The sequence below is a fragment of the Aethina tumida genome, chromosome 4 (genome assembly GCF_024364675.1).
Source record: "Aethina tumida isolate Nest 87 chromosome 4, icAetTumi1.1, whole genome shotgun sequence".
Lineage (NCBI taxonomy): Eukaryota > Metazoa > Arthropoda > Insecta > Coleoptera > Nitidulidae > Aethina > Aethina tumida.
In genome coordinates this window covers 19,920,746-20,064,924 of record NC_065438.1, presented here as the reverse complement: position 1 = coordinate 20,064,924, position 144,179 = coordinate 19,920,746, and the positions used below count along the sequence as shown (strand labels likewise).

The window sequence follows — 144,179 nt, the reverse complement described above, 5'->3', positions numbered from 1 at the left end:
ATTTAGTTGTGAAATAAGAAAATGTCGCAATTTCATGGGAATTGAATATATTAAGAATATCAATTCGATGTGAAATTGCTATGAAGTAATTATGTTGATTTGAAAATGTTTTATTGCCGTTTTTAAACGTCTGGATTTCTTTTGTGAAAAACCAAAAAACGAACGAGAAACGTTCCATTCCGATTCCGTGCGATTATAACTACATAAATTACTGGTGGCCACAGTTTTCGAGCATTACGCGGCATTTTGTTCGGAACGCTTATCAGCCATTATCAGCTGTCAGTCTAACAAATGGAATTACGATAAAAACTTTTTGTCACGATATTAACTTTACATGACATTTTGTGTTTTCGTATTTAAATGCTACGCCACTATTACCATAATTATAATCGGCGGCTCGGACACAAATACTAATGCAATATTAATTATACAGGAAGTGACGAAACTCAATGATTGGGAAATGCGTACCTTCTTGTTTTCATCACAAAGAACAACGACGGTGAGACTTAAAATAGAATGAATAATCAAGACTTTCCTCAAGTTACAAAGAGGTGGGACTACCTATTCTTGAGTTATGACAACTCAAATTCAAAAAGAAATTACTGAGAAAATAGTGATTTAGACATAAAACAATTAATCAATACTTTTAAAACCTTCATATTAGAATCATCATATTTTTTTCCTTCTTTTCTTCAGAACAGATTCATCTTTCTTTCTTTTACTCTTATGTGAAGGTAAACATGGAAAAATTTGATTTACATAAGTAAACTGAATATTAGTCTTCATCCATCGATCAGATCAAGTTTTGTCCTCTTCCTTCTTCACCTTTTATGTGGATATCAATTAATAGTGGACAATTTACTATACTGAAGTAAACTGATTATTGTTAAAAACAATGTATGGAAGTTTCTTTTGTTAAAGATTCCAAATCCCATATGGTTATCTTCTGAACAGATTCCTCCTCCCTTTATTTTCTCTTAAGTGGATGTGAACATTGGAAAATTTGATATACATAAGTAAACAGATTATTAGTAAAAAACAACGTGTGGGGTTATCTTAATAGAAGGGTACTAAGCTCACATCATCATCCCCTGATCAGATTAAGCTTTGTTCTCTTCCTTCTTTACCTTTTAGTTGTATATCAATTGATCTTAGACAAATTACTACACTGAAGTAAACTGATTATTTTTAAAAACATAGTATGGAAGTTACTTTTGTCGAAGAGTCCAAAACCCACATGGTTTTCTTCTGATCAAATTCATCCTTTCTTCATTTTCTCTTAAGTGAATGTTAATATTAGAAAAATTGATATACATAAGTAAACAGATAATTAGTTAAAAAAAAGTGTGTGAGAGGTATTTTAATAAAAGGGTCCAAAGCTCACATCATCATCCTCTGATCAGAACAAACTTTGTTCTCTTTCTTTTTATCTCTGATGTGGATATCAATTAATATTAGATAAATTACTACACTGAAATAAACTGTTTATTGTTAAAAACAATGTATGGAAGTTACTGTTGTCGAAGAGTCCAAAGCCCACATAGTTTTCTTTTGATCAGATTCATCCTTCCTTCATTTTCTCTTAAGTGGATGTTAATATTAGAAAATTTGATATACATAAGTAAACAGATAATTAGTTAAAAAAAGTGTATGAGAGGTATTTTAATAAAAGGGACCAAAGCTCACATCATCATCCTCTGATCAGAACAAGCTTCGTTCCCTTTCTTCCGTACCTCTTATGTGGATATCAATTAATATTAGACAAATTACTACACTGAAGTAAACTGTTTATTGTTAAAAACAATGTATGGAAGTTACTTTTGTCAAAGAATCCAAAGCCCACATGGTTTTCTTTTGATCAAATTCATCCTTTCTTCATTTTCTCTTAAGTGGATGTTAATATTAGAAAATTTGATATACATAAGTAAACAGATAATTAGTTAAAAAAAGTGTGTGAGAGATATTTTAATAAAAGGGTTCAAAGCTCACATCATCATCCTCTGATCAGAACAAGCTTTGTTCTATTTCTTCTTTACCTCTTATGTGGATATCAATTAATATTAGACAAATTACTACACTGAAGTAAACTGTTTATTGTTAAAAACAATGTATGGAAGGTACTTTTGTCAAAAAGTTTAAAGCCCATATAGTTTTCTTATGCTCAGTTTGATATTTTCTTATTTTCCTCGTAAGTTGATGTCAACATTGGAAAATTTAATTGCATAAATATTAATTACTGATACTTTACTCGAAGAATCCAAAGCTCACATCATCATCTTTTGATTTTATCATCAAGTTTTTTCTCTTCCTTCTTCAACTTTTATGTGGATATTAATTATTATGAGCAAAATTGCTACTTTGTGCTTATATTCTTTTGTCAATGTTACAAATTTGAAAACTCCTCTTATTCTAATATTCTTTACAAGCTGTTACTTATCTTTCAAAGTAATTAAATGTACAGCAAAAGAATAAGACACAAGTTCTTCCTTAATTACTACTAATCTTTCTAATTTGATGAAGAACTTTTGTTATTCTAATATTCCTTCAATATTTATTTTCCACATTTAGGAATCTGAACCAGTTATTCAATGAAAAGATGAGATACAAATTGTTTCTTAATAGCTAATCTTGTTACTTTAATTAAGATCTTTTGTTGTGCTAATATTCGTTTGTCTAATTTGAAAACTTCTTTTATTCTAATATTCTTTACAAACTGTTACTTATCTTTCAAAGTAATTGAATGTATAGCATAAGAATATGATACAAGTTCTTCCTTAATTACTAATCTTTCTAATTTGATGAAGATCTTTTGTTATTCTAATATTCTTTCAATATTTATGTTCAACATTTAGGAATCTTGATGATTGGGAAATGCGTACCTTCTTGTTTTCATCACAAAGAACAACGACGGTGAGACTTAAAATAGAATGAATAATCAAGACTTTCCTCAAGTTACAAAGAGGTGGGACTACCTATTCTTGAGTTATGACAACTCAAATTCAAAATGAAATTACTGAGAAAATAGTAATTTAGACATAAAACAATTAATCAATTCTTTTAAAGCCTTCATATTAGAATCATCATCTTTTTTTCCTTTTTTTCTTCAGATCAGATACATCTTTCTTTCTTTTACTCTTATGTGAAGGTAAACATGGAAAAATTTGATTTACATAAGTAAACTGAATATTTGATCAGATCAAGCTTTGTCCTCTTCCTTCTTTACCTTTTATGTGGATATCAATTAATATTGGACAATTTACTGTATTGAAGTAAACTGATTATTGTTAAAAACAATGTATGGAAGATTTGTCAAAGAATCTAAAGCCCATATAGTTTTCTTATGCTCAGTTTGATATTTTATTATTTTCCTCGTAAGTTGATGTCAACATTGGAAAATTTAATTACATAAGTAAATAGATTATTAATTACTGATACTTTAATCGAAGAGTCTAAAGCTCACATCATCATCCTCTGATTTGATCATCAAGCTTTCCTCTCTTCCTTCTTTAACTTTTATGTAGATATTAATTAATATGAGCAAAATTGCTATATTGTGCTTATATTCTTTTGACAATGTTATAAATTTGAAAACTCCTCTTTTTCTAATATTCTTTACTAACTGATACTTTATTTCAAAGTAATTAAATGTACAGCAAAATAATAAGACACAAGTTCTTCCTTAATTACTACTAATCTTTCTAATTTGATGAAGAACTTTTGTTATTCTAATATTCCTTCAATATTTATTTTCCACATTTAGGAATCTGAACCAGTTATTCAATGAAAAGATGAGATACAAATTGTTTCTTAATAGCTAATCTTGTTACTTTAATTAAGATCTTTTGTTATGCTAATATTCTTTTGTCTAATTTGAAAACTCCTTTTATTCTAATATTCTTTACAAACTGTTACTTATCTTTCAAAGTAATTGAATGTATAGCATAAGAATATGATACAAGTTCTTCCTTAATTACTAATCTTTCTAATTTGATGAAGATCTTTTGTTATGCTAATATTCCTTCAATATTTATGTTCCACATTTAGGCATCTGAACCAATTATTCAATGAAAAGATGAGATACAAATTGTTTCTTAATTGCTAATTTTGTTACTTTTGTAGTGCTAATATTCTTTTGTCTAATATGAAAACTCCTTTTATTCTAATATTCTTTATAAACTGTTACTGATCTTTCAAACTGAGTAACCTAAATTAAGTTGTAACGGCTTGTTACTTTGATTAAAAACTTTTCTTATTACATATTTTTAACGAATTCATTAAAAATAGAGCAGCAACGTATTAAAATGCATTTAATAATTAAGTAGTACAATGTATAGATAAATTCATTGTGCACTGCAGGACCCGTTCGTAATTAGATCCCTTTCACGATTGAGATAAAATCGTTAACCTCGTGCACGTGGTTGTGGGGTGGTGCGGATTTAAAGCCATCGAAACCGCATAAAAATCGGTGACGTTACGCCCGCCAATCGCCACCCCCTTAATAAAACGAACGTTGCACGGAGATTAACCGGCTCGTGGGGTCCAAGGAACGAGTGCAACAATGTCGCCCGCATAACCTGTCCGTTGACGCGTTGAAGGGTTGTTAAAATGGAACGTGCCAATAAATCATTGTTGCCGTTCCACACAAATCTGACACAGTAGTTTTGGGATGGATAGTTGATGGCGGCCACGACATCTAATTGACTGCTCATCATTTCCTGGTGGAAGTAGCTACATGCGCTCCCTCAATTTCCGGTCAGCCCTTCCCCAATTATAGTTGTAATCACAGGAAATTATCAAATGTGCACCAGCAGAACGCATCCTCCACCTTATCTACCTGATTCATGGTGCGCCATTATCATGTTAACATCTGATGCGATAGTAAATCCTCATCTGGTTCCAATGACGTTTGTTTTCGGCATTGTCGCCGTTCCGTCAATAAAATTGTCTTCATCAGTGCACGCGGACCCTTAATGCATCCGACATCCGAACTGGAGCGTTCCGTCAAAGGAAATTTTAATGACCGAACTTTTTGCAAGTAATTTGGACCGCGGGGGTGGTCATAATCAGATCGGGGTCCCCCCCCCCCCCGCCGAAGTTCGGGCACCGACGAAAAGGCGGCCGAACAGAAACACGCCATCTGATTGTGTAATTACAACTCAACTATTAATTTCGCCGTCTCCTTTTATAAAACACACACACAGCGGCGTGTTTCTTTTTTTTTATCGCACTCGGTTTTCGTTTTGGGGCCACCCCATTAATAAGAGGCGAGAAACGGCGAAAATTAACGCGTGCATGAATATTAACGTGTTGATTACCGCGTCCGACAACAAAGCTTAGCAACTATTAATGCGAAAGAAATTATACGGCTTTCCCCTTCCCGATACGGACGCGATACCGGATCATTACTGGGCCACCGCTGATTACCGCGTTTCTAAATTTATTTATTTAAATTGCTCCGCCGTGGCGCAATCAAACACGCGGAACGAGGATTTTCTTTTGTGATTAGCCTCTACGCACCTCGGCGAGAGCCTTAATGCGTTATTGATTCCCGTTGGTGCGGCGGTTCTTCCATAATTATCTTATTTCAAAACACCTAAGTGCTTATTTCTAGAAAATTTACGGGAAGGTAGATAAATTGTTGAGCTTTTTATTGAAAACTTACTTGGTTTGGATACTAATAATCTATCTAAATCTATGGAATCAAAAATTACAATAATATTGTTTTTTTATTCTCATAGCATTTGCAAATATTTGGTTTACAACGTATTAAGGAAGCAGTCCACTCTTCCATAAATGGAAGAAGACGCTTAGTTAGTTCTTCAAATATTTATAAAACACCTTCATTTATTTTCATGACATTTGGATTAGAAGATGTGAAGGATAAAAGTGAGTTCTTCCATAACTATCTTACTTAAAGAAACCATTTTCTCAAGAATTCAAATACAGTATATTTCTCATTACACTTGATTTGCATACCAAATTTTGGATCATCCAATTTTCTATTTTCAACCAATGTTTCCAACAAAATTGATATTTATAAAATATCTTCTTTTATTTTCATGACATCTCTAAGCATTTGTGTTAGAAGATGTGAAGGATACAGGTATGTCCTTCCATAACTGTCTTCTTTCAAGAAGCTTAAATGATTGCCATTTTCTGAGGAATTCAAATACAGTATATTTCTCATTAAAGACTTGGTTTGGATAACAAATTTTGGATCATCCAATTTTCTATTTTCAACCAATGTTTCTAACAAGATTGATGTTTATAAAATGTCTTCTTTGATTTTCATGACATTTCTAAGCATTTGGATTAGAAGATGTGAAGGATACAGGTCTGTTCTTCCATAACTATCCGCTTTGAAGAAGCTTAAATGATTGCTATTTTCTCAGAAAGTCAAATACAGTATATTTATCATTGAAGACTTGATTTGGATAAAAAATTTTGGATCATCCAATTTTCTATTTTCAGCCAATGTTTCCAACAAGATTGATATTTATAAAATATCAACTTAGATTTTCATGGCCTCTCTAAGCATTTGAATTAAAAGATGTGAAGGATACTGGTCTATTCTTCCATAACTATCTTCTTTGAAGAAGTTTCAATGATTGCCATTTTCTCAGGAATTCAGATACAGTAAATTTCTGCTTAAATACTTGATTTAAATACCAAACTTTTGGATCATTCAAATTTTCTACTTTCAGCCAATGTTTCCAACAAGACTGATATTTATAAAATATCTTCTTTGATTTTCATGGCATATCTAAGCGTTTAGGTTAGAAGATATGAAAGATACAAATCTCTTCTTCCATAACTATCCGCTCTGAAGAAGCTTAAACGATTGCTATTTTCTCAGAAAGTCAAATACAGTATATTTATCATTGAAGACTTGATTTGGATACCAAATTTTGGATCATCCAATTTTCTATTTTCAACCAATGTTTCCAACAAGATTGATATTTATAAAATATCTTCTTAGATTTTCATGGCCTCTCTAAGCATTTGGATTAAAAGATGTGAAGGATACTGGTCTATTCTTCCATAACTATCTTCTTTGAAGAAGTTTCAATGATTGCCATTTTCTCAGGAATTCAGATACAGTAAATTTCTGCTTAAATACTTGATTTAAATACCAAACTTTTGGATCATTCAAATTTTCTACTTTCAGCCAATGTTTCCAACAAGACTGATATTTATAAAATATCTTCTTTGATTTTCATGGCACATCTAAGCGTTTAGGTTAGAAGATTGAAAGATACAAATCTCTTCTTCCATAACTATCCGCTTTGAAGAAGCTTAAATGATTGCTATTTTCTCAGAAAGTCAAATACAGTATATTTATCATTGAAGACTTGATTTGGATAAAAAATTTTGGATCATCCAATTTTCTATTTTCAGCCAATGTTTCCAACAAGATTGATATTTATAAAATATCATCTTAGATTTTCATGGCCTCTCTAAGCATTTGAATTAAAAGATGTGAAGGATACTGGTCTATTCTTCCATAACTATCTTCTTTGAAGAAGTTTCAATGATTGCCATTTTCTCAGGAATTCAGATACAGTAAATTTCTGCTTAAATACATGATTTAAATACCAAACTTTTGGATCATTCAAATTTTCTACTTTCAGCCAATGTTTCCAACAAGACTGATATTTATAAAATATCTTCTTTGATTTTCATGGCATATCTAAGCGTTTAGGTTAGAAGATATGAAAGATACAAATCTCTTCTTCCATAACTATCCGCTTTGAAGAAGCTTAAATGATTGCTATTTTCTCAGAAAGTCAAATACAGTATATTTATCATTGTTGACTTGATTTGGATACTAAATTTTGGATCATCCAATTTTCTATTTTCAACCAATATTTCCAACAAGATTGATATTTATAAAATATCATCTTAAATTTTCATGGCCTCTCTAAGCATTTGGATTAAAAGATGTGAAGGATACTGGTCTGTTCTTCCATAACTATCTTCTTTGAAGAAGTTTCAATGATTGCCATTTTCTCAGGAATTCAGATGCAGTAAATTTCTGCTTAAATACTTGGTTTAAATACCAAACTTTTGGTTCATTCAAATTTTCTACTTTCAGCCAATGTTTCCAACAAGACTGATATTTATAAAATATCTTCTTTGATTTTCATGGCACATCTAAGCGTTTAGGTTAGAAGATGTGAAAGATACAGATTTCTTCTTTCATAACTATCCGCTTTGAAGAAGCTTAAATGATTGCTATTTTCTCAGAAAGTCAAATACAGTATATTTATCATTGAAGACTTGATTTGCATACCAAATTTTGGATCATCCAATTTTCTATTTTCAATCAATGTTTCCAACAAAATTGATATTTATAAAATATCTTCTTTTATTTTCATGACATCTCTAAGCATTTGTGTTAGAAGATGTGAAGGATACTAGTATGTCCTTCCATAACTGTCTTCATTCAAGAAGCTTAAATGATTGCCATTTTCTCAGGAATTCAAATACAGTATATTTCTCATTAAAGACTTGGTTTGTATAACAAATTTTGAATCATACAATCTTCTATTTTCAACCAATGTTTCCAACAAGATTGATGTTTGATGTTTATAAAATGTTTTCTTTGATTTTCATGACATTTCTAAGCATTTGGATTAGAAGATGTGAAGGATACAGGTCTGTTCTTCCATAACTATTCGCTTTGAAGAAGCTTAAATGATTGCTATTTTCTCAGAAAGTCAAATACAGTATATTTATCATTGAAGACTTGATTTGGATACCAAATTTTGGATCATCCAATTTTCTATTTTCAATCAATGTTTCCAACAAAATTGATATTTATAAAATATCATCTTAGATTTTCATGGCATCTCTAAGCATTTAGATTAGAAGATGTGAATGATACAGGTCTGTTCTTCCATAAGTAACTTTTTTGAAGGAGCTTAAATATTTGCCATTTTCTAAAGAATTTAAATACTTACTTTCATTTTCATGGCATTTCCAAACATTTGATGCAGATGCTCCAAAATTTCTTATCAAAACCAAGTCTTCAATAAGGACAATTATATTTTTTAATACTCAGTGTCCTGATGAGATGTGGATGTTTGGTATCTCATCCAATAACCAGTCATCCAAACATTCGTCGATAACCTCAAAAATGTGTCACACAATTTACATAACCTATCCGGTAGGAAATTATCCACGCTTAATCAAGTCGCGTCCAAGCGACAACTCGAAACGAGCCGTTTGTAAATATTATGACATTCCTTATCCGTAAACACATCTTAAACACTCATTAACATATTCATTTCAATTTAAATATTAAATTAACATCGGTGATACACCTCGAAAACCAGTTCGGTAACAGAATAACTGGGCCAGCTCGTGGTTCCTGGATGGATTCGTTAGACGGAATCGTTCGTGACGGGCGTTTATGGAGCCGCGTAAAACCATCTGATACAGTTTGATACGTGCATGCGTTTCGACACAAGAATGCTTCCACCAAGACGTGAAACATAATCCGGGCTGCCGGTGTTACACCGTCTGGTTCTTGTGTTTTAGCTCGGGTCTAGACTACGACGCCGGAGGCGCTACGTCCTACGTTTTCTGCTGCAATGTTACTTCCAAATTTAACATCTTGTAAGCCTCGAGGGCACGAAAGTATGTATGTTTGTATGTTAACAATCTCGTTGGAAATATTTTTAAAACAGAAATGTTTAAGTCAAATATTTATGTTATAAATATCAATTTTGTTATATTTGAGTTTTTGTGAAAGAAGCCAAGATATATATTGTTTCGTCAAGAAAGACAAATAGGGAAAAACTGGTCTTCTTTGTTAGTATCTTGTAATTATCAATCTTGTTAGAAATAGTAACTGGATATAGAAATTTAGAAGTTTTAGAATTTGGTATCTAAATCAAGTCTTCACTGAAGAAAATTTAATATTTGAGTTTTTTTGGAAAAGACAGTCATTTATAGCCTCTTCCAGAAGAATAATTATGGAAGAACTGGTTTACTCTTTTAGTGTCTTAGAAACCAAATGTTTAAAATGGTCAAGAACATCAAAAAATATATTCTATAATTATCAATCTTGTTAGAAACAGTAGCTGGAAATAGAAATTTAGATGTTTTAAAATTTAGTATCTAAATCAAATCTTCAATGAAGAAAATCCTATATTTGACTTTTTATAGAAAAGACTGTCAAATATAACCTCTTCAAGAAGGATAATTATGGAAGAACTGGTCTTTTATTTTAGTGTCTTGTAAACAAAATTTTTAAAATGCTCAAGAACATAAAAAAATATATTCTATAGTTATCAATCTTGTTAGAAACAGTATTTGGAAATAGAAATTTAGATGTTTTAAAATTCGGTATCTAAACCAGGTCTTCACTGAAGAAAATCCCATATTTGTGTTTTTGTAGAAAAGACAGTCATTTATAGCCTCTTCCACAAGGATAATTATGGAAGAACTGGTTTACACTTTTAGTGTCTTATAAACCAAAATGTTTAAAATGGCCAAGAACATCAAAAAATATGTTTTATAATTATTAATCTTGTTAGAAACAGTAGCTGGAAATAAAAATTTAGATGTTTTAAAATTCGGTATCCAAACCAAGTCTTCACTGAAGAAAATCCTATATTTGAGTTTTTGTAGAAAAGACTCTTCCAGAAGGATAATTATGGAAGAACTGGTTTACACTTTTAGTGTCTTATAAACCAAATGTTTAAAATGGCCAAGAACATCAAAAAATATATTGTATAATTATCAATCTTGTTAGAAACAGTGGCTGGAAATAGAAATTTAGATGTTTTAAAATTTGGTATCTAAATCAAGTCTTCAATGAAGAAAATCCTATATTTGAGTTTTTGAAGAAAATATATAACCTCTTCAATAAGGATAATTATGGAAGAACTGGTTTACTCTTTTAGTGTCTTATAAACCAAATGTTTAAAATGACATCAAAAAATATATTCTATAATTAAATTCTATATTTGAGTTTTTGTGGAAGACAGTCGTATGGTATATAGTCATATTCATGAAGGATAATTACGGATTTAGTGTCTTTTAAACCAGATCTCGTTGGAGAATGTAACTGAAAATAGAAATTTAGATAATCCAAAATTTGATATGTACAAAATACTACATTTGAATTTTTGAGAAAAATACATATATTTAAGCTTCTTCAAGAAAAATATATATTTTTGGTTTACAAGGTGTCATAACAATTCATCCAAAATTATCCTTCTTCAAGATGCTTACAAAGTTTCCCAAAAATTCTAATGCATTCATTGAAGACTCGATATAGATACCAAACTCTGCAGCAACCAAATTTCAATTTTCAGCTAATGTTTTCAACGTTCTTTGATATTCATAGGATATCTAAACACATATGACGGCGGGTTATTAGCGAGACAACAAGAAATCACTGCACAAAATCAATAAGCGTTGTGCAGCTGTTTGCGAAACAAACAACTGGGAACTGGAGAGCAATCATCCACGTCTCATCGGGATGCCGGGCATTAGAAAATATTATCGCCCGGTACTTATATTGTTTGCCGAAACTCGCCGCGGGAGGCCACCTTGTATGGGGTTGTGCAAATCCGGGGGCTCAAATCCCATGTTAATTAACATCTGCATATTTCCTAGAAAACATCGACGGCGTGACGAAAATTGTTGTAATTATCGAATCGGTTAAAACATGTCATTTACCAATCAGCCACTGACTTACGCTAAGCCCTCCGTCCCTCCTGGCACCATATGGCAGTTTTTCGACGTTTTGGCCATAATCAAGACGGATCGCGTTGTGGTGATTTTTAATCCGCTATTGCCATTTAATTGACCATTGTGTGTCGGCCTTTATACCCCCCTTAATTATATAATATGTTAATCGATTGGGGTATTATTATAAATTTAATTGGGGCCCTATTGACTGCATTGTGGGGTTGATTAAAACGCCTGAATGGGGACATGTGTTGATTTTCCGAATTGGCCGGACCCAAAAAACGAAATTGTACGCAACTCGTGGTGGAAAAAAATTGTACGTATCATCAAGTCAATTTGTGACTGGGTCATAGTGCTCGTCAGTCCGTCGAAAACCATTAGTTCCAAGTTATTAGTCGAATCGTAAAATTCATTAACATTTCTTCGTCGCCGCCACTTTAATTAAGACGCAACGAAATTTGGGCGGCGGACTTGGAATAACTGTTTGTGTTAAAAAAAAAGGAACCACCTGATCGATCGATAAGTGCATTTTATCAATTATTTTATTAATTTCCTCGCCAATGATTGACAACACCACGTGTCTAAGCCGTTTTCGCTGACATGCGAATACAACATCAGTCATTGTACTGATGACATGTGGGCGGTGGAATGATTGTGTTACCATTTCATCCTATTATCCCTAAATTATTATGGAAATTATTAAAATGTATGCAGTCACAGCCATCGATTTCGTATTATTCGTTATGGATATTCGATAAAACACAATTTGTACTTCTATGCCAAATTTATAAAAACGTACATTTTGTTGTAATAACAGTTTCTGATGTCGCAAACAAAAACTAAAAACAAATTGATGCCATACCAGAAAAGGAAGGGTCTTCATTTTCATTCACGCATTACGAGTTTTATTGCTGAAATGGTAATTAAAATGTATTGAACAAGTTTGATAAGTTGACCTTGTCCGATATATCGAAAGCTTAATTAACACATTTTTAATTAAAACAGAAAGTGACTCAATGATATTAATTTTTTTGGCATTGGATGAACTTAATGATTTCCTATAGGTGAATCTCGACGTGTCCTTGTTTGTGGGTTTGCACAATTTTAACTAATCGAACGATCGACAAACCATTCAATAATGTTTATGTGATTTAAAATCTAACTTAACAAATTATTAATCGACGTAATTCCACAGTGTTGTGTTACTTTGGAACAAATTTCTGTTTATTTTTTTGTTTGTTTTAGAAGATTTTAAGCAAGGAGATCAGTCCTTCCATAATCGTCCTTGAAGAATCTTAAATGATTGTCATTGTCTGAAAAATTCAAATATAATATTTTCTACATTGAAGACTCGATTCGGATAACAAACTTTGGAAGATACAAACTTCTATTTTCAACTAATGTTTCCAACAAAATTAGTATTTATAGAGTATGTTTTTTAAGTTTCATGGTATCTGTAAATATTTGTTTTAGAAGATTTTAAGGAAGCAGATCAGTCCTTCCATAATCCTCCTTGAAGAATCTTAAATGACTGTCATGGTTTAAAAATTCAAATATAATAATTTCTACATCGATTTGGATCACAAACTTTGGAAGACACAAACTTCTTTTTTCAGCTAATGTTTCCAATAAAATTAGTATTTATAGAATATGTTTTTTAAGTTTCATGGTATCTGTAAATATTTGTTTTAGAAGATTTTAAGGGAGGAGATCAGTCCTTCCATAACCGTCCTTGAAGAATCTTAAATGATTGTCATTGTCTAAAAAATTCAAATATAATATTTTCTAAATTGAAGACTCGATTTGGATAACAAACTTTGGAAGATACAAACTTCTATTTTCAATTAATGTTTCCAACAAAATTAGTATTTATAGAGTATGTTTTCTAAGCTTTATGGTATCTGTAAATATTTGTTTTAGAAGATTTTAAGGAAGCAGATCAGTCCTTCCATAATCCTCCTTGAAGAATCTTAAATGACTGTCATTGTTTGAAAAATTCAAATATAATAATTTCTACATCGATTTGGATGACAAACTTTGGAAGACACAAACTTCTTTTTTCAACTAATGTTTCCAACAAAACTAGTATTTATAGAATATGTTTTTTAAGTTTCATGGTATCTGTAAATATTTGTTTTAGAAGATTTTAAGGAAGCAGATCAGTCCTTCCATAATCCTCCTTGAAGAATCTTAAATGACTGTCACGGTTTAAAAATTCAAATATAATAATTTCTACATTGATTTGGATGACAAACTTTGGAAGACACAAACTTTTTTTTTCAGCTAATGTTTCCAACAAAATTAGTATTTATATAATATGTTTTTTAAGTTTCATGGTATCTGTAAATATTTGTTTTAGAAGATTTTAAGGGAGGAGATCAGTCCTTCCAAAATTGTCCTTGAAGAATCTTAAATGATTGTCATTGTCTGAAAAATTCAAATATAATATTTTCTACATTGAAGACTCGATTCGGATAACAAACTTTGGAAGATACAAACTTCTATTTTCAACTAATGTTTCCAACAAAATTAATATTTATAGAGTATGTTTTTTAAGCTTTATGGTATCTGTAAATATTTGTTTTAGAAGATTTTAAGGAAGCAGATCAGTTCTTCCATAATCCTCCTTGAAGAATCTTAAATGATTGTCATTGTCTGAAAAATTCAAATATAATAATTTCTACATCGATTTGGATGACAAACTTTGGAAGACACAAACTTCTTTTTTCAGCTAATGTTTCCAACAAAATTAGTATTTATAGAATATGTTTTTTGAGTTTCATAGTATCTGTAAATATTTGTTTTAATAGATTTTAAGGAAGCATGTCAGTTCTTCCATATTCCTCCTTGAAGAATCTTAAATGATTGTCATTGTCTGAAAAATTCAAATATAATAATTTCTACATCGATTTGGATGACAAACTTCTTTTTTCAGCTAATGTTTCCAACAAAACTAGTATTTATAGAATATGTTTTTTAAGTTTCATGGTATCTGTAAATATTTGTTTTAGAAGATTTTAAGGGAGGATATCAGTCCCTCCATAATCGTCGTTGAAGAATCTTAAATGATTGTCCTTGTCTGAAAAATTCAAATATAATAATTTCTACATCGATTTGGAAGACAAACTTTGGAAGACACAAACTGATATTATTAACAAAATTAGTACTTATACATGTTTTTTAAGTTTAATTGTTTCTACAAATATTTGTCTTAGAAGGTCATAATCCTCCTTGAAGAATCTTAAATGATTGTCATTGTCTGAAAAGTTCAAATATAATATTTTCAACATTGAAGATTTGATTTGGTTGGCAAACTTTGGAACTCTTATTTGTAGCACCAAACACTTAATTAAAATTCTTCCATAATCATCCTTGTTGAAGAATATAATATTCTATTTATTGAACAGTTTGAATAAATTCACTTATTAATCTTGAATCTTAATTAAAGCAAAATGTTACTCAATGATACTAATTTTCTTCACAGTGTGTAAACTTAATGATTTCCTATAAATGAATCTCAACGTGTCCTTGTTTACCCGTTTGCACAATTTAAACAAATCGATGACACAAATCAGCACTCAAGAATGTTCATGTGTTTGAATCGAATGTGTGCCACTAAAACTCCACGATTAAATTATTAATCGCAGTAATTAATCTTCGAGTAATCAAATCAAAGGAGAGTTTTTTCACTCTTGTTACAGTAATTAAAATGTAATTTAGCCGGTCGATTATACACGCTGAGTTTAAAAACTAAACTACCGCGGTTATGTACAACTTGTTTTAACATTAATCAATAAGTTATTAGTTGTTAAAAATTTATAGGCGACGATTTGTTATAATCAACCGGTGCACGCCCATAGAATTCCTCAGACGAAAATCCTTTCTCCGACGAAATTAATAAACATATCAACTCCCTCAACAACTCGAAAAACATTTACATTAACAACACTCCATCCGAACTAACCGTACGTGTCGAATGATTGATTAATTAAAGGGGCGACGCCCAAAAAATAGACGACGACCCACCTTCTATTAGTCCAACATCAAATATTAATGCGAGACCAAATAAAAAAGCACCGCGAGCCGAATAAAATTGGCAGCTAAATTATTAACACGTAGACCCCGTCCCGATGAATAATTCACGATGCATATTTTCGTGGAGATTCAATATTTTTTAAGCAGCGCGTCGCAAGAAAAACCGGGGGCGTCTCAAGGTCCGGGGACGGACTACAAATTGATTTTGCCGTGATATTATTTGTTTGACGGCCTTTTCGCGTTGCCACCGAGTGGGAGGCAATTTCGAATACCGGGCCAATTTTTTCGTCGGGTTCATTTGCCAATCTTTGTTTGGGGGTGGGAAGAGTTGAATGTCAGTGCGTTGGATTCCGGCTGAAAATGTGGCAAGAAGATGGATGCGGGTCTTAATGTCTTTGGCAAGACGAAGCCGAAGAATGCGGTAATTGATGGGACTAAATTAGTTCACGGATGGACAAGACAAACACCTTGAAGATGTAGATCAAATTTCTTCATCACATAATTTCTAGAGACGAAATGAAAATCCTTTATGGCCCCACTTAAATTTAGATTAGTTGTGTAATATGGAAATTAAGATGTAACTTTCGTAATTTTGATTAATGTCGGTAATGTTTCCAGCAGTCCGTTGGTAGACAAAAGTTCAACCACCATAATCACCATTAATATCGTAATTACGTTTGATAAATGCTGATCATTTAGATGAAGCCAATAAAACAAAAACGAAAAGTTTAATATGGAGAATGCGAGGTAGTTTAGTGATGGGCTCGTAATGGTCATTAACACCTCGCTCAGCCCAGAACGTTCTGACACATACAAATCACGTGCATCTTGCTGATGGGGCACCGTATTTATTAGTATCAAACGCCACTAAAAAAGGAAGACAATTTCATTACGACCTCGCAAATAATGATAATTACCCACCACCTTCAAAACCATCCACATCCATCACATGTTCCGCAACGGATAAATTTTTACCGTCACGTAACACAGGTTCTCGGTAAGTGTCCGCAACGAGTGAAAATAATCGGCGGATTGTCCCTGGAAGTCGTAAATGTACCAGCTGACGGGCTGACAAGTTGTCATGTCGAACCGTCAATATCGGAGTTATATGTTGCTTGACTAATTGTCCTTATGGGCCGACGGTCAGGACCCCCGACGTCAGGTTCCACGAAGTCTGTCGTAAACGCTTCTCATCCACTTCGGGGCCCGTTGTTCATCTACCTAAGGCCAAATTAAGTACCGAGATTCGGCTTGGAATTGGACAATCATCTTGCCTCGAATCCGACGACTAATAACTAACTAAATACTTCGTCACTTGAGCTGTAAATTTTAATAATCAAATGCTTAGCCAGATATTCATCGCAACAAGTCGTACCGTTGTCCCAAACTAATTTTCTCCAAACCAGTCCCGATCAAATAAATCAGATAAACAAACCATACATGAATACCCAGTTAGAGATTAAAGGATCACCAAGTTGTGACCTTGAAGGAATTATCTGGTACCAGAATCGGGGCCAGGTGAACGTCACAATGCAAATTCACTTCCTCAGAACGTCTAATCTCTAAACCTAATTTCGGTAAAAATCCGAGCCAAAAAAATAATAAGTTCCATCTAATCTCTAAAAACGTTCCATTCTGCATTAGTGTCAGAGTCTCGGATGCACGCCGGTACACAACAAAGTACCGGTGAAAATTTCCGAGAACAGATTAATGGTGGTGAGGAGAAAAAAAAATGAGAATGGCCGAGGATTTCACACTTTAGTGGAACACAACAAAAATGTGCGGCAGTACTTTTACGGTAACCAACATAATTCTCGTACACTTGCGTTCGGTACTCGGACCTCATGCTGGTGGCGTGGAAAATAAAAACGTTTTGTGTGTCATTGATAGAGGAGATAATGGGGCACAGTTATAATGAGATTTTATTTCCGACTCGATATTTTCGATTAATGTTTTCGTTACACAATCCCGATAATAATTTGAAAGCCGTTGTCATCGAAATCCGTTTGTTTCAGGTGTGACCGTTCCGTACTCGGAGGTAAGAAATTGACCTTGGGGGCCCTTAATTAGAGAAAAAATTAGACAATGTGGCTGAGGAAAGCGTAAAATAGTAAATAAACGATTAGCAGTACCAACGGCAGTCATTAATGAGACCCCCCGTTGTTCCCGAGCACTTATGTCAACACCCATACTTTGTACCACGGATTAACGTCACTACTTGATAAATTATTGACCGGTGTGCGGCCGGATAATTGCCCTGCGATCTTTTATTTACGACCCGCACATTTATTACGAATGGTAACTACATATTAATGCGGCGGAATTACAAGAACCTAATGAAATAATGGGTTTTGTCGAGGTAATAGAAAAGCTCACATGTGCATTATCACTGGAGGTGGTCCATCCGACCTGCGAACCACCTCATATCGTACAGATTCGGGTTAATGAACAAAATTTATTGTTCATCGACGGTTCCCCGAGATGATAAACATGGAGATATTTCAGTGGGCCCTTCAACGAGAACAACACCATCATCTCCGCACCGTTTCCCATGGTCGGAAGATAAAGCGACGTGCCGCAACACAATGAGACCACAGATTCCGAACGGCCCGACCACTTGGTCATGATCGAGGTGCCTCCACGTCACGACCTTTGACCGACACCACATGTCAACTGATAAACTTGTCACGATCGATGGCCATTGTGTTTTTGTAGCCATTAAGGCTAAACGACACCTACCATCCCGAGTCTTCGTCTCCCGTTTCCTGGACGCTTGCATCTTTTCAGGATGCGTCCAGTGTGTGTGTGTATCTAGTGTGGCATCTGAGTTTGGATGGGGACGCAGCCTTCGAACGTCGACGTTTATGTGTCTATTTGTCGGAGCGGATCCGTCCAGGCGAGGAGCAATTGCGGTCTGCTCTTTTTATGTTTCCGGCCGACCGGAACTTCCGCCCAGCCACTGCTCGATATATCTACGTGCAGTTGCAGATTAACTTCCTGTTTCCGCTGCCAAGATTCAGGTTTTAATGACCCGATTTTTCGGGCGTTTGTTATAAACGACGGAACGGGCGCGTTTCGTACTTCTTTCCAAAATGTTTCTTGTTGATAATTTATGGTCCGGGTTATTTGTGCGGTCGTGTTTTGGATAAAATTGCATTAGATTATTTTTTCGATTTTTGGTGGATGCGCCAATGTTCCGTGGTAACATTTGACAATGAAAAAATGCGGTTACATATAAATTATTGTATATTACATACCAAAAAATTAATGTTTTTAATGTTGAACTATAAAATAACAAAATTTCATCAATTTTTTACTTATATTCCAAGAGCGAGAAAAAATATTTGTGTTCCTAAAACTGAAGGGAAGATTGACCTCCCTTTCAGAATTAACCAGTTTGAATAATGACGACAATAGTACTTACCTATTTAAGTTTTTGAAGATTTCTTTGAGCCTCTAATATGACATGTGGTCTTATGTGGTCATGAAGAAGCAGAAAACAATTTATGTGGTCTAAAGAAACTCGTTTTTGGTGAACTTTAATAGTCAATATGTAATTCCAGTCGTAGTTAATTATCGAAGCTTTCTTAGGTTAAGTATTGTTTCACCAGGTATACCAGCTTAAGCCCATTGTCCGGATCAGTCAAAATTATAGTAATAAATTCATTTTTCCATGTATGTAACAATACTATTAGTAAAATGCTCATTTGCGTTGCATGGAAAGAGATAATTGGCAATTGTCAAACTCATAATTTTGTTGTCATCACATAATTTATGTGCCATTCATTCATTTGTCCAATATTTTCAAAAGCTTTCAAATAATATATTATACAAAAATATTAAAATATAATTTAAAAATTATTTTATATTTATTTTAACTCAAAACGATATTGATGTTGTTTGTCTTCAGTGTCACATTAAAAGCTTCAAAGCTCTAAACTAATATAACTAATTAGGTCAAAATAATTTCGATGTTTTCATCTTCAATACCACATTAAAAGTTTTAAAGTTTTAAACTGTTAAAAATATCAATATAATATAAAAATTAAGTATTAAAATAGGTAAGATAAAATTATACAAATATACATTATACAATATATTATACAAAAATTTTAAAATATAATTTAGAAATTATTTTATTGAACCTTTATATATATATATATATATATATATATATATATATATATATATATATACAAAGTAAGGAAGATAATATTAAGAAAAGCTTGAAAAAGCTTATATAAAAATATTAAAATATAATTTAAAAATTATTTTATTATATCTTTTTATGTCTAGTTTAACTCAAAACGATTTTAATGTTATTCAATTTCAATAACTAACTAACTCTAAACTGATGTAACTAATTAGAGCAGTTAATAATATCAATACAAAATATAAGAAGTAATATATTGTACTTTATTATATCTATTTTAATTAGATTTATATACAAAGTAAGAAAGATAAGATAAGGGAAAGCTTGAAAAACTTATAAATAATATATTATAAACAATATTAAAATATAATTTAAGAATTATTTTATTATATCTTTTTATATATATTTTTACATAAAACGATCTTGATCATCTTTTTTAACATATTAAAAGATTTAAAGCTTTAAAATGATTAAGTTAAACTACTAAACTACTACTAAAAAATCAGTATAAAATATAAAAAGTATCATATTGTTTTTATGTATGTATTTTCATTAAATACCAAAGTAAGAAAAACAAGATTAAGAAAAGCTTTCAAACAATATATTATAAGAAATATTAAAATATAAATTAAAAATTATTTTATTATACCTTTTTATACATATTTTAACACAAAATGATCTGGATGTTATTCATCTTCAATACCACATTAAAAACCTTAAAGCTCTAAACCGTTGAAAGTAATTAGAGTAGTTAAAAATATCAATATAAAATATAAGAAGTAATATATTGTACTTTATTATATTTTCTTATAAAATAAGAAAAATAAGATTACGAAAAGTTCGAAAAAACTTTGAAATAATATATTATACAAAAATTTAAAAATTATTTTATTACATCTTTTTATATCTATTTTAACTATCTTGACGTTGTTTATCTTTAATACCACGTTAAAAACTTAAAAGCTCTAAACTGATAAAAGTAATTGGAACAATTAAAAATATCAATATAAAATGTAATAAGTAATATATTGAACTATATTATCTATTTTAATTAGATATATATATATATATATATATATATATATATATATATATATAAAGTAAGGAATATAAGATTAAGAAAAGTTTGATAAAGCTTTCAAATAATATATTATACAACAATATTAAAATATAATTTAAAAATTAGTTTATTATTCCTTTTTATATCTATTTAACTCAAAATGATCTTGATGATATTTATTTTCAATAATATATTAAAAGCTTTACATAATGAAACTAATTAAAGTAGTAAAAATATCAATATAAAATATAATAAGTAATATATTGTACTATTATATCTATTTTAATTAAAGATATATACAAAGTAAGTTATATAAGATAAAGGAAAGCTTAAAAAAGCTTTCAAATAATGTATTATATAAAAATATTTAAATATAATTTAAAAATAATTTTATTATACCTTTTTATATCTATTTTAACTCAAAACGATGTTAATGTTGTTTATCTTCAATGCCATATTAAAAGTTTAAAAGCTCTAAACTGATGAAACTAATTAGAGCAGTTAAAAATATCAATATAAAATATAAAAATTAAAATATTGTTCTTTATTACATTTATTTTAATTTAATATATATTAAAGTCGACAAGATAAAATTAAGAAAACTTTGAAAATGCTTTCAAATAATATATTATACAAAAATATTAAGATACAATTTAAAAATTATTTTATTATATCTTTTTATATATACTTTAACTCAAAACGATCTTGATGTTGTTGATCTTCAATTCAACATTAAAAGCTTTAAAGCTCTAAACTGATGAAATTAATTATGTCAGTTTAAAATAAAAAGTAATATATTGTACTTTATTATACTTATTTTAATTACATAATAATTACCAGGAGATAACTTTAATTAATTTCGATTTAGTTATAAAAAAATTTAATTACTGTAAAAGGTCTACCAACAATTTAAGTCAATTTTTTGCCAATCGAAAATAAATCTTAAATATTCCCAAATGAAAAAAAGTTCTGCAGACGAGCTCTGCGTCCATGAATATCGCACCAATTTAGTTTCCCGACGTTCTTATGAAAAAGTTTCTTGGTAAGATTAATTAAAAGCCTAAAGCGTAGATAATATTTTAGTAATTATAAAACTTCCAGTTCCACTCGGGAGTGGAAATTAAAAAATGCCGCTTTTTAAGTAAAAACACTGACAAGTTAATCAAGACCCTGATGACTCAGCAGTACCAAACATGCGTCCCAAATCAGCGCTAATGACGAGTTAGTTCTACATGACTCGACTTTTTACCGGGATATCCAATAATTTGTTTTCGATTCCCTCGCTCCCACCGCCATTATGTAATAAACGTCTCGGCATTCGGGCAACTAGTTTCGATAGTTACATGGCGTTTAGGAGATTTCGATACGTCAAGTTTTTTCACGTTTCGGCCCGACGAGTGGACCGGCGGGGGTTGATAAAAACTTCCGCGTTACGCTACAAACAAACCACCTTAAACAAAAGACCGTGCGGGACACCCCGTGCAAGGGAATCCCGTACGTATGTAGAATAAATCGGTTGACCATTTCGTGTAGGCACCGCAAATCGGCACAATAGAATTGTCACGCCGGTTAACGTTTAATTGTGGCCGGGACAGGTGGCCAATAAAGGGTGAAATTTAATTATCCAAACTCGATTTTTATTGTGATTTAAGTTTGCTTTCGAAATGCGTCTGGCGATCGTTAAAGCTCGAATGGCTTCTTAAAATCCGTGCCACATTTAGTGGCATGTCCGGACGCAACCATAACGCGAGACAGCAATAAATAATCTTCACCGTTAAAAAATGCGATGTCCACCCCGAAACTCGGGTTGCGGTATGCTAATCGAGGTGGGCGAAAACGAAAAGTCGTCCTCGATCTACGAGAAACGTGATTAGGCGGTGACTGCACATTAATAGACTCGTTGTGCATGCGTTTTTCCAGGAGGAGAATAAACATTTACGTTTTGCAGCGAGGCAAATTACAGGAGGAAGTCACAACAATCTTACGATAAAACCATCTGTTGCACGGGGGATACCGTAAGACCATATTAATTGTCTAATTTAAAGGACGCACATGTCCATACGATTTGCTTTTCTTAACTTTTTCTTGATGTAATTATATGCATTTGCTCAGATATTCCAACTAATCAGAAGACTATTATTCGTTGTTAGTTATTTAATTTCGCATATTTTATTTAAAACTAATGATTGTTGTTATTCAGTGTTTATTATTCCGTATTCGGTATTATTTTTAATTACTCTCTGTTATTCATTTTTTAATTGAAAATATGTATTGAATTTCAAATTAAAAATATAAGAAAATTTAAATAAAAAATATTGAATTTAATTTAAACAAATTAAATAAAATTTTAATTTAAAATAAAAAGTAATAATTATAAAAAATAAATAATTTTAATGAAAAAAAAATATATTCTTAAATTAATTTAAAATATAATAAAATATTTCATTTTAATTAAAAAAAAATAAAAACTTAAATTTAAATTATTATAAATATTATAAAATATTTAATTCAAATTAAAAAAGTTAAATATTTTAGTTACAAACATAAACATTTTATTTACAATTTTAATCATTATAAAATATTTAATTTAAAAATATTCAAAATTAAAAATATTATAAAACGTTTAATTTAAAATTAAAAAGTTAATAGAACTATTAATTTAAATTACAAAAAAAAAAATAAAATATTTAATTTAAAATTAAAAAAATAATAAAATATTTAATTTAATTTACAAAAAAATTAAAATATGTAATATTAATTAAAAACACAAATAAAATATTATTTCAAATTAAAAACTAATATTATAAAAAAATTAAAATAATTGTTATATTTAAATTAAAAAAAAAAATAAATATTTAAAATTTAAAAAATTGTAAAATATTTAATTTAAAATTAAAATAATAATAATAAAAAAATATTTAATTTAATTAAAAAAAATACATTTAAATTAATTAAAATTTAAAAAATTATTAAGTTAATTAAAATATTAATTTAAATTTAAAATAATAAGAATAAAAAAAAATAATTTAAATAAAGAAAAGAAAAATAAAATATTTAAATTAATTTACAAAAATTAAATATTTTATTTAAATTTAAAAAAATAAGGATAAAATATTTAAGTTAATTTTAACATATAACATATTAATTTAAAATTAAAATGATAATATTATAGTTTTAAAAATTATAAAATATTTAATTTAAAGATATTTGTATAAAAAATTAAAAATTTTATAAAATATTTAATTTATATTAAAAAAATAAAAAAAACAATTCAATATTTAAAATAAAAAATTATGAAATATATAATTTAAATTGAAATAAAAAATAAAATATTTAATTTAATTATAAAAAATTTAAATCAATATAAAAATGAAAATAATTATTTTATTTACATTAAAAAAATAAATATTTAATAAAAAAAATTAATTTAAATTTAAAATAATAATAATAAAAAATATTTAATTTTATTAAACAAAAATATTTTTTAAGTTATTTAATTTAAAATTAAAAATATAATAAAATATATATTTTAAATTATAAAAAAATAATTTGATTAAAAAAAATATTTAATTTAAATTACAAAAAAAAAATATAACAAAATATCATATATTTAAGTAAATTTATAAAAAAATTAAATATTTAATTTAAAATTAAGAATATCAAATCAATATTTAAAATAAAAAAATGAAATATTTAATTTAAATTGGAATAACAAATAACATATTTTATTTAAATTAAAAATAAATTTAATATAAATTAAAATAAACAATAAAATATTTGATTTGAATTAAAAAACATCTAATTTTTCCTTTTTTTATTTTGTCAAAGAACGTATTTCATTAATTTGTTATTTCTTATTCGTTAATCAATATCTGTTTTTAATTATTCGAAATTTGTAGAATATTATTAATTATTCGCTATTTTCAATCGATATTTTATATATTTATTGTCGAATATTTTTATTTAATATTTATTTTTCACTGTTAATTGTTTAATATTCATTAATTAAGTTATAAGTTATTCTAAAATCATTAATCACTACATACTTTTAATCCTTAATTATTCATTTATCATTATCACTAATAATTTTAATAAATAAATTAATATTTGTTTTTAGTTATTCAAAAAATATTTTATGTATTATTAATTTTGAAATATTTTGATATTTATTTTTCTCTTTATTCATTATTCACTTTAGAATTTTTTATTCGACATTATGTTGAAAATAATTTTAAGTACCTAATTTAATTTTAACTCTTAGTTATTCAATATTCATTATCATTAATAAATTATCAATAATTAATTATTCGTCGTTAGTCAGTCGTTATTTGTTTTCGGAATAAATATTCATAGTAACTTTATTAATTGATAGTTATACGTTATTTAGTATATGCTGTTAATTATTCATTATTTAATACTTATAATTCAATATTGATTATCAGTTTTTCTGAAATTCGTTCTATATTGTTTATATTTCACAATTGTCAATAATTATTAGTTATTTTATTAGTTATTTATATTCAAATATTATTATTGGATATTTATTCTTCTTTCACTTATTTTTTGATATTCGTTATTAACTTTATTATTCTCTTTTCATTATTAAATATTAGTTATCAATTATTAGAAAAATCCTTAATAAATCATTAATCATCAATAACTTGTTCCTTTTTAGTTGTTTCAAGTACGAAAGATCATATTTCAATACTTTATTATTTATTTGTTAATCATTCTTATTTGTTCATTATTCATTTTTACTGAATAATTAAATAATAACTTATTTAGCAATTTTCTTCATTATTTACACTTATTCATTTTATATATTATTCATTATTCGATGTTCTTTGTTTGTTCATATTAATGAATAAATTGATAATTAATTAATTATTCATTATAGGATTATTATTTTCACTGCATGTTTTGTGTAAAATATAAAACTATAGCACATTTGGCATATTTTCTTTATTCATCATTCACTATTTACTGTTAATCATTCTATATATCATTCATTTTTAGTTGATAATGATAATAATAATAATGATAATACAATGAATAAATTTATAATTAATTATTCATAAGAAGATTATTAATTGCACCGCTTGTTAAAAACAGTTTTGTCTAAAATTCAACAAAACCACCTGATTTACACTTCACCTTCCTTCATCGCATTATGGTTATTATCGAACACGTTCAACTACATCTCAATTCATTTTTCTCACGATTTACTTCGAAGAACGTGAAAAAAACTCGGGGCACGTCCCTCAGTGAACATTGTCCGTTTTTTTACACAAAATTCGAATTAATTTTCGGTCGCACGTTTAAAATACCAACACGCCCCGCACCACAAAAACAAATCTGGTAGTCACTAAACAGGTAGCCGGGTTTTTATTAATATTAACGCTTAAACCGATGGACAGATCGTTTGGTCCACCGGATTATGAGTGTGTGTGTGTGTGTAACAAGATATGATCTGATACGAACGATCCTAACGTCCGTGATTAATATTATTAATTGGTTTGTAACAAAATAAATTATTTAATTTGTAGTGGGGGACCTGTGGGGGTTTGTCATAGGTTGCACCGAAACTGGTCCGATTGCTATAAATAACAAATTAAATAAATTGTTTTCGGATGGAGTCAGACGTTGCCACGGCAATAAGGACGGTTGATTAATGAAAAACAAGCGGTTTGCGTTATCCCGGAGAGTAATTACACAATGATTGTGTCAGAACATCGCAGTAGACTGAGCGTAAACCCGCCGTACCAATTAAGCCAAATAACAAAATAACCGGGACCCGAAATGAAAAGCTTCAGCGGACCCAAAAGCTCATAACTCACAGTAACAGAGGCGAATGCAAACGCACGAACAAAGGGTGCATTTAGAAGCTGGCAGCCAGGTAACCAGGCCTGATTAGTGATCGTATTACTAAGCAATCCGTATGTGATAATAAGCGTATACAGAGTGTTTGGTCCGGTGGACGCCGACTGCCGCGGGCCACCTACATGTATTTATGCAACACGGTCAACAAACACAGAACGCTAACACAGTTCAAATTGCCATATACAAGGGAGGTGAATGGTTAATACTGACATTGTGTGCACGTTGGTAAACACCGTCAATGCCTTTCGTTTCGGTACGTAACGGTGAATAATTTACTTCCTATTTCAATATTTATCGGGCTGCCTTCAAACGTTGCCACGGCATCAAACCAACCCACTTATCCTAATAACGTTTATTAATTTCATTTTCCTCTTGTGTATCTGCAATTTTTGTACGTCCATTTTAAATTTTTATTTGGTTCCCGTAACGTAGAAGAAGAATTTAATCTCCTGCAAAAATTGCAGCAACAGCAGACCTTTTAAACTACATTTTTTATATTTTTATCCATTAAAATTAACTTTTAAGCAAAGAAAAACGGCCAATTAAACAAGCAATAACAGTTTTTTGTTAAATTTCAACAAATATTTTGTGCGCAAGTTTTCCAGAGACACTTTTAAATTTGCCTCTTCGCATCAATCCGTTTCATAAGCCAATCTTGAATATTTCTATATGGTTGTAAAATTCGCGCATGCGCTTTAAAGTCCGGCTATTGATTTAATGATAGGAGAGCAGAGGCGTGCCTCTAGCTAATGAGATATCACCAAATAACGTCACAAAGTTTTTTTTACATTTTAGTGTCAACACGAGATAGTTTATTAACATCAGAAATGCCGTTGACGTGATGGATTTTTTGCTAAATAAATGTGTATTTCAAATTTAAAGACCATAACTATAACAAATTGGTTGTTGTTAAAGAATTAAACCATCCAATTCTCAAAAAACTGCAGATTTACTATTTGATTGAATAATAGAAAATGATATTTGGTATTAAAGGGTTGCTTGTGATTTGTAAAATATATATTGAAGATTAAATTTACATAACAAAAGCGTTGATGATTTCAATTTTATGTTACTAATTAAATAACTAAATAAAGTATTGCTTTTTTTGTTTTATATACAATGTTTCAAAAAATTAACCTACCACATCAATAATAATTGATTATTATTAATATTTTATGAATAATAAACGTGTACACTCTCTGTATATTTATTTGAAAATATGTTTTTATTGATAATTAGTACAAAAATCTAAACAAATATTGTTTTTCTAAAAAATTAAAAATAAAATATTGCATTTTTTGTTCTGTGTACACTGTTCCAAGAAATTATCCCACCACATAAATAATAATTGATTATTATTAATATTTTATGAAAAATAAACGTATACACTCTCTGTATATTTATTTGAAAATATGTTTTTATTTATAATTAGTACAAAAAATCTAAAATAATATTGATTTTCTAAAAAAATAAAAATAAAATATTGTATATTTTGTTCTGTGTACACTGTTCTAAGTAATTATCCCACCACATCAATAAAAATTGATTATTATTAATATTTTATGAAAAATAAACGTATACACTCTCTGTATATTTATTTGAAAATATGTTTTTATTGACAATTAGTACAAAAATCTAAAAAAATTTTGTTTTTCTAAAAAAATAAAAATAAAATATTGTATATTTTGTTCTGTGTACACTGTTCTAAGAAATTATCCCACCACATCAATAAAAATTGATTATTATTATTTTATGAAAAATAAACGTATACACTCTCTGTATATTTATTTGAAAATATGTTTTTATTGATAATTAGTACAAAAAATCTAAAAAAATATTGTTTTTCTAAAAAATTAAAAATAAAAATTGCATTTCTTGTTCTGTGTACACTGTTCTAAAAAATTATCCCACCACATCAATAATAATTGATTATTATTAATATTTTATGAAAAATAAACGTATACACTCTTTGTATATTTATTTGAAAATATGTTTTTATTTATAATTAGTCCAAAAAATCTAAAATAATATTGATTTTCTAAAAAAATAAAAATAAAATATTGTATATTTTGTTCTGTGTACACTGTTCTAAGAAATTATCCCACCACATCAATAAAAATTGATTATTATTATTTTATGAAAAATAAACGTATACACTCTCTGTATATTTATTTGAAAATATGTTTTTATTGGAAATTAGTACAAAAAATCTAAAAAAATATTGTTTTTCTAAAAAATTAAAAATAAATTATTGCTTTTTTGTACTATATACACTATTCCAAGAAATTATCCCACCACATCAATAATAATTGATTATTATTAATATTTTATGAAAAATAAACGTACACACTCTTTGTATATTTATTTGAAAATATGTTTTTATTTATAATTAGTACAAAAAATCTAAAATAATATTGATTTTCTAAAAAAATAAAAATAAAATATTGTATATTTTGTTCTGTGTACACTGTTCTAAGAAATTATCCCACCACATCAATAAAAATTGATTATTATTATTTTATGAAAAATAAACGTATACACTCTCTGTATATTTATTTGAAAATATGTTTTTATTGGAAATTAGTACAAAAAATCTAAAAAAATATTGTTTTTCTAAAAAATTAAAAATAAATTATTGCTTTTTTGTACTATATACACTATTCCAAGAAATTATCCCACCACATCAATAAAAATTGATTATTATTAATATTTTATGAAAAATAAACGTATACACTCTCTGTATATTTATTTGAAAATATGTTTTTATTGATAATTAGTACAAAAAATCCAAAAGAATATTGTTTTTCTAAAAAATTAAAAATAAAATATTGCATTTTTTGTTGTGTGTACACTGTTCTAAAAAATTATCCCACCACATCAATAATAATTGATTATTATTAATATTTTATGAAAAATAAACGTATACACTCTTTGTATATTTATTTGAAAATATGTTTTTATTTATAATTAGTACAAAAAATCTAAAATAATATTGATTTTCTAAAAAAATTAAAATAAAATATTGTATATTTTGTTCTGTGTACACTGTTCTAAGAAATTATCCCACCACATCAATAAAAATTGATTATTTTTATTTTATGAAAAATAAACGTATACACACTCTGTATATTTATTTGAAAATATGTTTTTATTGGAAATTAGTACAAAAAATCTAAAAAAATATTGTTTTTCTAAAAAAATAAAAATAAAATATTGTATATTTTGTTCTGTGTATACTGTTCTAAAAAATTATCCCACCACATCAATAATAATTGATTATTATTAATATTTTATGAAAAATAAACGTATACACTCTTTGTATATTTATTTGAAAATATGTTTTTATTTATAATTAGTACAAAAAATCTAAAATAATATTGATTTTCTAAAAAAATAAAAATAAAATATTGTATATTTTGTTCTGTGTATACTGTTCTAAGAAATTATCCCACCACATCAATAAAAATTGATTATTATTAATATTTTATGAAAAATAAACGTATACACTCTCTGTATATTTATTTGAAAATATGTTTTTAATGGTAATTAGTACAAAAAATCCAAAAAAATATTGTTTTTCTAAAAAATTAAAAATAAAATATTGCATTTTTTGTTGTGTACACTGTTCCAAGAAATTATTCCACCACATCAATAATAATTGATTATTATTAATATTTTATAAAAAATAAACGTATGCACTCTCTGTATATTTATTTGAAAATATGTTTTTATTGATAATTAGTACAAAAAATCCAAAAAAATATTGTTTTTCTAAAAAATTAAAAATAAAATATTGCATTTTTTGTTGTGTACACTGTTCCAAGAAATTATTCCACCACATCAATAATAATTGATTATTATTAATATTTTATAAAAAATAAACGTATGCACTCTCTGTATATTTTTTTAAAATGTGTTTTTATTTATGATTAGTACAAAAAATCTAAAAAAATATTGTTTTTCTAAAAAATTAAAAATAAATTATTGCTTTTTTGTACTATATACACTATTCCAAGAAATTATTCCACCACATCAATAATAATTGATTATTATTAATATTTTATGAACATTAAACGTATACACTCTCTGTATATTCATTTAAAAATGTGTTTTTATATATGATTAGTACAAAAAATCTGAAAAAATATTGTTTTTCTAAAAAAGTAAAAATAAAATTTTGCATTTTTTGTTCTGTGTACATTTTTCCAAGAAATTATCCCACCTCGTCAATAATAATTGTACACTTATTTAAAAAAGTGTTTTTATTTATGATTAGTACAAAAAATCTAAAAATTTTTTTTTTAAATTATAATTAATCAAAATTTTATATGTATAAAATTTAATCACATTCACATACTCAGAATTTGGATTCGAATTTCAATTTGGTCCCAATTTTCCCAAATTTCGAATAGAAGACGCTCCACAATCTCTAAGTTATTCGGATGGTCCCTTAAACGTCTCCCAAGAATATCCCAGATACTTCTTGTAGTCACGAACCGTTGTCTCAAAGTTAAAAGTGTCAAAAAACGATCTAGAGCAGGAGTTGGAGCAGGATTTCTACTCTGACCTGACGTCCTCGTATCGTCATACAGCTTAACTGCGGTAACTCCAACAATTGTAAAAACGTTACTCACATACGAAGATGTTTCAAAGTTAATACAAACAATGTATTATTTATTTGAACAGAAAATCAGAAAATGAACCTCTTCTGGTCGTAGCTCATTGTTGACCACCACCATGTCATATATTGGCTTACCAGTTTCCCGGTAACGAATCCAAGTTGCATTTACCACTCTTTGTGGGACATTATACATTTGGACTCAAAATTGATATTATGGAGACAAAATCTTCAGAAGAAAGTCTTCTTTGAGGCATTTTACGGTGCAAAACAACAGATAAATTAAGAATGAACCGAATAAAATGCATTTTTTAGTTATAGTTGTTGTTTATTTTTATGTTTATTAGATATATAAGAAGTAAAATAAATTTAAAATAATGATCGTCTAAAGCTGCAAACATTCAAATAAAGCATATCGAAAGTATTTTTAAACGTATGTTATAGTGCAAATAATAAATATGCATACACAAATTTCACTGTCTAAAAATACTCTTGTCAATTAAATTTATATACACATCAAAAATACACACACCTATTGATTATTATTTCCTATTCAGGCTTACAAATTCACATAACATTGTCAATTAATCGAACTAGTCAAAGATCAATTACAAAACTACCTTGAGGCTTTCACCAAAATTGTAACAAGGAAGAACGTCCCCACAATACATGCACATTTCAGCCTTGCGGTCATTAACAAGGACAACAATAATCGATTCGAAAAAACTCTCATTCCGAACCGTCAAATCGAAAATAAAAAACCATAATGCCGACTATAAATAAAATTCTTCCAATTATGGGCGCGAGACGTGCGGTGCGGAGTTGCGCCTCACAATATTTGGATGTGTTATTACTCGCGAACCGAAAACGATTCGGCACGTTATTAAAAACCGTCATCGCGTCAACTCCACAACTTAATTACGTATCAGTCGCGGACGTCTCAAACGTACGGACGCGGCCAAAGTTTAAGTTCATGTGAAACACGTCGAATCGAAATTGAAATGTGAATAGAAAAAATTTCCAACAATGGTGCCCCGCATATTAAGTAATGCGACGACGGTACAATGTGAAATGATATTCTTTCGTCCGTCAATAAAACGCTAATTATAATTAAATGTGTTCCTTTTTAATTTGTTTTTATGACTGGCATACGTTTGATGGGAAATTGACAGTCGCATGCGTTCCGTGTGGTAAATTAATATGTCACTTTTTTATTATTTTGGACGTACCTGCCACATTCGGCGTACCGAGATCGTAATTAATGTGCCTAAATGTCGGTGGATGTGATTGCTCACTTACTGAGGAGCTCTCAATTAAACCGTCAACCGTGAATCTGGAAAGTATCATCGAACGTCACATAATATGTGCTACGTAGTAATATTAAGAAGTGTCGAAATAATAATAAATTATATACTGTAAAAATGTTGATAAATTACGAAATATTTTATTATTTTATATTTAGTAATTGTATATAAAAAAAATTAAAAACTTATCCAATAATAAAGATAAATAAATAGGCTGATGTAATAAACATTATTAAATAAACAATTCAAGTAATAATTTATTTACTTAGAAAATTAACAAAATCAAAAATTACAAAATAAATATTCTTTTATTATATATATTATTATTATATTGTAGAATAATAATAATAATATATAATTTGAAGCTAAAAACAAGCTTTTACAATAATCTTATATAAAATATGTATTATTATTATTATATGAATAAATAAATAAATAAATAAAATTTGAAATTGATAGATTAAAAATTAATCAAGTAATAATTTATTTATTTATAAAATTAACAAAACCAATAATAAATATTTTTATTACAAATTAAAAAATATAATTATATGCTAAAAAACTTTTAGACGTACTGTGAATAAACATAAAATAAAATAGAAATAATTGGTTGATTCATTTATTTACTTAAAAACACTTTTATTACATTAAAAATGGTAATTACATATTACAATTATTTTATATAAAATAAATAACAAACTAATAAAATAAATAACTATATAATTTATACAAAAAAGCTTTTACAATAATTCTTATAAAATAAATCACAAACTCATAAGATAAATAAGTAAATAAATAAAATTAGAAATTGATTAAAAAAAATAATTCATAAATTATTTATGGATTCAAAAAATTATCAAAAACAATAATTTTATACTAAAAAGCCTTACCAATTATTGTTATAAAATAAAAAACAAACTCATAAAATAAATGAGTAAATAAATAAAATTAGAAATTCCTAAATTAAAAAAAGAATTGATAAATTACTCATAGTATTCAAAAAATTAGTAAAAAGTATAATTAGGTTTTTACAGTAATTGTTATAAAATAAATCAGAAACTTGTAAGATAAATAAATAAATAAATAAAATTAGAAATTGACAGAATAAGAAACAATTGATAAATTATCTATGGTATTCAAAAAATTTGCAAAAACTATAGTATACTAAAAAGCTTTTAAAATTATTGTTATAAAATAAATTACATCACAACATAAAATCAATAAATAATTGATAAAATAAACTATATGTGATAATTTATTTACCAAAAAATACTGTTATTATATTAAAGTATATAGTGTTATATTAAAAAGCTTTTAAAATAATTGTTATTACGAAAATTACAAAATAAATAAATAAAATTAAAAATTGATAGAATAAAATAAAATTGATAAATTATTCATGGTTTTCAAATAATTAACAAAAAATATAATCTTGTACTAACTGTACTAAATAAATAAATAAAATTATAAATTGATAGAATAAAATAAAATTGATAAATTATTCGTGGTTTCCAAATAATTATCAAAAAATATCATTTTATACTAAAAAGCTAAAATAAATCACAAGCTTATAATTTAAATAAACCAATAAACTAACTAATAACTGTTATTTACCGAGGAAAGCTTTTATTATATTAAAGTACATAGTGGTAACTTAAAAATCTTTTAATATAGTATAATTTTATACTATAAAGCCTTACCAATTATTGTTATAAAATAAAACACAAACTCATAAAATAAATGAGTAAATAAATAAAATTAGAAATTGCTAAATTAAAAAAAGAATTGATAAATTACTCATAGTATTAAAAAAATTAGTAAAAAGTATAATTAGGTTTTTACAGTAATTGTTATAAAATAAATCAGAAACTTATAAAATAAATAAGTAAATAAATATTTATTTATTTTATATTTGTATAAATATTGATAGATATTGATGGTATATAAAAAAATAGCAAGAAATATAATTTTATACTAAAAAGATTTTACAGTAATAATTAAAAATAAATCACAACTCATAAATAAGTGAATAAATAACATAAGTTTATAAATAATTGATAAAATAGACAATATAAGTGATAATTTATTTACTTAAATACACTTTAATTACATTAAAGTATATAGTGTTGTAGTAAAAAGCTTTTACAATAATTATTATAAAATAGATAAAATAAAATAGATAGAATAAAAAATGATTAATTATTCATGATATTCAAAAAATTATCAAAAAAAAATTTATTTATATGGAAAATGATCGTATGGATTTTGATCATATGGAAATTGATCCTATGGATTTTGATCATATGGAAAATGATCGTATGGATTTTGATCGTATGGAAAATGATCATATAGATTTTGATCGTACGGATTTTCATCGTATGGAAAATGATCGTACGGATTTTAATCGTAAGAAAAATGATCGTATGGAATTTGATCGTATGTAATTAGGTACTTTACGTTTTTAGTAAATTTTTACGTTTTTCGTAACATCGTTATGTTTATATATATACTGTATGTATGTGTATATATTTCCAAAATATAAAATAGTTTTTACTACTCATACGGGAAATTTTCTTCGAAAGTAAATTGTTCGAGAGGTCCGAAATTTCTTCCAATTTTGCTTCACAAGAAATTTATTTCACAATAATTATCACATGAAATTTTTATAATTAAAATTTTTTTTGGTTATAGAAGTATAATAAACAGCTTGTAAACAAATAAAATTAAAAATATAATTTTATATTAAAAATCCTTTATAATAATGTTAAAAAATAAAAAAGAAACTAAAAACTCATAAAAAATAAGTTATTAAATTAATTTATATACTGAAAAACACTTTAATTACATCAAAGTATATAATCAAAATTACAATAATTGTTATAAAATAGAACACAAATTCATAAAATAAATAAGTAAATAAATAAATTAAATTAGAAATTGATAGAATAAAAAAATCATGCTAATCGAAAAATTAGCAAAACTAAAAAAAAATTTTTACTACATGATATAATTACAAAAAAAAGGTTTTAATACTTGTTTTTATAAAATTAGTCACAAGCTCATAAAATAATTAAGTAAAGAAATAAAATAAATTAAATTAGAAATTGATTGATTAAATAATCCCATTGATATTTATTCACATAGGCAATTTATGAAATAGAAAATTTAAACTCTTTCATTACATTAAAAGAACAATTCTGTACTCAAAAGAAACATTTTTATTGTATTAAAATATAGTTTTTACAATAATTATTACAAAATAAATCACAAACTCATCAAATATGTCTGTAAATAAATAAAATAAATTAAAAATTGATGGAAGTTGACGATTTATTTACTTAGAAAATTGATGAAACTAAAAGTACTATTATTATGTTAAAAAAATAATTTTAATATTTTTAAAATAATTGTACATAAAATAAATAACAACCATATAAAATAAATTAGAGTAGAATAAAAAATATCAGTTAACAAACAAAATAAAAAATTACAAAACCAGAAATACAAAAAAATATTTTGTTATTGAGTTTACATAAAATATATCAACATTTTTTTAATCAATAACAAACAACATTTATTTTTGGAAACGATTAAGCGTAAATTCGACAATAAAAAATTATTTTTAAAAACTTGCTGTTTTCACAATGGCATCACGATAGTTATATGGTGGCGAAACAATCGAAATTTGGGCATGAGACTCGCACCACCGTCCGGTTTTGTGTTCAAGGAATGGAGCGCGCGGGTCCAGTCATTTGCAATATTAAAGATTTACAGTTGTCATATTACGCGCCGGGAACCGTAGTTTCGACCAGCACTTTAGCGAGAAGGCCCCAACGGCTGGATTTATGTGCAATAAATAATATTAGCGAATGTTAAGCATGTTCCCGATGCCGTGTGTGTGTGTGTGTGTGTGTGTGTGTGTGCGGTGTGGATATCATCAAACATTAAACTATTAATAGCCCAACTGAATGCGACTCTGCGCTCCGTTCGACGTGTCGATCATCGGTACGAAAAATGTTAAAACATATTCGCCTCGAACACACCGGTTCCAATCACGATAAATAATGGGGCACACAGGTATTCGAAAGGGGCTCGCATAGGCCAGCCTATGTATGCACAGCGTTCGATATTTTTTCCTATTATCGGCCGTTTTATTGGTTAAATAATGGTGACTTAATTACAAGATGAGGCTAAACTGACATATGCTGTTTCGCCACTGACAACGTGTTTCGTAAATAACGGCCGTAATTTCCAGCACGCGGAAACTGCGCTTTGTCCGGCGAAATTGTTTTTCGATAATAGATTTTAATGGGGGGATTGTTTCGGGGGGCAAGGCTTTTAATTTGAGCAACACAATTTACCAGTTTGGTGGTGTTTTGAGATTAGCTTTGGACGAAATTATTCGACAGCCGTCTTGGAGGGTCACTTTTTGTATTATCTAAATTTAAAGTGACAGCACATTTTATATATACATTTATATATTTTAATTTAATCGATTTACATAGAATATTTCATACATACATATGAAAAGATTATGTATAATTAAAATTTTCATAAAACAAAATTTAAAATTCAGTGACAATAAAAAAAATATGTAAATTATTCTATACATTTGTAGTACCTTTTAGTATTTTTTATATATTCAAAATTTCAACAAATATAACCAGCACCAATTTATACAATTTTATAAATTTATTCAATTTATATAAAATATTCAATACATTTGTAGTATTATAAGAATAAATTTTTTGTTTAGTATTTTATCAAACATGTATTAAGCATATACAATTTTAACCAATATTAACTTAAATCTAAAGTAACACCAACAATTTATACAATTTTATAAATTTAAATGTTTTGTATAAAATATTCTATACATTTATAATATAGCATAAAATATTTTATATATACTTTTATATATTTGTTTAAAAGTATAATAATAAAAATAATCTAAATTTAATGTGACAACAATAATTTATACAATTTTATAAATTTAATTGATTTATATAAAATATTCTATACATTTGTAGTATTATTAGAATATATTTTTTTGTTTAGTATTTTATCAAACCTATATTAAGCATATACAATTTTAAATTCATATTTTCAACAATATTAACATAAGTCTAAAGTGACACTAACAATTTATACAATTTTATAAATTTAAATGCTTTGTATAAAATATTCTATACATTTATAATATAGCATAAAATATTTTATATATACTTTTATATATTTGTTTAAAAGTATAATAATAAAAATAATCTAAATTTAAAGTGATAACAATAATTTATACAATTTTATAAATTTAATTGATTTATATAAAATATTCTATACATTTGTAGTATTATAAGAATATATTTTTTGTTTAGTATTTTATCAAATATATATTAAGCATATACTATTCTAAATTCATATTTTCACTAATATTAACTTAAATCTAAAGTGGTACTAACAATTTATACAATTTTATAGATTTAAATTCTTTGTATAAAATATTGTATACATTTATAGTATAGTATAAAATATTTTATATATATTTTTATATATTTATTTAAAAGTATTATAATAAAAATAATCTAAATTTAAAGTGACAACAATAATTTATACAATTTTATAAATTTAATTGATTTATATAAAACATTCTATACATTTGTAGTATTATAAGAATATATTTTTTTGATTAGTATTTTATCAAAAATATATTAAACATATACAATTTTAAATTCAAATTTTTACCAATATTAACTTAAATCTAAAGTGACACCAACAATTTATACAATTTTATAATTTTAAATGCTTTGTATAAAATATTCTACACATTTATAGTATAGTATAAAATATTATATACATATTTTTATATATTTATTTAAAAGTATTATACTAAAAATAATCTAAATTTAAAGTGACAACAATAATTTATATAATTTTATAAATTTAATTGATTTATATAAAATATTCTATACATTTGTAGTATTATAAGAATATATTTTTTTGTTTAGTATTTTATCAAACATGTATTAAGCATATACTATTCTAAATTCATATTTTCATCATTATTAACTTAAATCTAAAGTGGCACTAACAATTTATACAATTTTATAAATTTAAATGCTTTGTATAAATATTCTGTACATTTATAGTACAGCATAAAATATTTTATATATATTTTTCATATTTATTTGAAAGTATTATAATAAAAATAATCAAAATTTAAAGTCACAACAATAATTTATACAATTTTATTAATTTAATTGATTTATATAAAATATTCTATACATTTGTAGTATTATATGAATATATTTTTTTGTTTAGTATTTTATCAAAAATATATTAAGCATATACAATTTTAAATTCAAATTTTCACTAATATTAATTTGAAATTGAATAATAAATTGAACTGATTTATATAAAATATTTTAAACATTTGTAATATAAAAATATTTTTTTGTATTTTTTCAAAAATATATTAACTATATACAATTTTATATTCAAATTTTTACGAAAAATTACATAAAATTAAAATGACAGCCACAATTTATACAATTTTATAAATTTAATTGATTTATATAAAATCTATACATTCATAATATAATAAAATATTTTTTAGTATTTTATCTAAAATATATTAATTTTATATATCAATTTTCTCTAAAATGTCTTAAATTTGTAAGTGACAGCAACAATTTATAGAATCTTTTAAATTAAATTGATTTACATAAAATATTTTAAACATATTAAGTATTATAAAATATATTTTACCATTTATTTAAAAGTATAATAATAAAACTAACTTAAATTTAAAGTAGCAGCAATAATTTATACAACTTTATGCATTTGATTAATTTAGATAACATTCTTAACATATGTGGTATTACAAAATAATTTTTAGTATATTTTTTTAAATATACGTAATTATATATTATAATTTCCTCTAAAAAAGTTTAATTAAAGTGACAACGATAATTTATATAATTTTATAAACAAAAATAATTTAAATTTAAAGGAATGACAAAAATTTATACAATTTTAAGAAATAATTTTTTTAAATTTATAATTTTAAACCGCGATTGAGCAGAAATCAATTTTTGAATGCTGAATCGGAATTGTCAGAACACAATGAATTGTACTTTCGACAAAACCGTCAATGGCAGTTTTTACTTTTTACGATTAGATGTTAGTTGGGGTGTTTTTGCCAATTTAAACAGTCAAAATAAACAAGCGCAAGAAAGAAAAAGGACCACTCAACCTCCAAGGATGGCCGTTTAATTGTTTCGTGGCCTTTAATCGGCGCTAATTAAAATTATTTCGCGTTCAAAGATGTGTGATATGTTTACATTTATTAATATATGTTATTAAACGTGCATCTAACACCTGTTCAACATCGCCATATACTATGTAGCCGGTTTTAATTTAAGTGCTGTAATATGTAATTAAGATCCCACTCGGATAATGTTAAAGAAGACTTTCGGAAGGAATTTTGACACTATCATTGACACACGTACGTCGATTTCTACTTTTAAATGTCCACGTTACAAAAATTAAACAATAAACTTTACGTATTTATTTAATTCGTGTAATTAAGCTTAGCGGATTACCGACTCGGGACGATCTAATTAACGGTGATTTATCATGACCACGAACTAATTACGAATAATTTTCGCCACTAACAATTTTTTAATTAATTTCGTGTGATTAATTTTTAATTTATTACGAATGGTAGCGTACGACCGAATAAGGAAACCGATTGGATACTATTTTTTTTTTCTCCCAGCACAACAATTTCGACCGGTCATTATTTTAAATGACTATTTTTTAAAAACTGTTAATTTCGACGATCAATAACTTACACAAGGGGTCTTAATTAATACAGTTGTGGCCGGACTAATTATATTTATGCCTTTTTCAGACGCGGCTCAAGTATATGTTCGACGGTAATTAGAAGGTGGTCCGGCAATTAACAATGGACACGATGACGGGGAAGAAATCAATTCGTTTTCACCCCGCAACGTGAGGAAGGATTGACAGATTATTACACACTCGGTCCAATAAATCCGGAGCAACGATTGTTATTATGTCATTAAGGGTTGATAATTACTTCACGGATTTCAACATCTGAAATTAATATAATTATATTTTTGATTCGTGATTTGATTTTTTAATAAGGTTTTATATTATATTTTAACTTTTTTAACTACAGTTTAAAAGTGGCAATGGAAGCTTTGAAGATGGGCAGCGTCAAGGTCCTCCTGAAACCTGCAATTAAGCAATATTTCCTTTTATTGGTCGTTACATACTACGAAAAATGGGTTGATTACTACAATTCTGGTGTGAAGGTGAAATCCTGATAAAAGAGTATCTAAAGAGGACTTAATCCGTCAAAGATTTTCAGATTTTTTTTCAGTTTTGTCAAAAGTTTCAGATTTTTACCTAATTCTTCTTTTTAAAAGTGTTTTAAATAGTTTTGAAGACATTTATTAGTTTTTTCTTTAAGGATTTATCCCTTCTTTTCTTAAAATATTATTCCAAAAAAGCCTTGAATATTTTAAGAATAGGTGTTTTCAGAAGTATTATATATATGTATATCCAAATTAGATCACTTATTTATTAATTATCCAAATTTTCTTTGTCCAGTTTTGTCAAAAGTTTTTAGTTTTTTAAACTTTTAAATATATCTTTTAATGTAATTTAATAATATTATTAATAAAATATTATCATCAAAGTGTTTTTAAGACATTTATTAGTTTGAGAAAGTTTCTTTAAAGATTTATCCAACAAAAAATTTGATCACTGGAATTTGAGATATCACCAACAGTTCAAATAATCAAGAGCAACTAACTACCTATTCCTTACAGATTAACCAAATTCATGAAAGAGGGAAGTCGAAACGCACCCCCTCCCCCATTTTTGTCTTAGTCTAATTATTTTTGTGAAGAATAGGTCAAAACTGACTTTTTCCTCAGTCTCAAGAACCCAAAATTTTTTTATCGTGACATGAATTTGTTTATAGTTCCTTGACATAAATTTATTGATTATAACTCTTTAATGTGGACTATTAAAATAATATTAATTTATTATTGTTGTTTTATACAGTATTATGAAAACTATTATATTTTTATTCTGTAGAATGTTACATATATTTTTCTGAATTGAGCTGAACATAAATATAACAACTATAATTTTGAAAAGAATTTTTTGTGAATAAATATGTGTTATTTAATTTAATATTAACACTTTTGTTTTGTAATTTTGGTTTTATAATTTTGGTCTTTTAGTAGAAACCGGATTTTTTCTTGCAGGTCTGTCAAACTAACCATCTTCTCATAATCCTTAAACTAATTTCCTCCAAGTTGGCTTTAATTTCATTACCTATTTAGCCATAAAACTCTTCGTCTAAAAAGTTACTATAATTTTGTCCTTTGAAATAAAAAAAAAAGGAGAAAAGGATGCAATTAAAAAAAAATGGAATTAAAAATCTTTCTGAAGTTTTTCTTAGTTATTAGTAGAATATTAAATAACTAATAAAACTTTGATAAAACCTTTTTCCAATTTGGATAAGGTGCTGAATACCAGTATGAAGAGAAATTTATAAATTACCTTAATGCCTCTGAAAAAAACCTTTTTTTAAAATATTGAAGACCTGTTTCGAATAATATTTTAAGAAAAAAAAGGATAAATACTTAAAGAAAATATCTCAAACTAATAAATATCCTCAAAATACTTTAATGACACTTTTTCATTAAATGGATATTAAATAATATTAAAAGAAATGTTTAAATTAAGTTTTAAAAAGAAGAAATAAGTAAAAAATTTGAAACTTTTGACAAAACTGGACAAAGAAAAGTTTGAAAATCAATAAATAAGTGATGAAATTTTGATAAATCCTTTGTCAGTTTGGATAAGGAGCTGAAGTGAAGAGAAATTCATAAATTATCTTAATACCTCTGAAAAAAAAAAAACGTTTTTCAAATGTTGAAGACTTCTTTAGAATATTTTAAGAAAAGAAGAAAATTTCTCAAACTAATAAATGTCTTCAAAATACTGAAAAGATATTTTTAAAAAGAAGAAATAAGTACATAATAAGTCTGAAACTTTGACAAAATTGACCAAAGAAAATTGTAAAAAGCAATAAATAAAACCTTTTTTTTTTAAATATCGAAGACCTGTTTAGAATAATATTTTAATAAAAAAAGGGATAAACCCTTAAAGAAAATTTCTCAAACTAATAAATATTTTCAAAACATTTTGATGACGCTCTTTTAGTAATTGGATATTAAATAATACGTTGTGTTAAATGTTTAAAACAAGTCTTTTCAAAACATTAAAAACCGTAAATTACTTTTTCCACTTCCAAACGACATATAAAAATCATCAATTTGCTGAACGAGCCTCGAACCAACTAAAGCAACGTTTTTCGTTATAGTTCATTAAATAACTGGACGAAAAGCGAAACACTTATTAAATCACTCAAATCACTTAAATCATGCACATGGTGATTCAAAACGAACGAAAGCAAAAAGTTCGGAAAAGAATAAGATGGAATGTGATTAATTGCCACCTCCTAAATCCATCTATAAGTTTCTAAATGATATTGGCCGCGAGTAAAGCGAACGAAAAAAAAAAAAGATAATATGAAAATTACACGCACAAGTTCGTATATGCCATATGCACAGTGTTTAATTGCGTACCTAAAACGTGCTGCAAGAAGCGCGCTACAAAAAGGCCTGGCAATATGCAAAGTCAGCGTTATTAACAAGGTGCAACAAACTAGTTGGAAATGCATAGGTGACTCGTCAAGTTCCCCAACGATACACGCCATTACCACCGGTCATGGATACAGAATATTACGATATTTGTTTTACATTAGCGCAACACTCGGTGATTTACTTACTGACTCCACTTTCCTATGCAGCTTGATCGTCGCCCACTTTTTCCTCATTTTCTTCTACATTTTTGAAGGTTTAATTGGCCAAAATGGTTCTCCTTACGGAGTTTTCTTCCCTGTTCCCTTATCCAGATCCCTTTTTAAATAGTTTTGCGCAGTTTTTTATTATTTAAATAAATTTCTCAATAACTAATTAAAGGGTTTTACCAAAATTCTCTCGAAAGTTATCTATAAATTTATGTAATTTTATATTTATAACATTAAGATAATTACAGATTTCTCTTCTTATTGCTTATTGCAGCCCCTTATCCAGATGAAATGAAATGAAAAAGGATTTATCAAAATTTCATAACTTATTTATTGATTTTCAAATTTTTGTTTATCCGGTTTTGTTAAAACTTTTAGATTTTTACTTATTTCTTCTTTCTATTACATTTATTAGTTTGAGAAATTCTCTCTAAGGATTTATCTTGTCTTGACTTAAAATATTATTCTAAACAAGTCTTGAATATTTTAAAAATAGGTTTTTCAGAGATATTAAGGTAATTTATGAATTTCTCTTCTTATTGGTATTCAGCTCCTTATCCAAAAGGTTTTCTTTGTTCAGTGTTGTCAAAAGTTTCATTTTTTTTCTTATTTTTTCTTTTTAAAACTGGATTTAAATATTTGTTTTGACACTATTTAATATCCAAATAATAAAAAAGTGTCATTAAGTGTTTTGAACGCATTTATTAGTTTTAAAAATTTTCTTTAAGGATTTATATCTTCTTTTCCCAAAATATTATTCTAAACAATCCTTCAGTATTTTAAAAAACAGTTTTTTCCGAGATATTAAGGAAATTTATGAATTTTTATATACTTCAACTCCTTATCTAAATTGGGAAAGGATTTATCAAAATTTCATAACTCATTTATTGATTTTCAAATATTTTTTTGTCCAGTTTTATCAAAAGTTTCAAATTTTTACTTATTTCTTCTTTTTAAAACTTGATTTAAACATTTCTTTTAATATTATTTAATATCCAATTAATAGAAAAGTGTCATAAAAGTGTTTTGATGATATTTATTAATTTGAGAAATTTTCTTTAAAGATTTATTTCTTCTTTTCTTAAAATATTCTAAAGAAGTCTTCAACATTTTAAAAACGGTTTTTTTCAGAGGTATTAAGGTAATTTATGAATTTCTCTTCACTTCATCTCCTTATCCAAATTGAGAAAGGGTTTATCAAACTTACATCACTTATTTATTGATTTTCAAACTTCGTTTGGTCCAGCTTTGTCAAAAGTTTCAAATTTTTTACTTATTTCTTCTTTTTAAAACTGAATTTCAACATTTCTTTTAATATTATTTAATATCAATTTAATAAAAAAGTTTCATTAAATTGTTTTGAGGATATTTATTAGATATTTTCTTTAAGGATTTATCCCTTCTTTTCTTAAAATATTATTATAAACAATAGTTGAATATTTTAAAAATAAGTTTCTTCAGAGATATGAAGGTATTATATGAATTTCTCTTCATATTGATATTCAGCTCCTTATTCAAACTGGAAATAGATTTTAACAAAATTTATTGATTTTCTGAATTTTCTTTTGCCAAACTTTTTGTCAAAAGTTTCAGATTTTTACTTATTTCTTCTTTCTAAAACTTGCTAAATTTTAAACAAGTCTTGAATATTTTAAAAATATGTTTTTTCAGAGGTGTTTAGGTAATATATCAAAATTTCATCACTTTATTTATTAATTTTGAAACTTTTCTTTTTCCAATTTTGTCAAATGTTTCAAATTTTTATTTATTTATTTTTTAAACTTGATTTAAACATTTCTTTTAATTTTATTTAATATCCAATTAATTAATTTAATTTGAAAAATTTTCTTTAAGGATTTTCTCTTTTTTTTTAAATATTGTTCTAAACAGGTCTTCAATATTTTTAATAAAGGTTTTTTCAGAAGTATTAGGTGATTTATGAATTTTTCTTCCTATTGGCGTTTAGCTCCTTATACAACTTGGAAAAAGATTTTCTCACAATTTCATCACATATTTATTGATTTTCAAAATTTTCTTTATCTAGTTTTGTCAAAAGTTTCAGACTTTTACATATTACTTCTTTTTAAAACTTTATTTAAACATTTTTTTTTTAATATTATTTAATATCCGATTATTAAAAAAGAGTCATCAAACTGTTTTGAAGACATTTTATTAGTTTGAGAAATTTTCTTCATTCCTTCCTTAATATATTATTTTAAACAGGTCCTCAATATTTCAGAAAGGTATTCAGCTCCTTATCAAACTGGAAAATTCAATTTTTTTTAAAAATACTCACTAAATTTTAAAAGTTTTCTTCTATCCAAATCAATTTCCATCTTCAACAGTTTATAAATTCATTTAATAAAAAGGTTTCAAAAAATTTATTTATTTAAGTTATGTCGACTATTATTATTTTTGTATATTGATAGTAAATAATCAAACTATTTTTTAGTTTGTGGAGTAAGTTTTATTCCAATAATTAATCGTATATTTTTACTCTAGTATTAAGTTAAACTGTTTTTTATTCATTCTAAAATATTTGGTTATGTTTAAGTAGGTAAAAATACAAAAATTGATGTAGATAACACTAATTACATAAAAAGCATTGTCTAAATAGCTTACGCCGATCATTTTCTCAGATAATGCTAAAAAGCCCAACAAAAAGCCACAATTAAATATCTGAGTAAGTGCACAAAAAGCCCCACCGAAATTAAAGACCCATAATAAATTTAATTACTTAATTTGATCACATTCTCCTTTTGATTCTGGACTAATTATAGTCGAAGACGTCGATTAGTGTCTACTCGGGTTAATTTTCACTTATGATTTTTTTTAATTATTTCACACACTGCCAACGGAAAAAACAGAAATGTGATTATTCACGGTGGGTTCGAAACTGATTCGGTTTTAATCATAGTGATTCACGTCCTGAAAATGGAATTATACGAGATTCTGTTATAATTGATACGAATTCGCCTCTAATCATAGTTTATTCGAAACCTCCTTTAGCAGGTAATTCCGTGTGGTTATGGACGTGTGTAATTATTTAGTTGCGATGATTAACGAGTAGTTTTATTGCCGTCCGGTTAAAATTCGCCGGATTCCACTACGGCATGATGTTTACATTAAGTGTTTGGTGGCTTTTAATCCGACTTGTGGGTGTAATTCGTGGTTTTTCCCGATAATTAGTATCAGCAGCAGCAGGAACATGATTTGTAATACTAGTTCGAGTAACAATTTTTATAGTCCACCAACCCACAAGCCATACAAATCGAAGTGTAACACATTGCAGGACAAGCATTTCACATCCATTAACACGGATTTCGTTTTTCCTTGATTAATAACTGGTTCGGGTTGCAAAAAAAAACCGACTAAAGGTATCGTATGGTGTATCTATCCTTGAGGTAGGCAGGCAGATACAGAAATGCTACTTCCCAAGATCCGACACTATAAATAAACATACCTACGCTAATAATAACATGACCATAACTTGTTCGTTCTAATGATGTATTTTTATGGTTTACGAACGCATTCGTTTACTCAGATTACCGTTTTCATTTTATGGTAATTGAATTAACAGTCGATAACAACGAAAAAAAAACGTTGCCACTTCGGTAACGATAAATTATGGACCATTATGTGTTACGTAATGGTCGTTTTCGGTTGTGCAACAACAATAAATAAGAAATAAGGATTTCTGGAAACCGAGATCTACCGAAATAAAAGGCCAATCATTGGGTCGTAAGAAAAAAAAATTGTTGTTTTCGTTGAGGCTCGAGTGTTAATAAAAGAGTTTCTAAAATAAACAAACAAATAGAGTCTGAGTGCGTCAGCCGAAATTATATGACTAATGGCTCAAATATGAAATCGAGTTCGATCGAATTAACGATTGTTATCTTTTGGTGGAGTCCCACGCCTGGCTACGGACCTGTACCTGTCTGTTTTTACGTGTCAAGTGTTAAGTTCTCAGTTCTCGCCGAAACACACTGTTCAACGATCGAAAATATCTTTCAGACTAAACATTTCACTTAATTACAGAAGTTTTATAAAAGATATATTGCTTATTTTTTATTCTTCGCCCAAAAATTTATTCAAATATATTTTTTTTGTTTTATTTTATTTTTTCTTAATGTTTTTTAATTTTTCCTAAAAAAAAAGAAATAATTATCCACGAAATTAAAAGCTTCTTATATAATAATAAGCTTAACTTTCTTCTTCTTTTCTTTAAACAATATGTTTTGTATTTATTTTCTGACAGATAGTTTCTTAAGAATGTGTACTCACTTGTCCCCAAATCACTGAATAATTTTAAGCTTTTATGTAGTTAAAAGCTTTATTTCCTATAATTGAATCTTTTCTTCCATCACTTTTAGATTTAAATAAGTTGGGTTTACTAATTTCTCAAAATAAATTCAGACATATTTATTTTTGCGATCATTGAAGATATATAGATTATTTATCATTAGTTTTATTTGAAAAAATATTTATTTTATTTATTTCTTTCTTTTTTCTTAAGAATGTTTTAATATTTTTCATTAAAACAATTGATTATTTTTCACAAAGAAATTAGCTACTCACTTGTCTCTGGATCACTGAATAATTGAAAACATTTACATAGTTAAAAACTTTATTTCCTCATTTTTTCCAAAAATGCTGTTTATTACACTTCTATAACCAAAAAATTTTTAGTTATAAAAATTTCATGTGAAAATTATTGTGAAATAAATATCTTGTGAAAGCAAAATTAGAAGAAATTTCGGTCCTCTCGAACGATCTAGTTTCGAAGAAAATTTTCCGTATGAGTAGAGAATATTAATGAGCTATATTTTCGAAAATTGTTCTTAAATAAATATAAACAATGTTACGAAAAATGTAAAAATTTACTAAAAATGTAAAAACTACTAAAATCTCAGAAATTCATTAAAAACGTGAGAAATTACTGAAAACGTAAAGTAATCTAATTACTACGATCATTTTCCATACGATTAAAATCCGTACGATCAAAATTCATTTGATCATTTTCCATACGATTAAAATCCATACGATCATTGTCCATATGATCAAAATCCATACGATCATTTTCCATATGATCAAAATCCATACGATCATTTTCCATATGATCAAAATCCATACGATCATTACCAATATGATCAAAATCTATACGATCAGCTTCCATACGATTAAAATCCATAAGATCATTTTCCATACAATCAATCTCCATACAATCAATTTCCATACAATTAAAATCTATAGGATTAAAATCCATATTATCAAATTCATACTGATTAAATTACATAGTTTCACTTTAATAACTTTATGGATTTTTATTCTTATACTAATACTAATTTCCTGAAAAATCAAAAACGGTTATTTCAATATTACAAATAGACCCTCCAATTTTATTTATATGTATAGATTAAATCTTCTCTTTTATCACTTTTTACACCTTTAGATGTAAATAAGTTTGGTTTACCAATTTCTCATAATAAATTCAGATACATTTATTTTTCTAATCACTGAAGATTTATGATTTATTTCTCATTAATTTTACTTAAAAATATATTTTTTATTTATTTTCTCTCTCAGAATGTTTCTTAAGAATGTTTTAACGATTTTGCTTAAAACAGTTGACTTTTTCTTAATAATATTATTACCAAAGAAATTAGCTACTCATCTGTCTCTAGATTACTGAATAATTAAAAGCTTTTATGTAGTTAAAAGCTTTATTTCCTTATCTTATTCCTAAAATTAAATGTTCTCTTTTATCATTTTTTATACGTTTAAATTTAGATAAATTAGGACTAATATCTCAAAATAAATTCAGGTATATTTATTTTCTTAACCACTACAGTTTTATAGAAGGTTTATGCCTTTTTTCTAATTATCTTTAGTTAAGAAATATATGTTTTATATATTTTTTCTGTCAGAAAGTTTCTTAAGAATGTTTTAATGTTTTTCATTAAAACAATTGACTTTTTCTTAATAGTTTATTATTTTTCTCAATTCATCTGTCTCTAGATCGTTGAATAATTAAAAGCTTTTATATAGATAAAAGCTTTATTTCCTAATTTTATTCATATAATTAATCACTTTTACATTTTTATCACTTCTTACACCTTTAGATTTAGATAAGTTGAGGTTACTAAATTTTCAAAGTAAAAACAAACATTTTTTTAACTACTGAAGATTCATAGAAGATTTATAGCTATTTTTTATAATTTTTACTTACTTTCATTTACTTTATAGATTAAAAAATTCTCACAAATGTTTTAAAGTTTTTCTTTTAAAAAGTTGATTTTTCTTATTATTATAAAAAAATAATTATTCACTTGCCTGGTGACCACCAAAGAATTATATATTTAATTAATTATCATTAAATAATAGTTTTATTTGCTAACTTCTAGAAATAAATTTTCTATCTCAAGAATTCATGTGTGTCTTTCTTTAAAATGTTGACTTTACAATTTTACTTTTATATAAGTGGAGTTCATTATTTTTTTTTTTTAATCTATTAATAAATTTTTAATTATCTATCTCCAGTAAAAAATATTTAGCTAGTTGATCAGTGTGCGCTGAAGGTTTGGAATACTTTTCTCGCAGCAGATGTCGATAGTGGATAGTTTTAATTGATGGTGGTGCAAACAGCAGAGTCATGGACAGAAGGCTGGAGTTTCACACCTACCTTTAATCTAACCGTAACCACTACAACACATCAAAGTTACGTTCTTATAATTATTTAGATCGATACACTCGATATCGGAGCCGGCGAGATGATTATTGCTCCAGACGGAACGAAAACATTGTCGTGTCAATATCATTTATTTTCGTTCAAAAAACAAAATAAATAAATAAATAAATAAATAATAATAATAAAATGCACACACACACATACAAATTCGTACCTCCCAGAACCGAATTTAACCGTCTGCGTCGGACGTTTAAGTCGAACAATCACCGTGTCCGATCGAAAACAATTTTTCTCGAGAGAATTCCCCGGACCGGTGGTCCGGTGTAATTTACCCGGGCACCGTTTTTTTCCACGGCGCACAAGAAACGCGGGGCACCCCAATTATCGAATTATCAAATTAAGGCGCGTTAGATCCGTTGAAACAATTGTGGATTCGCCACGGTCGGGTGCCGAAATAAATTATCGCCTTCGACCCGGTCTTCGGCACCTTCACGCCCGCGACAGATAGACGGCGGAGCCCTCCCGAACGGCACCCCCGCCCCCCCTCGTCAACGCCATTAATTACGGAATTAAAGACAATGGGACCGTGTCGCATCACTAATAGCGGACGACATGTGCACGGTAGGATTTTCGGGGGCCCACCTGTGATCCGTGCGACGCCTCTTGCCGCAACTCGATTATCGCGTTTCCTTTCCGGGACCGAGCTTTTAATTTTTTGTGAGTATGAGCAAAAAACATTGACATTTTAATTTTTTTAATTAAATATTCTCTTTTTTGTTTTTTACTATTTTTTATTATTTTTATTATATTACATTAAATTATTAAATCATTTTATATAAATTATATTTCATTTTACATAAATTAAATATGATACAGAAAACAACTTTGATATATTTTTGGAAATAAATATTTATATTTATTATTTTATAGAAATGTTCTTTAATTTTTTTTTTAAATTATATATATTAAATAATATTTAAATTTCAACATTTTACATAAATTATTTATAAATCATCTATTTCCTTCATTTTTATTATTAAATAAATCTGTTTTTCATTTATAAATTTTTGTAAATTGTATAATTTAATGTAATTAGCAAAAATTTCCACATTTATTGAAATAAATATTTATTTTTATTATTATTTATATATTTTTTTTAATTATATTAAATTAAATAATATTTAAATTTCAGCAGTTTATATAAATTGTTCATAAACCATTAGACACTTTTTATAAAGTATATAAAATCTCTTTACTTTATATATATTTTTAAATAAATTTGTTTTTATTTGTAAATTTTTGTAAATGGAATAATTTTTTCTGGAAATTAACAGAAACTTCCATATTTTATTTTTTGAAATAAATATTTATTTTTATTATTTTTTATATTTTTTTTACTTTTTTAATTATATTAAATTCAATAATATTTAAATTTTATATTTATAAACCAGTGAAAAAATAGACATTTTTTATAAAGTATAGAAAAATCTCTTTTCTTCATTTATATTTTTAAATAAGTTTGTTTTTTTTAATTGTAAATTTTTATAAATGGTATAATTTTTTTGGAAATTAACAGAAACTTCCATATTTTATTTTTTGAAATAAATATTTGTTTTTATTATTTTTAGATATATTTTTTTATTTTTTAATTATATTAAATTCAATAATATTTAAATTTATAAACCAGTGAAAAAATAAACACTTTTTATAAAGGATAAAAAAAACTCTTTTCTTCATTTTTAATTTTGAATAAATTTGTTTTTTCATTTGTAAATTTTTATTCATTGTATAATTTTTTTCTGAAACTTATTTCTTAATTTTTTTTAATTATATCAAATTATTAAATAACATTTAAATTTCAACATATTACATAAATTGTTTACAAACCAATGAAAAAAAATACAAAAGTCTCTTTTCTTTATTTATATTTTTAAATAAATTTATTTATTTTTTTTTTTTCATTTGTAAATTTTTGAAAATTGTATAATTTTTCTCTAAAAATTAACAGAAACTTTCATATTTTATTTTTTGAAATAAATACTTAAATAAATCATTTTTTAATTTTTTTTTATATTTTTACATTTTTTTATTTATAAATCAGTGAAGAAATAGACATTTTTTCTAAAGTGTACAAAAATCTCTTTTCTTCATTTTTATTTTTAAATAAGTTTGTTTTTCGTTTGTAAATTTTTGTAAATTGTATAATTTTCTGTGGAAATTAACAAAAACTTCCATATTTTATTTTTTGAAATAAATATTTATTTTTATTATTTTTTTAGAAATTTTCTTTAATTTATCCTTTTAATTACATTAAATTAAATAATATTAAAATTTTAACATGTTTTTAACACAGTGAAGAATTAAACACTTTTTATAGAGTATATAAAAATCAATTCTTCATTTTTATTTTTAAATAAATTTGTTCTTCTATTTGTAAATTTTTATGATTTGTATAATTTTCTCTGGAAATGAACAAATACTTTCATATTTTATTTTTAAATTGAATATTTATTTAATTATTAATTTTTAGAAATTTCTTTTATTGTTTTTAAATTATATTAAATTAAATACTATTTAAATTTCAAAATTTTACATAAATTCTTTTTAACCCAGTGAAAAATTAGACACTTTCTCTTTTCTTCTTTTTTATTTTTAAATTGATTGCTTTTTCATTTGTAAATTTTTGTAAATTGTATAATTTTCTCCAGAAATTATGAATTATGATTTTTTTTGAAATAAATATTTATTTTTAAATTTTTCTTTATTATTTTTTTATTACATTAAATAAAATAATATTTGCATTAATTGCTTATAAATCACTAAAAAATACACAATGTTTATACAGTTATATAAAAATCTCTTGTCTTCATTTTTATTTTTAAATAAATCTGATTTTTCATTCATAAATTGTATATTTTTTTCTGGAAATTAACAAAAACTTTCATATATTATTTTTTAAAATATATATTTATTTTTATTACTTTTTAGAAATTTTCTTTTATTTTTTTTTTTTTTTTAATTATTCATAAATCAGTTTAGAATTAGATAGTTTTTATAAAGAATATAAAAATTTCTTTTCATTTTTATTTTTAAATAAATTAGATTTTTTTCTGGAAATTAACAGAAACTTTCATATATTATTTTTTAAAATAAATATTTATTTTTATTACTTTTTAGAAATTTTCTTTTATTTTTTTTTTAATTATTCATAAATCAGTCTAGAATTAGATAGTTTTTATAAAGAATATAAAAATTTCTTTTCATTTTTATTTTTAAATAAATTAGATACTTTTTATAAAGTATACAAAATCTCTTTCCTTCATTTTTATTTTTAAATAAATCTGTTCTTTCATTTGTAAATTTTTGTAAACTTTCATATTTTATTTTTGATTTAAATATTTATTATTTTTTCTTTTTTAGAAATTACTTTATTTTCTTTTTTAAATGATATTAAATTAAATGCTATTTAAATTTCAAAATTTTACATAAATTGTTTTTATATTAGACACTTTCACTTTTCTTCATTTATATTTTTAAATAAATTTGTATTTTCATTTGTAAATTTTTGTAAATTGTATAATTTTCTGTGAAAATTAAGGAAAACTTCCATATTATATTTTTTGATATAAATATTTATTTTTATTATCTTTTATTTTTTATTATTTTTATATTAAATTAAAAAAAATATATATTAAAAATTTCAACATTTTACATAAATTTCATAAATCTCTGAATAATTATTTATTTTTGTTAGTTTTTATTTTTTTAATTTTATTAAATTAAATAATGTTTGCATTTTCATTTACATTTTTTTTTTAATTTTTCTTGTATTTTTATAATTATGTTAAAGTAAGTAATACCTAAATTTCAATATTTTCTATAAAATCTCTTTTCTATATTTTTATATTTAAGTAAATCTATTTTTTTAAATTTTGTAAATTGCAAAACATATTTAAAATAAATATTCTTATTTATTAAATATACTATTCTTTATTTTCTATGAAATATCTGACGATATAAACGTTTACTCGACGGTTAAAAATTCCTTTTGGTAATTTTATTTTTTAATAAATCTATTGTATTTGTAAACTGTATCATTCCCGTTGGAAATTAGAAAAACCATTGACAAGAACGTAACAAATAAATAAAAATCAGCCGTCAACAAGTGGGTTAACAGAACGACGCACAATAAAAACGAAATTAACGTCGTCGTCTACTACGTCGTCGCAATTTTGCACAACAAACGAAACCGATAGGACCGACTCAACAGGTTCCGCGTCTCAACTGCAAAAATTATCGAAACCGCGTACCCGAACGCCGAACCGTAACGCAATTTACATGTCGGAACGTTCGTTCTTTTTTGTTTTCCGGTCGCACAATGGCAAAGACGTCAGTCGGCGAATCGATGGAACGCGGCCGGTTCGGCGAGCGACGCCGCAAAAGACGTCGACAATGGAACGTTGTCATCCGCAGGACCGAAACAGTCGGCGCCATTGTCGCTCGCCGAGGTTTTCATACGTACGGAAAGCGCCGTTGTTCTTTTCCAAAACGGTTTCCATTCGGTGCGGCGGCGGCGAGAGCGAGAGTGAAACGTCCGGCGAAACCGATTACGTGAAATTATTATGGAGCCTCTTTAAAAATAGACTTTTATCAATCGGATACACGTGCACATTTTCCCCGTTTTTTTATTTTCTTTTTTCCTCTTTTTTTTTCCCTGTGTATTTTCGAAGATCGGATCACGTTGGGCGCAACGTGCGCCCGTCGTTTTTCCACATTTCCGATGCCGATACGGACGCCGCTAGATTTTTCATCGATCCCTCCTCGACGCCGGATCGGTGCGTGCACCGAATCTTTATGAAGCCGAGAAGTGTGCCAAATTTACTTGCTTTTAATTCATTATAACACTGTTCCAAGAAATTAACGCGCCACCTACAATTTTGTAAATATTTTTTTTTTACATATATAGTTGTTGGAATTATTTCCTGACGTGTCGCTGGCACGAGTGGTTGATTTGGTTCGTGTCACTTTAACATCTGATTACCAACTAAATGATAACTTAGACTATTGATGTTCTAGAAATTTCGTTCTGTTCGTTTGGCCATTCTTATCTGCTTAGAGATTTTGGTGTTTTCGAGCACTGGTGTCCATATTTTATCAAGCTTCAATGCTTCTTCTTTTCTGTTGAAGTTGCTTCCGTGTTTATGGATTTCAGTTGCTTCCCTAATCATTCTCTTATGATAACCAGTTGTCGAGGCAAGCAATTGTGTATCTTGGAATTTTATCTTATGATTTCCGTCTAACAGTGCATGTTCAGCTATAGCAGACTTATCTGGTTGTCCTAGTTTGCAGTTTCGTGTGTGTTCCTTAATTCTAGTCCCTATTTAACGTTTTGTGGTACCGATGTATACTTTCCTGCAAGGGCTTGGTATGCGGTATATCCCAGAAGCTGCTTGATGGTCTCTCCTATCTTTGGCAGATCTGAGACTGTGTTGAATCTTACTTGTTGGTATAAAAACAGTATGAATGTTATGTTTTTAATAAGATTTTTCCAATTCTATCGATAACTTTAGATATATATGGGAGAAAAGCTTTATCAATCGTAGGCTTACTAGGTGAATCTTTATTATTTGAATGAAGTCTTATTGTATGTCTTATTTCTGAGCGTTTGTATCCGTTAGCCTCCAGCGTTTTTTTTTTCCAAGAATCCCTATTTTATCAAACTTCAATGCTTCTTCTTTTCTGCTGAAGTTGCTTCCGTGTTTATGGATTTCAGTTGCTTCCCTAATCATTCTCTTGTGATAACGACTTGTCGAGGCAAGCAATTGTATATCTTGGAATTTTATCTGACGATTTTCATCTAACAGTGCATGTTCAGCTACAGCAGACTTGTTTGATTGTCTTAGTTGTCAGTTTCGTTTGTGTTCCTTAATCCTAGTCTCTACTGAACGTTTTGTGGTACCGATGTATACTTTCCTGCAAGAGCTTGGTATGCGGTATATCCCAGAAGCTGTTTGATGGTCTCTCCTATCTTTGGCAGATCTGAGACTGTGTTGAATCTTCCTTATTGGTATAAAAACAGTATGAATGTTATGTTTTTAATAAGATTTTTCCAATTCTATCGATAACTTTAGATATATATGGGAGAAAAGATTTATCAAACGTAGGCTTACTAGGTGAATCTTTATTATTAGGATGAAGTCTCATTGTATGTCTTATTTCTGAGCGTTTGTATCCGTTGGCCTCCAGCGTTTTTTTTTTTCAAGTATCCCTATTTTATCAAACTTCAATGCTTCTTCTTTTCTGTTGAAGTTGCTTCCGTGTTTATGGATTTCAGTTGCTTCCCTAATCATTCTCTTGTGATAACCAGTTGTCGAGACAAGCAATTATGTATCTTGGAATTTAATCTTACGATTTTCATCTAACAGTGCATGTTCAGCTACAGCAGACTTGTTTGATTGTCTTAGTTGGCAGTTTCGTTTGTGTTCCTTAATCCTAGTCTCTATTGAACGTTTTGTGGTACCGATGTATACTTTCCTGCAAGAGCTTGGTATGCGGTATATCCCAGAAGCTGCTTGATGGTCTCTCCTATCTTTGGCAGATAAGAGACTGTGTTGAATCTTCCTTGTTGGTATAAAAACAGTATGAATGTTATGTTTTTAATGAGATTTTTCCAATTCTATCGATAACTTTAGATATATATGGGAGAAAAGCTTTATCAATCGTAGGCTTACTAGGTGAATCTTTATTATTAGAATGAAGTCTCATTGTATGTCTTATTTCTGAGCGTTTGTATCCGTTAGCCTCCAGCGTTTTTTTTCCCAAGAATCCCTATTTTATCAAACTTCAATGCTTCTTCTTTTCTGCTGAAGTTGCTTCCGTGTTTATAGATTTCAGTTGCTTCCCTAATCATTCCCTTGTGATAACGACTTGTCGAGGCAAGCAATTGTATATCTTGGAATTTTATCTTATGATTTCCGTCTAACAGTGCATGTTCAGCTACAGCAGACTTGTCTGATTGTCTTAGTTGGCAGTTTCGTTTGTGTTCCTTAATCCTAGTCTCTATTGAACGTTTTGTGGTACCGATGTATACTTTCCTGCAAGAGCTTGGTATGCGGTATATCCCAGAAGTCGTTTGATGGTCTCCACTATCTTTGGCAGATCTGAGAATGTTTTGAATCTTCCTTGTTGGTATAAAAACAGTATGGATGTTGTGTTTTAATAAGATTTTTCCAATTCTATCAGTAAATTTAGATATATATGGGAGAAAAGCTTTATCAATCGTAAGCTTACTAGGTGAATCTTTATTATTAGAATGAAGTCTCATTGTATGTCTTATTTCTGAGCGTTTGTATCCGTTAGCCTCCAGCGTTTTTTTTTCCAAGAATCCCTATTTTATCAAACTTCAATGCTTCTTCTTTTCTGTTGAAGTTGCTTCCGTGTTTATGGATTTCAGTTGCTTCCCTAATTATTCTCTTGTGATAACCACTTGTCGAGGCAAGCTATTACTTTTTTTATACCAACAAGGAAGATTCAAAACATTCCCAGATCTGCCAAAGATAGTGGAGACCATCAAACAGCTTCTGGGATATACCGCATACCAAGCTCTTGCAGGAAAGTATACATCGGTACCACAAAACGTTCAATAGAGACTAGGATTAAGGAACACAAACGAAACTGCCAACTAAGACAATCAGACAAGTCTGCTGTAGCTGAACATACACTGTTAGACGGAAATCATAAGATAAAATTCCAAGATATACAATTGCTTGCCTCGACAAGTCGTTATCACAAGGGAATGATTAGGGAAGCAACTGAAATCTATAAACACGGAAGCAACTTCAGCAGAAAAGAAGAAGCATTGAAGTTTGATAAAATAGGGATTCTTGGAAAAAAAAACGCTGGAGGCTAACGGATACAAACGCTCAGAAATAAGACATACAATGAGACTTCATTCTAATAATAAAGATTCACCTAGTAAGCCTACGATTGATAAAGCTTTTCTCCCATATATATCTAAAGTTATCGATAGAATTGGAAAAATCTCATTAAAAACATAACATTCATACTGTTTTTATACCAACAAGGAAGATTCAACACAGTCTCAGATCTACCAAAGATAGGAGAGACCATCAAGCAGCTTCTGGGATATACCGCATACCAAGCTCTTGCAGGAAAGTATACATCGGTACCACAAAACGTTCAATAGAGACTAGGATTAAGGAACACAAATGAAACTGTCAACTAAGACAATCAGACACGTCTGCTGTAGCTGAACATGCACTGTTAGACGGAAATCATAAGATAAAATTCCAAGATACACAATTGCTTGCTTCGACAACTGGATGTCACAACAAAATGATTAGGGAAGCAATAGAAATCCATAAACACGGGAACAACTTTAACAGAAAAGAAGAAGCACTGAAGCTTGATAAAATATGGACACCAGTGCTCAAAAACACCAAAATTGCTATGCCCATGTTGTCTGAAATTATCTTGCTTACGTTGGGATTAATGCTATGGCCTGGCCAGCTAGCAGTCCAGATCTTAACCCATTGGAACATATCGGGGACAATCTTGGGAAACGTTTAAGGAACCATCCTAACCGTTCGGATAACTTAGAGGATGTGGTGCGTCTGCTACTTGAAATTTAGGAGAATTGGGTCCGAAATAAAATTCGATCCAGATTTTAAGTATGAACAGAACGTATGAGACTGTCATTCATAGTAGAGATGAAAATACAAATTTTTATTTTTTTATAAACATCAATTTTTTTTTAAAGAGTGTATACGTTTATTTTGTCCGTTTTCAGAAAATATTAATAATAATCAATTATTATTGGTGTGGTGCGTTAATTTTTTGGAACATTGCTTAACTAACAAACTAATAATCCACAATTAATTGGTACTAAACAAATAAATCCTGAAGTAACGCCATGCGAAGATTACGGGTTGCCAAACACTTTTGATTGAAAAGTTTTTCGATATTGGAGTCGAAGAAAACGGTACGGCCAAGGTCGCCTGAATTGTATTGATCCCGGCTTAGTTTACTGTCTGGCCCAACTTTGGTGCGAGTATATAATTCGAAACACATTGTAATGCCCGTTTGCGAATGAATCGTCTTCGCAACGAAGATCTTCGGATCGCTGTTTGCCGATGGGAATTGGGGGAGTAAAAATGTCTTTCAACGAAGTGAGTGACCGTTTAATTAATTAAGTATTTACCTGTTTTTTAGGGAAGAATCAACTCGAGAGATTTACGTTGAAGGGTCAAATATTTATTTAATTTGTTAATGTGTAAATATTTTTTTTTTTCAGGCTTAATTCACAGATAAATGTAAATGTGTAAAAAGTATTGTAATTAATAACTAATTAACTAATACTACTTCACTTTTCTTTTTGATAACTGTGTGAAGAATATAACAAATTTAATAATTTCAATAAAATTAACTTACAAAAGTTTATTGTTATTCGGTGAAGAATTTATTAGTAATTTTCTTATTAATTTTAAAATAATATTTTTGTTTTTTTTTCCTCCAAAATATTGAAAATCTAAAAAAAGCTTAAAATTTTATGATATATATAAGAAACTGTTCAAGAAATAAATCAAATTTTCCAATTTTTATTATATAATTTGTATAAATATTATATAAAAATTGATTATTCAGTCAAGAATTTGTCGGTAATATTTTTTTAAGAAAATTCCTTCAATGTGTTTATGTTTCATTTCCATAAAAAATCAAATATTTTATTATTTATACTAAATATGTTGCCCACATTTTAAATCAATATTTTTTCTTTTTGTATTATAAATGTGCTTTTTTGTATTTGTTCGAAATATTCAAAATAAGTAAATAATATTTTACTATTTATATAAAATAATTTGAGTAAAATTTAACACAAACTTCATAATTTTTATTAAATTTCAGTAAACTTTACATAAAAATTATTAATTATTCATTCAAGAATTTATTAATAATTTTATTATTTTATTTTAAAAAAATACTTCATATTTCTTAATACTAATAAAAATATTTGCATAAAAAATCATATATTCCAATTATTTATACAAAATAAATGAAATATGAATGAATTTTAAAACAATATTGTTTTGTGTTATTAGAGAATCCTTCACAAAATCTAAAATATAAAAAGTTTATTTACATAACTTAGACCATTTTGGAAATAAGACAATTTTATTAATATATTTTTTAAATTCCTGTAAAATTTGATTATTTGCTCAAGAATTAGTAATTTTATTTAAGAAAAATCCCTTAGAATATCTTAATATTTCATTAAAAATTATATAATAAGATAAATTGTGTAAATTTTAAAACTATATTTTTATATTTAATTTAAAGAAAAATTTAACAAAATCTATATAAAAAATTTGACAAATCATTCAAGAATTTATTAGACATTTTCTTAATAATTTTATTTAAGAAAAATCCTTCAAAAAATTTATATTTCAGTTTCATAAAAAATCATATATTTTAATTATATATACAAAATAGCTTAAAAATTTTGAATGAATATAAAAAAAATATTTAATATTAGAGTTACATAAAAAATGCAAAATAAACTGAGTAAATTTTAATACCATATTTTTATATATTTGATTTAAAGAAGAATTCTACAAAATTTACGTAAAAAAATTGATTATTCGCTCAAGAATAATTTTTTTAATAATTTTAGAAATATTTTTTTTTAATATTTTTATTTAAGAAAAATCCTTCAAAGTATTTTAATATTTCAGTTTCATAAAAAATTGATGTATTTTAATAATTTATGTAAAATAAATTGTGTAAATTTTTAAAATAATATTTTGATAAAATTTATTTGAGAAGATTTCTACAAAATTTACATAAAAAATTGATCATTCATTTCAAAAATGATATATTTAATTATTTATGCAAAATAAATTGTGTAAATTTTAAAATAATATTTTATATATTTGATTTAACGAAGAATTCTACAAAATTTACATAAAAAAATTGATTATTGAATTATTAATTAGTCATTTTTTAATAGTTTTAAATTTTTTTTAATCCTTCAAAATATTTAAATATTTCAGTTTAATAAAAAATGATATATTTAATCATTCAAAATAAATTGTTTAAATTTTAAAAAATAATTCTACAAAAATTGCATAAAAGAATTAGTAATTAGTAATTAGTAATTTTTTAATAGATTTATTATTATTCATGATATTTTAATATTTTAATTTTATAAAAAATATATTTTAATGGGAAATATAAGAAATGTACAAAATTCACAAAAAAAATGACTAATCACTCAGGAATTCACCCAAGAATTAGTAATTAGTAATTTTTCCAATAATTTTATTTAAGAAAAATCCTTTAAAAAATCTAAATATTTCAGTTTTATAGAAAATTTATATATTTTAATTATTTATACTTAATAGAGAAGAATATTTTAAACTTTTAGCTGTTTCTTATAAAATTAATAATAATAATGATAATATGTTAATAATAATAGTAATTATTAATAATAATACTTGTAAATTTTATCATTTAACAGTAAGTAAAACATTTTAAATAAACTAAATCCTCCGATCATCGAATAAATTCCTGCTGAAACTGCTGCAGAACAAACACGAGAAAAACAAATCGAATCTAAAAGTCGCGTTCCACATGGACGTTAGAAGGAAACCGTCTTGCCACGACGCCGACGTCGTCGACCCTAAGGCCGTCGCGGCGGTGGCGAGCGAGCGAGCGTGTGTGTGTGTGCGCCGCGACGTTCGACCGTTGTTTTAGCTCATTGGGCGCCAACCGGATACCCGGCCACCGACTGGAATCGATACGGAGTACCCCGACCAATCCGGCTCTACTACAAGCCGGCCTTCTTTTGTCTTTGCGAGAACAATGGAGGAGCGATCGTTTTGTTTTTCTTCGACGCTCGAACGTATTCGAGTGTGTGCGAGTGTGTGTGTGTGTGCGTAAGGGAATCAAGGACTTTTTCACGACGTCCTGTTTATATTTAGCTATATGTTATGTTGCGTTGGCGTCTGATTTATTATATTTGAAATGTGGTTTTTATTAATTAAGTTATTTTTCTTAATTTATTGGCGTCAAATACTGATCAATATTATTTGTTATCAAAAATAAAAAAGAATCGGAATTGAATTTGAATTATATTGAGTGAATTCTAATAATTTAATTAACAAAGATACAAAGATAAAATAATTCATATTTTTGGAGCCTTTTCATAAAATTATAAAATTTGATCAATAATTATATTTTTAATTTAGCACTTTTTAATACTCATTTAGAACAATATTAATTTATTATTCCGAAATATTTATTAACACAATATTTTCAAAATTTAACATTTTTTTAATAATTTGACAAATATCCAATTGGAAATAAAATAATTACTAATCAGCAGTTTTTAATACTCATTTAGAATAATATTAATTTAAAATTTGCAGTTTCTTCAACATTACAAAATATTTTTTAAAACCACATTTTCAAATTTTTCCATTTTTTATTAGTTTAACATTGAATAATTACAAATCAGCAGTTTTTAATATTCATTTAGAATAAAATTATAAAAAATTTGTATTTTTTAAATAGCTTCAACATTACGAAATATTGTTGAAAACCATATTTTCAATTTTTTTTAAATAATTTAACCAAATATATAATTTAACAAAATATACAATTGGACAATAATTACTAATCAGCAGTTTTTAATACTAATTTAGAAAAAAATTTTACTTTTTTATTAATTTAACAAAATATCCTATTTTTGAAAGTTAAATAATTATTAATCAGCACTTTTCATTCTTGTTTGGAATAATATTTATTATAAATTTGTATTTTCTAAACAGCTTCAACATTACAAAATATTTTTGAAATCCGTACTTTCAAAATTTTACATTTTTTAATAATTCAACAAAATATCCTATTGAAAATAATATAATTAATAATCAGCACTGTTTAATACTCATTTAAAATAATACTTATTTTAAATTTGTATTTTCCAAATAGCATTACATCACGAAATATTTCTGAAAATCATATTTTTAAATTTTTTTTTAAATTAAATAAAATATTCTCTTATTGAAAATAAAATAATTATTAATAGGCACTTTTCAAATCCCGTTTAAAAAAATATTAATTTAAAATTGATATTTTCTAAATAACTTCAACATTACGAAAATAATTTAATAAATTCTCCTCTTATTGAAAATAAAATAATTATTAATAAGCATTTTTTAATTCTCGTTTAGAATAATATTAATTTAAAATTGATATTTTCTAAATACATTACGAAATATGTGTGAAAACGATATTTTCAAAATTTTACATTTTTTTATTAATTTAACAGAATTTCGTACTAATGAAAATTTAATAACAATTAATCAGCACTTTTTTATACTCATTTAGAATAATACTAATTTTAAATTTGTAATTTCCAAATAGATTTAACATAACATAATATTTTTGAAAATTATATTATTAAAAATTTACATTTTTTTATTAATTTAACAAAATATTTTCTTATTGAAAATAAAATAATTATTAATAAGCACTTTTTAATTCTTGTTTAGAATAATATTAATTTAAAATTGATATTTTCTAAATAGCTTCAACATTACGAAATATGTTTGAAAAACAAATTTTCAAAATTATACAATTTTTTTTATTAATTTAACAGAATTTCGTCCTATTGAAAATATAATAATTATTAATCAGCACTTTTTAATACTTATTTAAAATAATAATATTTTAAATTTGTATTTTCCAAATAGATTCAACATCACGAAATATTTTTGAAAATCTTATTTTTACAAATTTACATTTTTTATTAATTTAACAAATTATTCTCTTGTTGAAAATAAAATAATTATTAATAAGCACTTTTTAATTTAAAATTGCTATTTTTTAAATAGCTTCAACATAAATATATATTTTTGAAAATCATATTTTTAAAATTTTACATTTTTTCATTACTTTAATGAAATATCCTCATTGAATATAAAATTATTATTAATAAACACTTTGTAATACTCATTTAGAACAAAGCTAATTTTAAGTACCTTTAACTATAATTATTAATAAGCAATTTTTAGTTCCCGTTTAGAATAATGTTAATTTAACATTGGTATTTTCTAAATAGCTTCAAAATTACGAAATATTCTTGAAAACAATATTTTTAAAGTTTTATATTTTTTTATTAATTTAACAATATATCATATTTAAAATAAAATAATCATTAAAAATTTTAAATTTGCATTTTTATAAATTGTTTTAATATTAGGAAATATATTTAAAAGACAAATATTGTACACGCTAAAAGAAATATATATAAAATAACACTTCTTCAATCATTTAGAATTTTAATTATTCATTCTTTACAGCTTAAATTAACTGCTAGAGCATAATTAAATTCACAATTGCGCCATTAAACGAATCATAATTAAAAACATGGTATTAAATATTCATGAAAAACATTAATGTTAATGTTAATGTATTTTTTTTTTTTTTTTTTCACAAAACGATGAGATTATCGAATAATTCCAACTATAATAATTGTAATGGATGAATAAAACGTAAATAATAAAAGAGGACATTAAACGACATAATAATATTAAGAATTTTTTTTTGTCGATGGAGACCTAATTATTTGCTCAAACTACCAATAATTCACATCATACGTTCGACATTTAATTTTCCATCAATTTCATTAAATTTCATCACCATAATTAGTGATTAATATTTTTAATCACTAATTGATTCTTATAAACAACTTAATGGCCCCCCATTGTTTTCCCAGTTTACAAACTCAATTAAACACTAATTAAAAAACGTCGTGAACACTTTTGCACGAATCCGTTACGCATTCGAATTTTTTTCAGTAACCCACAAAATCCTTTCGTTACGAATCGACAATAAGATTTTCTAGAAGACATCATAGCGTAAAATACGTTCCCTATCTAAAAAAAAGTCTTCCGACCGCTCTAATTGGCCCATCAAAAATTCATATTAAAATCGTGTCATTGTCTAATTAATTTGTTTCGTTCCGTTTCCACGAAATATTTCATTAGGCCGACGTCCCGCCGCGCGTCTCCAATTAAAAATACACTCCGCAACCAATTTCATGCATCAGGTAAGAAATTTCTGCCGCCGTCCGCCGCCGCCTCGTCCCAACGCCCAAATACGAACGGCAAGCAAGAAGTTTCGTCGCGGCGGACGCGCTCCCGCTGTGCACTTCACGTTCACGCGAACCCGTTCCCTGCGTCCTGCGACACTGGCGGCGCCATCTGTCGGCCGCGGCGACGAACCGGGGCGGCGTCCTGCGAACGCGTCACACACCGCCGAGCATGGATCGGCGATATGGATTGCGAGGTGCGTGCGATCGAAAGAGACATTACCCTACTTCGGGCCGGTTGTTTTCGTTTTCCTGCATTGTTTTCGGTGCGCCCGCAGGATTTCAACGGTGTCGAGATCTCTCGCTCTGTGACGCGGCCGGCTCTCGTATGCACATTAAGCGAAACAATGACCCGGGGGGCTTTGTGATTTTATCGCGTCTGTTTATTTGCCAATGTCAGAATCAAGGTCGATCGGGAGTTTCTTAATTTATTGCACCGGTATGCGAATTGTTTTGTTTCGTGTGTGTGGAACGTTGCCATTGATTTATTGATCGTTGCGAATCGTTTAAACGGTCTAGACTGTTTTATATATTTTTCGCGTGATTTAAAAGTTTTTTGTAATGGGCTAATTATGGTTTACAACAATAAAGTATTGAAAACAAACATGGGGATGCACAGAACAATAATAAGGCACAAAAGTTGGCTAACAGTCATAACTTAAAGTTACCTGAAACGTACTGAAATATATTTTTTTCATAAAACAATTGGGTTATCCAAAAATCTAATTTTGAAGTTGACTGTAATGTAATGAAATATTCAAAGAAACATGATCTAGCATAAAAAAGTCACTCAGATTAAATTACATATTAAATTTTTATAAAACAATTAGGTTGTCCAAAAATCTAATTATGAAGTTGACAGTAATGTAATAAAATATTTTTTTACTTAAAGAAATATCCAAAAATACATGTTCAAACATAAAAAATTCATTCAGATGAAATTAGATGGTGAAATTTTTATTTTACTTTCAAAAAACCATTAGATTTTCTAGATCTAATTTAAATATTATTATTATAGCAAATCGTAAAGAGTTGAGACTCTTACACAAATTTCTCTTGTAATTCAGATTTTCTTTGTAACTGGTTAACAAAAGTTACCATTAAAAGGACTCCAACCTGGGAACTCACTGAAAAACGATGAATTTTGAAGTTGAAATGTGATGAAATATTTCTTACCTAAAGAAATATCCAAAGTAACATGTTGTAGCATAAAAAAGTTACTGAGATTAAATTACATTATGTTATTTTTATTTTAATATTTTCATAAAAACAATTAGGTTGTCCAAATCCAAATTTCGCAGTTGACAGAAATATAATGAAATAGTTTTTACCTAAAGAAATATCCAAAAATACATGTTCTAACATAAAAAATTCACTCAGATGAAATTAGATGGTGTAATTTTTATTTTATTTTTTTCAAAAAACCATTAGGTTGTCTAGATCTAATTTAAATATTGATTGTAGCAAATCGTTTTAAGAGTTGGACTCTTAAATAAATTTCTCTTATAATTCAGATTTTCTTTGTAACTGGTTAATTATAGTTTTTGTTCAGGAGAATTTTTGTATCTAAAATGTCAATAATATAATAACAAAATGTGTCATTAAAAGGACTCCAACCTGAGGACTCACTGAAAAACGATAGGGCACAAAAGTTGGCCAAAAATCAAATTCTGAACTTGGCTGAAATTTAATGAAATATTTCTTACCCACAGAAAAATCCAAAAAAAATGTTTTAGCATACTAAAAATCACTCAGAAGAAATTAAATAGAGGAATTTTTATTCTGCTATTTTTATAAAACAATTATGTTGTTCAGATTTAATTTAATCATTGATCATAGCAAATGATTTAAAGAGTTGGATTCCTACATAAGTTTTGCATGAAATTCTGATTTTCGTTGTAACTGTTTACGTATAATTACAATGCCTATTCAAACAGTTTTTGTAACTAGAATGTCAATAATATAATAACAAAAGGTGTCATTAAGAGGACACCAACCTGGGGACGCACTGAAGAATGAGGTGGCACAAAAGTTGGCCAAAAATCAAATTTTGAAGTTGGCTGATATGTGATGAAATATTTCTTACCTAAAGAAATATCCAAAGTAACATGTTGTAGCATAAAAAGTCACTCAGATTAAATTACATTGTGTTATTTTTATTTTAATATTTTCATAAAAAAAATAGGTTGTCCAAAAATCTAATTTTAAAGTTGACAGAAATGTAATGAAATATTTTTTATCTAAAGAAATATCCAAAAATACATGTTCTAACATAAACAATTCACTTAGATGAGATTAGATGGTGTAATTTTTATTTTACTCTTTTCATAAAACCATTTGGTTGTCTATATCTAATTTAAATATTGATCGTAGCAAATCGTTTAAAGAGTTGGACTCTTACATAAATTTCTCTTATAATTCAGATTTTCTTTGTAACTGGTTAATTATAGTTTTTATTCAGGAGAATTTTTGTATCTAGAATGTCAATAATATAATAACAAAATGTGTCATTAAAAGGACTCCAACCTGGGGACTCACTGAAAAACAATAGGGCACAAAAGTTGGCCAAAAATCAAATTCTGAACTTGGCTGAAATTTAATGAAATATTTCTTACCCACAGAAAAACCCAAAAAAAATGTTTTAGCATACTAAAAATCACTCAGAAGAAATTAAATAGAGGAATTTTTATTCTGCTATTTTTATAAAACAATTATGTTGTTCAGATTTAATTTAATCATTGATCATAGCAAATGATTTAAAGAGTTGGATTCCTACATAAGTTTTGCATGTAATTCTGATTTTCGTTGTAACTGTTTACGTATAATTACAATGTCTATTCAAACAGTTTTTGTAACTAGAATGTCAATAATATAATAACAAAAGGTGTCATTAAGAGGACACCAACCTGGGGACGCACTGAAGAATGACGGGGCACAAAAGTTGGTCAAAAATCAAATTTTGAAGTTGGCTGATATGTGATGAAATATTTCTTACCTAAAGAAATATACAAAGTAACATGTTGTAGCATAAAAAGTCACTCAGACTAAATTACAATTTGATATTTTTATTTTACTATTTTCATAAAAAGTTGTCCAAAATTCTAATTTTGAAGTTGACAGAAATGTAATGAAATATTTTTTATCTAAAGAAATATCCAAAAATACATGTTCTAACATAAACAATTCACTCAGATAAAATAAAATGGTGTAATTTTTATTTTACTATTTTCATAAAACCATTAAGTTGTCTAAATCTAATTTAAATATTGATCGTAGCAAATCGTTTAGAGTTGAGACTCTTACACAAATTTCTCTTGTATTTCAGATTTTCTTTGTAACTGGTTAATTATAGTTTTTATTCAGATAAATTTTTGTATCTAGAATGTCAATAATTATAATAACAAAAGGTGTTCACTGAAAAATAATAGGGCACAAAAGTTAGCCCAAAATAAAATTTTGAAGTTGGCTAAAATATGATTTACATAAAAAAGTATCCAAAGATTCATGTTTTAACAAAGAAAAAAATTACTATACTTCTTTGCATATATACAATTTTATTTATACGTATATGTATAACTGCTCAACAAAACAATTTGTTTTAAAAAATGAAGACAACTTATTCATTTTTATTTAACAATGACGACCGGTTATAATGGCATTGTGACCATGTTATAAATTTTTAACGGTGAAGATCTCATTTCCTGTATTGTCGGCAATCCTCCAGCAGTATTTAGAATGTAAACGGGCGGCGGGGGGTGCGTTTTTCTAGTCAATCAATCGGATATTTGCAATATCGGATGGCGCGTCTCGGAGCCGAGGCAGGGGAGCCGGTTCCAGATGAGATTGAGACGAACGAGGGTCTCGACGGAATAGTCTCATTTTGCGGCCGACGAAATGACATCCTCTTTTTAGCCGGGCTGATCCGCGATTCCAATTAAACCAGTGCCCGGACCCCGGGTCGCAGAAAACCGAACAATGCAACCGACTTGGGGGGGTCGTCATCGACTCCGGGACGTTCCGCTTCCTCCTCCACCTCAGCCGCCCCCCCTTTGAATTATTAGTGACATTCTGGGACCCGGTAATGTGGGTCGGGGCGGGTCGTGATTGACAGCCTCTCCGAAACGAGATTCTGCGGTTTGTTGGGGTGGGTTTTTGCCGATTATTTTTTAACGTGCCCGTCCTCACCATTGTCCGACGTCTGATCACTATTTCGACGACGGACTGGGGCAGCAATTACTTAATTTTTAAGCCCCAACTACATCAACATTTATTAATACGTTAGTCACGATCAGATATTAATTTTCAACCCCGCCCGTCGACAGGGTTGACGTGGAAATTTGTCGCGCCCACTAATTGAAATATTGTGTATAAATATTTATTTATCTGGCAAACTTCGTCGACGCCATTGAATCGACGTCGGGGATCCATTACTGGCACAAAGAAAGGGTAAATTTCGGACCGCTAAAGCCCCCCTAAACCTCTTGAAACAAATCGCGCCAACAAACTAACCAGTAATGACTTCATTTCACTTTGTGCACGTCGATTTCTGCAACCCCCAAACACCAACTTTAGTTTTAAACTGGCTTAATTCCAAATTAATAAGTTTAGGTAGCCGGCAAATTGTATACTTTCAGGTTGTTAGTTTCAATAGTGGCGAGGTGAAAGGGCCGCTTTCAACGGGAATAACTGGAAGATTAAGCTATCCCTGGTTCATTAAAATAAATGCTACCTTGGTTACTTATATTAGGTACCGAATATTTAACTTTAAAATTACTTTTATTCGACAAAGTAATAACCAAATTTTGTGTCAAGTAAATTAATCCTACAAGAAATAAATTCTGGGTCCTGGGTCTTGGGAAAAGGTGAAGCTTCTCTTCAGAATTCGACCGTTTATTACATAAAAAGCTGAACAATGGCAAAAATAAATAATAGCCACTTGAAGCAATATTTGTACCACTTAGTGTATGAGATGGAACTCATTTAAAGAATTGTAGTTTCCTTTGAGTACTCCCATTTTATTTACTAATTTTTGTCAATTTGTGATGAATTCTTAAATTAAAACACTTTTAAGTAGTGTAAGAGGTCCATTTGCGTTGCGTGCATGAAGTCAATTGTCAAAAACCTAATATTCTTATTCTTACATAATTTATGTAGAATCCATTCATCCAATAGACTGAAGAAAAGAACAACAAGTTAATAGTCACGTTGAGAAATAGCTGGACTATATGATAGGAGTCTTTTGAGTCTCTAATGTGGCATATGGTCTTACGTTGTCTTGAAGAAGTAGGACTCTCTTTATGTTCATTAAAGAAGCTCATCTGTAACTTTCTCATGAATTTAGTCAATTTACAAGCAGTAGATAGTTGCATTGGGTTTTTGACCTCTTGATAACTATGTCAAATTCCATCCTCAGTCTGCCATACAGTCATCAAAATGTTTCTTCAGTTAAAAGTATCTTCTACTACGTTTATCAGCTTCTAAACGGTAAGAATTGTAGTAATCAACCTATTTTTCGTCGCATGTAACAAAAAGATCAATAAAAAGCTGATTTGCATTTGATGTGAAGAGAGAATTACCTATTGTTAAATCCCTACTATCGTTATCCTCACTAAATTAATGTAGAATCCATTAGTTCACAGAAATGAAGAAAAGAACAACCTAAGTTAAAAGTTACATTGAGAAATAGCTGGACTATATGATGGGAGAGGTACAACTTGCCATTTAAGGTTTTGAAGCTTCCTTTGAGTCTCTAATGTGGCATGAGTTCTTACCTTGTCTTGAAGAAGTAGGACTCTCTTTATGTTCATTAAAGAAGCTCATCTGTAACTTTCTCATGAATTTAGTCAATTTACAAGCATTAAACAGCTGCATTGGGTTTTTGACCTCTTGATAACTATGACAAATTCCATCCTCAGTCTGCCATACAGTCATCAAAATGTTTCTTGAGTTAAAAGTATCTTCTACTACGTTTATCAGCTTCTAAACGGTAAGAATTGTAGTAATCAACCTATTTTCCGTCGCATGTAACAAAAAGATCAATAAAAGGCTGATTTGCATTTGATGTGAAGAGAGAATTACCTATTGTTAAATCCATACTATCGTTATCCTCACTAAATTAATGTAGAATCCATTAGTTCACAGAAATGAAGAAAAGAACAACCTAAGTTAAAAGTTACATTGAGAAATAGCTGGACTATATGATGGGAGAGGTACAACTTGCCATTTAAGGTTTTGAAGCTTCCTTTGAGTCTCTAATGTGGCATGAGTTCTTACCTTGTCTTGAAGAAGTAGGACTCTCTTTATGTTCATTAAAGAAGCTCATCTGTAACTTTCTCTTGAATTTAGTCAATTTACAAGCATTAGACAGCTGCATTGGGTTTTTGACCTCTTGATAACTATGACAAATTCCATCCTCAGTCTGCCATACAGTCATCAAAATGTTTCTTGAGTTAAAAGTATCTTCTACTACGTTTATCAGCTTCTAAACGGTAAGAATTGTAGTAATCAACCTATTTTTCGTCGCATGTAACAAAAAGATCAATAAAAAGCTGATTTGCATTTGATGTGAAGAGAGAATTACCTATTGTTAAACCCCTACTATCGTTATCCTCACTAAATTAATGTAGAATCCATTAGTTCACAGAAATGAAGAAAAAAACAACCTAAGTTAAAAGTTACATTGAGAAATAGCTGGACTATATGATGGGAGAGGTACAACTTGCCATTTAAGGTTTTGAAGCTTCCTTTGAGTCTCTAATGTGGCATGAGTTCTTACCTTGTCTTGAAGAAGTAGGACTCTCTTTATGTTCATTAAAGAAGCTCATCTGTAACTTTCTCTTGAATTTAGTCAATTTACAAGCATTAGACAGTTGCATTAGGTTTTTGACCTCTTGATAACTATGTCAAATTCCATCCTCTGTCTGCCATACAGTCATCAAAATGTTTCTTGAGTTAAAAGTTTCTTCTACTACGTTTATCAGCTTCTAAACGGTAAGAATTGTAGTAATCAACATATTTTTCGTCGCATGTAACAAAAAGATCAATAAAAAGCTGATTTGCATTTGATGTGAAGAGAGAATTACCTATTGTTAAACCTCTACTATCGTTATCCTCACTAAATTAATGTAGAATCCATTAGTTCACAGAAATGAAGAAAAAAACAACCTAAGTTAAAAGTTACATTGAGAAATAGCTGGACTATATGATGGGAGAGGTACAACTTGCCATTTAAGGTTTTGAAGCTTCCTTTGAGTCTCTAATGTGGCATGAGTTCTTACCTTGTCTTGAAGAAGTAGGACTCTCTTTATGTTCATTAAAGAAGCTCATCTGTAACTTTCTCATGAATTTAGTCAATTTACAAGCAGTAGACAGTTGCATTGGGTTTTTGACATCTTGATAACTATGTCAAATTCCATCCTCAGTCTGCCATACAGTCATCAAAATGTTTCTGGAGTTAAGAGTTTCTTCTACTACGTTTTTCAGCTTCTAAACTGTAAGAATTGTAGTAATCAACCTATTTTTCGTCGCATGTAACAAATAGATCAATAAAAGGCTGATTTGCATTTGGTTACCTATTGTCAAACCCCTACTATCGTTATCTTCACTAAATTAATGTAGAATCCATTAGTCCACAGAAATGAAGAAAAGAACAACCTAAGTTAATAATTACATTGAGAAATTGCTAGACTATATGATGGGAGAGATACAACTTGCCATTTAAGGTTTTGAAGCTTCCTTTGAATCTCTAATTTGGAATGAGGTCTTACCTCGTCTTGAAGAAATAGGACTCTCTTTATGTTCATTAAAGAAGGTCATCTGTAACTTTCTCATGAATTTAGTCAATTTACAAGCAGTAGACAGTCGCATTAGGTTTTTGACCTCTTGATAACTATATCAAATTCCATCCTCAGTTTGCCATACAGTCATCAAAATGTTTCTTGAGTTAAAAGTTTCTTCTACTACGTTTATCAGCTTCTGATATGTAGGAGTTGAAGTAATCAACTAGTTCTTCGTCACATGTAAGAAAAAGATCAATGAAATGCTGATTTTCATTTGGTGCAACGAGAGTAATAATTTCTTTAGGACAACCTAGACATTGCTCATTTTCAATATATACTCAGACTTTATTTTTTATTGACTTTCATTCAATTACATCTAAAATAGTGATTACTAATTAAAATGCAATTTAATAAAATTTCAGTTCATGAAACTGTTTGGTACCTGCTGAAAACAGTATGGGTAATAAAAATGTCCCAACTACTTGAGAAGAAATGCCAAAAGTAAACAACCCTTATTCGCCGATTCACTGTACTGAAACGAATTAGTTCTGAATCTCGGACACCGTGACATGAGGACTCAATAATGGTACCATAAATGATCTTGTTTAATCGAATGAAGTGTACCGTTTATTTTTTTCGTTGCACATCGGTGCCAAGTGATCCGTGCGAAACTGTGGGTTTTTGTCAACTCGGTACCGAGATAAGAGAGAGAAAATCTGGTTTCGGTCCATTACTCGTACGTCCTCGGGCTCATTGTTCCGACCATTTCTCTGTCATATTCCGTAATGTTCACATCTTTGATGTTGTCCCGTCTTAAGCAATTAAATACTTGATGTATGACGATTAGATAATTCATTTTTAATATTTTACAATAAATTTGATTGCACCCAACCAGTCACAGCAGGACTGGTGGAGGAAGATCCAAGAACACTTCAGCCACATGTCCACGTCCCGAATATCAAAATCGACGTCTTATCGGAATGTGTTTATCTGGTAATTGGATCCAGCACTTATTAATACGTGATTTGGTGCGGTCCGACACACGATCGTTATCTGGCCGGTTCCTCGTAACCGGACTCGATGGTCCTTGGTCACTTGTAAAAACTAAAATTGTCGTGTTTCAGCGAAAACACCTCAGCCTCCAATAAACGCCCGTTGCCGTGAAATTAAATCAAACAATCCGCGGGATGAGTAAGTGTTTCTTGCGGGCAGATAAGTCCCATTCAAATTATCTATCGGCCCGTCGAATTGGCCGGCCATTATGCCGCACGAACGAAATACGATGAGCGTGGCGGAATGCGGCGGGCCGAAAGGTGGAAAATATCACTTCGCGGTCGTGATCTTCGGTAGAGTGTGATGCTGGCCGGGGCCTCTTTGTCGGCCTTCGGCCCGTCATTAAGGTATGAGTCAGCAGCCGTGGTTGGTGTTTGAGCTTCGGACATGTCAAACCGTCGAAACGTTTGATGGCAGCTAGATTAATGTTTTTAAGATATTAGTTGTTTCTTCCCTCGCTCCTCTCTCGCGCGGTGACTCGGCGTATTTTCGCGGGCCCGTGGTGGTGTGAAGGGGCGAGGGGGGAAGGAAAAAATGAGAGGCACCGACGATTCGAAATGCTAGTTTTAAATTAACAGAAAATTATGACCGACAGGCACAACACCTGAAAATAATGGGTCATATTTGTGGGTTGTTGGTGTTGCACCAATAATACCTCATCATCGTGTACACGCCTTTTCTGTTTTAATTGTTGTGGGATCGAGTAATTAAAAATCTCTGTTCGGTGCAAACAAACATTTTCGGTGCTTCGGCTTTTTGTTTCGGCGTTTTCGTCGCCTATTTGGTGTTTGAATGTGCACAAATTAAATTATGATAATGATGCCACGCAATGTCCAGTCAAATTTAACGTGATGCACATTCCAGATGTTTGGCAGATGTTTAATTTGTGTTGTTTTGTTTCAGGTCGCCGTTAAGGAATCAAGGCTAAATATTTCAAGGAGAGGAAATCTGACACTTTAACGCTTGTTCAACTGATTGAAATAAATTCAATTAATTAGAGCATTTACGTTTTATTTAACTTCCCTTCTGAGTGATCTTACAGTTAAAGAAATGTTCTTTTTTCCACGTAAAATGTCTTCTAAGTTGTTCCACAAATAATCTTTATAATTTATTAGAATATATTGGGATAATAAGTAAAATGTGGTTGTACAATTTCCTATAATATTTTATTTTAGGTCTCTGAAGAAGAATCAAGGCACAAATGTTTCAAAGAGAGGAAATCTGACACTTTAAAACTTGTTCAGTTGATTTAAATAAATTCAATTATTTAGAACATTCATGTTTTATTTAGCTCCCCTTCTTTGTGATTTTACAGTTAAAAAAATTTTCTTCTATATACAGAAAATGTCTTCTAGGTTGCTTCACAATTAATTTATATAATTTATTAGAATATATTGGGATAATCAATAAAATGTGGTTCTACAATTCCCTATAATATTTTATTACAAGTCTCTGAAGAAGAATCAAGGCTGAAATGTTTCAATGAGAGGAAATCTGACACTTTAACACTTGTTCAGCTGATTTAAATAAATTCAATTATTTAGAACATTCATGTTTTATTTAACTCCCCTTCTTTGTGATGTTACAGTTAAAAAAATGTTCTTCTATATACAGAAAATGTCTTCTAGGTTGCTTCACAATTAATTTATATAATTTATTAGAATATATTGGGATAATCAATAAAATGTGGTTCTACAATTTCCTATAATATTTTATTACAGGTCTCTGAAGAAGAATCAATGCTGAAATGTTTCAAGGAGAGGAAATCTGGCACTTTAACACTTGTTCAGCTGATTTAAATAAATTCAATTATTTAGAACATTCATTTTTTATTTAACTCCCTTTCTTTGTGATTTTACAGTTTAAAAAATATCCTATAATATTTTATTACAGATCTCTTAAGAAGAATCTCTCTTAAGAAAAATTTTCTTCAAAAATCTGCACAAAATGTCTTCAGTTGTTTCACAATTAATTTGTATAATTTATTAGAATATATTGGGATAATCAGTAAAATGTCGTTGTACAATTTCCTATAACATTTTATTTCAGGTCTCTGAAGAAGAATCAAGGCTGAAATGTTTCCAATTGAAATATGATACTTTATCACTATTCAGCTAATTGAAATAAATTCTATTATTTAGAGCATTTAAGTTTTATTTAACTTTATATATGTTATTATATTTACATTTTCACAATTAATTTATATAATTTATTATAATATATTATATAATTTATATAGAAAATATTGAAAAATGTTGTTGTACAATTTTCTACATTTTATTTCAGGTCTCTGAAAAAGATTCATATCTGAAATGTTTCAAAGAGAAGAAATATGACGCTCAAAATATTTGTCCAATTGATTCAATTATTTACAGCACTCACGTTTTATTTAACTTTCATTCTTTGTGATATTGAAAAATTTCTTCTATCTACATAAAATGACTTCTAGGTTGTTTCACAATTTGTTTTACAATTAATTTATATAATTTATTATAATATATTGGGATAATCAATAAAATGTGGTTGTACAATTTCCTATAATAGTTTATTTCATATCTCTGAAGAAGTGTCGAGGGTGAAATGTTTCAAGGAAAGGAAATCTGACACTTTAACACTTTTTCAGCTGATTGATATAATTTCAATTATTTAGAAATTTCATATTTTATATCATTTCCTTTGTTTGTTGTTGTTCAAGAATTCTTCTTCTGTCCACCTAAAATGTCTTCTAAATTGTTTTACAATTAATGTATATAATTCATTGTAATATATTGAGATAATCAATAAAATGTGTTTATACAATTTCCTATAATGCAGCAATATATCTTTTGTGACAAATCCCAACTGTAAATCTTGTCGCCTATAACTACCTTATAGATAAATTATCCGGATTATTAAAAACTAATACAAAGTTCTAGCGACGTTAACACAAACAGCAACATGGAATTAAGATTTCCTCTTATCATTAATATTTCTTGTCGGATTGTGAATGGAGTAACGTATGTTCTTGTCTTAACATTTACATACTGGTTTTTAGCATATGCAAAAATCGTCCCACCATTTATCAAAAGTCTACTTAAAGCCCATTAATCATCCTTATTTAATTTGATTGTTCAAATTAAACACAAAACGATCGCTTAAACGTAAAATAACAACCCGAAACCGCAAATATTCCGGGAAATAACAACAATTACCGCTAATTAGGACAAACAACCACCATTTAACCCTAATTTAAATTAATCCACTTCCTTCGGCAAATTGGACGATTCCAAAAGTTATCATGTCGAAATTCAATTTTCCGGTACTCCTTGCGGTTCGGTTTCGGGTCAAAGGAACCGCCTGGCCGTGCCAAAAAAACCAAACACCCAGAGTCGGACTCCCAACCCCTTAACAACCCGGAAACGGGCACGGTTTTCTAACCAAATTACGTTCCTGTTGCCGAAACAAATTCGGCACGGACACGCAACGATACACTTGTCTTTGCCTGTTAGCGATTAGCCGGGCCGGAATGTGTCGGTTTTTTCCCAATAATATTCAATTAGGGCGAACGGTGCCCTGTTATTAGGCGCCTCGGCCCCGCGGCCATCGGGCACAGGCTCACGCGAAATCGCCAGATTTATCGGACCCGGATGATTTATGGTTTGTTTACCGTGTCCCAGATCGGCTAACTGTTGTGTTAGATTATGGGGTCGTTAATGAGGACAAATTAGATGTCCCTAGGGGTGGAAGTCTTGAGGTGAAACTGACGTAATGTGTATCATTTAACTATTAATGGGAGAAAGGCACGGGAGTCAGGTAAAATAACGTTCTTACAAGTTTTAGATAAACGAGGTATCGAGAAGTATCGAGGGTGAAATGTTTCAAGGAAAGGAACATGTTCAGCTGATTGAAATAAATTCAATTAATTATAGCCTTCATGATTTATTTAGCTTCCTTTCTTTGTAATTTTACAATTAAAAAATTGTCTTCTATCTACCTAAAATGTCTTCTAAATTGTGTCACAATTAATTTATATAATTTATTAGAATATATTAGAATAATCAATAAAATGAGGTTGTACAATTTCCTATAATATTTTATTACAGGTCTCTGAAGAAGAATAAAGGCTGAAATGTATCAAGGAGAGGAAATCTGACACTTTAACACATGTTCAACTGATTGAAATAAATTCTATTATTTAGAGCATTCATTTTTTATTTAACTCCCTTTCTTTGAGATTTTATAGTTAAAAAAATTTCCTTCTATCTACATAAAATGTCGTCTAGGTTGTTTCACAATTAATTTGTATAATTTATTAGAATATATTGGGTTAATCAATAAAATGAGGTTGTACAATTTCCTATAAAATTTTATTATAGGTCTCTGAAGAAGTACCAAGGCTGAAATGTTTCATTGAGACGAAATCTGACACTTTAAGACTTCTTCAGCTGATTGAAATAAATTCAATTAATTAGAGCATTCATGTTTTATATAACCTCCTTTCTTTGTGATTTTACAATTAAAAAATGTCTTCTACCTGCATGAAACGTCTTCTAGATTGTGTCACAATTAATTTATATAATTCATTAGAATATATTAAGATAATCGATAAAATGAGGTTCTACAATTTCCTATAATATTTTCTTGTTCAGTTGATTTAAATGAATTCAATTAATTAGATCATTTATGTTAACTTCCTTTCTTTATGATTTTACTGTTAAAGAAGTTGACTTCTACTTACATAAAACGTCTTCTACATTGAGTCACAATTAATTTATATAATTCATTAGAATATATTAGGATAATCAATAAAATGAGGTTGTACAATTTCCTATAATATTTTATTTCAGGTCTCCGAAGAAGTATCAAGGCTGAAATGTTTCATTGAGACGAAATCTGACACTTTAAAACTTCTTCAGCTGATTGAAATAAATTCAATTAATTAGAGCATTCATGTTTTATATAACCTCCTTTCTTTGTGATTTTACAATTAAAAAAATGTCTTCTACCCGCATGAAACGTCTTCTAGATTGTGTCACAATTAATTTATATAATTCATTAGAATATATTAAGATAATCGATAAAATGAGGTTCTACAATTTCCTATAATATTTTATTTCACGTCTCAGAAGAAATATCAAGGCTGAAATATTTCAAGGAGTGGAAATCTGACGATTTAACACTTGTTCAGCTGATTAAAATAAATTCAATTAATTAGAGCATTCATGTTTTATTTAACTTCCTTTCTTTGTGATTTTACAGTTAAAAAAATTGTCTTCCACGTACATAAAACGTCTTCTAGATTGTGTCACAATTAATTTATGTAATTTACTAGAATATATTAGGATAATCAATAAAATGAGGTTGTACAATTTTCTATAATATTTTATTCCAGGTCTCTGAAGAAGTACCAAGGCTGAAATGTTTCATTGAGACGAAATCTGACACTTTAAAACTTCTTCAGCTGATTGAAATAAATTCAATTAATTAGATCATTCATGTTTTATATAACCTTCTTTCTTTGTGATTTTACAATTAAAAAATGTCTTCTATCTGCATGAAACGTTTTCTAGATTGTGTCACAATTAATTTATATAATTCATTAGAATATATTAGGATAATCAATAAAATGAGGTTGTACAATTTCCTATAATATTTTATTTCAGGTCTCTGAAGAAGTACCAAGGCTGAAATGTTACATTGAGACGAAATCTGACACTTTAAAACTTCTTCAGCTGATTGAAATAAATTCAATTAATTAGAGCATTCATGTTTTATATAACCTCCTTTCTTTGTGATTTTACAATTAAAAAATTTCTTCTACCTGCATGAAACGTCTTCTAGATTGTGTCACAATTAATTTATATAATTCATTAGAATATATTAGGATAATCAATAAAATGAGGTTCTACAATTTCCTATAATATTTTATTTCACGTCTCAGAAGAAATATCAAGGCTGAAATATTTCAAGGAGTGGAAATCTGACGATTTAACACTTGTTCAGCTGATTAAAATAAATTCAATTAATTAGAGCATTCATGTTTTATTTAACTTCCTTTCTTTGTGATTTTACAGTTAAAAAAATTGTCTTCCACGTACATAAAACGTCTTCTAGATTGTGTCACAATTAATTTATGTAATTTACTAGAATATATTAGGATAATCAATAAAATGAGGTTGTACAATTTTCTATAATATTTTATTCCAGGTCTCTGAAGAAGTACCAAGGCTGAAATGTTTCATTGAGACGAAATCTGACACTTTAAAACTTCTTCAGCTGATTGAAATAAATTCAATTAATTAGAGCATTCATGTTTTATATAACCTCCTTTCTTTGTGATTTTACAATTAAAAAATGTCTTCTACCTGCATGAAACGTCTTCTAGATTGTGTCACAATTAATTTATATAATTCATTAGAATATATTAGGATAATCAATAAAATGAGGTTCTACAATTTCCTATAATATTTTATTTCACGTCTCAGAAGAAATATCAAGGCTGAAATGTTTCAAGGTAGGGAAATCTGACAATTTAACACTTGTTCAGTTGATTTAAATGAATTCAATTAATTAGAGCATTTATATTTTATATAACTTCCTTCCTTTATGATTTTACAGTTAAAAAAGTTGACTTCTACCTACATAAAACGTCTTCTAGATTGTGTCACAATTAATTTATGTAATTTACTAGAATATATTAAATTAATCAATAAAATGAGGTTGTACAATTTCCTATAATATTTCATTTCAGGTCTCTGAAGAAGTATCAAGGCTGAAATGTTTCATGGAGACGAAATGTGACACTTTAACACTTCTTCAGCTGATTGAAATAAATTCAATTAATTAGAGCATTCTTGTTTTATATAACTTCCTTTCTTTGTGATTTTACAGTTAAAAAAATTTCTTCTACCTGCATGAAACGTTTTCTATATTGTGTCACAATTAATTTATATAATTTATTAGAATATATTGGGATAATCAATAAGATGTGCTTGTATAATTTCCAATAATATTTTATTTCAGGTCTTTGAAGAAGAATTAAGGCCGAAATGTAACTTTAATTCAATTATTTAGAGTATTCCTGTATTATTTAAGTTCCTTTCTTTGTGATCTTACAGTTAAAATAAAATTCTATCCACATAAAATGTTTTCTAGATTGTTTTACAATTAATGTATATGATATGTCCCTAGGGGTGGAAGTCTTGAAGTGAAACTGACGTAATGTGTATCATTTACCTATTAATGGGAGAAAGGCACGGGTGTCAGGTAAAATAACGTTTCTAGAAGTATTAGATAAACGAACGTGAATTAAAATTTAGGTCCTGGGAACTGGCCCAGAGTGGGACAATGGGCAACATGTGTGGGGAAAATTGCCAGGTTGTTGTGCGCGTTAAATCCTTAATAATCACATGTTTTCGCCGGTTTTATTGGGGGGCGGGAAAACAATTTCACCCGGTCCAAATGTAGAAAATTGTGCCGGTGTTAAATTACGGTTCGAGGCTGAACGAGGCGGGTTAATAAAGCAAAAATAATTAAGAAAGTGGACGTGCATCTGCACGTTTCAATAAACAAGCCAAGCGAGCGAGGAAGAGAAGCGGGCATCGCAAGGGCATTTAACAACCTTTATCTCGATGGCAGATGAAATAATGCATAGGATACTATTTCATGTGTTATCACTGTGGGAAGTAAGTGAAGAAGCCGCTCTTGTGACAAGTTCCTAAGGCGCGGTCGGCATAAATCTCGAGCCGGCGGCACAAAATTAATTCCGTCCATAACAACTTCCGGCCACCAAGAAGTGGCCTCCAATCTCGCACGATCTCGACGAGGGTCCCAATCAACTCCACGGTAGAGAAGGAGGCGAGAAGATGCGCCCTATTACCATAAATGTTCTCTGGTTTCCTACAAATTTTAATGTATGCTCCTTTGTCTAACTCAGATCAGATAAGTCTTATTTTAAAGTTAATATTCTAATTCTTTCATTCTAAATTTATTTTTTAGTTTAATAATTCATATCATTTATTTAAATATTATATATATATATATATATATATATATATATATATATATATATATATAATATATATATATTAGAGATAAGTCTTATTTTACAGTTAAACTTATAATTCTTTCATTCTAAATTTTTTATTTCAATAATTCATATTATTTATGTATATACAAGTTGTTTATTACACTTCATCATCTCAAAAATTCATTAAAAACGTGAGAAATTACTAAAAACGTAAAGTGACCTAATTCCATACGATTAAAATCCGTACGATCATTTTCCATACTATGAAAATCCCTACGATCAAAATCCATATGATCATTTTCCATACGATTAAAATCCGTGCGATCGAAATCCATACGATCATTTTCCATATGATCAAAATCTATACGATCATTTTCCATACGATCAAAAACCATACGATCATTTTCCATACGATCAAAATCCATATGATCATTTTCCATAGGATCAATTCCTGTACAATAAAAATCTATAGGATAAAATCCATACGATTAAATTCATACTGATGGATAAATTACATAGTTTCACTTTAATAACTGTATGGACTTTTATTTTTTTACTTATACTAATTTCCTGAAAAATTATTAAAAACGTAAAAATAAATAATTCTAATTCTTCATGGATTCCAAAAAAATTACTAAAAACGTAAGAAATAACTAAAAGACATAATCATTTTATTAAAAGAACAATTATTTTTAATTGTACTTGGACATTGCAACATTACTTTATTTTTATAAAATAAAAGAATTTTTCTAAAATAAAGTTACTCCTTATTACATATGTTACGTGCCAATAAAAGTCCCGTCAAAATCGGTCCAGCCATTTCAGAGATTAGCCGGAACAAACAGACAGACAGGCAGAGACAAAAATTGTAAAAAATGTTATTTTGGTGTATGTACCGTATTTATATTCATATGCATGTAGTAAAAAACGGTTATTTCAATATTACAAACAGACACTCCAATTTTATTTATATGTATAGATTATTTTCATTCTAAATTAATTTTCTTTTTTTTTAACTATTATTTCAAATATTTACTTTATAAAACTACATCTACCGTAAAATTGTCTTCAAGAGTTGTTTACCAATTTGTCTTCTAACTCTCTCTATCATATTTAATCTTTCATTTACCATAATTTTCACAAGTTTCTTTCTTTCAACAACTGTTTCATTATTGAACCGGATGTATCCTAAAATTGCCTGTAAAATTTGCCAACAAGAGATTTTTCCACCATCACCATTCACCAGTATGACTTTTCCACCAAATTCTCTTATAAATCTTTATAAACTTAGGTGTATCTCAAAATTGTCTTCAAGATTTTTCTACAAGAGTTTCTCCCATCATAATTATTGACTGAAAAAGTTTTTTATCAATTTCTCTTTTAAAAATCTATTCCTTCTCAGAAACGTGTTATTTTATTTATTTTAAAGAGAAATTAAATTAAAATTACTTCTTCTCCTTACTCTAATTTTAACAAATTTTCTACACATTTGTTTATTATTAACAATTCTTTCTTTATAAAAGTATGTGTATCTCAAAATGGTCTCTAAGATTTGTCTACCAGAGTTTCTTCCATATTTTACTTATTTTAAAGAGATTACTGTCAAATTTCTTCTTTTACTTACACTAATCTTAACAAATTTCTTTATTGTTAACATTGCTTTCTTTATAAATTTGGAGTATCCCAAAATTGTCTCCAAAATCTCTTCTTTCACAGAAAAGTTCTATTTTACTTATTTTAAGGAAATGTTTGTCAGAATTCTCCTTCAGCTTAAATAAATTTTAACAAATTTCTTTATTGTTAACAATTTTTTCTTTATAGAATCAGGTATATCTCATAATTATCTCCAAGATTTATCTACCACAATTTGTTCCATCATCGTTATTGACTGGTAAGATTTTCCACCAAATTCTCTTTTAAAATTCTCTTCCTTCTCAAAAAAGTCATATTTTCCTTATTTTAAGGATATTCTTGTCAAATTTCTTCTTCAGCTTAACAAATTTCTTTATTGTTAACAATTCTTTCTTTATAAAATCAAGTATATCTCAAAATTGTCTCCAAGATTTATCTACCAGAATTTCTTGCATCATCATCATTAGCTGGTAAGATTTTTCACCAAATTCTCTTTTAAAATTTTCTTCTTTCTCATAAAAGTCATATTTTAATTATTTTAAGGAGATTTCTGTCAAATATCTTTTTCTGCTTATTCTAATTTTAGCAAATTTCTTTATTGTTTACATTGCTTTAAAATCTCTTCCTTCACAGAGAAGTTTTATTTTACTAATTTTAAGCTTGTCAAACTTCTTCAGCTTGTTCTATGTTTAACAAATTTCTTTATTGTTAACAATTCTTTCTTTATAGAATCAAGTATATCTCAAAATTGTCTCTAAGATTTACCCACTAGAATTTCTTTCATCATCATTGGCTGATAAGATTTTTCACCAAATTCTCTTTTAAGAATCTCTTCGTTCATATTTCATTTATTTTAAGGAGATTCCTGTCAAATATATTCTTCAGCTTTTTCTAATTTGAACAAATTTCTTTATTGTTAACACTGCTTTGTTAATAAAATTGAGTATAAAAATTGTCTTTAAAATCTCTTCCTTCACAGAAAAGTTCTATTTTAGTTATATTAAGGAGATGCTTGTCAAAATTCTTCTTCAGCTTGCTCTAATTTTAACAAATATCTTTATTGTTAACAATTCTTTCTTTAAAGAATCTGGTATATCCCAAAATTGTCTCCAAAATTTATCTACTAGAATTTCTTCCATCATCATCATTGACAGATAAGATTTTTCACCAAATTCTCTTTTAAAAATCTCTTCTTCCTTAAAAAAGTCATATCTTCTTCAGCTTATTCTAATTTTAACAAATTTCTTTATTGTTAATATTGCTTTCTTTATAAAGTTGAGTGTATCTCAAAATTGTCTCCAAAATTTGTCTTCCGACATCATCATTGAGTGCTAAGATTTTCCACCAACTTCTCTTTTAAAAGTCACTTCCTTCTCAGAATTTTAAGAAGATTCCTGTCAAATTTCTTCTTTTGCTTACTCTAATTTTAACAAATTTCTTTACTGTTACTTTAAAATTTCTTCCTTAACATAAAAGTTCTATTTTACTTATTTTAAGAAGATGCTTGTCAAAATTTTAACTTTAACAATTTTTTTTACTGTTGAGAATTCTTTCTTTATAAAATCAGGTATATCTCAAAATTGTCTTTATGATTTATTTACAGATGTTTATTCAAACATATTCATCGTCTGGTGCAGCTTTTCCACCAGTATATCTAACGAAAAACTTCATAAAATATTGATACCAATTCTTGGTAATATCTCACGGTTACCATTTATGGAGAAGACCATCAGCCTTGCCTCGAACACCGAAATGAATATGGAAATGGTAACTTGAACCTATCGGACCAGTAGCATCTGAAGAAACCTACACGGCACACCTGTGACAATTTATGCGACTGGAGGAGAGAGGAAAAAAAGCGGAGAAAAGAAAAGAAAAGAAATAAACAGGATCCGAGCCACACACACACCCCCGTTCCGTAATTATTTACTTTCATTCAACCCTTTAATCCGGCCAGACACTTTTAAATCACACACACGGGCACAAATTAAATTAGACACTTTTCGAGCGGCCGTGAATGGGAAACTAGGTTCCGTTGCCATTGTACGGTGGACGGTCGTTGACAATTTAACGCGCTCCTCCTTTCGTCGGGGGCTCTTCTCGCGTGGGCTCCCGCTCAATGGCAACGGCACATTTCACACACATTTTAATTATGCGCTTTCTTCACGTATTCTGTTTTAATTGAAACAGGGCCGCGGGATTAATTAAATGGAACGGGGCGTAGCGAGGAGTGTGCGTCGCCTTTTTTTTTACTTTTTAATTAATAAAGCAATTTTTCTAAATGCGACGCGGCCCCAGAACGACTCCGGGTGGAATGCATAAGGATCACGATTTGCCCGAAAAACAAACGGGCACATACGCGTTTTGTTCTTATGGAATTGCTATTATTACGCCCGCAATTTAACCGGAATAGTACCACATGTTGCATTACGTCTTTTCTGACTGTTATAAACATATAATCCAGAAGGTGTACTTATGTATTTAGTTTTTACACGACGGCCGAAATTTTCTGTGAAATACAGGTCACGTCGAGACCAAATAACAATGATAGAAGCATTTTTGGGAGGTTCAAAGGTCTGAAATTAGATACGATGTGACTGTACTTTAATAATTACAACTTCGATGTATGCACGCAACGCATTGCAATTCCAACTCTGGGAGTACCTCAGGGTATACACACACACACACATCGGACACAACTTATTATAATTATGGATGATTTGGTATGTGAGAATTTTAGAAGGGTCTACATTGTATTTGTTTAAAGGCACCACGTTTTTTACGTAATTTGATAAAAAGAAAATTTGGAAGCAATAATTGTTGTGCTTAGTACTAGTTGGGCCGTGGTTCAGTGACGTGAAAGCCTGAACCTATAATTTGCCGAATTGTTGAGTTAATCATGGGAAAAGTTCAAAGACACTGCTCCAGTTTTAAATAACGTCCAACTAGTTTCGTACAAGGAACACCACACGTTTAAAGGAACCATCACTGAAATTCCTTATTTTAATGATATTGAGCTGTCTTCTTCTGTTTTTAAAAAGTTATTTTAATTTTAATAATTTTTTCATTATGAAATCAGATGCAGCTCAAAACTGTCTTCAAGATTTGTCTACCAGAATCTCTTCTAACATCATCATTGGTAAAGTTTTTTGCCACATTCTCTTTCAAAAATCTCTTCCTTCTCAGAAATGTCATATTTTCTTCTTCTATTCTTCTTCTGCTCACTCCAGTTTTAATAAATTTCTTTATTGTTAACAATTCTTTCTTTATAAAATTAAATGTATCTCAAAATGGTTTCCAAGATTTGTCTACCAAAGTTTCTAACATCATCATCATTGACTGGTAAGATTTTCCATCAAATTGTTTTTCAAAAATCTCTTTCTTCTCAGAAAAGTCGTATTTTACTTATTTTAAGAAAATACCTGACAATTTTCTTCTCCTGCTCACTTTAATTTTAACAAATTTCTTTATTGTTAACTATCCTTTACAATATTAGAGGTATCTCAAAATTGCCTTCAAGATTTGTCTACCAGAGTTTCTTCTAACATCATCATTGACAGGTAAGGTTGTCCACCACATTCTCTTTCAAAAATCTCTTTCTTCTCAGAAAAGTTCTATTTTATATATTTTAAGGAAATGTCTGTCAAATTTCTTCTGCTCACTGTAATTTTAACAAATTTCTTTATTGTTAATAATTCTTTCTTTATAAAATCAGGAGTATCTCAAAATTGCCTTCCAGATTTGTCTACTAAAGTTTCTTCTAACGTCATCTTTGATTGGTTATGTTTTCCATCAAATTTTCTTTTAAAAATCTTTTTCTTCTCAGAAAACTCCTATTTTGTTTATTTTAAGATGTCATATTTCTTCTTCTACTCACTCTAATTTTAACAAATTTCTTTATTGTTAACAATTCTTTCTTTATAAAATTAGGTGTATCTCAAAATTGCCTTCAAGATTTATCTACCAGAGTTTCTTCTAACATCATCATTGACTGATAAAATTATCTACAAATTCTCTTTCAAAAATCTCTTTCTTCTCAGAAAAGTCCTATTTTATATATTTTAAGGAGATGTTTGTCAAATTTATTTTTCAGCTCACACTAATTTTAACAAATTTCTTTATTGACTATTCTTGCTTTATAAAATCAGAAGTATCTCAAAATTGCCTTCGAGATTTGTATACCAGAGTTTCTTCTAACTTCATCATTAATTGGTTAGGTTTTCCATCAAATTTTCTTTCAAAAATCTCTTTCATTTCAGAAAAATCCTATTTTGTTTATTTTAAGGAGATGGCTGTCATATTTCTTCTTCTACCCGCTCTAATTTTGACAAATTTCTTTATTATTAACAATTTTTTCTTTATAAAATCAGGTGTATCTCAAAATTATCTTCAAGATTTGTCTACCATAGTTTCTTCTAACATCATCATTTACTTGTAAGGTCTTCCACCAATGTCTCTTTTGAAAATCTCTTCCTTCTCATAAAAGTCTTATTTTACTTAATTTAAGACATGCCTGTCAAATTTCTTCTTCTGCTTACTCTAATTCTATCTCTAAACTATTCTAATCAGGTATATCTCAAAATGGCCTTCAATATTTCTCTACCAAAGTTTCTTCCAATATAATCATTGACTGGGAAATCTTTACCATTAAATGCTCCTTTGAAAATCTCTTCCTTTTTAACTATCAAAAACTTATTTTAAGGAATTTTTCCTCTACTTTCTTTAAATTTAACAAGTTTCTTTGTTTTTACAATTTTTTTATTTAATCAGATGCTTTCAAAAATTTCCTTCATAATTTATTTGCCAAAATGTTGAGTTATCATGGAAAAGTTTAAACGACAATATTAAATTAGTTTCGTACAAGGAACAACCACACGTTCAACGAAGCCAACCCCATCACGGGGCGGACGAGGATCATTGAATTATGAAAAAACTATTTAATCATTGGAGTGTCACGGGCACATTTAATTAAACAAAAACGGGAGGGAAAGTTCGGGCGAAGAAAAGGCAAAAAGGGTTGGGGATGGGATCTTGAGTAATCACCCTGTAGGTGCTGACATCTAAACAAAAACGTAGCCGCGGAGACGGATTCGGCGATTCTGCAATGCAAATGAGCTGTAAAAGATCGACGCCGCGGCCTTAGAAAGACATCAACACAGACGAATATTATCCCAGAAGTAATTAATCTACGGTAATTACTCGAGTTGGTCCGCTCACCACCTAGCGGCGTGAACGGTGATTATAAGGGCGATGCTAATAGCCAATGTAATTAGTGCCAGCTTTTATTAATTGACGAAAAATTCTCCAGGTGGCTTTCTTTGGGGCCGGCGGATATATTGCCCTTATAAATAATCCGGTGCGATTGTCTTACCGACAATTTTTCACCGTTAATCGTTTAATGAAAAAAAAAAAACAGTAGTTGTATCTAAAACGGAACACAGTACTACATGGAAGAGCATTGATATTACTTAGCAATGATTAATTGCAAGTGTGTAATCAGGTACTTATTATTCGTAAGTTATGTTCCTTTGATGCTTTACACCTATCTATTTAGCTACCTGCCATACAACGCTGGTACTTAAATTAGCATCAATTATAATAAAAACAACAAGGCATTGTGTTTACGCCCGTTTAAGTGTTGGATTTATGGCGTGAAGAAACACAGTATTTTATGATGTTAATTTTAAACTAATGGCCGGTACATAGTATCGGACGGCGGTACGATAAAATGTTACTTTTATGATGGGCATTCTTGTGCGCATCGCGGAACGTGTAATTAATTGTGCACTACTGAAAACAACCTTCAAACAACAGATAAAATGTTGTATTTGGTACCAAACTTGTAGATGTGTCTTTCTTACATCAGTGCCAAACATTCACAGTCTTCAAAGAGTCAATAAAGAAGAATTTGTTGAATTTGAATTAAAAGAATCTTAAAAGTGTCCTCTCTTCTATCTAATTTATCTACAGGCACAAGAAGAAGCATAAAACTCTCCACTGAATCTTCTTGTGTACATTATGGAAGGTGAAATTAGTTGAGCATTTCTGAAAATAATCTTCAAACAACAGTTAAAATGTTGTATTTGCTACCAAACTAGGTAAATGAACCTTCCTTACATCAGTACCAAACATTTACATTCATCAAAGTCAATAGAGAAGATTTTGTTGAATTGATTTAGAAGAATCTTAAAAGTATCCTTTTATCTAATTTATTTACAGGCACAAGAAGAAAGGTAAAATTAATTAAACACTTCTGAAAATATCTTCTAACAAGAGCTAAAATGTTGTATTTGGTACCAAAATTGGTAGATGAATCTTTCTTACCTCAGAACTAAACATTCACAGTCATCAAAAAGTCAATAAAGAAAAATTTGTTGAATTGAATTAGAAGAGTTTTAAAAGTATCCTCTCTTCTGTCCTGTCTAATTTCTCTACAGGCAAAAGAAGAAGTATAAAACTCTTCAGTAAATCTTCTTGTGTGCATCATGGAAGGTGAAATTAATTGTATACTGCTAAAAATAACCTTCAAACAACAGCTAAAATATTGTATTTGATACCAAATATGGTGGATGAGTCTTCTTTTCATAAGAACCAAACATTCAAAGTCATAAAAGAGTCAATAAAGAAGAATGTTTTGAATTGATTTAGAAGAATTTTAAAAGTATCCTCCCTTCTATGTAATTTATTTGCAGGCACAAGAAGAAGCATAAAACTCTTCAGTAAATCTTCTTATGTGCATCATGGAAGGTGAAATTATATGAATACTACTGAAAATAATCTTCAAACAACAGTTAAAATGTTGTATTTGGTACCAAACTTAATAGATGAATATTTCTTACATCAGAACCAAATATTCTCAGTCAATGCAGAGTCAATAACTAAAAATTTGTTGAATTAAATTTGAAAAATCTTAAAAGTATCCACTCTTCTGTCTATTTTATCTACTGGCACAAAAAGAAGCATAAAACTCTTCAGTAAATCTTCTTGTGTGCATCATGGAAGGTGGAATTAATTGTATACTGCTAAAAATAACTTTCAAACAACATCTAAAATATTGTATTTGATACTAAACATGGTGGATGAGTCTTCTTTTCATAGGAAACAAACATTCAAAGTCGTAAAAGAGTCAATAAAGAAGAATTTGTTGAATTGATTTAGAAGAATCTTAAAAGTATCCTCTCTTCTATGTAATTTTGTCTACAGACACAAGAAGAAGGAAAAAACTCTTCAGTAAATCTTCTTATGTGCATCATGGAAGGTGAAATTATATGAATACTACTGAAAATAATCTTCAAACAACAGTTAAAATGTTGTATTTGGTACCAAACTTAATAGATGAATATTTCTTACATCAGAACCAAATATTCTCAGTCAATGCAGAGTCAATAACTAAAAATTTGTTGAATTAAATTTGAAAAATCTTAAAAGTATCCACTCTTCTGTCTATTTTATCTACTGGCACAAAAAGAAGCATAAAACTCTTCAGTAAATCTTCTTGTGTGCATCATGGAAGGTGGAATTAATTGTATACTGCTAAAAATAACTTTCAAACAACATCTAAAATATTGTATTTGATACCAAACATGGTGGATGAGTCTTCCTTACATCAGTACCAAACATTTGCAGTCATCAAAAAGTCAATAAAGAAGAATTTGTTGAATTGAATTAGAAAAATCTTAAAAGTATCCTCTCTTCTGTCTAATTTATCTATAGGTTCAAGAAGAAGTATAAAACTCTTCAGTAAATCTTCTTATGTGCATCATATAAGGTGAAATTAATCGTGCACTACTGAAAATAACCTTCAAAGAACAATTAAAATGTTGTATTTGGTACCAAACTTGGTAGATAAGTCTTCCTTCCATTAGAACCAAATGTTTACAGTCAATAAAGACAAAAAGTCAGTAAAGAAGAATTTCTTGAACAGAAATGAAAGAATCAAGTATCGTTCATGCACCAGACGAAGCATAAAATACATTTCGTATTCAAATACTTTGAATCTTCTAGATAATTCCCTCCTTGAGTAATTTGTAAGGTATTAATTTGTACCAAACCACAAGCAGACATACTGACGTCCAAGCAATTAACATCCCAAGACATATTCGTATTCATCATCATTACCATCACATCTTGCTATGCCAAACAATCAATCGTACCACCTAATACATTTCTAATAATAATGATGACAACAAAATTGCGCCCAATTGGGCACCTGCCCCGAAATAAATAAACAAATAAAAAACGGAAACTATTGTGCCATGGATAACTATATTAAACGCACTAAATTGCTAATATTAATAGGTCGGACAGAAGTCTGTCGTGGTGCATGTGCTCAGGCCTTAAGGGCAACACATTGTCTACAGCAATAAAAAACGGAGCACAATGGGACACGAGTTTCTAAGTGAACGCCATTCATCTAAATCATTTCGCATTTCGTCGTCGGGCACCGAAGATTTGCTCTGGGGCGATTGCGAAATTGTAATAGAATACTGCGGTCGCCGAATATGTCAGTTGTGGCACTGGCGGCCACTTTTCTGGTCGGACATACGGGATTCGATTGCGGCAAACCTATGCCCGCCGCGATTGTTCTTCGCCGGCTTCGTTTTCGGCACACGTCCAACTAATTACGGTCCGGCCTGTCTATGGTGGTCTATGCAATAAAATAAAAAAAAAAAAGATTGAAAAATTTCTTTTTTCAGTTGCCACACGAACATTAGACGAACATCTTTTAAAATTATTCGACAGAAGTTGGTCATCATTATTGTGTATTAGGTTATTTTCAAACTATTTTTGATGTGGTATTTCTGGTCAATTCAGATGTCTTTATGTATATTAGGACAACAAAATTATAGTATTCGTGTCTAGCAAGGTGTCCACTACGTAAAATAAGTGTTAAGTGTTTGTTAGGTTAAACTAGCTTACAATGGTTTTATAATATCTCACAATTTATTTTTACAAAGTTATAAAAAATCTATTTACTATACATGTTTGTAGTTATGTTAGTAAAATTTCATAAAATATGTCTTAACCGTTGGTTATTTTAAACTAAATTAAATTTAGTTAGGTTAGGTCGAGCAAAGTTAGGTTAATTTAGATTACATGAAGATCTTTTCTCCTCAAAGATAATAATTTTCAAAATTCAAAGAAATGATTTTCATTTTCGTTATTTGATAATACAAAATCTTCTTATTACAATTATGTTGTTTATGTTGAACTAGAAAAAGTGCAATTAGGTTAGGTTAGGTTAGACTTAAATTAAGATGGAATATGTTAAATATGAGAATTTACAAAAATTTAATTATATATCTATATTTTTTGCCAATCACAATGGCTTTAATTATCTTTTCATTCTTTCATTACACAAAATCTTATTATTATAATTATGTATTATACTTTTAAAATTAAGTCTAGGTTATGTTAGACTAGGTTAAGTTCAGTAAGATTAGGTTGAGTTAGGCTTAATTTAACATGGATTATTTATATATGAAAGTTTACAAAAATTGCATTAATATATCTACGTGTATGTCTTTTGTTAATCACAATGGTTTTAAAATATCTCAAAATTATTTTCAAAAGGTTTTACAAAATCTTTTTATATGCGTGTTAATAATAATTCAAAAATGAGTCCGTAACTGTTGGTTATGTTAGCTCAGACAAAGTTAGGTTAAGTTAAATTACATGAAAATATCCAAACTTTTTTCATCAAAGATTATATTTTTAAAATATAAAAGATATTATTTTCATTTTCATTATTTGATTATACAAAATCTAGAATTAAATCTAGGTTATGTTAGACTAGATTAAGTTCAGTATAGGTTAGGCTTAAATTAAGATGGATTATTTTAAATATGAGAGTTTACAAAAATTTCATTGATGTATCTATATTTTTGCCAATCTCAATGGTTTTAAAATATCTCAAAAATTATTTTCAAAAAGTTATACAAAATCTTTTTATTATATGCGTTGTTGTGTTAATAATATTTCAAAAACTAAGTTCTAATTGTTGGTTAAGTCAGACTAAATTAAATTTAGTTAGGTTAGGTGAGGCAAACTTAGGTTAAGTTAGATTACATGAAAATATCCAAACTTTTTTCGTTAAATATTATAATCACAAAATATAAAAAATATTATTTTCGTTTTCATTATTTGATTATAAAAAATTATTATTACAATTATGTATTATAGTTTTAAGAATTAAGTCTTGGTTAGCTTAGGCTAAGTTAAGTTCAAATAGATTAGGTTAGGATTGGCTTAAATTTATATGGATTATGTTAAATATGAGAGTTTACAAAAATTTCATTGATATATCTATATTTTTTGCCAATCACTGTGGTTTTATTATTATCTGATTATACAAAATCTTATTATTACAATCATATGTTATAGTTTTAAGAATTAAGTCTTGCTTATGTTAGATTAGGTCAAGTTCAGTTAGATTAGGCTTAAATTAAGATTTAAGATTATCTATATTTTTGTCAATCACAATGGTTTTAAAATATGTCAGAAATTATTTACAAAATCTTTTTATTATATGCGTTGCTGTGTTATTAATATTTCATAAGATCTAACTGTTGGTTATGTTAGATTAAATTAAATTTAGTTAGGTTAGGTCAAGCAAACTTAGATTAAGTTAGATTACATAAAGATTTAGATTACACAAAGATAGTAATTTTAAAACATCAAAGAAATTATTTTCATTTTCATTATTTTATTATAAAAAGTCCTGAGTCCTAATTGTTGGTTAAGTTAAACTAAATTAAATTTAGTTAGGTTAAGTTCCAATTATTACCCAAACTTTTTTTGTTAAAGATAATAATTTTAAAAAATCAAGAGAATTATTTTCATTTTCATTATTTGTTTATACAAAATCTTATTACAATTATGCATTATAGCTTCAAGAAAGTCTTGATTATGTTAAACTAGGTCAAGTTCAGTTAGATTAAGTTAAGTTAGGCATGTATTAAGATGGATCATTTTAAATATGAGAGTTTACAAAATTTTCATTCATATCTATATTTTTGTCAATTACAATGGATTAAATTATCTCAGAAATTATTTTCAAAAGGTTACACAAAATCTTTTTATTATATGCCTTGCTGTGTTAATAATATTTCATAAAATAAGTCCTAACTGTTGGTTATGTTAGACTAAATTAAATTTAGTTAGATTACGTCAGACAAAGTTAGGTTAAGTTAGATTGTATGTATATATCCAAACTTATTTCGTCAAAGATATGTTTAAAAAATCAAAGAAATTATTTTCATTTTCATCATTTGACTATATAAAAAATTGTTATTATAATATATCATGGTTTTAAGAATTAAGTTTTGGTTATGTTAAACTAGATTAAGTTATTAATTAAAATTTCATTGTTATAACTATTTTTATACCATTTACAATAACTTTTAATTTTCACAAAATTATACATACATATTTTGACATAGAATTACTGTTGTAATAATATTTCATAAAATAGATTTTAACTATTGGTTATGTTGAGGTTAGGTCAAATTTATGTAGGTTAAGTTATGTTAAGTTGGGTTAGAATATTTTTTTTTTTCTAAATTTTGTTAATTGTAATTGCCATTAAATGTAAAATAACAATTAAATTAAATTATGACATGAATTATTGTCAGACTCAGTCAAAGATAATATAAAACTTTTTATTATTATTACGTATTGTTGTTTTAAGAATGTAAAGATATTGCCAAATCCTATTACATATTTATAAAATTCATCATCATTAAAGTATGGCAATTTAACTTGACGTTTATTCAAAATTAAATTGTTTTTAAATTATGTATCTGTATAAATTATACAAAATATATGACATGTCCGAAACATATATCAACTTTATATTTGTCATACATTAAAATTTTACATCTCCAAGTTAATGGGCATTTCTGCATGCTTCAAAACGACAATAAATAATCACCATAATTCTGTCATATCAACGTGGATTTATTTTACTTCTGAAAGCTTGAATTCTTGAGTAATGTGTGAAATACTCCTTAGCTCCATTTAAACTTCAACTTGTTTTACATGTTAAGTAATTAAATACTGATTAAAGAAAGTGCTCGTGAGGTAAATCCAATTAAAAATTTTCTGTCGTTAAACGTAATTTTCATTAAAGTATTATGTAATTGCTTCGTTTTCTTGAAAGCGTTTCCTCGCACGGCCGAAAAATAAATAAGAATTCGAGGCGCGGGAGCGGCGAAAATGTGCCTTTCGCATAATTAAACTGTTATCCGGTGCGCACTTCAGTTTTCTAGGGATAAGAGGACGACGGATTCGGGTGTCGGGAAAACACGTTCCGGCTAGTTCGTTGCGATTTTCGGACGAAACAAAGAAGTGTGCGGCGTCGTATCGGCAACCGCAGCTCGTCCGGCGACGGAAACGTGGCCCCTTTATATCGACTTCGCCACCTGTGGCGAGAGGCCTTATCTAAGTAAAATATCTGTTTCGTAAATTTATGGATGTTCTGTTAAGTATTTGTCACAGTCTTATTCCAGTGTTTTATATATGTTAGTACGAGTGGCTGCCACTGTTTTACACCGGACGCCACAGGTGGTACAATCGGACAGTGCAGTGGTCGGTTATGGACTCCGTGGAATGCCAATTAGCGGGACGAATTAAAAACTGTGGCAGTATTTCATTCGGTGGTGCGTACCGGGACGAGAGGAAATTTATGTACGAGTCGGCGGCAATAAAATTTTACATAAGTTTTAAGTTCCATTCGCGCCGAACGATACATAAAACTCTTCGGTCTTTGAACAAGAACGAAATGTTTCTGTTTGTCGTGGTTAAATAAGTATTGCCTTGATTTTTAAATCTGATAGGGTCTGTACGAGTTAATAATAGTACTACAATCAATAGACACGTCCCTTTATATGCGCAGTAGGTCTTTACGTCTCCTTTGTTCTATTTCTCACATTTAGGTGTTGAATAAATGTTTATTATAAACAAATTCTTATAAAAATGAGAGTATTCTTCAATAAAAGAAATGTTTCTCACTCAAAAAAATCTAAAAATATTTATTGGAATAATATTCAACTAATTTGAATGAAGTTTTTCCAATATAATAAAACAATAAACAAATGTTTTATTATTTGTGAATTTGATAGGGTATATTCGTGTTGATATTGGTTCTACAATAAATAGATTATATATATATTAGATGCGCATTGGTATTCTACGACCACATTGTTCTATTTCTTACACTTTGATGCTGAAAAAATGTTTATTATTAACAAATTCTTATAAAATGAGAGTATTTTTCAATAAAAGAAATGTTTCTCACATGATTATTTAAATGTTAACTGGAATAAGGGTGTAAATAATATACTGATGCGAATATTTCATCACAAAAATCTAAAAATATTTATTGGAATAATATTCAAGTATTTGAATGAAGTTTCTCCAATATAATAAAACAATAAACAAATGTTTTATTATTTGTGAATTTGATAGGGTCTGTTTGTGTTAATAATGGTACTTCAATGAATAGACACGCCCCTTTAGATGCGCAGTGGGTTTCTACGACCACATTGTACTATTTATCTCACTTAGTTGCTGAATAAATGTTTATTTATTATGCCAATACACTACCACTACCACTACCTCGACCACTACCACTACAACAAAAAAAATCACTAAAAATGTTAAAAAATCACTAAAAACCTTAAAAAATCACTAAAAAAGTCAAAAATCACTAAAAATGTAAAAAGTTACTAAAAACCTTAAAAAATCACTAAAAACGTAAAAAGTTACTAAAAACCTTAAAAAATCACTAAAAACATAAAAAATCATTAAAAACCTTAAAAAATCACTAAAAATGTAAAAAAACAATAAAAATATAAAAAATCACTAAAAACGTAAAATATCACTAAAAACCTTAAAAAATCACTAAAAACGTAAAAAGTTACTAAAAACCTTAAAAAACCACTAGAAATGTTAAAAAATCACTAAAAACGTAAAAAATCACTAAAAACATAAAAAATCACTAAAAACCTTAAAAAATCACTAAAAACGTAAAAAGTTACTAAAAATCTTAAAAAATCACTAAAAACGTAAAAAGGTACTAAAAACCTTAAAAAATCACTAAAAACGCAAAATGTTACTAAAAACCTTAAAAAGTCACTAAAAACCTTAAAAAACACTAAAAACGTAAAAAGTTAATAAAAACCTTAAAAAGTCACTAAAAACCTTAAAAAACACTAAAAACGTAAAACGTTAATAAAAACCTTAAAAAATCACTAAAAATGTAAAAAAACAATAAAAACATAAAAAATCACTAAAAACCTCAAAAAATTACTAAAAACGTAAAATATCACTAAAAACCTTAAAAAACACTAAAAACGTAAAAAGTTACTAAAAACCTTAAAAAATCACAAACGTAAAATATCACTAAAAACCTTAAAAAATCACTAAAAATGTAAAAAAACAATAAAAACATAAAAAATCACTAAAAACCTCAAAAAATCACTAAAAACGTAAAATATCACTAAAAACCTTAAAAAATCACTAAAAACGTAAAAAGTTACTAAAAACCTTAAAAAATCACTAAAAACGTAAAAAGTTACTAAAAACGTAAAAAATCACTAAAAACCTTAAAAAATCACTAAAAAACGTAAAAAATCATTAAAAACGTAAAATTTACTAAAAACTTTAAAAAATCACTAAAAACATAAAAAATCACTAAAACCTTAAAAAATCACTAAAAATGTAAAAAAACAATAAAAACATAAAAAATCACTAAAAACCTCAAAAAATCACTAAAAACGTAAAATATCACTAAAAACCTTAAAAAATCACTAAAAACGTAAAAAGTTACTAAAAACGTAAAAAATCACTAAAAACGTAAAAAATCACTAAAAACCTTAAAAAATCACTAAAAAACGTAAAAAACCACTAAAAACGTAAAAAGTTACTAAAAACCTTAAAAAATCACTAAAAACGCAAAATGTTACTAAAAACCTTAAAAAGTCACTAAAAACCTTAAAAAAACACTAAAAACGTAAAAAGTTACTAAAAACCTTAAAAAATCACTAAAAACGTAAAAAATTACTAAAAACGTAAAAAGTTACTAAAAACTTTAAAAAATCACTAAAAATATTAAAAAATCACCAAAAACCTTAAAAAATCACTAGAAATATTAAAAAACCACCAAAAACCTTAAAAAATCTCTAAAAACCCTAAAAAATCACTAAAAACGTAAAAAGTTACTAAAAACCTTAAAAAGTTACTAAAAACGCAAAAAAGTTACTAAAAACCTTAAAAAGTTACTAAAAACCTTAAAAAATCACTAAAAACGTAAAAAATCACTAAAAACCTTAAAAAATCACTAAAAACAAATAACAAATTCCTAAAAAAGTCAAAAAATATAAAAATATTTTATTGGAATAAAATTTAGGTTATTTGAGCAAAATTTCTCCAATATAATTAAACATTAAACAAATATTTTATAATTTTTGAATGTGATAGGGTCTGTTCGAGTTCGAGATAATAGTACTGCAATGAATAGACACGCCTCTTTAGATGCCGTTTCTATTGTTCTATTTCTCACACCTTATATTTTTCAATAAAAGAAATACTTCATACATTATCATTTAAATTAAATTAAAATTAAATAACTAATACACGGGTATGAATATTTCAACAAAAAATCTAAAATTATTCATTGATATAATATTCAAGTAATTTGAATGAAGTTTTTCTAATATAATGAAACTATAAACTAATATTTTATATATTTTGAATTTGATAGGGTCTGTTTGAGTTGATAATAGTACTACAATGAATAGACACACCCCTTTAGGTGCGCCGTGAGTTTCTTACCATTTCTGACTTTCAAATACACATAACTTTATTATTAGTAATTATTTTAAACCCATTAAACTTTATGAGATAAGGAAAAATAAATAAATTTCAATAAAAAATCAGGTTTCTACTACCATATAAAATCTAACTGTAAAAAAAGAAAAAATGGTACAATAACGAATATTCAATCAAATCTAAAAATATTTATTGGAATAAAATACAAGTAATTCAAACGAAATTTCCCCGACTTAATAAAGCAATAAAATCCAACGTTTATATTTTATGAATGAAATAAAAAAAAATGTGTGTGTGTCTAGTCCCCAGAACGAAGGAAGTTACGGTCAAGATTTAGCTGGTCGAATGCTCCAAAGTAGCATGTAGGCATATTTAATGGTTATACCGCACACGTTTCCCCGTTTCATATTATTTATATTTTTTTCTAAATTTATGTGGTATTTGAAATATGTTTTTTAGCCGGGGGCACATTCGCTAGCCGCTCACCCACGACGTCTGGTCTAACCGATTTTCATTAGACGCATAGTTAATTTTTTCTTAATTAATTAATACTTTAGCGCAAATCGCCGTTTAATAGTCGGTGTTAGGTAATTTATTTATTCGGCTACTGTTATGCAAATTTATGAGGTAGATGATGGGTTTTTTTTGGTTTGATAAAATTGAGGATTTCGTTTAATTGTGTTTAATTAAGTGCTCACTGGTCGAGACGGATTAATATCCCGCTGGGAGGCTGTAAGAATTACAATTGAATTGTAATTAATTTTGTGTAATTATAAAAAGCAATTTAAATATTTATGTAGTACCACGTACGTGTTGGTTACAAGAAGTGTTTAATTTAAAGGTCACATCATAAAATTCATACTCTAAAAACTAGTTGTTGGGACTTTGTTCGTCGATAAAATTAATAACAAACGCCGCAATTAACGACGACACATCCGCAATTGCTTACAAAGTCCGTGTGAACCTTACATTATCAATAGGAAGGATCTGGTCACAATATTCGTCCATGTGCAATATGACGACGTTAATTTAGAAGGTATGCAGGCCGTTTAAATTATACGACTAATATAAATGAGCAATTAAAATAAAAGATACGGTCCGCAAGAAAAAACGCGGGGTACCACCGCCAAGTGACATACGACCGCCTCAATGGTACGACCTAAATCATAATTCTGAACGTGCCCCTTTGTTGGACCATAAGTCACATAGACTGAGCCATTTTTCGCCAGATTTCCAAGCTTCCTCGTACAACGTACAGATGTTGAGGCGTCTTTTTTACCATCCGGTACCTGATGCAGTCGTCGGTGATGCTTAGCCATAAATCGCCATCCTAATTTAATGGACGCTTCATCGCGAGTTATTTATTGGTGTTTTTCAGCGGTTGTAAAACATAAGTAGCTATTACCTGGAGAGCCTTTTACTAATATACGACCGCGGCCAGCCTTCAAATTTACGCCGACATGTCAAAGGTGAGACCCACTGCGCGACAGAGTATAAACATAAAATCCACACACACACACACAGGCTGACCCTGAAAGTTTCCCCTTTAATGGCACGCATTTATGTTTACACATGTGACCGGACTGGTGTCTGAGTCTGCGACAAAGAAAAAACCACGTCTTCTTGACGAAACACGAAATTGAGTCGTCACCGGTCGCCGAAGAGCTCGCGCACCAATTAATCCGCACCAAATAAAGAATCCGGGGGATAAAAGGGATCCGATGGTTTGCGGTACACAAATACAATTAATCCCCGGGCCCCGAAATTATCGTGGCGCATCCAAATCCGGGATCCAATTATCATGCCGTGTAGTCGGCAAACGGCAATTTATCAGTTAAGTCATTTCCAGGGGACACACATCGGGACTCGGCTAACCCAATGCCGGAAACAATGACATGTCCCTCGCGTAAAAAACACTGCCTCCTTGATCAAAGCGACACACAATGTAACATGTAATCATCGAGATTACCCGGGGATCCACCCTCGGTCGATGGGCGCCGTTTTCAAAGGAGCTCTCTAAAGGTTTCCCATTTCTGGAGCGGCCCCGCATCGGGTCAGGGGTGGTACGGTGGATGGAAAAAACGATGGAAATGCGAGTGGCAATTAGGGATTTGTGTCGCGAATCGAAATTTACACAATGACAGTCGTATAGATGGATATTGCCTAAGGGCCTATCAATGAAATTTATTCTTCGCACTTCAACTTATGCTTAAGGATGAGCAATATAAAAGATCGTTTAATATTTTTTCTTATAATAAAAGTTAAAATATTAAATATTAAGTACCATTAAGTAACATTTTTTTTTAATATTCATCATTATAATCAACAAATTTTTGATAACAAACTCCTGCGAAGACAAAAAATTGTGGGTTCTTCGAATTGAAGAAAAGATCAACTTTTGACCTTTCCTTCTCTTCAAATTGGACAAAAGTAAACAATAGACACCTAAAAATATCTGGACCATATAGTGAATGAAGTAGAACTTCTCATCTAACATTTTGAAGCTACCTTTAAGTCTCCAAAGCTTCTCTTTATCTAAGTTTTTCATAGACAATTATATAGTAAATATATTAAATTCTAAAGGTAATCCAACATATAGTTATCAAAATCTTTCATGGGTTAAAACTTTTTTAAATATTGTTGCATCAGGGTTAGCATTGTCAGTCCATTGTCCATACCATCAAGAATTATGATAGCCAACCCATTTTTCATTGAATATACCAATACTAGGAGATAATTGTCAATTATCAAACGCCTAACCTAACCTCATTTAATTTATGTGGAATTTTATACAATTTTTGATAAAATTCATTGCATCAAGGATCTTTCTAATGGTTGATTCATGTTTCTAAACACGTTGCATGAATATTTGCACAAAATATTGCTTAACTTCTTCATTAGTACAAATTGGGGGATGACCCTTTGATTATATTAATTGCCACTTTTAAAACAATAAATAAATAAAGGTCCATTGCTTATTGCTTTGCATGCAATGAGGGGAGGGTTCATTGTCAAACACATAACCTCATTTAATTTATGTGGAATTCATTTATTCAATTTTTTATGAAATTCATGACATAAATCATCTTTCCAATGTTTGATTAATGTTTAATAGCCTATTTCTAAACATGTGACACGAAGATTTTACACAAAATATTGTTCAATTTCTTCACTGGTAGAAATTATAGGATGACCTTGACGATGCTTACTTTCAGTGCATTAATTGTCACTTTTAAACATTTAATTAAATTAAAGTTCATTGCTCATTGCTTTGCGTGCAAGTGTCAATTGTCAAACACCTAACCTAACCTCATTTAATTTATATGGAATCCATTTATCCAATTTCTGATGAAATTCTTAGCATAAAACATATTTCTAATGGTTGATTAATGTTTAAGACTATTTCTAAAGACATTGCACGAAGATTTTACACAAAATATTGCTTAATTTCTTCTTTGGTAGAGATTGCAGGATGACCTTGACTATGCTCACTTTCAGTGCATTAATTGCCACTTTTAAACCCATAAAGGAGACTTCATCATTTACATCATCTCCCCAAACACACTTCTGCTACTTTAAGCTCATTTTTGAAGCCATCAAACAATTTTGCAGGAATTACAGCACATAAATTTGACATTTTAAACACAAAAAATGTGTTAAATACAATGTGAGTTTAAAATAAACAGCATAATTATAAAGAAAATGACAAAATCTTCCAAATAATATATACAGTTTAAAACAAAAATGTTGAACAACCTAAATTAACTAATATTTAGGAAACACTAAACATAGAAAATAGTTCTACGCCCCTGTACATTGGGGTTCCCTTTTTACCAGCGTACTTAAAATTAAAGAACACGCGAAGTACGAGATAAATCCGGCGAGAGAATGATACTTGAAAATCCCCGAACCCCACAATGACATGTGGCGATGGTTTATGTCTCCCTTTTCACCGCAGGATTGATTTTATTCATTACGGCGATCCGGCACTTGAGCGGTTTTATTTTCATTTGCGGCGTTATTAATTTTTTTTTTTTTTTTGAACGCACCGACTCTTATAACTATGTATTTTTCGTTATTTTTATTCGGGCAAAAAATGTGTGAGAACTGAATTAACACCACCCGAGTGTGCACCCGGTGAAACCGCACTATTTTTAATAGGTTCGGTGTTGATTAATTTTACGGAATCGGATTCAGTTGTTTTTAAATAACGACCGATTGTCTAACCGCACTGCTGGATGAAAAAAAAAACTGATGGCACGGTTTAAGATCTCAATCGATTAATGATGAGGAGCGGGCAGAAGAAGCGACCACGACAAATCGTTAAATTTAAAATAAAATATCGACTCATCCGAGTACGGTCGTTGTTTCCTTTAATTTTTACTACGTGTTTGAGTTGATCATACAGAATTGCAATTGCAAGTTGTACCTTGAAATTGGTTGTTATTTATTTCAGTTTTATTAACGTTATATAAGTTCCTCGGGGTTATTACTTTTTCTTCGTTTCTAATTTTATCTAATACTTTGTAAGTTTGTTCATGTCAGAGTTTGTCACTCTCTTCCTTTCATAAAGAACTGGCCTGTCATAAAATTACAAATGAAAGACTTTTTAACTGGGATTTTATTATTTATTTTATTTTTATAGTACACAATAAACTTATTCAGTTTTCGAAAGTGTCACAATTATTGTTTTTACTTTCCTTCCATTCTAATCTTATCCCGAACATAAGTAAGTAATACGTATAGAATTCCTTCACTTTTGCCACTTCCTCCCTAACACGAGGAACAATCGAATAATGCAAATCCCCACCGATTTCCTTAATAAAAGAAGCACGCATGGTGCGAACGAAATTGAACCCAGACACTAATTACATCTTTTCCGCTTTATTTTCCCCCGCGCCCGATAATAACGCGAAGAACCCGGAGGTGTCGATACCGGTGACTCGATGAAGGCGGCGAGTTTTCCGTGGCACCGCAGGTGCCGACGTCCCGGGGTCGAAGTAATTAAAAATAGTGTCGCATCACCGCGATACCCATCCCGGGCGGTTTCGACTTTGTTTTCACGTTCGGGGTTAATTAACCATTCGATTGTAAATCACGTTCGAACCGGACAACATGTTTCGGACTTTTTATTATCGCAGGTACTGAATTCTGGTGGTTTTTTATTTTCTTTTGGTTCCATTTGGTTACGCGTTTAACGAGCCCACCGGCATTAAAAATGCGCGCGCTCACGTTAAATCGTTCGGCATACCTTAAAAAAACTCTCGACTCGAAACCGTCAATTAATCAGAAATGATTTATCTATGTGCGACGTTCAAATTGTTGCCGTTGTTAAAATTACGGAGCCTCAAACCTTTTATGTTTGCACCATTAACACACATCTCAACTCTGTTTTTTTTTTCATTTCAGGCATCAAATTTAATTTAGATGGGTTTCATTTATTATCTTCATAATATATTCAATAAACTTTTATTGTTTGCTTATTTGCTTCTGATAAATAGTATATTTTTAAAAAATTGTCTTGTTACAAAGTAAATTCAAATAAATCAACTACCAAACACATTTTGGATTACAGATTTCTTTTAGGATGTAACACAATATATATGAATAATTTGTAATATATCTACTAAAATATAGATGGCACTTTGAGGATAGACACCAGCGACACCAGTAAACAATAACGCGTATTAAGCTTTGATATTTTTTCAGAGTAGATTTCCACCGTACAAAATGTTTCCTAGTTTTAACTTTCCGCGATCTCTATACCACGTTTATAAATACCGTAGAAATACTGCGTAAATAACAAAATTATCTGTTTTTAATGTTTCAGTTGGGGAATCAAACAAATATTTTAATAAAATTTTAGTTTTTTACATAACAGACAAAAGTTATTCAGATTACTGATCAGAATCATTAAAAAAGCTTTCCGACAAGTTTTATAAATAAAGAAATACTTTTTTATAAAATTTATTAACAATAACAATAATTTGTCTTATTAGTAAAGTATAAACTAAAATTTTTGGATATACTTAGATCATTTACACTTCATTCTTCCCAACCTGATTCATCTGAAATATACAATTCTCTAACATATGATAAACATGTTAAATTGATTGAAGGTCAGTATAATACAAAATGACATACTTTAGTATACCCCAAATTCCTCAGATAAATGCTACAATTTTATTCACATCAACACTTTTAATTTCCTGGTGCAGGAACATTTAAAAGCAAATTCTGTCCACCTGGCAAATAAGACACTTGTCTGGATCTGGATAGTTGATAGGCAATATCTTCAGCTGCTTCAATCCTTCTCAGTTCCACCAAACCTTCACCAGCATCTCCGAACGCCTTTGCCAACAGATTGGCAGCTTGGGCGTCACCCTCTGCTGAAATGACTGTGGCCTTCTTTGTCTGTTCAGCCTTCTCCACCAAAAATCTATTTATAAAGATATCAATTACTATTTAAACATTCTAAGTGTGAGCAAAAACAAACCTGGCCTTCTCAGCCTCCTGTTGAGCAACTTGTTTCAATTCAACAGCCTGGGTGAATTCCCTGCCAAAGGTTAAGTGAGTGATTGAGATGTCATCAAGGATGACTCCAAACTGGGCAGCCCTCTCATTTAAGTCAGCACTGACTTTCTGGGACACCAGATCCCTCTGTGTGATCAATTCGCCGGCGTCAAACTGCGCCACAACAGCTTTCAGCACTTCAGTGGTGATTGAAGGCAAAACACGTTCTTCATAATCTTGACCTAGGATTGTGTAAATTCTTGGCAGCTGATCTGGCACCGGTCTGAAGAGGATACGGAGGGTGATGTTTACATTCTGTAAATCTGCAATCGTCAGTTAGAATCGCGTTGGGTTGTTTTTGGGGCTGGTTTACCTTTGCTTCCAGTTACTACAGGTATGTTTCTGGGCCTGGACCTGACGTCGAAGATGATTGGCCTTTGCACCCATGGAATGAAGAAGTGGGTGCCCTCACCAATTACTTGCTTTTTAATCCCTGAGAATCTGTCGAAGATTACAGCCCTGTTGCCACCGTCCACTAAAAAATCAAACCGCATTGTGTGATCTATTGCGTTTAAAAGTTTTGTACTAACCGTTGTACAAGGCGGAATTGACGACTCCTCCAACAAGGGCAACTCCCAAACCGAACTGGCCGATACGATTGAATATTTGTGAGGCGGACATGGTCTACAACAGAAATTGTCGGGTAATGGCGTGCGATAGTGTTACGAAATTGCAGGTTAGGTTAACACTGAACTTCAGTCAGTTATGGAATACTAGTGATTTTATTGAATTATATAATAAATTTTAAGGTTACTCACGATTACACTATACTATAATAATGATTTTAATGACAGAATGTTATTAATGAAATATACCGGTGAACTCACGAGGAATTAGGAGTTTTCAAGATGGATGACAAACTTGACAGAAATCTGTAATCCTCCTTCAACTTAAGATTACTCTTTATCGTAATCTTTATTAGACAAAAAAAAGGCTCTAATATTCTTATTAGATAATTTATTTTATTCATACTAACTTAACAAAAACCAGAGAAAAAATAAAAATTTGGTACTTAAACATTGTAAACTGGATTGCCTATGTTACTTCAAAGATAGCTGAAAAAACAGCAATTTTATTTTTATTCCTTTAATTTACTTAAACATAAATATTTTAATAGATTAAATATATTTAATAATAATTAGATTATCTGATGAAACTTTTTAGACTACATTCCTATAAATGAATTTTTTATTCCTCTTTTAGCTCACTGGAAAAATTGAAAAATTGTATATATCAAGGTCGATAATTTGATAAAATATAATTTCTAATCATAATTCAATACAATCTATTCCTACTTTTAAACATTAATTATTTTAATTTGATTGCCTATGTTACTTTAAAGATAACAGCTGAAAAAACAGTAATTTTATTTTTATTCCTTTAATTTCCATAAACATGCTTATACAATTTAGAACTGATAAAATGAACATTAATATTTACTATTATTTATTGCCTATTTTAATAAATTAAATTATTTTTCTCAAAATATATTTGAAAAATTATATTTTATTGAGTAAATTTTAATTTCCTAAAAAAATATTCTAAAAATTTAAATATATTCAAAAGTAATTAGAAAATCGAGTAAAAATATTTAGACTGTAAATGAATTTTTATTCCTAATTTATCTTGCACAAGGAAAATGTTTTAAAAGATTAAATATTTTTTTAAATAATTATAATATCGGGTAAATCTTTTTAAACTACTCATCTGTAAATGATTATTTTAATTTCTATTTTAGTTCACTCAAGAAAAATCTTTTAAAAATTGATATTTATTTATATATATAATTAGAAAACAAAATAAATTTATTTAGATTACAGATATATAATAGAACGTTAAATATAGTTAAAAATAATTAGAATTCAAGGTAAAACTTTTTAGTCAACAGATTTATAAATGAATTTTTTAATTTCCATTTTAATTCACACAAAAAATATGTTTTAAAAATTGAAATATATTTAGAAAATGGAGTAAAATAATTTAGACTACAGGTCTGTGATTATTTTACACAACAAAAACTTTCTAAAATATTAAATATTTTTAAAAATAATCAGAATATCAGATAAAACTTTTTAGACTATAGATTTGCAAAAGAATTTTTAATTTTTATTTTAGTTCACACAAGAAAAAAATTTCACAAATTGAAATATGCTTAGAAGTATTTAAAGAATGGAATAACATTATTTAGGATACAGATCTATATATGATTTTTTATTTTAGTTCACTTAAGAAAAATTTTTTACAAATTGAAATATATTTAGAATAAAAAAAAAATATGAATGGAATAAAATTATTTAGACTACAAATTTGTAAATGAATTATTAATTCCTAACTTTACTTACATAATAAAAAATATATTTAGAAAATAGAATAAAATAATTTAGACTTCAGATCCGCAATTATCTTACACAACAAAACATTTCTAAAATATTAAATATATTTAAAGATAAACAGAATATCAGATAAAACTTTTTAGACTACAGATCTGTAAAAGAATTTTTAATTTTTATTTTAGTTCTCACAAGAAAAAATTTTCACAAATTGAAATATATATAATATATATATATATATATATATATATATATATATATTATTGAGACTACAAATCTGTATTAATTATGAAACACATTAAGAATTATTAATTCCTAATGTTTTTTGCACAATAAAAATCTTTTAATAGATCAAATATAAAATATAATTAGAATAATAGGAACAACTTTTTAGACTACAGAATATTACATGAATTTTTAATTGCTATTTTGATTCTTTTAAAAATGAAAATATATTAAAAAATTATTAAAATATCGAGTAAAACAAATCTGTAAATATATTTTTTTATCTATTTTATTTCATACAAGAAAAATCTTTTAAAAATTGGAATATATTTAGAAAATTAATTAAAATTATTTAGGCTACAGATCTTTAAATGTATTTTGAATTTCTAATTTATCTGACACAAGAAACATTTTGTAAAAGAATAAATATACTTGAAAAAATTAGAATAACGGGTAAAACTTTTTAAACTACAGATCTATAAATGAATTTTTAATTTAATTCATACAAGAAAATTTTTTTAAAAATTGAAATATTTTTAGAAAATGGGGTAAAATTATTTAGACTAGAATTATCAATTAATTTTTTTTACACAAGAAAAATATTTTAATAGATTAAATATATTTAATAATAATTAGATTATCTGATGAAACTTTTTAGACTCTTTTAGCTCACACTGGAAAAATTGAAAAATTGTATATATCAAGCTCGATAATTTGATAAAATATAATTTCTAATCATAATTACAATCTATGAGAGCAGAGGTTCCAAGAACACTTGGAAATATTATACTAAAGGGTAAAAATAACATATTAGATATATTCTGAAAACCATAAACACATTTTATTAAATAAATTGTTTGTGATATTTCCTTACATGATGAAAAGATAATATAAATAAAATCCATGGAAACCAGTTAAAACTTGTTTTAAACTTATGCATATACAAAAGTCAATTTGTTCCTACTTTTAAACATTAACTATTTTTAATCAGCCTTCTTTTTAATATCTACATTCCAGTAGTACAAAAGTTGAGCTACAAGGACCGCATTAGCGGCCGTACTTGCAATGTACGTCAAAATGACGACGCTGTCGCCAGTTTCTTGAATAGATGTGAAAATTCTCGCCGCCGATCCGAACAACAGCATAAACAACGTAACAGCGGCGAGCTGCCCAGTGTGTCCGTTTTTGTAATTGGTCCAGGCTTGCAGTAATTTTCCAGACACAACAATGGGAATGTTAAAGCTTTGTAAGTACCATAAGGTTTTTATCGGTGTTATGCCGCCAGCCATAACGTAACAGACACCAATGAACACTATCAAGTACATTAAACCCAAGGACTTTGAGCCCTGATACCACAGCACAAATACTGCTATTAAAACAGTTTGGATTCCAAGGAAGGTGGCATCACCCCACGAACTGAATGGAAACCCTTTGACAAAGCTGTAGGCTGCATAGATCGTTATGGCCGTCAAATCCAGAGACACACTGGGTAAACTGATTCCTTCACCGCTCTTGTTCTTCACAATTTTTATGATCTGCGGCAACTTAACGAGTATCGACCCCAAAATCAGCCCGATTCCGAGCGCTTTGCTCAACGTCGCGCTAAAACAGGGACCTAAAAAAATAAATTTTTATTAATTAAAGTCGGATAACCCGGCCGGAGACGTACCGTCGAAAAAATTGAATTCGATAAAATAGTTATCGAAACATTTCGGTGTCAGGATTAAAAGGGCCGCTTGGCGGAACCACTCGAAAGCTGTGGCGTTCATTCTCACATCTAACATTTGAGTGTTTGGGTATTTTAAGTGCGGTTATTTAAATTATTTGACACTTGTCAACCTCATTTTACACGTAACATATGAGCGTCATGCGCACCAACCCTCCAAAATAATTATGTAAGTGCGCGAGGTGGGTTGCCTATTTTGTACGATTAACTAATTTTTCAATATTTGTTTGTTGAAAAAGGTTGATTTTAATTTTCCACTTGGGAAATGAGTAAAATATATTAATCGTATACGGGAATTAATATTTAAATTTTATATCTCGCTCGCTCTCACTCTTGTGGATACTGTAGTAAAGGATGGCGATAATTGAGTGGAAGGGATGACATCTTCGTCATAAAAATTCATTGTTATCGTCGAAAAACACGATTTTCAATGATCAATGATTAGATAAAATGGATTTACTGATATGCGATATCAAAAAATGATAAAATCAGTTTGTATTTTGCGCGTATTTGTAAAAGAGAAAGTGCAGCTGACGTTCGGCCGCATGGGATTTCGGTTAAATGCGAACTCGATGGCAGACGTGTTGAACGTCCTTCAACATAAATATAAAGGAATATTGGTTTTTACCGTTATCCTTATAACCGCTAGTAATAAGGTTGTTTTTTGTTTATCGCCGATACTCTAGGATAGAAGATTGAGAAAACCGTATAAGGCTAAGGCAAACATGTCAAGGAAACGGCTTAAAGTCGTCCAGAGGTTGGCGTTTCCTATTATTTAAATTCAAATTCTATTTATATTTACATGTGATATTTTTATCTACAAGTCTCGACTAGAGGTATGATGTACAGTGTGCCTACAATGAATGTTTTCGTGAAACTGAAGTGAACATAACCCATCAAATTCAAAAATCCAGGACTTATCACAGTTGTAACCATGGCTTCAATCAACAGCAGATCAGCGAAAATCCGTAAGTACCCCCAAGTAGTAGAATCAACTCGTAACATTAAAAAAAAAAAAAAAAATTACAGACGAATTTATGGCCCACAATGCCAACGTGAACTGTTTGGCTTTGGGCCACAAATCGGGCCGCGTAATGGTAACAGGGGGCGACGACAAGAAGGTGAACCTTTGGGCCATCGGCAAGACAACATGCTTCATGAGCCTGGGCGGCCACACCACCCCCATTGAGTGCGTTCAGTTCAACCAGCTGGAGGAGCTGGTCTGTGCCGGTTCGCGGGCCGGATGCCTTAAAGTGTGGGACCTGGAGGCGGCTAAACTGATCCGCACCATGAACGGTCACAAGTACAGCATCAAATCCATCGACTTCCATCCGTACGGGGAGTTCCTGGCGTCTGGCAGCGCCGACACCAGCATCAAACTGTGGGACACCCGAAAGAAAAGTGCTATCTCCACCCTGAACGGGCACAAGGGGTGCGTCAACAGCATCAGGTTCAGCCCGGACGGGCATTGGATCGCGTCCGGCGGCGAGGACGCGACGGTGAAGATGTGGGACATCAGAACGGGACGGGTGATACAGGAGTTCTCGGATCATTTCAGTGCTGTGACCTGTGTTGAGTTTCATCCGCATGAATTTCTGTTGGCCACCGGCAGCATAGACCGGTCAGTGCATTTGTTTGATTTGGAGAATTTCGCATCTGTGTCGTGCGAAAAGGATTTGGGTGCAGTCAGGACCTTGCACTTTAATCCGGATGGTGAGTGTTTGTTTACTGGTGTTAGGGACTTCTTGAAAGTGGTCGGCTGGGAGCCCAGCAGGCTTTACGACAGCGTACCTGTTAATTGGGGCCGCGTTTGTGACATTGCCTCATCACAAAATCAATTGGTAAGTGTATTATTTGCTTTTATTTTATTATTCTTAAGAATGTTTGGACTTCTGTTAATGTAAATGTTTATTGTTGAAAATCTGTCTGTTTTAATTAACTCTCTTTAACTATCACAGTTCTTGTAAAATGTCGGTTATTTAAGTGCTTTTCTGTTTTGAAATTTATTAAACTGGATAAAGAAATTAATGTGATCTTATACCCAAAAGTACATTTTTTATTATCATTTTATTACATCCGTTCCAAGTAATTTTAATTATGTAAAGAAAGACTGTGTTTCAAAATAAATGATTATTCATCATTGATAAAACATATTTTATTATTTTTAAACGTTTATCTAAAATCCACAATTTTATTTCTATTGTTTGTTTTTGTATTTTCCTGTTGAATTTATCGTTAGCCGTAATATTTTTTTAGATTTTACACAATTTAAAATTTAAAAAGTTTAATTATTTTATTTTAATATGAGAGACAATATTTTAATTCTAAACATTTATCTGATTATGAAATGCTTTTTTAATGTTTTTAATTTTATTTTTATGCTCTTGTATTTTTTGTTGATTATTATTGGAAGATATTTTTCATACATATAACACGTGTTTTAATTAAAAATAAAATTGTGTAAACAAACTTCTCTTTTATTCATCACTTTTCAACGTTTCCTAGTGTTCTCATTCAAGGACAAAAATGTTTAATTTCCCGTCCATCTTCGGATAATTCACATCCTTTGTTTGCATCCAACTCCGTTTTAATATTTCAGCTGTCTGCGTCTATTTTCGTTCTATCACTCCAACAGAATAACTTAACATTTCATTTGTATGCACCTACGCTATTCCATTTAACATTCATCGACTTTCCTGTTGGCACTTCGAAATTGATTCTCGTGAACGAGACGAAACTGGAGTTTTTAAGTCAGAACGAAAGGAATTTTGTTTGCGACACAAACACTTGCTGAAATTATTGGAGAGGTGGGCGGAAGGATCTCGGGGAAAAGAACTGAATCATCTTGTATGAATTCTTCGACCTTCTCACGTGATAAAACCAACAGGTTTTAAACGAATCGAAATCATTTCACATTGAACTTGTTGTTTTTAAGTTAAAAAGTGCATTTACAAATAAAAATTAGATTAATATCTTATCTTTTAATTGAAATTACGTACTTGAGTGAGTACAGATGAATATGCATATGCGTTTATTTTTTATAAATTTCACTGGCTTGTTTACATTGTATTTAACAATTACAACTTGAATAAAATTTCATGGTTGCGATGAAAGGAAGCGAAAATTAATTAATTAAACGACAGTTAAACAAAACTTTATTAAACGTCTCGTCTAGAATGGTGCTTGTTTGATGCACGTCCTTGGACTTACTAATTAAAACTTTTGACTGTATTGTATTTACGTTAATAGTTCGCAGTGGTAAATATTTAAATAAATTATTAATGTTGCAATATTTTGCGTGATCTAAACAACTAAACGTCGACCTATTTAAGCTGTTGCTTTTACTTAATTTGACGGTTTTACTGCGACTGTTAGAAAGTGAAAAAAACACCTTCTAATTTGGAATCGATTAGTGAGCACAAGAATAACTCTTGAGGACGTTTACCTTTAGTGATTTTTCGGTGGTATCGATCGACAGCTTTTTGTTCCCCCTAATCGTGACAAATTTTAGGTCATGAACGTTTAATCGATTCATCAAAAGCACAATGTCATTGTCCACATTTAGAAACGTGGTTCTAGGTTAAAGAGTAAACTTGTTTTTGCTATTTTAAATGGGACATCCTGTACATTGAAAATTCATCTTGGAAGCTTAATTAAATTAGGAGGCGAATTTTATAAATTAATGAGCCGTGTAGGCGGCTTGAAGGCACTTTCTTCGACTCTTTGAAGAGTTATGTTCGGAAAGCAATAATTGATTGTTTAATAATGTGTGGCATTCGAATTGTTGAGGTCGAGACAGTAATTTAGTCTCGTTGTCGGTTGTTGATTAGTCGTTAAGAATTGGGCGGCCAAAATTAGCTGAAAATTGGGTTTGAAATGTAATTTGTCGTTGCAAATTAGATTTTTAACACATGCCATCAATGTAAATTGGTTTTTGAGTATAATGGCAGAGCAATTACAGTGGTGGCCATTATTATAGAAACTTTTTTGAATGTTAAATATTTTGGCAATAATTTGAGCTGTTGATGGACTTTAATTTTGAAAGGGAATGTGATCCTAAGAAAGATCTTCATATTTTTAGTAGAAACCAAGGTTTTTCTTGTAGGTCTGGGGTCAAACGACTTATTTAGCCGTCAATTCTTAACCACCTCTTCTTTTTTCTCTGTCTTGGTAATGCTGAATTATAATTTTTCTTACAGTTTCGCTTCGACCAATGATTTAAGATAAGATTTAAACTCACAGAGGGCAATGAAACACCATAAAGTAGAAAGTTTCTATAATTTTTCCCACTGAAAAATAAAAAAGTAGGCAATTTTTTAAAGAATTAAAGTAGATTGGCCAGTTGGATAGTAGTCACAGTAATACAGAACAAACAATGAACATTATAGGTACTGGCATCCAATTCAAGTAGTACAGCTGACATTTTTATTATATTTTAATAAGTTGCCATAATTATGACGACCACTGTACATCATAATTACAATCTGACACATGTAGAAAATTCGTTTGTACAAGATTAATAACAAAATATCACATGTTGCGCTAAAAAAGGTAACACCGTGTGCCGTTAGCCTTGTTTTCAGGAAATATTAGATCGCACAGCCCGATCAGTTTCAAGTTCGTCTAAGAATTGATTGCAAGTAAAATTGCGAAACGTAAACGAGGTTGTTCCGCTAAAAATTTACGACACACACACCATAGATGCGAGACAAAAGTTTTATCGACTCGACAAAAGCATCGTATGTTGTGCACACGACTAATTGCCGCACCGTTTCCGACTTAAATCGGCATAAATCCTTTACGTACGTTTTTCCGCTTCCGTGTGTTCATTAAATTAATTATTTAAATTGCAGTGGTTTTTTTTCTGTGCGCAGGGAACACCTGGCTAGGTTGTAATATACGTAATAAAACTATTGTACGTGTTGTTCTTCGGCTGAAGATTTCCATTTTCATTGGAAACTCGTTTGTTCGTGGAATCGTTAATGATGTGAAAATTAAATGGGCATTTTTCAATTCTAGTAGTGGCATTCCGATTTTTTTGTAGTAATTGTTGTTACAGGATCATTCATTATTTACTTTGAGATGAAGTATTAAAAAAAAAATGAACAAATTGCCTGTCTTAATAATTTAATAGTCAGTATCTCAATAATTATAAAAAGGAGATTAAGAAATTGTTCTTTTATTTATAACTTTATTTTTTGTTTATAACCTTTTTATCTCATCTAATAAAATATATAAAAGGGGTCAAACATCACAATTATAAGATATACAATAAGATTACAATTTATAATGTAAAATTAAAAAAATCTAAATTAAGATTTAGAAATACTTCCAGTTTATTTAAACGAATAATAATTCTATTCGCAATTACATGAAGAATTTAAAAATCCAAAACTATACAGAGTGATCCATTGGAAATAACAAAATTATCGATGTTTTAAGATGCACATTATTAATAGTAAATAACGAACACCTTGTATAAAATTTGGGAGTACTAATAACGGCTTCTTATAGGACGGTCTTTTATTTAACTTGTACACCAAAAATGAACTTTCCAGCGTCAAAATTGGTGACTACAGACACTTTAATTAGACCATCATTTAGTCTAAATTTTTGGAAAAATAACTCATAACTCAAAAAGTATTGGGTTTAGGTATAGGACATAGTATAGCCATTCTATTTGCAATTGCATGGAGAATTAAAAAAGCCAAAAATATACAGAGTATTCCATTGTAAATAACAAATTATTGATGTTTTAAGAGGCACATTATTAATAGTAAATAACGAACACCTTGTATAAAATTAAGGAGTACTAATAAGGGCTACTTATAGGACTATCTATTATTTAACGTGTACATCAAAAATGAACTTTCTAGCATCAAAATTGGTGACTTTACAGACACTTTAATTAGACCATCATTTTGTCTAAATTTTTGGAAAAATAACTAATAACTCAAAAAGTATTGGGTTTAGGTATAGGACATAGTATAGCCATTCTATTTGCAATTACATGGAGAATTAAAAAAGCCAAAAATATACAGAGTGTTCCATTGTAAATAACAAAGTTATTGATGTTTTAAGATGCATATTATTAATATTAAATAACGAACACTTTGTATAAAATTTGGTCGTACAATAACGGCTCCTTATGAAATGGTTTTTATTTAAAGTGTACATCAAAATTGAACTTTCTAGTATCAAAATTGGGAGCTTTACATCAATTTTAATCATCTGTCAAAATTTTTAGAAAAAAATCAATACTCCTACAAGTTTTATTTAAATCTCAATGTTATACCTTCTATGACATAAATTAAAAGGTTGACAAAATGCAACCAATTGTCAGACCTGTAGAATTTATATAATATTAAAACTGATATTAAAAATATCACATTATTAATACAGTACGAAACTTTCTAAGCAAGAATGCTTATCCTACACATTACGAATAATACGGGCAACTGGTGTGTTTTCGTCGCAGCCATAATTATCTTCGTATTCGCGAATTAATTAGCTGAAACGTCAGTCAAGCAGGAATATTATTTGCATACAATATTTGCCCCAATTTCGGCATCCTGGATTTGTCGCCGACCGTAACAGTTGTACTAACATCATATTTAATGATTTACTATTTTATTTCTTTTTTATTTTATTTGGCCACAGATTTCTAAAATCATGTGCATAGTGATTAAAGTAAAAATATTGTTTTTAAACGGATTTGGCACGGTTTTACTTTTTCCTTCGGACATATGCATGCGATTGTGCGGTTTTGAATAGTTATCAGGTTTGCTTTTATATTTAACCTCGGCGAATTGTGCTGCGTCCTTTAGATGATAAATTTCATTAACCGACTAAATGTTAATGAACTGATTTACATAAACTGTTATGCTGGGGAAAATTTATTTAGTTATCAAATATTTACTCTGTGTGTCCAAATGAACTGGTATATGTGTGTAATGTATAGATAAAATCTAAAATTAAATAATTTATTGACGTTTTTAATAATAAAATTAGAAATATTTAGTATATCGTAATTTTTAAGTCTGTTTTGTATAATCCCATGACAATGGATATAATAATATATAAGTTATAAAAATGTTGTACTCGTAGATAAGTTACTGACAAAAATAAATTATGATAGGCACGTAGTACAAAGTTTTGTTTGCAATAAAAAATTGAAAAATTGAAGGAAAACTAGATATCACATTAATTTTAATTACCATTACCAAAATAAATCCATGTTAGACAGAAGTATATTTTTTGTTATGTATTTTCTATTAGAGAAACTATTCCATTGTTTTTGTAAAAAAGATTTTTTACTGTAAAATATTATTCCCCATTATTAATCAGTAAGTACGCTAAATCCAAAAAAAAAAAAAAAAATTCAAATCCTACTTTTATGTTTAAAAAAATGGTGTCTATAAAAATATACAGCTTATTCAGTAAAAATTTCAATTTAAAAAATATTTATATTGAATATAATTATTATAATTTTAGACATTTATTTAATTAAACAAAATATTTTTGTTATAATTCCAGATTTGTTTTTAGAAAAAAATGGCAATACTAAAATTTTTATTTTTTAGTTTAATCAATAAATTTGGCAATTCAAAAAAAAATAGTTGCTATACAATTTTTATTCTATTTAATAAATATGTCAACAAAAAATATATTGAATATATGTTAATTCATATTATATTTTTATAAAAAAGGAGGACAAAAATGTTATTCAGTTTAATTAGTAAATTATTTAATTATTAATTAATTTTAATTAATAAAATTGAATGTATTTGTTGTAATTTTTGATATTTAAAAAAATACGTTACTATAAAATTTTTATTGTGTTTAATTTATATATAATACGTCAAATAAAAAGAAATAAAGTATTGATATAATTGATATTATATCAATACTTTATCTTTCTGATATGTTTTTATAAAAACTTTGATGACATAAAATATTATTTAATTAATTTAATATGCCGAGTACAAATTAATATTGAATGTAATTCTTGTAATTTCTGATTATGTTTCTAAAAAAAGATTAGTTGTCATAAAAATTTTATTCTCTTTAATTGATTATATATCATATTTCTGATATATTTTGGGAAATACATGACTCTCATAAAAATATTAATCAGTTTAAGTAATTAATATGTCTAATACAAAATAGAATTGTAATTTTTGATTACGTTTTTAGACAAAAAAAAAGTTGTTTCAAAAATTTTTATTGTTTAATTGATAAATACGACAAGACAGAAAGAGTTTCTTTCTAGAAAAAAAGGCTAACATAGAAATATAATTCATGTTAGCTAGTAAATATGTTTAATACAAAATACTGTAATTCTTGTAATTCCTGATGAAATTTTTCTAGAAAAAAAAATTTTAATTTGTTTAATTATGTAACAAGATAAAAAGAGTGTCAAAGGTAATTAAATTATATTATATTTATGTTTCAAAAAAAAGGATAACATAAAATACAAATATAATTTAATGTATTTTTTATAATTTCTGATGATGATTCTAGATAAAAAATAGTTACCATAAAAATTTTATATAGTATATTAACTGATATATTTTAGAATAGACTTTGACTGTCATAAAAATATTATCCAGTTTAATTAGTAAATATGTCTAATACAGAATAGACTTGTAATTTTTTATTGTTTTTAGAAAAAAATAGTTGCTATAAAAATTTTATTCTGTTTAATTGATAAATACGACAAGACAAAGAGTTTAAAATATAATTATTATTATTATACTATATGTATGTTTCTAGAAGAAAGGCAAACATAATAATAATAATAATAATAATAATAATTCACTTTAGTCAGTAAACATGTTTAATACAAAATAAATTTTAATCTAATTCATGTAATTTAATAATTTTAAGATATGTTTCTAAAAAAAAATTAGTTACCATAAAAATTTTATTCCCTTTAATTGATTATACATTATCTTTCTGATATATTTTGGGAAAATCTTGAGTGTCATAAAATTATTATTCAGTTTAATTAGTAAATAATGCAAAATAGAATAGTTGCTGTAAATATTTTATTCTGTTTAATTGATAAACACTACAAGACGAAGAGTTTCAAAAATTAGTTGCCATAGTTGATAAATTCATCAAATACAAAAAAGTGTTGACTTTAATTGATAAAATATTTCTATATGTTTTTAGAAAAATTTGGTTGGCATAAAAATATAATATTCTGTTCAATCAGTATATATATACAAATACAAATTATTAAAATTTATGATGATATAATATAAAATTAATTGTAAAGAAATTTTGTTTAATACATACGTGAAATACAAAAAAGTATTAAATATAATTAAAATTATTATTTTATATTTATGTTTTTAAATAAAGATTGGTTACTATAAAAATCTATTATAAATAATATTCAATGTAATTGTTACAATATTTAACATTCAATTTGTATTTTACTTAAAAAGCAAATATATAAAATATAAAAGAGTATTGATATTGATATTTTATATTTTTAATGTTTTTAGAAAAATATAGATTGTCATAAAAATATTATTCAGTAAATATTTTAAATGTACATTTTTTGTCTCCATTTTAATAATTTTCTTAAAAATGTTTCAAAATTATATTTTATCAGTAAACATTACAAATCTCAATGCAATGAATATAATTTCTGATGATTCATAGTTCTGACAGTTTTAATGTGTGTGTTTAAAACCATCTCTGTTTTAATCCAGATCGGTGCGTCATTCCACCTGACCAACGTCCAAGTGTACATGGTGGACCTGAAGAAGGTCCGTCCCCTGGGCAGCACCTCCATAGAAGCACCGTCTAGTCCGTTCACCCCCAACCAGAGCATACGGAAGAGCTTTTCGAAGGCCGAACGTCCCGTGAGCCTCAAAAATCGGAGCCTGAACGTGAAAACTATAGAGGAGAGCACATCGGGGACGGATCCGGAAGAGGAGTCCATCGCGGACATCACCAATCTGAACGACTACGAGGAGATATTCAAAGGCAAAGGACGTAAGTACCGGCGGAAAATTTCGGGTTTAAAGCAGGAAACCGTTGATTAGTCGGGTTTGGGTTTTTAATATGGATGGATGAGTGGCCGAAAATAGTAACGGGTCCGTGTGAATTGACATTTAACACACGACATCATCTTTCAGTTGGTGTGGAGACCAGACAAAAGGTCTGGTTGCGTGTTTCTATCTGTACTTAATCTTTGGGGGAGAAAGTCTATAATTGGCATGAACAATATTTTAATACGCAGTAGCAAACAAAGCACCATTTTATGGTTTATTTTTATTTGTTCAAACCAATGATGCTCAACAATGGTTTTTGTTGTGATTATCATCGAATCGATAACAAATTATTGACGGAATAATCCCTTATTTATAAATAATTGCTGTATTATTAATTCCCACCAGACCTCAGAAAATGGTGTGGAACATAAAATACCACAAGGTTGGAAACGCATCCAAGTTAAACATGCAGTAGAAGTCAACAAACCCAACTTTAAATGGTTTCATTCAATCCTCAGCGTCTGCGTTAAGTTAATAGAGAACGGACGTGTGTAAAAATAGTCATTTTAACGACTTCGATTACTTAACCACACTGGGATATTGTCCCTATTAGTTTCCATCATTTAACATTGTCCGGATGCGGGAAAATCCGTTTGTTTTGAACCACGAATCCCACCTTGAATTTCCTTTAATGGAAGACACGAACATCTGTTTTATGATACGATAATACACTTGAATAAACGTGTCGTCGTCAATCTTGACCGCTTTGTCCGTGTTTCAAAGACTTTTGGAGACCGTTAGTCGAAAAATCTGATTTGTTGAGGCAACACAGCAAATTAATATTTATAGTTTTGCCACAGAGACTCAGACCAGAAGACTTACTTTGTCGGTGATTATAAGGCGACCGCAACGTAATTATGCATGTTTCACGTAGCAGTGTTTCATTAATTTTTGTGACGCAGTAAAATGCTGGTTTTATGTAATGTTGTTGTAATGGTTTTAATTTGCAAAAAATAATTCCTGGTGGTCCATTATTTCTGGGCTCTCGCGTAATATTTAAATGTATTGTTTAAGAATTATAGTTTTACAATGATTCTTTTATTCTTTTTTATGGGTTTTGTATAATCTTAAAATGAGTATTATATAATTGGTTACATGTTAATTACTATTTCTTATTATATTGTTGCTATATAATAATAATGTTTTTAGACAATGATATTCATCCATAAATTTCTATTGTTTTGGTAAGTCTATTCTAAATTTATTTAGAAAGTACTAAGGATATCAAAATAGATAAATACTTTTTTCTAAAATATGTATTTTATATTCTATTTATATTAGTAGTCATACATCAATACAATATTTAGCTATTGTTACTAGTCAATTCTGTTTTTTTATTTATCTATCTTTTTATTCGTTTTTGTGGATTTGTATTATCTTATTAATTAACATCACATATTATATAGATACAGTATTTTTGGATAATAATTTTTGGACAAAAGTATTCGTCAAGAAATTTATAAATTTATTTGTAAAAATTTAGGATTAATTAGATTAAAGAATTAAATATCTCAGTTTTCTATTCTTAATAGAAGAAAATTTATCTTAATAGTGGCTGTATTTTAATATTTCTTAGAAGAAAGTTTGTGTACTATTTATTTTATTGTTTATTTATACATTTATTTATGTTGGTGGGTTTATATTATCTTAAAAAAAGTATTATATAATAATAGGTTACATATTAATTAATTTCCTCAGTTTCCTAAATAATTGTTAATAGAAGAAAATTTATCTTTGTATTCGTATTGTATTCGTCAGTATTGTATTCGTCAGTATTTTAATATTTGACGATCATTAGAAGAAATTTTACAATTTATTATTTACTATTATTATTCTTTATTTGTCTATCAATTTATTCGTTTTTGTGGGTTTGTATTGTATTAAAAAAAGCATTATGTAGTTGATTACATATTAATATCACATATCATATTGTTAAAGTATTTTTAAGTAATAATGTTTTTGGACAGCAGTATTCCTTAAGAAATTTCTAAATTTATTTGTAAAGAGTGAACTACGATTATTTTGATGAAGAATTAATTTTCTCAGTTTCCTAAATTATTTTAATAGAAGAAAATTTATCTTATTAATATTCGTCAGTTTTTTAATATTTGACGACCGTTAGAAGAAATTTTGTATTTTATTATTTACTAATATTATTTTTTATTTATCTATCAATTTATTCGTTTTTGTCGGTTTGTATTGTATTAAAAAAGCATTATGTAGTTGATTACATATTAATTAATATCACAGATCAAGTATTTTTAAGTAATAAAGTTTTTGGCTATCAGTATATCGTTAAGAACTTTCTAAATTTTTTTGAGAAGAATGAATTAGGACTATTCTAATACAGAATTAAATTTCTCAGTTTTCTGAAATCTTTTTAATAGAAGAAAATTCAGTTTAATAGTGTTTGTCAGTAATTTAATATTTGACTATCATTAGAAGAAAATTTCTGTTTTATTTACTTAATTTTTTTATCTATCAACTTATTCGTTTTTGTGGATTAAGTATTTTTAAAGAATAATGTTTTTCGACAACAGTAGTCGTCAAGAAGTTTCTAAATTTATTTGTAAGAGTTAATAATTTAATCTTTGACAATCGTTTTTACAGTTCTATAAACTATTTCTAATAGTAATTGAAAAAAATAAAAAGTGACGTACCATGTTGTAAGTCAACATTTATAACTAAAATTTTATTAAATTATTAGTCACCTTAGAATTTAACTGAAGAAGTTAATAATAATGCAAATATTTAAATATTTTTATATTTATAGTAAGACTGATATAAACTAAATAAACTAATTTAAAACTTGAATTACTTGGTTAAATAACGTTAGTGATAATTTATTACTATCACTATAATACCTCATATTTGTTCAACTAACTTGTCATAAATCATAATTCATATGTGATATCATGTTTAATTAATCATCTTCAGATCAAATATTACTTTAAAGATTTACAAAAGAAATATTTGAAATGTATCATGCTAAGTAATTTTTACCACAAGGTCGATTCTTACGATCGATATGGAAACATCAGTTAACACCTCTGCATGTTGACACAAAAACACGAGGCAAATATAAGTAATGATTTCATAACAAAATATTGTAAAACGATAAATGAATCTCGGAACTGTCGTGAGACATGTTTCACCTTGTAAATCTATCGTGATGTTATCGCATTACGAGAATTCGTGTCTTGTACGAGAAACCCACATTTTATAAAACGTATATCGGTTTTATTTCCCATACAGATTTGCCATGTATCAATGTTAATAATGAACGGAAACCGTTCAGCCGTTCAAATTAAACCGCAGCAACGCTAATTCGTTTGTCAAACACAATGCAATACTCGAGAAAAATTGTGAAAGTGTTAAACCGTTTGTCCTCTTCGTTAAGACAAACGTTCCGTACTGCAATTCGCAAAGTAAAAGTGAAATATGGTCTGTAACCAATTCCTTTTGTTCAACGCACCGAAAGAACTGTTCCCCGCGGTGTAAAAGAGCAATACACCCACCACACCAACAGTTTTGAAACAAGCGACCGGATTTGGTGAACGTGGCAAAAGATGTTTTAATGTAATTTCGAGAAGTCCCGGTAAACATGCGTCACTCGAACGATTGTTGTCCGGACCCGAATAACGCACGCACATAAAACAAAACCTGTGCCATTGTTGGACGGCAAACAATGCCTCTTAATTGGGTCCCGACGACCGTTTTTGTGGGAAACGATTCGAATGAGCCAACGGTACGTCATTGCACCGGTCAAGATGACGGTCACGCAAATTCCTGCTGGAAAAAACGGTCCGTGTTTCAGTTGCACAACCGAGTCCGGAGCCAGGAAGCGTGCGAGAGAAAGGGCGCGTTCGACTTTCCATTATTCGGGACGTTATGCAATTTTCGCATTCATAACAGGAAGTTTGCACAGAACGTGAGCCCGGTGCAACTGATGGAGCGGTATTTAGAATGGACCCTAATTAAAAGAGTTATGTGTGTAATACATAACCCGGGCAACAGGAGCTTTTTGTTGGCGCAACTGTGTATTATTGTGCCGTGACGAACCACGAATTTTATAGTTGGATGTTTATGGTGCGCGTATAATTGTAGACTCGGAGAACTTGTTTTGTCAAGTCTTAATGCGTTGAGAATTGAACCAGCAAAAAATATTTTCGTAATCAGTTTTCTTCACTTCTTTACTGTTGGGAATTTATTATTGATAAGTTTTCTTTCTAGCATCGCCGAAAAAATGGAAAAAAAAAACATTAAGAAATTCTGAAATATTCAACAAAATATTCCCTGGTACTTTCTTCCCAAATAAGTTTACAAAACATATCACAAAACAATAGAACTGCAACTGAAATTTCTTGACGAATACTATTGTCTAAAAACAATATTATTTAAAAAATAGTATAACAATATCATACGTAATATTAATTAGTGTGTAAGCAATTATATAATACTTGTTTTAAGATTATGCAAATCAGTGAAAACAAAGTACAGATAAATAAAACAATAAATATCGACGAATACTATTAAGATGGATTTTCTTATAAATATTTTAGAAAGCTGTGAAATTTAAACCTTTATCAAAATAGTTCGAATTCACTTTTTACAAATAAATTTAGAAACACTATTTGTGTTCTTAAAACATTAATAAGCTTGTTATGTTTAATGGAACATTATTTTTAGATTTTTAAATTCTAGACTGATTTGCAAATAAAATGGCTATACCATATCATGGTTTCACTAAATTGTTTGTAAAAGCGTCAATTTGTATGCTGAAAAGTTCATTTTTGGCATATGTGTTAACCAAAGATCTTTCTATAAAAACCTTTAATTAGTATTTCGAAATTTTATACAGGGTGTTTGTTAATTACATTCAATTTTGTATATCTTAAAAAATCAATTACTTTCGTGGAACACTATGTATCCTATAATTGAATTAAATATAAAAAAAGGTTTCGAATGATCTAAGAATCCCTTAGATTTAAAATCAATATTAACAGAGATTTTACCAATATCAGATATAAAATATAAAATATATAAAATACATAAAATACATAATATACATCAAATACATAAAATACAAAAAATGTATAAAATACATAAAATACATAAAAAACATAAAATAAAAAAATATATAAAATAGATACATAATATACATAAAATACATAAAATACATAAAATACATAATATACATAAAATGCATAATATACATAAAATACATAAAATACATAAAATACAATTGAAAAATTGAAAAATTGAAAAATTGAAAAATTGAAAAATGGAATAATGGAAAAATAAACAGAAAAATAGAAAAGACAAAAAAAATCATAAAAATAGAAAAGAGAAAAAACATAAAAATTGAAAAAGAGAAAAATTAAAAAAATAGAAAAATTAAGAAATATAAAAAAAATTAAATATGTAAAAAATAAAACAATGTAAAATATATAAAAAATATAAGATATTTAAAAAATGTAAAAAGTGGCAAAAAAATATATAAAACATAAAATATGTAAAAAAATTAAAAACATAATACATAAAATACAAAAATGAAAAAAAAAATGCATGAAAAAGAAAAAGTATATAAAATATAGAATATAAGAGATATAAATTTAAAAAATAATAGTATAATATCTTTATTTTAAAAATTTATAATCCTGTTCTTAATTCAGTCTTGTAACGGTGGATGTATATATTAATATACACTTTTGATTTATTTAGTTAGGTATGTTCTTGGTTGCATACATTGAACAATCGTTTTGTTCATTTAATTTAAATATGAATATATGACTACTCAGATTTTAATTAAATCTTTATTTTCAAAATTCGACATTTTGTTCATTTGTTTTATATATGTGGATATTTGTATAAATAGTCGGATATCCTTTATTTTAAAAATTCTTAATCCTGTTCTTAATTCAATATTTTAACGGTGGATATATATTAATAAGCCCTTTTCATTATTGATTTATTTTGAAGCGAAATAACTAAGTATATCGAAGCCTTAATTTTAAAAATTCCGATTCTCATTTATTAAATAAGTATAAAATATGAAAAATGAAATAAATGAATGAAAATAAAATATTGGACCATTTTGCTAGTTAATATTTACAATATTTCTGTTAAAATAATATAAATTCTAATTAAATTGTATATTATAAAATAAATTATATTTCGTTTCAGTACGACGGACGCCGCCCCCTCCAGAACCAGAAGTCAGTTTCGATGAGCCCGAAAGAGAAACGTTCCCAGGTAACCACATCATTTAATAAAATAAACATCTCATTCAAATTTCCGAAAATTTCTAGTCATATTTTCGGACCCATCGATGCCGCAAATACTCGCCGACCCCGTGAACGAAAGCTTCGAAGCCCTATCACTGGACAACAACGTGAACAACTACCACCGCAACCCGGAACCGGCGTACACACCCACCAAATACTCCCGCTCGAAATCCAACCTGGACCAGGTGTACCAGAGCCGCCTGTCCAAGCAGCAGGACAGGGAGAACATCCTGCCGAACATAGCCAAGACGAAGTCGACCCCCCGTTACGCCATTCAGAGGCAGAGCAGCTGCAAGGACGTGCCGGAAAAGGAGAAGTCGCAGCGGCAGAACAACATGCGGCACAGCTACTCGGAGGAGACGAACGTGAACAGGGGATCGATGTCGTCTCGGGTGCCGTCCAGGAAGAACTCGATCAATCGACGCACCTCTGGCACGACGGTGTCGGGTCCTACGCGGATACCGAACATCAACAGTGCCAGGACGGTGGAGAAGAACGACAGGGTGAAACCAGTCACCTACGGCGAACCGGTGAAGGCGATGAACTATTGTGATCCGATAAAGACGCCTAACTATAATGATACGATGGACGATTATGTGAACTCCAAGGGGTCGCCCGTTGATGACATTTCCGAAGCGGAATACGTACCGTACTCGGTGGACAAGCCTGGAGCTATTATTTTAGATGACTTTATACCTGTAGGTTCCAACACTAACTAGGTATTCTGTTAGTTGACACTTATATCTTTATTTTTGTAGAAAAACCACCAGACGATGGGTTTTTCGCAGCCCTACCCCGAAATGTCGGAGGCTGAAGTGATAAACGCTGTGATGCGTGGCCACGACACTATCAGCGGGATCATGAAGGTGCGACAGCGCAGCCTCCACCTAGTCTTAACACAGTGCAAAACGAAAGACGTTAAAACGGGTCTGGAAACTGCCATTAATATGGATGAACTGTCCGTTCTGGTGGATATTCTTCGTGTAATCAACAATCGATTGTAAGGCTTGATTTTGAGATTTGTTATGGGCTTTTTTATATCAATTTATTTGAATTTGTTGCAGCTCAATCTGGAGTCTGGATTTATGTATACCTGTTTTGTCCAAAATGCAAGAGTTGTTACAAAATAAGTATGAAACGTAAGTATTTTTTTATTATATTCTAATGTGTAACATAAGTACTGTTTAATTTTTATGAATAATATATATTAATACTATTGGTCAAATATTCAAATGCTTTAATGTTAAATAGGTATATAATTTCTTGAATATTAAGATATTCGAATTTTTGAATATTAAAATACATTTTGACATTTTGATTTTTAAATTTTACATTCCAATTTGATTATTCAACGATATTCTATTATATTCATTTTAAATCTGTGTAGGTGTGTTCGAGGTTGCATATATTAATTTATCATTTTGTTCATTCACCTTATATATGTGAATATTTTATTAGAATGAGTATTTTTAAATAGTGCATTGTGGCCATATACTAAATTATATTTTGGTTCATTCACTTTTAATATTTGAATATATTCGTTTCATTAATGCCATATTGAGCAATCTTAATAGTGTATTTATGGTTGCATATATTAATGTTCTTTTTTAATATGAATATTTGAATGAATTGAACTTTCATTTTTAAAGATATTTGGTGATTACATATTTTAAAATTTTGTACCCTCATTTTAAATCTGAATTTTGAATAAGCATTCGTAATTCTATTCTGTGCAGTTTGTTAATGGTGTATTGTGGGTTGCATATATTAAACTACCTTTTTATTCATTTATTTAAATCTGTAAATATTGGAAGAAAGATACTAATATAATATCTTTATCTTAAAAATGTATAATGCTGTTCTTAATTCAGTCTTTTAACGATGAATGTATATTAATATACCCTTTTGATTTATTTTAAATTTGAATATTTGAATTAATATTTGAAAGTCCTCATTACAGAAATTTCTAATACTTCTCTGTCAAGTTTTTTTAATGGTGTGTTTGTGGTTGCATACATTAAACTACCCTTTTGATAATTTATTTTAAATCTGAATATTTGAAGAAATATTCAAATATCTTTATTTTAAAAAATTCTAATATTACCTTTTAAAATTGGATATATATTAATATATACTTTTGATCATTTTAATTTAAATCTGAATATTGGAATATTCAATTTTTATTCATTTATTTTAAATTGTGAATAAATATACTAATATCTTTATTTTAAAAATTCATTCTTAATTCAATCTTTTAACGGTGCATATGATTAATATACATATACCCTTTTGATTTATTCTAAATCTGAATATTTAAATAAGTATTTGAAAGTTCTCATTTTAAAAATTTCTAGTACCACTCTATGCAATCTTTTAAGGGTGTGTCGGGGGTTGCATATATTAAATAACCCTTTTATTCATTTATTTAAATCTATATTAATATACACTAGTTTAAAAATTTTTAGTTCTGTCTTAATTCAATCTTTTAACTATATATATATATATATATATATATATATATATATATATATATATTAATATATCCTTGTGATTATTTAATTTAAATCTGAATATTTGAAAGTCTTCATATTAATTTTTAATACTGTTCTGAAGCAATTCATTCTCATTAAATCTGTTTGAGTATAAAAAATCAAAGTTACAATAATTTTATTTATCCATATATTTTTATTTTAATTGATCATTATTCGTTATCAGTTTTATTTGGGTATAATTTAAATATTAAATAAAATAAAACATGACCAAGTTAATATATTAATAATTACGTTCAATTAAAAAGTCATTAAACATATAGATTAATTAAATTATTGTGTTTTTATCCAGTATATTAATAAATATGATTATGGCAAGAGGATCCATTATTATGTGTTTGATTCTTGTAGAATGTATAAAAACATTGAATGCGATTTCTTTTAACGCTTCGAACAGTGATAATTTGTATGATTGTGTTACGAAAATTTTAATGGATTCATCGCAAAGTGATGATATTTTTTTATGGTGGAATTTCGTGATTCCCAAATTTGAACGAAACAATATAATCCTGAACAATGCTTCTAAAACAGGAGTATATAAGAGAATACCAAACATTTACATTTTAAACTTAAACGATGATGTTTTGTCGGATGTTTTAATCACATTAGAAGCCTATAAAATCCTCAACTCAGAAGGTAAATATTTATTAATAACCGCAGACACTTCCAAAGAAAATGTGAAACTGCTCACTGATCGTTACATCTCAAGAATTCTAATCGTAAACGAGGGCGACGATTTTATTGAAACATTTACTTATAACCCGTATCAAACCGAAAACGCCCACGTCCCAAATTTAAATGTGTTTCAAACAAATTGGTGTAGCAATTCCACGGTCGCTTGGTTCCAAGAACCACCGAAAAGATGGACCGAAACCACCGTAAACTTGGCTTATTTCGACATGCCACCTTACTGTAAAATGAAAGACGGCAAAATTACAGGCTTCGAAGCCGATTTGTTGGCAGTAATACGCGACATAATGAAATTCAAAATAAACTTCCAACACTACACCAAGTGGGGATACATTTACTACCCCCATGGTTCGTATTCGGGCGCCCTAAAGGACATGAAAAGCGGTAAAATCGACGGAGGAATTGGCTTGTTCAGGCAAATGATGTATGCGGAGCAGGATTTTGAAACCAGTTATGCATTCACCCAAGAAACAGTGCTGTGGACGTTACCCTTGATTTTGATAAGCAATTGGCAACGGGTACTGCTAATACTGTCGGTCCACGTTTGGGTTGTTGTGTTGGCTTTGTTCCTTTTGATTTCTTTGTTGAGTTATCTGTTGCACAAGATTAAATTGGAAGATCACCAGAGAAGCTTTTTTAATTGTGTGGTGGACACTTATAAAATGTCTTTGGGTATGTCCATTGGTACTGCACATTGTTTGCCATCAATGTTGTTGGAGAACGGATGGAGGATTGGAATATTGATTATAACAAGTCTGTTCACCAGTAAACTGATAATAGTCCTAACCGAAGACTCTCATCAGAAAAAATTGGAGACTGTAGAGGAAGTGGTCAATTCAGACTTAAAAATAGGTTTGTTCGATGGGCTTCAGTACATATTTGAGAATTCGGAGTACCCAATTGAGACTAAAATTTATGAGAACTTCATACCTTGCCCTTCAGGACCTAGTTGTGTCAACAGAACGGCGTTCCAACAAGACATGGCCAACAGCAGGGGTTTGTGGACCACTGAAATTATCATACCACAGTACTACCTAGACGAAGAAGGCAAACCTATAATTTATTTCATGCGAAACCATCCAATAAATAGATACTTGATATCTTGGTTGTTCTCTAAAGGTTTCCCTTTATTTCCACAAATTGATAATTTGTTGTTGAGGCTGGATGCTCATGGAATAATCAGCAAAGGGTACGACGATGTGGAATATCTTATTAGATTGATTGAAAGTTCTGCTATGAATAAAAGAAACTCCATGTACACCAGACCAATTCAAACTCACCAGTTGTTTGCCCTTTTTGTTATTTACTTCATCGGGTTGGGCTTGAGTACTGTTGTTTTTGTCTTCGAACTGGTACAAAAGAGATACGCAAAATTTAAATTTATAGAATGATTAAAAAAAAATACAAATTAACACATTTTATTCAGACCTCTTTATTCTTTATGAAGCTGGTACTACCTTTGAACATTTATTCCTGCAACAAAAAAGTTCCACAAAGAAAACTAGAGTGCCCACTCCACAACCCGCCAGCCATAAATAGAAGAACCCATTAAGATGGGTCAGCGTCAAAGGACGTGAACGTACCGAATTCATTTTCTTCAACGAGTTGGTCCGCTTGACCTGCACGTCATCGTCCACCAGGCTCCTGATGTGCCCCAACACCCCGTTTTCGATCATCGCCTGCACTAACTGGTTGATCTGTTCGTACATCGGATAACCACGACGAAAGTACCAGTTCATCAGAAACGTCACCGGAAACACTTTATTGCTCTTGTATATGAGAGGTCGTCCTTCCTCGTCCATGTAACCGACGATCGAATAATCCGAGACCCAGCTTCCCCGGGCCGTAGCCATGTCCTTCTTGTAGGCGATACGTTCGAAGCAACTGTTGTCAATGGCGCAGTACTCGTTGTGGTCTACTATGTACTTTTCTATTGGGTCTCGGGAGGCGTCGTATAGCTTTAGTATGTCGGTGAACAGGCCGAACTTTAAGTCGGCCTCGATTAGGTCCTGCAGTGAGTCCAACTTTAGGGTGTTGATTTCCTTGGTGAGCAACGACAGTAGTTTGGTGGAGAAGATGTTGACCACTATCAGGACCATGTACCGCCAACCTATGTGCACTATTTTGTGCAATGTGCCGTTCACCCCTCTTGTGGCGTTGCCAATAACAATTTCATACGAGTAAAACAGGCAATAGGCCAACGTCCTCCTCGGACGATCATCACGCAGTACCACATAGAAGGCCAGGGCCACAGCTACGAACAAACAGAACAGCAGCATCCACGTATGCACCTCAAACACGTCGGCCACAGTTTTCCAGTGGTCCTCGTTGTACTTTATGGGTATTAACCAGGTCATGTGCTCCACCTTGATTGGAGGTGTGACGTCGAAGTCGTAGTTTTCGTACGTGGTGGTTCGGAACCCACCAACGCCGCTGGTGTCGGTTCGATTTTGAATCGCACCGTACGCGTCCGAGTACTGATTGGTGGTCAGATTTTTACGGCCCCAAAGTTTGTAACGTGTGGTTAACTGGACCTCGAATTTTAGTACCGATTGGAGGAATCTATACAGCTCTACTTCGTAGCCTCGTTTTTCGTCACAAGGGGGGCAAGTTACAAAAGGTGGTACCAGTATGTAATTGAGTTTGACGGTGGTGTTCCTCCATTGCTTCGGTATTTTGTTTGGAAAGAAATCGAGGTCTTCAAGACAATCACCTAGTTCCACAAAATTTTCACTGGGGTTATTCGAGTCTTCGTTTACGTAGGGGAAGTTTATGTACACTTTATACGTTAATTTGTTTAATACTACAGCGTTGATTAAATAGTAATAGTCGATTTGCTTGAAAAGATCCACATTCACGTCGTTTGTCAAGAAAATGGCTTTTGCCCTAGGATTAAAACTGTACTGTTTAGCTAGAGTGTCTATTGTTGTGCTGGCATTGTTGTCTAATTCAATGACATAAAAGTCGGCCTTCTTTATGTCGAAATACACAAAGTCTGCGTCGTTGCACTGCATGGTTTGATACGTCCACCCCAAGTCTACTAGATCCATGTTAGTGACGATGACAGTTTTGGGATTTGCATAGTTATCCATGATCTTTTTCAGGCATTGTCTGGATTTATCGGAGTCAGCTTTTTGAATCACTTCCAAAGAGCAGAAACACATTGTAGTCAAACAAAACAACACAAAGATCATTTGAAACATATTTTTCAGTATATTAATCAACTTAATAGCTGTTAAGTAATAAAAATAATAACAAAAACAAGTGTACAGGCACTAACCAGCACAATACTAATACGTTGTAAGGTGTGCTTGTAACAAATAGGATATTTACTGTGCATATCTTCATGTTATTACAGCACGATGAATAAATTACACTTATGTAATAAGCATCATTATGTTCATATTAAATACGTATGACTAAAGTTGGTTTGTTGATTCTAGTTAAATGTCGATAAGTTTTATTCGTTTTTGATGATATAGAATTATGAAATGTTTACACCACTTACGTGTCAGAAATATATGTGTTTAGCAGGTAATTGAGATCATAAATAGATGTCTTGATATTTCATGCCTATGGAGTTTACAAAAATTGACCTATTTTCTAAATTTCTAAAGGTTCTTAATTAAAACAATAAGAGTCTATTTTCAAAAATTATCTATGATAATTCTTAATTCATATGAAATTTAATTATTATATTTATTTGATGATATTTAATATTATCATATAAGAAATATAGAGGACATAACTATTAATTCACTTATATTACTTTTTAAACAACAATAAATGTAGAAACTGGACTTAAAATTCACAATTACAAATTTTGTGATTAATCAAAATATCACTTTTAAAGATATTCTAATGTTTCAATTCATTTGATGATATTTATTATTGTCATCTATCGAATGTAGAGAGTACAACTAATAATTTATTTAAATGAAGTTTTAACACAACTAATAATTCATTTAAATTATTTTTTAACAATTTATGTGCAACGGGAGTGTTTTCAGATAAATCTGTAAAAATTTTAATTTTTTATGGAGACTATAATTGAATTTGGCCTTAAAATTCAAAATTACAAGTTCTGTGATTAATTAAAATATCAATTTTAAAGATATTCTAATTTTTCAATTCATTTGATGATATTTAATATTTTCATCTATTGAGTGTAGAGGGCGCAACTAATATTTTATTTAAATGAAGTTTTTAATTTGATGATATTTAATATTATCATCTATAGATTATAGAGGACACAAGTAACAATTCATTTAAATTATTTTTAACAACAATAACATATATGCAATGGAAGTGTTTTCAGATAAATGTATTTGTCAAAATTTTTAATTATTTATGGAGACTATAATTGAATTTGACCTTAAAATTCAAAATTACAAATTTTGTAATTAATTAAAATATCAGTTTTAAAGATATTCCAATTTTTTTATTCATTTGATGATATTTACTATTGTCATCTATCGAGTTTGAGGGCACAACTAATAATTTATTTAAATGAAGTTTAGAATTGAATGATATTTGATATTATTATGTATAGATTATAGAGGGCACATCTAATAATTCATTTAAATTATTTTTTTAACAACAATAACTGATACGCAATGCGAGTATTTTCAGATAAATATATCTGTCAAAATTCTTATTTTTTATAGAGACTGTCTTAAAATTCAAATTTACAAATTTTGTAATTAATTAAAAATCAGTTTCAAAGATATTCTAATTTTTCAATTCATTTGATGATATTTATTATTGTCACCTATTGAGTATAGAGGGCGCAACTAATAATTTATTTAAACAATGTTTTGGTGATGTTTAATATTATATCTATGGAGTATAGAGGACGTAACTAGTAATTTAATTAATTGTTAAATGTTTTCTAAAAAAATATATCGCTCAAAATTTTTATTTCTTATGGAAATTGTAATTAATTGAATTAGTTCTTAAAGAATCGTGAAGAATTCTTCAAACTTCAAAATTATCAATTTTGTCACTTAATAAAATATTAGTGGCGAAGATATGTTGATTTTTATACAAACTCTGTCATCTATTGGGTGTAGGGTTTATTTAAATCAAATTTGAAAATATTTAACTTGGGCATATGTGGAGTGTAGAAGAGTGTACAACTGTTTATTAAAAATATAATGTATCTAACGTTTTTTATGAATGTTCTGTTGGGTTCATTAATTTGGCCCAAACAAACCGTCGATCACAGGTTCACATGATTCCGCCTTCCGTGTCCGAAAGTGACCTATTCGTTAAGTAATGATGGATTTCCGCTCTTGTTTTATGCTCCGAACGTTTGACAGCAGTCGGAACAGCTGGCGCTTCTCACACAGACACGGAAAACCATATACATAAAAAAAAAAATAAGCGCACGAAATAATATAGGAACAAGCGCTAATTGTTTTCGGATGGCGCGTTCGTTAGGCGCATCGTCCAAATTAGCTCGAATTAGCCGTGTATTATTTACCGTACGCTCCGCTAACGCCCACGTTTTCACGCTCAATAAACCCCTTCGGGTTTTACACGGTCTTGTTTACCCGTGTTGCGACTAACATGATTTATGGAACGGCTAATTGAAAATTTTTAATTACGGGCTGTGTGTGGTGTTTACAAGACGGAAGTGCTGCCGTCGAAGGGAACGGTTTCGCCCCCGAGCCGACGCATAAAATCCTAATGATCCGGCTATTTTCCAATTTGGACGGAGATGTGACAAATTCGGTGGCCCCCCCGGACAATTTAAAGCGGGCCCGTCTATTCAAATTGCGACGGCGGCCGGCGCAATTTGAAGCGGCTACAACAATTGATCGGGAATTTGAATACTGGCACACGTCGACACTCGACAAAAGGAGACTGAGCTGTAACAGCTCAATTATCAAACGTTCGATGCTTCTCTCATGTGTGCTCTTATTTTTGTACTGTCAACTAATTCCTTTCGTTTTGTTTGTTATTTAAAACTACTTTTAATTAGAGTTAAAGGACCTGAGGAGATTTTGTTCGATTAATCAATATTCAGTATTTCTTTTAAGCTTTTATTTTTATTAAATTTCACACTGAAATATGAACTAATTCGTTCCCTTTTGCCTGTTATTTAAAATCCACTTTTGATTAAAATTAAGGACAAGTAAATTTCTACTTTCCTGTACAAAAAATTGCTCAATTGTCAAAAATCTAATATTTCTCTTAAGCTTTTATTTTTTTTTTTTAAACTTTTATATTGTAATATCATCTAATTCCTCTCATTTTGCCTGTTATTTAAAATTCATTTTTAATTGAAATTAAGGACAAGTAAATTTCTACTTTTCTGCATAAAAAATTGCTCAATTATCAAATATCCAATATTTCTCTTAAGCTTTTATTTTTATTAAATTTTGTACTATAATATCAACTAAGTCCTCCCATTTAGCCTATTATTTAAAATCTATTTTTAATTGAGATTAACGACAAGTAAATTTCTACTTTCTTGTACAATTGCTCAATTATCAAATAGTCAATATATCTCTTAGGCTTTTTGTTTTTGATTAAACTTTATATTGTAATATCAACTAATTCCTCTCATTTTCCCTGTTATTTAAAATTCACTTTATAATTAAAATTAAGGACAAGTAAATTTCTACTTTCCTGTACAAAAAATTGCTCAATTATCAAATATCCAATATTTTTCTTAAACTATTATTTTTATTAAATTTTGTACTATAATAACAACTAATTCCTCCCATTTTATCTGTTATTTAAAATTCATTTTTAATTGAAATTAAGGAGAAGTAAATTTCTACTTTCCTCTACAAAGAACTGCTCAGTTATCAAATAGTCAATATGTCTTTTAGGCTTTTATTTTTTTATTAAACTTTATATTGTAATATCAACTAATTCCTTTTATTTTACCTGTTATTTAAAATTCATTTTTAATTGAAATTAAGGACAAGTATATTTCTCTTAAGCTTTTATTTTTATTAAATTTTGTACTATATTAACTAATTCCTCCCATTTAGTCTGTTATTTAAAATCTATTTTTAATTGAGATTAACGACAAATAAATTTCTACTTTCTTGTACAAAAAATTGCTCAATTATCAAATAGTCAATATATATCTTAGGCTTTTCGTTTTTGATTAAACTTTATATTGTAATATCTACTAATTCCTCTCATTTTCCCTGTTATTTAAAATTCACTTTTTAATTAAAATTAAGGACAAGTAAATTTCTACTTTCCTGTACAAAAAAATGCTCAATTATCAAATATCCAACATTTTTCTTAAACTATTATTTTTATTAAATTTTGTACTGTAATAACAACTAATTCCTCCCATTTTATCTGTTATATAAAATTCATTTTCAATTGAAATTAAGGACAAGTAAATTTCTACTTTCCTGTACAAAGAACTGCTCAGTTATCAAATAGTCAATATATCTCTTAGGCTTTTATTTATTATTAAACTTTATATTGTAATATTAACTAATTCCTTTTATTTTGCCTGTTATTTAAAATTCATTTTTAATTGAAATTAAGGACAAATAAATTTCTACTTTCTTGTACAAAAAATTGCTCAATTATTAATTATCCAATATTTATCTTAAGCTTTTATTTTTATTAAATTTTGTACTATAATATCCTACTAATTCCTCCCATTTAGCCCATTATTTAAAATCCATTTTTAATTGAGATTAACGACAAGTAAATTTCTACTTTCTTGTACAAAAAATTGCTCAATTATCAAATAGTCAATATAACTCTTAGGCTTTTTGTTTTTGATTAATCTTTATATTGTAATATCAACTAATTCCTCTCATTTTCCCTGTTATTTATAATTCACTTTTTGATTAAAATTAAGGACAAGTAAATTTCTACTTTCCTGTACAAAAAATTGCTCAATTATCAAATATTCAATATTTTTCTTAAACTATTATTTTTATTAAAGTTTGTACTATAATAACAACTAATTCCACCCATTTTATCTGTTATTTAAAATTCATTTTTAATTGAAATTAAGGACAAGTAAATTTCTACTTTCCTGTACAAGGAACTGCTCAGTTATCAAATAGTCAATATATCTCTTAGGCTTTTTGTTTTTGATTAAACTTTATATTTTAATATCAACTAGTTCCTCTCATTTTCCATGTTATTTAAAATTCACTTTTTAATTAAAATTTAGGACAAGTAAATTTCTGCTTTCCTGTACAAAAAATTGCTCAATTATCAAATATTCAATATTTTTCTTAAACTATTATTTTTATTAAATTTTGTACTATAATAACAACTAATTCCACCCATTTTATCTGTTATTTAAAATTCATTTTTAATTGAAATTAAGGACAAGTAAATTTCTACTTTCCTGTACAAGGAACTGCTCAGTTATCAAATAGTCAATATATCTCTTAGGCTTTTTGTTTTTGATTAAACTTTATATTTTAATATCAACTAGTTCCTCTCATTTTCCATGTTATTTAAAATTCACTTTTTAATTAAAATTTAGGACAAGTAAATTTCTACTTTCCTGTACAAAAAATTGCTCAATTATCAAATATTCAATATTTTTCTTAAACTATTATTTTTATTAAATTTTGTACTATAATAACAACTAATTCCACCCATTTTATCTGTTATTTAAAATTCATTTTTAATTGAAATTAAGGACAAGTAAATTTCTACTTTCCTGTACAAGGAACTGCTCAGTTATCAAATAGTCAATATATCTCTTAGGCTTTTTGTTTTTGATTAAACTTTATATTTTAATATCAACTAGTTCCTCTCATTTTCCATGTTATTTAAAATTCACTTTTTAATTAAAATTTAGGACAAGTAAATTTCTACTTTCCTGTACAAAAAATTGCTCAATTATCAAATTTCCAATATTTTTCTTAAACTATTATTTTTATTAAATTTTGTACTATAATAACAACTAATTTCTCCCATTTTATCTGTTATTTAAAATCATATTTAATTGAAATTAAGGACAAGTAAATTTCTACTTTCCTGTACAAGGAACTGCTCAGTTATCAAATAGTCAATATATCTCTTAGGCTTTTTGTTTTTGATTAAACTTTATATTTTAATATCAACTAGTTCCTCTCATTTTCCATGTTATTTAAAATTCACATTTTAATTAAAATTTAGGACAAGTAAATTTCTACTTTCCTGTACAAAAAATTGCTCAATTATCAAATATTCAATATTTTTCTTAAACTATTATTTTTATTAAATTTTGTACTATAATAACAACTAATTCCACCCATTTTATCTGTTATTTAAAATTCATTTTTAATTGAAATTAAGGACAAGTAAATTTCTACTTTCCTGTACAAGGAACTGCTCAGTTATCAAATAGTCAATATATCTCTTAGGCTTTTTGTTTTTGATTAAACTTTATATTTTAATATCAACTAGTTCCTCTCATTTTCCCTGTTATTTAAAATTCACTTTTTAATTAAAATTTAGGACAAGTAAATTTCTACTTTCCTGTACAAAAAATTGCTCAATTATCAAATATCCAATATTTTTCTTAAACTATTATTTTTATTAAATTTTGTACTATAATAACAACTAATTCCTCCCATTTTATCTGTTATTTAAAATCATTTTTAATTGAAATTAAGGAGAAGTAAATTTCTACTTTCCTGTACAAAGAACTGCTCAGTTATCAAATAGTCAATATGTCTCTTAGGCTTTTATTTTTTTATTATACTTTATATTGTAATATCAACTAATTCCTATCATTTTGCCTGTTATTTAAAATTCATTTTTAATTGAAAAAAAAAAGGAAATTTCTGCTTTCTTGTACAAAAAATTACTCAATTATCAAATATTCAATGTTTCTCTTAAGCTTTTACTTTTATACTTTTTGTACTATATCAACTAATTCCTCTCATTTAGCCTGTTATTTAAAATCCATTTTTAATTGAGATTAACGACAAGTAAATTTCTACTTTCCTGTACAAAAAATTGATCAATTATCAAATATCGAATATGTCTCTTAAGATGTTATTTTTATTAAATTTTTTGCTTTAATATCAACTAATTCGTCCCATTTTGTCTGTTGTTTAAAATCCATTTCTGGTTTAAATTAAGGGCAAGTAAAATATCTACTGCCTTGAACAAAAAGAGGCTCAATAATCAAATACTATTATGTTTCTCTTAAGGTTTAAACTTTGTTGTATTTCAATGTCAACGAAATTCTCACGATTTGCCTGTTTAAAATCAATTTTTAACCGAAATTAAGGGCAAGTAAACTGTCTACCCTACCCGCACCAAGAATAGAAATAAATGCATTCGCATTACTCCCATGATTTACGACCTCACAAACCGATTAAACTAAACTTTACGACAAACGCAACAAACAAACCGAAAATCGATGTCGCGCCCATTAAAAACGGACCCGGGGGTCACTTCGTTTCGTATTCATTGCGACGTTGGACGCGTGCTTCCTAAACACGGACCGTTCGAGCAATTCGACACGTCCAACCCTTTTCTGTGAGAAAAACGCAGCCCCCCCAGATCGGTCCCGTTGGATGCGATACCTGACAGTGTTTGCATACAGCGGGCCTTAGCGGCCTTTCGCATTCAAATTTCGAGTGCCCTCGATGTCACCTAGCGTGAAAAGATCGAGAGTGTTTTGATCGACGAGCAACCCGAGCTCGGTGTCATCTCGTTGATGAGTTTGTCACTTGGGTTATGCATAATTTTTGCGTTTGTGTTTGGGGGTTGTCGATAAATAACGGATGAATTATTCATCCGCATTAATGACCTCTTTACGTATCTCCTCCTAACTGTTCCCGTTTATCGATTGTTTCAGATACATGACGACGGGTTGTGGGTCCCTGAAGCTCATCCTGTCCCACTTCGGTAACACCATCAAGACGAACGTTAGGTCGGGTACTGCGGGTAGTTTTGGTGTGGACATTTCCCGGGAGGAAAGGTACAGGAAGTGCAAGAAGTGCTACGACTATCTGGCGGAGCTGGAGCCGATAATCAAACGGAAAACCACGTTACCGTCGACAGTGGGGGAGAATTTCAGGGATGTTTACTCGTTACTGAAGAACGTGCTTGACTGACGAACGCCTAAGCTGCACCTGCTGAAGTTTAAGAACGCTAGTGTCTAAAATGTACATACTGAACTAATTTTTCGGGGTACTTAAACTGTAGACGAAACCATTTGCTCATCTAGACCCAAACATGACCTAAGTTCACTTTTTTATGGCGCTGTCTATAGTTGTTTAATTAATTTATTTTATTATTTGTCTGTTGACAACTTAGGTTTATTGATTTTTTAACAAATTAACTCATCTGTGATTGCCAGACTCGACGACGAAAGCGAAATTCCTTGGAAGCATAGAAGTTAAGAGGGTAAGACTGAGTTCTGGATGAACTGTTGAGTTTCATACTCAAAAAATTGCACAATTAGTTGATAACAATGCGTCGAGGCTGGCAATTAATTAAATTAAGAATCATGGACTTGTAAATTCACACTTCAGTATTATGGTACGACCTAAACAAAAATAATATTGACAGTGTGGTGGATCCTACAAAGTTAACTATCAAAATGAATCCTACTAGTGCCTAACATGTGATTCCTTGCTAGTTAATAAATTGAATTGTAACCAGTGATATTTTAGACACTTCCCATGACTGTATTAACTGGTCTCAAGAATACTAGTAAATTGTGATTTTTATGTAGAAACTCTCACTAACTTATTCTAACTTGAAAATAACCAAATGTAACTGCGTGAAAATGGAACTAAATGTAAATGTACGACTTATATCTAATGCCATGTAAATATGGAGTGAAGCTTGCAGTGTAATTAATGTTGCTAGTTCCATTTTTTCTGTTAGAATAGTTCTGCGTTCTAACTTAAGATCCCTCATTGCTTCTGATCATGTGATATAGGTAGTACATCATTGTAATTAAACCATTAAACGATATACGTAGAAACAAGCTCCATTTTAGTATTGAGTATTATGCGTAAGACTTAAAATTAACTTCAAACAAAGTCCGTCCATTAATATTAAAAAAAATTATACATATATATAACTAATTTTTCACGCATAATCATAGATTAGACTAATTATAATGAAGATCAATGATTACACTTTTTGGTTTTTTGAATATAGTTTATAAATTTGATTTTGCGGTTCTGGCTTTTTACTTTTTATTTCGATTGTTTTTATCTGTTCTCTTGCCTATTTCAGATGATTTGTGCCATCGCAGTTTTAAATCGTGTTTTTATTTGTTGTATTTTTTCCGATATGTTTTCTTTATTCTCTAACGATTGTAATATAACTTGTATACTACCATTGTAATAATATTTATAATAAAATTGTTAATATCATTACTTCTGTGTTTTAATTAAACCTTTCAAAAGCATTTGTCTTTTGAGAATGTTGTCAAAAACCACACTCAAGTTGACAATGAGTCAATAAGACAATTTTTTGGAGTTTATGGAAAAAAATATGAAAATCAAATTGTTTTGTTTAATTGTTGTCACTTTAAAGTTATTACTTTGTAGAAAAACTAGTTCTTAATAAATTAATGAACTCAAAAGTTTAACATAACGATGTCAGAAAAAAACTGACAATGAGTAAGACATTATTTTAAATATTATTAAATTAATAAGGATTTATTGCTGTTGAATTAAAGAGTTGATTGGTATTTGAAACCTTCGTTTAAAAAAAAAGATGAAGAAATATCTAAAAATGGCTGAACAAACAAATTGTTGATGAGTAAATGAGTCAATTATTTAACGGATGTTAAAAATAATGATGAAAAAGACATCCTATTAAAGTTGAAATATTGAAAATAGAAAGTCTAAGCAACTTTCTTGCTAAGTCAGATATTTTAATTCATTGTTTATGACAAAACCATTTATATTTATAGTTCTGCGTTATTAAACGTTTCAAAATCATTCACTGCTTCGTGAATTAAGCCATTGTAAATTATTTGCATGAACAAGATAATAATGTCATTCATTGTTTGTTGTCGTATTAGAAATTAATCGTTCTTGTGAAAAAAAATTAAAAACTAGTTACAAATAATAATGGAGTACCCAAATAATTAATATAAAGGTGTCAAAACAAACAACAATTTAAAGACAAGGTTGCTTCTTTTAGTGTAACTTTTATGTTGAAAAATTTGAAGAATTTAAGTGTTTAATGAAACGTTTTTAACAAAATGATGAAGAAAGACCCAAAGGTCGATACAAACAAAATCTATGATGAGGAGGATATTTTTTAGAACAGTTGAAATTGATAATAGGAAAGCAAACTATTTTGTTAATTTTTTGTCACATTAAATATTAACTGTTACGATTAAAAATTTGAAGAATTTAATTGTTTAATAAAGAAAACGTCAGTTTTTAAGAAAATGATGAAGTAAAATCCATAGGACAATAGAAACAAAACCTATGATGAGGAGGTTATTTTTTTTTAGAACAGTTGAAATTGACAATAGGAAAGCAAACTGTTTTGTTAATTTTTATCACATTAAATATTAACTGCTATGATGAAAAATTTGAAGAATTTAATTGTTTAATAAAGAAAACCATAGTTTTTAACAAAATGATGAAGAAAGACCCAAAGGACAATACAAACAAAACCTATGAAAAGGAGGTAATTTTTTAAAGCAGTTGAAATTGATAATAGGAGAGCAAACTGATTTGTTATTTTTTATCACATTAAATATTAACTGTTATGACTGAAAATTTGAAGAATTTAATTATTTAATGAAGAAAACCTCGGTTTTTAACAAAATGATGAAAAAAGATCCAAAGGACAATACAAACATAACCTATGATGACGAGGTCAATTTTTTAGAGCAGTTGAAATTGATAAAAGGAAAGCAAACTGTTTTGTTAATTTTTTATCACATTAAATATTAACTATTATGACTGAAAA

The 144,179-nt window shown here is 28.7% G+C and overlaps 3 protein-coding genes across 5 annotated transcripts; 1 reads left to right on the top strand and 2 right to left on the bottom strand.

The window, feature by feature from the left end:
• Window positions 1-105,781: 105,781 nt before the first annotated feature.
• On the bottom strand, window positions 105,782-107,266 carry LOC109602441 (protein l(2)37Cc). 3 transcript variants are annotated; one of them, XM_020018803.2, is made up of 5 exons: window positions 107,231-107,266; window positions 106,934-107,027; window positions 106,717-106,878; window positions 106,327-106,666; window positions 105,782-106,269 (listed from the first exon to the last, which is right to left on the bottom strand). In XM_020018803.2, exons 2-5 carry the CDS (start codon window positions 107,022-107,024, stop codon window positions 106,032-106,034), a joined length of 831 nt encoding a protein of 276 aa, XP_019874362.1. In that variant the 5' UTR covers window positions 107,025-107,027; window positions 107,231-107,266; the 3' UTR covers window positions 105,782-106,031. The 3 variants fall into 3 exon arrangements, with proteins under 3 accessions (XP_019874362.1, XP_019874361.1, XP_049822239.1); XM_020018802.2 differs by having other exon boundaries at window positions 107,162-107,251; XM_049966282.1 differs by having other exon boundaries at window positions 107,219-107,237.
• Window positions 107,267-109,775: 2,509 nt separating this feature from the next.
• On the bottom strand, window positions 109,776-110,816 carry LOC109602443 (mannose-P-dolichol utilization defect 1 protein homolog). The gene is made up of 2 exons (XM_020018805.2): window positions 110,628-110,816; window positions 109,776-110,573 (listed from the first exon to the last, which is right to left on the bottom strand). Exons 1-2 carry the CDS (start codon window positions 110,740-110,742, stop codon window positions 109,942-109,944), a joined length of 747 nt encoding a protein of 248 aa, XP_019874364.1. The 5' UTR covers window positions 110,743-110,816; the 3' UTR covers window positions 109,776-109,941.
• A 285-nt stretch (window positions 110,817-111,101) lies between these two features.
• On the top strand, window positions 111,102-142,621 carry LOC109602445 (katanin p80 WD40 repeat-containing subunit B1-like). The gene is made up of 9 exons (XM_049966280.1): window positions 111,102-111,441; window positions 111,509-111,652; window positions 111,714-112,525; window positions 120,410-120,695; window positions 126,941-127,009; window positions 127,066-127,739; window positions 127,800-128,041; window positions 128,106-128,180; window positions 141,085-142,621. Exons 2-9 carry the CDS (start codon window positions 111,619-111,621, stop codon window positions 141,341-141,343), a joined length of 2,451 nt encoding a protein of 816 aa, XP_049822237.1. The 5' UTR covers window positions 111,102-111,441; window positions 111,509-111,618; the 3' UTR covers window positions 141,344-142,621.
• Window positions 142,622-144,179: the final 1,558 nt, after the last annotated feature.

Bases quoted from the DNA above. Each gene is read 5' to 3' on its own strand.
- LOC109602441 (XM_020018803.2), bottom strand. From the start codon at position 107,024: ATGTCCGCCTCACAAATATTCAATCGTATCGGCCAGTTCGGTTTGGGA. The intron at 106,879-106,933 runs GTTAGTACAAAA...TTGATTTTTTAG, and splicing joins CAATTCCGCCTTGTACAACG to TGGACGGTGGCAACAGGGCT. The intron at 106,667-106,716 runs GTAAACCAGCCC...TGACGATTGCAG, and splicing joins TGTAGTAACTGGAAGCAAAG to ATTTACAGAATGTAAACATC.
- LOC109602443 (XM_020018805.2), bottom strand. From the start codon at position 110,742: ATGTTAGATGTGAGAATGAACGCCACAGCTTTCGAGTGGTTCCGCCAA. The intron at 110,574-110,627 runs GTACGTCTCCGG...TTATTTTTTTAG, and splicing joins CGAATTCAATTTTTTCGACG to GTCCCTGTTTTAGCGCGACG.
- LOC109602445 (XM_049966280.1), top strand. From the start codon at position 111,619: ATGGCTTCAATCAACAGCAGATCAGCGAAAATCC. The intron at 111,653-111,713 runs GTAAGTACCCCC...AAAAAATTACAG, and splicing joins CAGCAGATCAGCGAAAATCC to ACGAATTTATGGCCCACAAT. The intron at 128,042-128,105 runs GTAAGGCTTGAT...AATTTGTTGCAG, and splicing joins CGTGTAATCAACAATCGATT to CTCAATCTGGAGTCTGGATT.